The 101,784-nt window shown below is 44.9% G+C and overlaps 1 protein-coding gene and 1 long non-coding RNA gene across 2 annotated transcripts; one reads left to right on the forward strand and one right to left on the reverse strand.

The window, feature by feature from the left end:
- The first annotated feature begins 1,118 nt into the window (after positions 1-1,118).
- On the forward strand, positions 1,119-99,010 carry sh3bp2 (SH3-domain binding protein 2). Its single transcript, XM_052019890.1, has 13 exons — positions 1,119-1,647; positions 38,687-38,829; positions 39,722-39,824; positions 64,318-64,435; positions 72,107-72,177; positions 74,990-75,075; positions 80,512-80,589; positions 83,156-84,257; positions 88,925-89,051; positions 94,347-94,402; positions 94,984-95,062; positions 95,164-95,223; positions 98,392-99,010. Exons 2-13 carry the CDS (start codon positions 38,691-38,693, stop codon positions 98,527-98,529), a joined length of 2,157 nt encoding a protein of 718 aa, XP_051875850.1. The 5' UTR covers positions 1,119-1,647; positions 38,687-38,690; the 3' UTR covers positions 98,530-99,010.
- On the reverse strand, positions 92,844-101,359 carry LOC127572523 (uncharacterized). Its single transcript, XR_007956635.1, has 3 exons — positions 101,167-101,359; positions 93,505-93,602; positions 92,844-92,875 (listed from the first exon to the last, which is right to left on the reverse strand). It is a non-coding gene; the product is annotated as an uncharacterized LOC127572523 (long non-coding RNA).
- Positions 101,360-101,784: the final 425 nt, after the last annotated feature.

The raw sequence follows: 101,784 nt of genomic DNA on the forward strand, positions 1-101,784 counted from the left end.
GATACGGAATAAAATTCACTCTCACGGGATTTATGTGAAAAACAATAGAGTCATAGAGCACTACAGCACAGAAACAGGCCCTTCGGCCCATCTAGTCCATGCCACGCTGACCTTCTGCCTAGTCCCATCTACTCGTACCTGGACCATATCCCTCCAAACCCCTCCCATCCATGCACCTATCCAAACCTTCCTTAAATGTTACAATTGAACCTGCATCCACCACTTCCGCTGGCAGCTCGTTCCACACTGGCACCACCCTCTGAGTGAAGAAGTTTCCCCTCAGATTCCCCTTAAATATTTCACCTTTTACCCTAAACCTATGACCTCTAGTTCTAGTCTCACCCAACCTGAGGGGAAAAGGCCTGCATGCATTCACCCAATCTATACCCCTCATAATTTTGTCTGCCTCTAGATCTCCCCTCATTCTCCTGCACTCCAGGAAATCAAGTCCTAACCTATTCAACCTTTCCCTATAACTCAGGTCCTCAAGTCCCAGCAACATCCGTGTAAATTTTCTCTGCACTCTTTCTAGCTTATTGATATCAGAACTGCACACAATACTCTAAATTCAGCCTCACCAACATCTTATACAACTTCAACATAACATCCCAACTCCTGTACAAAATAAACACAATTTTCTTTAGGAATGTGCAGATGACAAGACTTTGCATTACGGAAAGTCACGGTAGGGGCTGTTTTCTAGGAATGACCCCCCCCCCCCCACCTCGTGATGCAGGAGTTGTCTGTCTATAGAAGTGAGGGAGAATGGTGAAAGGCAGACTAGTTGGTGATTGGTGGAACCAGGTGAGGTGGGGGGGGGTGATAGACAGGCGAAACCAGGTGGGGGAGGGAGGGGATGAGGCAAGACAAGTTTTTCACTGTACTTCGGTACAAGTGACAATAATAAACCAATGCCAATACCAGTGGCTAGTTGGTGGAACCAGGTGAGGAGGGGGGGTGTGATGGGCAGATGGACCGAAGGGGGGGGGGGGAAGAGAGGGGTGAAAGGGAGGCTGGTTGGTGATTGGTGGAACCAGGTTGGGGGGGGGGAGTGTTGAGACAGAACCTGATAGGTGATTGGTGGAACCAGATAAGGGGTGGATGAGGTCGGTGGCACCAAACGTGGACATTTCTGTCTTCACGGACGCTGCCTGACGTGAGGTCCTCCAGCAGTTCATAGTTTGCCCCAGATTCTGACATCTGCTCCCTAGAGCTGCCATGCAGGGATTGTGCATTCAGTGACTCCCTTGGATTCCCCCCACCTGTTTCCACTTCCAAGTCTGCCGCTGTTTTCTCTCGTCACGACCACCTCGCTTTGTTGAGGGAGCCCCGCCTGCAGACGGTCCGGACAAGTCTCCCAGCACACACGGGGTTAACGCTCTCTCCAGGATCCCACGGAAGGCAGCGTCGAACGTGAGGGAGACTCCGGGAATCCAGCTGTGGAGGTTACTGGCAAAGGAACCGCTTCTTTTTGCTTTCAAGCTGGGCGAGAGAATCTCTCGTGAGTCACTGCATCGCTTTGAGGAAGTGCACAGAGAGAGAGAGAGCACAGGCTTCAACTCCGCATACTGTATATCAAGGATTTTAACCCCTATGAGCGTCTACTGAAAGATCCTTCAGTTGGATTGTACTGGGAGCTTTGCTCAGGTATGGGGACACTAGCATTATTTAATTTATTTTTTAGAAATAGAGTTAAGTTGGATTGAGTTAAGTGTTGTTGGTTTATTCGGTGTTCTACACCCTGCAATGTGTGGGTTGAACCTTCTCTCAGTCTGAGTGCAAGGTTGTGACCCTCACAACAAGTGTTTATTTCCAGACACGTGTGTGGGATTGTGTGATTGGGAAAAGGGGCTTTGGGGAGGTGGGGGGGGGGGGGAAGTCAGCATTTCCCATTCACTTGTCAGGTTTTCGTGAAAATAACTGGGGTTGCTTTGGTTCTGGTTCCTTCGCCGCGTTAGTGGGACTTGCGCCCAGAACGTTAACGCATTTGGCGCCGGGGGTGGGTGGTGGGGGCGAGAAAGACCTGGATTCCCACTGCGGCCAGGGGACAGTTCACAAGGTCGGGTACCTTGAGATTTGAACTGGCGTTGAGAGTTTCCAGCGTTTGTAGATGTTGTTTCACATTCGCAGCGGGTGGCAACTGGTCAAACGCCTGAAATTCAGCCCTTAAAACTGCTCTTCCAATCCCCCTCCATTACCACTAAGTCCATCTCTGAGACCTGTGGTGGTCGCTGCAACGTCTTCCCCTACTCTGTGAAAGGAGCCAGACTGCTGTAATTTTGTTTTTATAGCTTGTGTTTTGCATATTGCCTGGGTCTTGATGTTTACCCCCCGGCCTGTTCCAGTCCACTCCAGGGCTAATCCTAAAGTCCTGTGCCAGATCAAAGTGGCAGTTACCCGTGAGGCTAATAGTCTTGGGCAATGAAAAGTACAAGCACAAGGAAAGATCTAAAGCGGCATAAAACAGTACAGCACAGGAACAGGCATTTGGCCTACGATGTCTGTGCTGAGCATGATGCCAAATGAAACTAAGTCCTTCTGCCTGCACATGACCCATCTCCCTCCATCCCCTGCACATTCATGTGTCTGTCTAACAGCCTCAATCGTATCTGCTTCCACCACCACCGCTGGCAGTGAGTTCCAGGCACCTACTACTGTGTGTGTGTTTAAAACAAAACTTGCCCCACACCCCTTTAAGCTTTCCACCTCTCACCTTAAATGCCCTCTAGGATTTGACATTTCCACCCTGGAAGAAAGGTTCTGACTGTCTATCCTTTGTGCTTCTCCTAAACTTGTAGACCTCTATCAGGTCACCCCTCAGCCTCTGACACTCCAGAGAAAACAACCCAGGGACCTGAGGGGCAAGTATTTCCCCACGCAGAGGGTGGTGGGTATATGGAACGAGCTGCCAGAGGAAGTGGCAGAGGTGGGTACAGTCGCAACGTTCAAAAGACATTTGGACAAGTTTGTGGATAGGAAAGGTTTGGAGGGATATGGGCCAAATGCAGGTAAATGGTACTAGCTCAGGTAGGCACCTTGGTTGGCATGGATGAGTTGGGCCGAAGGGCCTGTTCCTGTGCTGTGACTCTGAGTGCCATGCGGTGTGCCAACTGACATGTTAACACGCTGCAGCCTGACCTCCCTCATTGGGGTCAGAGAGATGCAGTACAGAAACACATCCTTCAAACCACTGTCTGCACCCATTTACACCAATCCTACATTGGTATTGGTTTATTACTGTCACCTGTACTGAGGTACAGTGGAAAAACTTGTCTTGCGTACCGATTGTACAGATCAAAAATGCAGTGCCATAAATATAGATAGATGTGCACAGTGCAGTTACATTGTGTTAGTACAGAGTGCATTGATGTAGTACGTGTAAAAACAATAACAGTACAGAGTAAAGTGTCACAGCTACAGGGAAAGTGCAGTGCAGGTAGACAATACGGTGCAAGGTCACAACAAGGTAGATAGTGAGGTCAGAGTCCATGTCCAGAGATCCCATTTTTAAAAAAAAATTCTTCCCACATTCCCACCAACTTGCCCCAAATTCTACCGCTCACCCATACTAGGGGCAATTTACAGTGGCCAATTAACCTACCAAACCCACACGTCTTTGGGATGTGGGTGGACCTCAAGCTGCTGAGGCCCTAACTCCAGGATTCCCCCCTCAAACCTTTCCCCATCACCTTTTTAAAACTTACTTTGTCAAGCACGGTGTGGCCTTGGTGGAACGCCTTGTTTGATAATGCAGCTGTAAAGTGCCTCGGAACATCTATCTATATTTATGGCATTTGTGCAAATGGAGTTTCTGCCCGGGTATTAATCATATCACTGTAACCTTTTCATAAGGGTCTTGGTGAGAGACAACATGTGCCTTCCGGCCCAATTTTACGCTATTCCCACTTTATTCTCTCTATGTTCCCTTTAGCTTGTCCCAGATACTACCACTTGCCTACACACAAGGGACAGTGGAATATCAACCTACCAACCCACATATTTTTGGGATGTGGGACCAAACATCATCACAGGGAGAACGTCCAAACTCCATACAGGCAGCACCTGAGGTCAGGGTTGAACCCGGGTCTCTGGCGCTGTGAGACATTGGTGCCACTGTGCCCTTCATCTGCTTAAACATGACCAATTCGTGTTTTTGTTTAGTCGGTTATGCCTGTGAATGAGTCATTATGTCCTTTGGTTGTAAATATTTGAGGTAATGTGCATCTACAGCATTTAATCTTTTTTTCTCTGTAAAATGACTGTTACATAATACAACTTCTACATCAGGAAGAGACAATCTCTCATTGCTTCATGCCAGTTGAAAGCACTTTACCACCAGAGCTGTACTTCGAACTATAGTCATGGCTGCATATAGGAAGCATGTATTGGTTTGTTATTGTCATTTGTACCGAGGTACAGTGAAAAACTTGTCTTACATACCGATCGTACAGGTCAATTCATTACACAGTGCAGTTACATTGAGTTAGTACAGAGTGCATTGAGGTAGTACAGGGAAAAACAGTAACGGTACAGAGTAAAGTGTCACAGCTACAGAGAAAGTGCAGTGCAATAAGGTGCAAGGTCACAACAAGGTATATTGTGAGGTCAGAGTCCATCTCATTGTATAAGGGAACCGTTCAATAATCTTATCAGAGTAGGATAGAAGCTGTCCTTAAGTCTGGTGCCCTTAGGCTCCTGTATCTTCTACCTGATGGAAGAGGAGAGAAGAGAGAATGTTCCGGGTGGTTGGGGTCTTTGATTATGCTGGCTGCTTCACCAAGACTACGAGAGGTAAAGACAGAGTCCAAGGAGGGGAGGCTGGTTTCCGTGATGTGCTGGGCTCTGGTGTGCCAAATAATGCAGCCCACAATACTGGCACCCCATCCACTGCCCTAACCATTCACTCACCCCACCCTGCCATGGTGTATACCACCTACCAGTTACACTGGAGCGTCTTGCCAAGGTGACCCTGACAGCACCTCTCAAACCTGTGACCTCCACTACCAAGAAGGACAAGGGCACTGGCCAGGAAATATACTGCCGTTTCTTCCTTATTGTTGGGTGTAAATCCCCCGAACTCCACTCTCATTGGAAATTGTGCAGTACTTTCCCCTGGGCCGGCACAATTAAAACAGCTCACCACCACCTCCTGGGGGCAAGTCAGGACAGCAGTAAACACTGAAATTCTCAGCAACAGCCACATTCTGTAAATGAACAAAAAGCCAGCATTTGGGAGGAAAGAGTCTCATATCTGTGGCACTCTTTCAGGACATCCGAAAGTGCCTTACACTGAAGTATTTTGAAGTGTTTGCTGTTATAATTAGGAGGCATGATGCCCAACTTTCACACGGCAAGCTCCACAAACAGATGATTAGCCCTTGTGCCTGTTGAGTGAGGAATACGTCTTGGTCAGGATACTGTGGGGATGACTTCTCTGCACTTTGTAACATAGAACAGCACAGGAACAGGCCCTTCGGCCCACGTTGTCTGTGCCGAACACGATGCCAAATTAAACTAATCCCTTCTGCCTGCTTGTGATCCGTATCCCTCCATTATCTGCATATTCATGTGTTTATCTTAAACACTACTATCATAATTGCTTCCACCACCATCCCTGACAGCCTGTTCCGGGCACCCATCACTGGTTTTGTATATTTTTCAATAAAATCTTGCCCTGCACATCTCGTTTAAACTTTCCCCCTCTCACCATCAATGCATGTCCTTTAGTATTTGATATTTCAAAGATTCTGACTGTCTATCTATGCCTTTTATAATCTTATAAACTTCTATTAGGACTCCCCTCAGCCTCTGGCGCTCCAGTGGAAACGTCCCAAGTTGGGTTTTTTTGCAGTCATTTTTTGGTCTCTCTCTTTGCTGCCTTGTAAAATTTATTTTCTGTGTGTTGTCTATACCTACATGGCTATGATGCTGCTGTAAACAAGTTTTTTTTATTGTACCTGTACCTCAATTGTGCACATGACAATAAACTCAACTGGCTTGGTCCAGTTTAACAGGCTGTCACACTCTGGCTACAAGCAACAACAACACAGACCCATTTACCACTGTAAATGCAGTGAAACTTCCAAAGGCCCTTCCCACTGGTGCTCTTGAACATGGCTTGACACCCAACAAGGTGATACTGGGAGAGGTGACCAAATGTGCAGAGATCAGTTTTAACAATTACTTTTTGTGGAGTTGTCCCTTCAGTTAGGTGTCTCATTGAGATAATGAGATCAGTCGGAGCAGACTTGATGGACTGAATGGCCTAATTGTGCTCCTGTATCTTATGGCTGCTGCATTTCTGTATTTAACCTGAATGATTCTGCTCACCTGTGGCTGAAAGCCACTAGACCTACATGCCAGAACTCCGAGCATGTCTGCCTACCTGCCCTCTCGTCTTCCACCCGCCATAAACTTGAGAGCATCCAAGATTACACTCCCTGCCCTAATTCCCATCGAGCCCAGCTCACCCATCGCCCTGTGTCATCTGAACAATGTAGGTTCCTCAACTGGCAATGTCCCATTTCTAAAATCCTCACCAACTGTCTCTATAATCTCTCCCAACCCTATCTCTTGGCTTCTTTAGTTCCAATAGGCAGCTGTGCCTCCAGATGCCAAGGTGCCAGTCTCTGGAATTTCCTTCCTAAGCTTCTGAGCCTCTCTGTATCTCTTCCTTCCTTTAAGGCATTCTTTGAAAGTGACCTCTTCAACCAAGCCACTGGTATCTGTTCTACTGTTTCTTTGTGGCTTGATCGTTCCTGAGACATTCTACTGTGCTTCCTGTGTTAAAGGCGCTGCATGTGTTGCCTTTGCAAGTGACATGAACAGTGGCGTTATTATGCAATGTTGTCAGACAGTTTGAACAAGTTCTTCCTCATTCCTTTGCTCGTGATATGTCTAAGTCATCTCCCTTGGTCATAGGGATTGGTGTTGATGCGGTCTGAGTCTGCTGGTGTTCTTGTGCCAAGTCTGATCCACTTAGTAATTAAGCTGAGAGATGAGCTTCATCATTCAGACTGCCAGACCCAGTAGGCCTGAGTTATGAATGGCCAGTGCATTTACTAACAACATAGAACACTACAGCACAGTACTGGCCCTTTGGCCCACAACATTGTGCCAACATTTTATCCTGCTCTAAGATCTATCTAAACCCTTCCCTCCCAAATAGCCCCCTATCATTCATTATCTAGATGCCATGAAAAGATCTATCAACAGATCTTGGGTTCCAAAATCTATTTCATTTAAAATCGTCTTCATCCCCACTCAAATTATTTTCCCAGCTAATTTCTTTATGGGCTAAAGTCATCGGTCTTATCCTGCCTTAATCTTTACCTTGTCCATTCATCCATACTGGGTGTTGTGGGGAAGATGCCATTGCCCAACCATAATGACCCCCTAGAAAGTATTAAGCTGGCGTCTTGAACGACTTGTGCGGTGAACATAGCCTCTGTGCTATTGGGACAGAACAGTGACGTATTTCCAAGTCAGGATGATGAGTGACTTGGAAGGGAGTTTGCAGTGGATGGGGTTCCCTAGCTGCCCTATTCCTTCGGGGTGATGGAGATCATGCCTTACAGAGTGACAACATGCTGGCTGTGAGATTCACTCTCTCCTCCCCATCTCCACAAGGGCACTGCTGATTTAAAAATAATGGGCCATTTTCTTGGACAATCTCAGTCCTCCCCTTCTCTCATTGGCAGTGAGGTAGAACCCTTGTAATTCAAACCAAGAATTAGAATTATGTTTATTATCACAAACATATGATGTGAAATTTGCACTGTGCTGCTGCCACAAAATGACAAGGACCTAAAATTACAAAAAGAAATGGTGCAAAAAAAAGGAATAATTAGTGTTCATGGACCATTCAGGAATCTGAGGGAGGGGAAGAAGCTGTTTCTGAATCATTGAGTGTGGGTCTTCAGGCTCCTGTACCTCCTCCCTGATGGTAGTAATGAGAAGATCTCTTTATTTGTACATGTACATTGAAACACACAATGAAATGCATCTTTTACGTAGTGTTCTGGGGGCAGCCCACAAGTGTCGCCACGCTTCCAGTGCCAACATAGCGTGCTCACAACTTCCTAACCCGTACATCTTTGGAATGTGGGAGGAAACCGGAGCACCCGGAGGAAACCCACGCAAACACAGGGAGAATGTACAAACTCCTTACAGACCGTGGCCAGAATTGAACCCGGGTCACTGGTGCTGTAATAGTGTTACGCTATCGACTGCACTACCGTGCCTGGATGATAATGGTCCTTAATGACGGATGCCGCCTTGAGGCACTGCCTCTTGAAGATGTCCTTGATGGTAAGGAGGGTTGTGCTTGTGATGGAGCTGGCTGAGTCTACAACCCTCTGCAGCCTCCTCTGTCTGGATATTTAAGAACAGTGGTAGAAGGATTACAATTCAGTGAATGTAGTTAATATCTATGAGACATGATATTGTCATTGAACTGCTCTTGAAGTAACTTGGCCAAGGAAAACAACTTGTCCAACAATTGTTGATTGCAATGCTAACTCCCCCTGGTTACACCCAAAAGCTGGTAAACCCCAATCCTCCAAAGGTCTGTCCAATTGTCCCACTGATGGTTCCTTGTCTGATTTAATCAGGTTCATCAAGTGTGAATTACCGTGTCTGAAACAAACATGTACCAGCTCTGTCTCAATTGAACGTTCTTGAAGTCTTCTGTCACTTAGTTTTAGATTCTAGAAACCTCTTGACTCCATTTAGGATTAGTGTAAATGTGTGGCCGATGGTCGGCACAGACTCAGTGGGCTGAAGGGCCTCTGTCCCTGCTGTATGACTCTGACTCCATCTGTCAGTCTAATTGTTCTATAATTCCCTCAATTCCTCATCTTCCTCAAATAATGGAGGGACATTCCCAATTTTCGAATCTGAAGGTGTGGTTCCTGTAATGAGGGAAATGGGGAAGATTCTAGAATTACAGAATCGTTATTGTACAGGAGGAGGCCAAGTGGGTCAATATTGGCTCTACGCCGGAGAAATCTCGCCAGCACCACTTCCCCCCACAGAGTGTGGATTCTTTCCTTCCAGTTACTGATCCGGCTCCCCTTTGATCTGCTGAATTTGCCTCCACTGTTGCCCTGGTGTGTTGAAGCCACTGACCACTGTGAAACCAGGCACATCTACAATATTCCCTGGTTCTGGGGATTTGTCACTCTTCGATGCCATTGTTTTCTTCATTAAGGTTGGTTAGGTTAATCTCGGTGACTTCCTGTCTGTGATTCAACATCGGTTCCCCTCGTATCTTCCTCCATTGTGACAATTGGTGCAATATAGAGAGAATGGAAACAGGCCCTTCAGCCCACTGAGTCCGTGCTGACCACGAAGCACCCATCCACAGTGCTCTTGCACTAATCTCATTCATTTTCCCTGCATTGCCAGCAACTGTCCGCAGATTCTGTCACTTGCCTTCCATACTAGGGGCAATTTAAAGTGGCCATGTAATCGTCCCTCAGTAACAGGGACGGGGGTGGAAAGGTGAACAAAGGGGCAGAGTATATAGGTGGCCCAGTGGCAGTGGGAAAAGAACACTGGGTGTGGGTTACCTGAATTTGGAAAATTCAACGTTGATGCCATTGAATGTAGGCTTTCCAAGGGGAATATGAAGTGTTGTTCTTCTAGTTGGCTGCCCTTCTCTGGTTCCACATTACCTTCTAGCCTCAGAGAGAGACTTTCCCCGCCTCCTCCCCCCACACCTGGCTCTATTTGCCCATCATCCCCCAACTCACCTGGTTCCACCTATCACCTCCCAGCTCCTGTCTCACCCTTCCCTCTCGCCTCTTTACACTGGCTGCCTTCCCTCTCGCCTCTTTACACTGGCTGCCTTCCCTCTCGCCTCTTTACACTGGCTGCCTTCCCTCTCGCCTCTTTACACTGGCTGCCTTCCCTCTCGCCTCTTTACACTGGCTGCCTTCCCTCTCGCCTCTTTACACTGGCTGCCTTCCCTCTACACTCGGTCCTGATGCGGGATCTCAACCTGAAATGTCAACCATCCCTCGGCTTCCACGGATGCTGCTTGACCTGCTGAGTTCCTTCAGCAGATCATTTGTTTCTCCAATATCTGCAGTCTCTTGTGTCTCTAGGTTTGTAATGTGCTGATGTTTGATATGGTTTATGGTAATTCTCCTTAGTGTAGCTCAAGCTTTTACTGGCCTTTGAACCTCTCAGAATCTCTTCCATTATACTTTATATTTCCAAGTGCCTATTTATTGTCTGTGGATTTTTCTTTTGAGTAGAGCTCTTGTCCCTTAGTGTATGGAGTGCTTCTGTACCTCAGCACCTTCTGTTCACCTCTTGCTCATCTGCCATTTTATTCACTGGCAAGTTAGTTATGGATAATGCCTTGGTGCAACTTTACCCCAAATCAGATTCTTAGCAGCTGTTTTGTGTTTCTTCCTTTCAAATAAGACCATAGGACATGGGAGCAGAATTAGGCCATTCGGCCCTTCGAGTCTGCTCTGCCATTCAATCATGGCTGATTTTATTTTTCCCTCAACCCCATTCTCCTGTCTTCTCCCCGTAACCTTTGATGCTCTTACTAATCAAGAACCTATCAACCTCCACTTGAATATACCCAATGACTTGGCCTCCACAGCTGTCTGTGGCAATGAATTCCACAGATTCACCACCCACTGGGTAAAGAAATTCATCCTCATCTCTGTTCTAAAGGGACATCCTTCTATTCTGAGGCTGTGCCCTCTGGTCCTAGACTCCCACTAGTAGAAACATTCTCTCCACGTCCACTCTATGCAGGCCTTTCAATATTTGGTGTGTTTCAATGAGATCTGCCTCCCCACCTTCCCACCCCCATCCTTCTAAACTCCAGTAAGCATAGGCTCGGAACCATCAAATGCTCCTCGCATGTTAACCCTTTCATTCCTGGGATCATTCTTGTAAATCTCCTCTGGACCCTCTCCAATGCCAGCACATCCTTGGGTATGGGGTCCAAATGCTGCACTGAATGTGGTTATTTACTGACAATTAAACTCTGATCCTGACACATCTGGTAAAGTGTTAAACCGAGACCCAACAAACAAGATGCTGGAGGAACTCAGCAGGTCAGGCAGCATCTGTGGAGGGAGTTCCTCCAGCATCTTGTGTGTTGCTCCAGATTCCAGCGTCTGCAGTCTCTTGTGCCTCCAAACTGAGAACCAGTCTGCCCACTCAGGTGATCCTGAGAGATCCCTTGGCCAATATTCGATGAAGGATGAGGGGTTTTCCACCCTTGTTTTGAATTCCTGCAGCAGATAAATTTGACTTTTATTCAATATCTTAATTATTTTGGATTTTCACACCTCACCCGTCTAATTAAATAAATTAAATTAAATAATTAAATGAAACCAAATCACGTCAATGCAATCTTGTTGCATCACTTAACTCCAGATCGTGTTGGTGAAGCAGCTGAAGCTGTGGTTGGAGAAGTAGGAAAGTAAATTGCCCTGGGATAGGTGAAATAAGATGGGCTGAATGATCTCCCTCTCCTCGCAGAGGGTGGTGAATCTCTGGAATTCCTTTCCCCGGAGAGTTGTGGACATTGGATCACCGGAGATATTTCTTGAAGAGGATGTAGATAAATTTAGTAAGATCAGGGAATTGATTGGGAACTGTCAAAGAGGAGGAAATGAAACCTGGGGCAGAGCCGCCATGATTATATTAAATGGTGGGGCAGGCTCAGGGCGTACTCCTCTTATTTTCTTATGTTTCCCTCGCCCGTAGCCACCTGTGATGGCAGGAGATCTTTCTTCTGTTTCGTCAATGTCTTTCAGTGGCAAAGGGCCACAACCACCTCAATTTTGGGTGGGCAGTAACAGGGATTGCCAGCCAGATTCCAATGTGTATGCCCCATGGATTTAAACACCCCCCCCCCCCCCCCCCCGCCCCATGGATTTAAACACCCCCCCCCCCACCCCATGGAATAAACTTTCATACCTCCAATAGCCTGTCCTGGGCCAACCATGTAGTTGCCATGACCAAGAAAATGCACCAGTGCCTCTACTTCCTCAGGAGGATAAAGAATTTTCGCACGCCTCCTTTGATATCCTCACCAAATTTTATTGATGTACCATAGGAAGCATCCAACGGGATGCAACGTGGCTTGGTATGGCAACTGCTCTGCCCAAGACCACAAGAAACTGCAGAGAGTTGTGGACACATCTCAGCACATCACAGAAACCAGCCTCCCCTCCGTGGACTCTGTCTACACTTCTCACTGCCTCAGTAAAGCAGCCGACATAATCAAAGACCCCACCCACCCCGAACATTCTCTCCTCTTTCTTTTCACACACCACCCACCCCCCCCCCCCCCCAACCAAAATCAGGCAGAAAAGCCTGAAAGCACATACCACCAGGCTCAGAGACAGCTTCTATCCCGCTGTTATGAGACTATTGAACGGTCCCCTAGTATGATAAAATGGACTCTTGACCTCTCAATCTACCTCAATATGGCCTTGCACTTTGTCTACCTGCACTGCACTTTCTCTGTAATTGTAACGCTGTATTCTGCATTCTGTCATTGTTTTACCCTGTACTACCTCAGTGCACTGTGTAATGAATTGATCTGTATGAACAGTATGCAAGACAAGTTTTTCACTGTACCTTTGTAAATGTGACAATAATAAAAGAAACAGCTATGGAGGAAATCCAATCCCAGCTTCTGACTTCATTGCTGGAGTCTTTCTTTCTTTCCTTAAAATCACGGTTGAGGTCCTAATGAAAATCAAAAAAAAAACCGCAGATGTAGCAAATCTGAAATTTAAAAAAAACAGCACAGTAAAAGCCAATGAGAAACGGTTGACATTTCAGCTCGAAGACCCTCCATTGGAACTAGGAAAAAGTCGGTGAGTTGCTTAAAATCTCAGATCAGTAATTTGTTTATTATTGTCACATGTACAAAGATGCAGTGAAAAGCTTTGTTTTGTGTGTCATCCATACAGATCATGCCATACGTAAGTACGTTGAGGTAGTACAAAAGAGAAAAAAAACAGTAGCAGAATGCAAAATGTAACGCAGGTAGACAGATAAGGTGCAAGAGCCACGACGAGGTAGATTGTGAGATCAAGAATCAATTTTTATCATACAAGAGGTCTGTTCAGGAGTCTGAGAACAGCAGGATGGAAGCTGTTCTTGAGCCTGGCAGTACATAGAACCATAAAACACTACAGCACAGAAAACAGGCCATTCGGCCCCACCAGTCTGTGCCAAAACTTTATTCTGCAAGTCCCATTGACCTGCATCCAGTCCATAACCCTCCAGACCTCTCCCGTCCATGTATCTATCAATTTATTCTTAAAACTTAAGAGTGAGCCCGCATTTACCACGTCAGATGGCAGCTTGTTCCACACTCCCACCACTCTGAGTAAAGAAGCTCCCCCTAAACCTTTCCCCTTTCACCCTGAAGCCATGTCCTCTCGTACTTATCTCTCCTAACCTAGGTGGAAAGAGCCTACTCGCATTTACTCTGTCTATACCCCTCATAATTTTGTAAACCTCTATCAAGTCTCCCCTCATTCTTCTGCGTTCCAAAGAATAGTCCTAAGAGCCTAATGGAATGGGGGAGAAGAGAGAGTGACCGGGGTGGGAGGGGTCCTTTATTATGTTGGCTGCTTTCCAGAGGCAGCAGGAAGTGTAGACAGAGTCGATGAAGAGGTTTAACAACTTCAGGTAACCTCTTTCTTTCCTGTTCACAGCTGTGGGTGTATCTTTCTGTTTCTATTGTTAAGTTTCAAGTTCTTTTCAGCATTGTCTTGTTCCGACTACTGTTTTTTGGCAACCTTGGTTTTCGCCCCATCTCCCTGCAACTTAAACCAGGCTCACTTTCAGAATCAGATCTATTATCACTGACTTGTATCACTTGAAATTTGTTGTTTTGCAGTACAGTGCAAAGACAAAAATTATAAAATACAAAAATAAATAGTGCAAAATAAAGAAGAATAATGAGGTAGTGTTTGTGGACTGTTCAGAAATCTGATGGCAGAGGGGAAAGAGCTGTTCCTGAATCGTTGAGATCGGGTCTTCAGGCTCCTGTACCTCCTCCCTGATGGTAGTAACAAGAAGAGGGCACGTCCCGGATCATGAGTGTCCTTAGTGATGGATGCCGCCTTCTTGAGGCGCCGCCTCTTGAAGATGTCCTCGATGGTGGGGAGGGTTGTGCCTGTGATGGAGCTGGCTGAGTCTACAACCCTCTGCAGCCTCTCGTGACTTCTGGTTTTAATGAAGATTGCTGAATCTGTAACGTCAACCCTATCTCTCCCCACTGATGTTGCCTGACCTGCTGAGTGCTTCTAGCATTCTCCCTTTTTGTGGGGGGGGGGGGAATACTATGTGGGTTTTCTTCGAAATGGACTTAATGGAAAATAGGATTGGCAGAGAGATGTGCAACTAGGAAAGGAGATGTTCTTGCTTTCGCTTCACTTGCCTTTCCCCAGAATAACAACCAACTGGAAGTGTCTTCCCTCTTGTCAGTACAGTTTTCCCCTGCAAACATCTGCACAAAGTTCTGAGCTTTTATTTTAGTCCCTTTTCAAATTACAGCAGAGGGGATGATTCAGTCCATTGTGGCAATGCTACCACTTTGAAAGAGTGGTGGTGTCCAGCTGCACACCCCAGCTCTTTGTAATTCTGCAAGTTCCTCATCCTCCACATGCCCTCTATTATTCACGCAATCTGCTTCCATCACGGATTTGGGCTGGGTGTTCCGGTCCCGGCAACCCAGAGCAAAAGGTTGCCCTTCATAGCTAAATGCATTGAATTTAAGAGCAGGGAGGTTACGCTGCAACTGTACAGGGTACTGGTGAGGCTGCACCTGGAGTACTGGGTGCAGTTCTGGTCTCCTTACTTGAGGAAAGATGCACTGGCTTTGGAGGCAGTGCAGAGGAGGTTCACCAGGTTGATTCAGGAGATGAAGGGGTTAGTCTATGAGGCGAGATTGATTTGCCTGGGACTACACTCACTGGAATTCAGAAGAATGAGAAGGGATCTTATAGAAACATGAAATTATGAAAGAGACAAGATAGAGGCATGAAGGTTGTTTCCACTGGTCGGTGAGACTAGAACTAGGGGACATAGCCTCAGGATTTGGGAGAGTAGATTTAGGATGGAGATGAGGAGGAACTGCTTTTCCCAGAGAGTAATGAATCTGTGGAATTCTCTGCCCAGGGAAGCAGTAGCGGCTACCTCATTAACTATATTTATGACACACTTAGATTTTTGCTTAGTAGGGGAATCAGCCATGATCTTATTGAATGGTGGAGCAGGCTCAACAGGCCGGATGGCCTCCTCCTGCTCCTATTTCTTGTGTTCTTGTATTCACTGGCTATGAAGCAGTAATTGAGAGTCATTCTCACTTGAGTCAGCCAGGGCTAACCAACACAGAAGGCCCATTGAATTCAGGAAGAATAAATCAACAGGAAACATAAGCTGCTCTTTATTTAGGAGTGCATCTGTTATCTTTCTCACAAGGAGAGTGATATCTCTGACTGCCACCTTCTGCTAACGTTGGCATCACTCATCGTGGGCTTCTGTGGAATAAAGGTTTCATGTTAAATTTGATTAAAAAGAGGGCTGCTTTAGTGCAGCTGCTTTCAAAATCTCAGAATATTGCAAGTGTTATTTTTAATTAATGAAGCACTTCTCCAGTGTAGGCACAGTTGTAAGGTAGGAAATGCCATATCAAATCTGTGGGTGGCAAACTCCTGCACACAGCAATGTAAAAATCAAAGTAAAGTCAAAGTCGAGTTTATTGTCAGATGCACAAGTCCATGTGTGCACAGCTGCAGTGAAAAACTTACTTGCAGCAGCATCACAGGCACAGAGCACCACATAAGCAGCACTCGCAAGAAGTAAATTAAACGTAAATTGTGTGTAATTTACAAGAAAGAACACAATTAGAACAAAACCACACAAAGTCCATTGTAGTGCAAAGTGGTTATAGTGTTGCTACATCGAGGTAGCGATTAGGGTTTTGCCAGTTGGTGTGGTACCTCCTGCCTAATGGTAGCTGTGAGAAGATGGTATGGCCTGGGTGGTGGGGATCTCTGATAGATGATGATAAGCAAAGACAGATGATGGTACTCTTTTGGGGGGGGGGGGGGGGGGGGGGGCTAAAAACAGGGAAAATCCTGCCATGGTATCTTAAAAAAAATGCTTAATGTGAGAAGGCATTAAGGGGTTGGGTTCCACATCTTATTTGAGAGGCAGCTCCTCTGAAAATGTAGCACGGTCTCAGTGCTGCGCTGGAATGTTGTAGAGTTGCACAGCATGAAAACAGGCCCTTCAGCCCAACACGTCCATGCTGACCAAGATCCGTCGTTGGAAGTTTGCCGTCATGTTGTTAAAACCAGCACCACCACTGCTTGTGACATTCAGTCTTTCTTGGTCCCCACCCTAGCAAAGACATTCCCTCTGTCTTAGAGTTATAGAGAGAGATACAGCACAGAAACAGGCCCTCAGCCCACCGAGTCATGGAGTCATCCATATGGAAACAGTCCCTTTGGCCCAACTGGTCCTTGCCAACCAGGATGCCCATGTAAGCGAGTCCTATCCCTCTAAACCTTTCCTATCCATGTACCTGTCCAAGTGACTTTTCAATGTTATTGTACCTGCCTCAACCACTTCCTCTGGTACTTGTTCCATATATGGACCACCCTTTGGGTGAGGAAGTTGCCCCTCAGGTCTCTTTTGTCTTTCCCCTCTCGCCTTAAACCTATACCTTCCAGTTTTTGATTCCCTTTCCTTGGTTAAAAATATGTTGGTGTGGATTTTGTCGCTGGAAGGCAGGAATAGCACCAATATACCAGTAGCCACCAGGGATTGTATAACAACACTGGAGTAATGCTCCCTGCATCAGTGAGCATCCTGGAGAACCATGCAAAGTGAAAGCACTTCCATTCATTCAGAGCCTTTCACATCCTGTCCTGTGGTATCTCACAGCCAGTACCTTACTCACGAAATGCAGTTGGTGGTGTTTTGAATGACAGGCAGTTTGCACGGGGAATCCCACCAGCAGTGACCAAGGTGATCAGTTAGGTGTCGATCAGGACACCCTGCTGCTCTTTGAATCTGCCATGTTACTAATGGATTTAAAGCTTAACAATAAGACAGTGCACCTCAACACTGAAGCCCATTGAAGGCAGAGGGACTACGAGTCTTTGGAACCCTTTTCCTCGATGAGCAGTGGCAGAAAACTCTACGAATATGTTTAGGCAGGGGACAATAGGTTCTTGATAAGGGGGCGGAAGGTTACCATGGATAGAGGACAATATGCTAGAGGTACATCACATCAGCTGTGATCTTATTGCAGGTTCGACTGACTGAGTGGCCTGCTCCTTCCAACATGGTCCTTTCTTATAGAAATGCCTTCCCCCATTAAACCAGTCACGATCTTTGTGCTCCTCCAAGGAGAACAACAAGCTCTGTAGTTTAACCTGAAGTAAAACAGTCTTTTCCCCAGGGTAGGGGAGCCCAAAACTAAAGATTGGCATTTGGACACGGCGGGCAGGGTGTTGGGACCCCGCGGGGACACAGCAGGCAGGGTACTGCACAGCTCAAGTGATCCGGTTTGATCCTGACCTTGGGCACCGTCTCTGTGGAGTTTGCATGTTCTCCATGACTGTGTGGGTTTCCCCTGGGTGCACTGGTTTTCCTCCACTTGATTCTGGTGGGCAGGTTAATTGACAGAGAAACGATGGCAGATGGAGAGGGCTTTGAGAGTGACTCAGTTGTTCTTGCAGAGCGCCAGTGCAGAATTAATGGGCTGAATGCCCTCCTCTACACAGAAACAACTTCATGACTCTTTCCAATGTCACTCAGGTTGGACCTGGTTATGTGGCCCTCTGTCTCTGGAAGTTCCTGCTCTTTACAAGATGAAACTCTTCATGATTTTGGAATGAAATCCTCTGCTGTAACCTTCTTTGCTGAATGAAAAACAACCCCAGCTTCATTCATCCAAGCTCACTGATACCGTTCTAGTAATTCTCCCTCACTGGGGGATCCACTCAGTACAAAATTAAACCCAGTCCATCCGAAGTACTCAGAATTTTTCCAGTTCCAACCTAACTCAACCGTTGCCATCAGAGCAACAATGTTAGTCATGATGGCTGAAGTATTACGCAAATGATACTGACCAAGATAAAGTATGGAACAGGGAAGGACCAAATTAATCCCGGCTGCCTCACACCCAACCAAACCCCAACACTAATGGTCAGGTCCAGTTAGGCTAGGGTTGGGTAATGAGCATCCTTCCTAAAGTCTGGTATTCAGAATTGAACACAATGCTCTTTCTGGAAGTTGAACCCTTGTTTTACAAAGGTTTAGCAACTCTTCCTGGTTTATTTTCTCCTTCCTCTTAGATGGTTCCTCGGCCTCTGGTTTTGCGAGTTCTGGATGCGGCCAACGTGGAACCCACTGACCGTTCCACAGATGGGGCAGGAGGTAGCTGACAGGGAGTTTGTGAGGCGGTGCACTCCTTCTGCCACTTACGCCAGGCTTCTGTGTGCTCCTGATGCACAGCCTTGACCTTCTCAATACCATGCCGAATTCTCCTTCCCCACAAGGAGGCTGTAAACACATCCTTGAATTTTTTCCTCTGTCCACCTGGTAATCTTCTCCTGTCATTGAGCCCAGAATAGAATCCTTCAGGAAGGGGGTGTCCATTATTGAGGACCCCCACCATCCAGGCCACGCTATCTTCCCATTGCTGCCATGAGGCAGGAGGTGTAGGACCCTGAAGACCCACACCTCAAGGTTCAACAACAGCTTCTTCCCCACTGCCGTCAGGTTCTTGAAACGGACTGAAAAACCCTAATTCTACCTCGAACTATGTTTCCGCAACTTGCACTGATGTCGTTATGATTAGTTTTGTTTACTTTGTGCGTGTATAATTTAAGTTTAAATAATTTGTTTGTCAGGGTTGTACTGTACAGTGCTGCAAAAAGTGAATTTTCATGGCATTTATACTCTGGGTATGAATCGCCATGACAATAAACTTGAACTTGGTGTCAGGCATGCAAATGACTTGCCCAATTCAGCCGAGTGCAGTTAGAACCTCAACACACCGGATGTTGGTCTGGGACAGGACATGTTGGTTCATGCATCCTTCAGGTGAATTGGGAGGTACTTTTCCAGTGCCCTTAGATGCCCACTGTAGGAATTCCAGGTCTCAGAATCACGCAGGAGGTGAGGGACCTCTGCTGCCTAGCTTTTGTACACTGATATTAAATCAGAGGATCCCATCTGCATTTCAATCATCCTACTCAACTTATGTAAATATTTAAGCAGCAAGTAGGATATACAAATAAACACAGCACTTTAAACCTGAAAGAATAAATTAAAAAAAAAGGTTCAAAGGTTCTACATGGTGGAACTTTAGACACAGAGATAAATCTTTAACATGACACAAAATGGAGCTTTCAAAAACTCAGTGATGCAAAGTATTCTTTGTTCTCCATCACAAAAACCAGCCTCCCCTCCGTGGACTCTGCCTACACCTCTTGCTGCCTCAGTAAAGCAGCCAACATAAGAGACCCTACCCACCCTGGACGTTTTCCCTTCTCCCCCTTTCCATCGGGCAGAAGTTACAAAAGTTTGAAAATACACACTGCCAGGCTCAAAGACAGCTTCTATCCCGCCATTATAAGACTCTCGAACAATCCTCTTGAATGATAAAGATGGACTCTTGACCTCACAATCTACCTGGTCATGGCCCTTGCACCTTGTTTGTCTGCCCACAATTTCTCTGTAACTGTAACACTATATTCTGTATTCTGTTATTGTTTTTCCCTTGTACCTCAATGTACTTATGTTTTGAAATGATCTGCATGATGGCACGCAAAACTTAGTTTTTCCACAATATCTTGGTACATGGGGACAGTAGTAAAACAGTTCCACTTCATTCCCAATTTTCACTAAATGGCATGGTTCCAAACAAATGCAGGAGCCCATCATGAATGTGTGTACATGAAAGCAGAAGGGTATCCTTCTGAATACCCTAAAGAGCAGAAGGGTGATTAGTCAATTATTTTGGGATCCAAGGTTCATAAACAGACACAGGATAAAAGCAAGAAGGTTACCCAAAACGAAAGTTTAAAAAAAACTGCAAATGCTGCAAAACTGAAATAAAATTAGAAAATGCTGGAAAAACTCAGCAGGTCAGGCAGCATCTGTGGAGAGAGAGAAACAGTGAAACTTTTGAGATTATGCTGAATCTGTATAAACCACTGGTTGGATCACAGCTGATAGTGTCCAGTTCTGGTGACTACACTCAAGGAAGGAGGTGAAGTTCCTTGGGTGGACACAGAAAAGGTTAACTGGAACCATTCTGGGGAAGTTGGATCTCAATCATAGTCAGCACAATACTGCATGGATACAGGCCCTTCGGCCCAGCCAGTCCGTGCCGACCATGTCCTGATCCAGGGTCTCGACCCGAAACGTCGACCATCTCTCCGCCTCCACAGATGCTGCTCGACCCGCTGAGTTCCTCCAGCGGTTGGTGTTTTGCTCTCTACACTCACTCCTGGTCCTTTTGCTGTTGGTGTTAATTGTGTGTCCTCTGAATTAAAACAGAACATGCTGGAAATGTTCAGCAGACAGGCAGCATCTGGAAAGGAAAACTGATTTCCCCTCCACAGCTGCAGCCTTGGTTGATTTTCACGTCCTCTGAATTTCCTGGAATCTGTCGCAAACTCGTTCATCTGTGTTGTTGCTTATGTCCTACCCGCATAAACTCCCAGGCTAATTACTTCTCCCCACTCTATCGATAGTCATACAACATGGAGACGGGTCCTTTGGCCCAACTGGTCCATGCTGACCAAGATGTCCATCTAAGCCAGTCCCATTTGCCCACGTTTGGCCCATATCCCTCAAACCCTTTCCTATCCGTGTATCTGTCCAAATATCTCTTAATTGTTGTTAATGTGCCTGCCTCAACCACTTCCTCTGGCAGCTCTTTCCATACACTGACCAGCCTCTGGGTGAAAAAGTTGCCCCTCAGGTCCCTATTAAATCTTTCCACTCTCACTTTAAACCTATACTATCTGTATTCTTCTCTCTTGAATTCATTGGAACATTTGATACACATACATCAGTGCTGTCCACAGTAAGCCCTCTGTGTGGGAGTAGGGCTCCTGTTCCTGTACACAGGCAATCAGGGTCAGACTTAGCACTGCTGTAGAACCAGTTAGTTTCAGCCACTTGAACCAAGTGCAAATGAGTAGATTAATTAAAAGCATCTTTGATCAACCCTGGGCTCACAGTTGGCAGACTGTGGTCTAGAATTCTCTTATGTCAGCAAAGTTTACAGCATGTTCCTGTTTTTCAAATGAACAATGTTTAATTCTGTTTCTAACACCACACTAAAAACTAATAACTCATTAGACACAGGGAGTGTTTGATGTACCAGGAGACGTGTTTTATAAAGCTTTTTTTTCTGTATATGGTTTTGTGTTTCCTTAAACACCCACATCAGAACTGGTTTAAATTTCATGCCTCATTACTGCTAGGTGTTTCTGCTTTGCTTTTATTCATGGTCAGTCACCAAGGCAGAGGTCAGGCTTTGAAAAATCCTACAGGTGTGCTAGAAACACTCAGCAGGTCAGGCAGCTCCTGCAGGGAGAGAAACGGGGTTAACATTATAGAAAAGTACCGAGTAGGAACAGGTCCTTCAGCCCTCAATGTTTGTGCCTAGCGTGATGCCAAATTAAACTAATCCCTTCTGCCTGCACGTGATCCATATCCCTCCGTCCTCTGTTCATGTGTCTATCTAACAGCTTCTTCAACACCACTGTCATATCTGCTTCCCCCACCACCTCTGGCAGTGCTTTCCAGGCATCTACCACTCTGATTTTTAAAGAAACACTTGGCCCATACATTCCCTTTAAACTTTCCCCCTCTCACCTTTGACGTTTTTGACAGTTCTACCCTGGGGAAAAGATTCTGTCTACGCCAACTATGCCTCTCATTTCATAGACTTCTATCAGGTCTCCCCTCCGTCTCTGACACAAGGGAAGACGATCCAAATTTGTCTAACCTCTCCTTATTAGCTTGTACCCTCTAATCCAGGCAGCATCCTGCTAAAGCTCTTCTGAACCCTTCCACGTCATCCCTGTAATAGGGCGACCAGATTGCAAACCATCCTCCAAGTGCTGCTTCAAAGTTTTATACGAGTACATCATAACTTCCTAACTCTTGTCCTCTATGCCCCTGTCGATGAAGGCAATCGCAAGGGGCATAGAGTCAATGACCTCCAATCAGAACACAGTTTTATTTTTCAGCTGAGGGTTATTGGACCAAGAGAGGCTTCACCACAAGTGGCAATCCATTTCCTTTCTTGCAACAGTGAGCCCGTTCAACAGTATCTTGGGCTGTAAAGCACTTTAGGACATCGTGAAGTTGTGGAAAGTGTGAATGTAAATGTACTTTTTTATTCTTCATCTTGAGGAACATTTACTGGAACTTCCTTGACTTTTTTTGACTGTCTGAAAATGAAACAGCCTGAACTAGCAACTTTTGTATTTATGCATTAGGAGCATGGTATGGGACTGAATGGAGTTGGTAGGGGTTGTGGCTGCCATCATAAAAGTTTCTTTCTGAGTTTTGGATGCCAGTGGGGAGATCTGTGGAGAGATAAGGGAGGTGAATCTGGTGGGAAGGGGAGAAGGGCAGGAGGGAGCCAGAGCAGAGTTTTTGAGAAGGAAACTGGAAGTAGGAGGAACTCTGATTCCGCCAGTAGCTACAAGCAATTAACACAGTAGAATTGTGTCTGATGGTGGTGTGTTCACGTGAGTACAGTGTGAAGTTGAAGTAAAGCAGACACACCTTTTGGCAATGAGAAGGGCGATATAAGGATTGGTACTAAATACCCACATCCCATGAATAACCAAAATTACTGTCAGGTGCAGCTGGGAGCTAATACTTCATATCCTCTCATTTAACTGGAGATGCCCTTCATGTTACCTGAGATTAACGAACCAAGCAAAGGTGAGGATCGTATCCAGGAAATCTGTGCCAAGTCACCAATCTACAAAGAGTTCATTTTTCCCCACAGTGAAATACAAACATACGAATTAGAAGCAGATTGTTCAGGCCATCCAGTCTGCTCTGCATTCAATAACATCACACCTGATCGAATTGTAACCTTAGCTCTGCATTCCTGCCTGCTTTCAGTAACCTTTCACCCCTTTCAAAGTTAAAGTGGAGTTTATTGTCACATGCACAAGTACATGTGTGCACAGGTCCAATGAAAAACTTACTTGCAGCAGCATCACAGGCACATAGCATCAGATAAGCAGCATTCACAAGAAAAACATAAATTAAACATAAATTATACAGTTTTTTTTTACAAGAAAGAACATAATTAGAACAAAACAAAGCAAAGTCCATTTTAGTGCAAAGTGATCAAAGTGGCCCAAGTGTTGCTAAACTGTAGTGATTAGGGTTGTGCCGGTTGGTTCAAGAATTGAATGGTTGAAGGGAAGTAGCTGTTCCTGAACCTGGTGGTGTGGGACTTCAGGCTTTGGTACCTCCTACCCGATGGGAGCTGCGAGAAGATGGCATGGCCCGGATGGTGGGGATCTTTGATGATGGATGTTGCCTTCTTGAGGCAGCGCCTCTTGTCGATACTCCCAATGGTGGGGAGGGATGTGCCCCTGATGTACTGAGCTGAGTCCATAACTCTCTGCAGCTTCTGAAGTTCCTGCACATTTAAATTGCCTCTTGTACTTGTGTCTTGAAATGATCTGTCCAGATGGTATGCAAAACAAAATTTTTTTTTTAACTGTATCTCGGTACATCTGATAATAATAAACGACCAAGTATTTAGTTCACTCTCAGTACTATACTGAAATGTGATCAGACCAGGGATTGGCATGTATTGGAAGCTTGGGTTACACACTGCATTAGGGTGACTTTATAATGAAAGCATCTTTGTCAACAGGGTAATTAACTCATATGGATTGTGCTTAAAATTCACATGTAAGATTTTGTACTCCTGCCAGTAATATTATGTTTAGAGATCCATTGAATTGTAATGGAATTGTTGGATTATTTACCTAACAAGAGTCTTGCAGTATAAAGTAAAAGTGTGACAGAAACCTGCCCTGGCTGTGCAGAACAGTACCAAGGGAGAGCTGCACTGGACTGCCATTCTTCAGGAGAAACTTCACATAAATAACTCTGTTATTATTGTCTTCAGTAATGCATTTGTTTCACTAAATTATAAACTAACCTAGTTAATTTGTTTCTCTTTCTAAATTATCCTCTTCCATCCAAACAACATAGCACAGGAACAGGCCCTTTGGCCACAATCTGCTGAACTAACTTAAACTAGTGATTAAATACCTAACTAAACTAACTCCTCCTGCCTGCACGATGTCCATATCCCTCATTCTCTGCATATTCATGTGCCAATGGAAGAGCCTTTTAAATGCCTCTAAAACTTGCCCCACACATCTCCTTTTGTCCTTAGGCCCTCTCATATTGGACATTTTGATGCTGGGAAAAAGATACCAGCTGTCTACCCTATCTATGCCTCTCATAATCTTATGAACTTCTACCTAAACAACTGGAAACTCTTTTACTTTGAAAGGGTGATTTCATCAGCAGGCTTCCTGTAACCCTAAACTGGTAATATTTAAATAATCTTACATAATAATTTGAAAGGAAATGTGGCATTAGAAAGTTTGTAGGTGACAGGAAATTTAGCAAAGAAGTAATGAAGTAAGATGACATGGTAAAGGCAGGATTAATAGAATGGAAAAAGAAAATATTGAAAACACTCGAGCAGAATCTGTGTAAAGAGAAATGGAGTTGATATTCAAGCCTTTGACCTGAAACATTAACTGTTTCTCTCCCCTCAGATGCTGCCTGACCTGCTGAGTGTTTTCAGCATTTTCTGTTTTTATTTCAGATTTGCAGTATCTGCAGTTTTTGTTTGATCTTCAGAAATATTGGAGGTTGAGTTCAATAGGGAAAAATGCAATGTGATAAGAACACAAGAACATAAGAAATAGAAGCAGGAGTCGGCCATCTGGCCTGTCGATCCTGCTCTGCCATTCAATAAGATGATGACTGATCTGGCCGTGGACTCAGATCCACCTACCTGTCTTTTTCCCCATAACCCTTAATTCCCCAACTATGCAAAAATCTATCTAACAGTGCCTTAAATATATTTAATGAGGTAGCCTCTACTGCTTCCCTGGGCAGAGAATTCCACAGATTCACTACTCTCTGGGAAAAGTAGTTTCTCCTCCTCTCTGTTCTAAATCTATTTTCCTGAATCTTGAGGCTATGTCCCCTAGTTCTAGTCTCACCTACCAGTGGAAACAACCTTCCTGCCTCTACCTTATCTATCCCTTTCATAATTTTATATGTTTCTATAAGATCCCTTCTCATTCTTCTGAATTCCAGTGAGTATAGTCCCAGGCGACTCAATCTCTCCTCATAGGCTAACCCACTCATCTCCAGAATCAACCTGGTGAACCTTTGCACCACCTTCAAAGCCAGTATATCTTTCCTCAAGTAAGGAGACCAGAACTGCATGCAGTACTCCAGGTGTGGCCTCACCCGTACCCTGTACAGTTGCAGCATAACCTCCCTGCTCTTAAATTCAATCCCTCTAGCAATGAAGGCCAACATTCAATTTACCACCTTGATAACCTGTTGCACCTGCAAACCAACCTTTTGTGATTCATGCACAAGCACTCCCAAGTCCCTCTGCACAACAGCATGGTACAATCTTTCACCATTTAAATAATCTGATCTTCTATTTTTCCTTCCAAAGTGCATGACCTCACATTTACCAACATTGTACTCCATCTGCCAGACCCTTGCCCACTCACTTAACCTATCTATATCTCTCTGCAGACTCTCCGCATCCTCTGCACAATTTGCTTTTCCATTCGATTTAGTGTCACCACCAAACTTAGATACACTACACTTGGTCCCCTCTTCCATATTGTTAATGTATATCGTGAACAGTTGCAGGCCCAGCACCAACCTCTGCAGCACCCCGCTCACTACTGATTGCCAAGCAGAAACACACCCATTTATCCCAACTCTCTGCCTTCTATTGGTTAACCAATCCTCTATCCATGCTAATACATTCCCCCCAACTCCATGGATCCTCATCTTATGGATAAGTATTTTATGTGGCACCTTATCGAACACCTTTTGGAAATCAAAGTAGAAAACATCCACCTGTTCCCCTCTATCCACTCTGCTCCTGATATCTTCAGAGGACTCCAATAAGTTTGCCAAACAGGACCTGCCTTTCCTGAATCCATGCTGTGTCTGCCTGATGGAACCACTTCTATCCAGATGTCTCGCTATTTCTTCCTTAATGATAACTTCAAGCATTTTCCCAACTACAGTCGTTAAGCTAACTGGACTATAGTTACCTGCCTTTTGCCTACATCCTTTTTTAAACAGTGGCATGATATTCACTGTCTTCCAATCCGCCGGGACCTGCCCAGAGTCCAGAGAATTTTGGTAAATTATCACAGATGCCTCTTCTGTAACTTCTTTCATTTCTTTCAGTACCCTGGGATGCATCCCATCAGGACCAGGGGGCTTGTCTACCTTTAGGCCCACCAGTTTGCTCATCACTACCTCTTTAGTGACAGCAATTGTATCGAGGTCCTCGCAGCCCACCCCCCCCCCCCCAACCTCCCAATCGCATTCATAACATCTCTCTTTGGCATGTTAGCCGTGTCCTCCACCGTGAAGACTGACACAAATTAGTCATTCAAGGCTTCAGCCATTTCCACATTACCCAATATTAATTCCCCCTTCTCAATTTCCAAGGGACCTATGTTTTTAGCCACCCTTTTCTGCTTTATATAATTATAAAAATTTTTACTATCTGTTCTTATATTTTGTGCTAGTTTACTTTTAGAATCTACCTTCCCTTTCTCTAATGCTTGCTGAGTGGTTCTTTGTTGCTTTTTAAAGTTTTCCCAATCTTCCAGTTTCCCACTGCACTTGGCCACTTTGTATGCATGAGCTTTTAGCTTGATGCCGCTTTTTATTTCCCTTTTTTTTTTAATTCCTGTGTAACGATGCCTTTGTAACCTGTGCCTCTTGCTGGTAATGCTGCCTCATGCTCCAGGACTTTGCACCTCTTGCAGAGACATGAAGCCATCCAACCTGGCACCACCTATATCACTCCTCAGCTTGGGGCTTTACTTAACCCAGGATATCTTAGCAAAGAAAACACAGTTTGTATCCCCCATTAACATTAAGATATTTCAGATGTAATATAAACATGAAGAAATTGACTTAATCCGGACAAGGCAGCTTGCATGATCAACGCATCATTCTCATCTAGATATTCACTTCCTCTGCTAGTGCGTACACTTGTTGTGGTCAGCACCATCTACAAAATCTATTGCAGAAATTCATTTCCCCGACAGTACTTCTGGAAGCCATGCCCAACGCTAACTAGAAGAACAAAGGCAGTAGGTGAACGGGGATGCCACCACCTTCAGATTCCCCTCCAACTCGCACACCATCTTAACTTGGAAATCCATCCACGCCTGGAGTTCTGTGCATCGTTTTGGTCCCCTTACCTAAGAAAGGACACAGTAACATGGGAGGCAATCCAAATGAAATTGGTCGGTCTAATTCCTGGGATAAGAGGGTTGTCTTATCAAGAGAGGCTAGACAGGTTGGGTCTTCATTCTTTGAAGTTTAGAAGGATGAGGGGTGATCTTGATAAGATCCTGAGGGGACACGACAGGGTAGATGTGGAGATTTTTTCACTGGTAGGAACGTCTCGAATGAGGGGACGTAGTTACAAGGAATGGGGCTGGTCATTTCAAACTGAGGTCTGTAGAAATTTCTTCTTGCAGAGGGTGGTGAATCTCTGGAATTCTCCTCCCCAGAGGGTTGTGTAGGTTGGATCATTAGAATTATTTAAGGTGGAGGTGGACAAACTTGGAAGATCAGAGGGTGAGGGCTCTGGGGAACTGGCACACAAGAGGAGACCAGCATAGATCAGCCGTGATTGTATTGAATAGTGGGGCAGGCTTGAGGGGCCGAGTGGTCTACTCCTGTACCTGTTTTCTTGTGTTCTGGTGTTGCATTCCTTCATCGTCACTGAGATTAAATGCTAGCACTCCCTCCCCAATGGCACTGGGAGCCCCTTTACCAGAAAGACTGGCAACTCACAATCCTTCTAAAGGGCAACTGAGGAGCTGTAATAAATGGCCATGGTCCTTGAATAATAATCATAACTTTGAGGTACAAGTGGAAACTGATACTTTCGATAGTTGTGTTCTTAAGAAACCTTGCTTTATGGAAAATCCTGATGCTTAAAACAAAATTGTCAATGGGGGAAAAGGGGCTTAGGGGCTAGAGAGTTTAACCAAGTTAACAATAACAAATTATTTTTCCCACAGGATTTTCAGAAATCAAGATGTTTTTAATAGTTAGAAGTTTACTATTGAGGGGAAAGATTTAAAAGGGACCTGAGGGGGAAACTTTTTCACCCAGAGGGTGCTGGGTGTACGGAACGAGCTGTCAGAGGAAGTGCTTGAGGCAGGTATAATTACAGCATTTAAAAGACATTTGGACAGGTACATGGATAGAAAAGGTTTAGAGGGATATGGGCCAGACACAGGCAAATGGGATTAGCTGGGATAGACACCTTGGTTGACATGAGTGGGTTGGGCTCAAGGGCCTGTTTCTGTGCTGTATAACTATGCAAGCTAAAAACACTCGAGGCTGCATGTTACCTTATTTAATAGAGTATCATTGCGCAAATGTCAATAGAAGCGATTGCTTGTCAATTTCCAGTGGCCTCTTGGGGTGAAACTGGCAGTCTGTGTTCTAGAGATGATGGTGTCTGATAGGCTGAGTGAGCTAGGGCTTTTACCTTTTGGAGAAAAGGAGGATGAGAGGTGACTTGATAGAGGTGTACAAGATGATAAGAGGCATAGATCGAGTGGACAGTCACAGACTTTTTCCCAGGGTGAAAACGGTTAACATTGTGACATAATTTTAAGGTGATTGGTGGAAGGTATAAGGGGGATGTCAGAGGTAAGTTTTTTACACAGAGAGTGGTGGGTATGTGGAACGCACTGCCAGCAGAGGTGGTGGGGGCAGATACTTCAGGGACATTTAAGAGAGTTAGACACATGAATGATAGAGAAATGGAGGGCTATGTGGGAGGGAAGGGTTAGATAGATCTTAGAGCAGGATAAAATGTCAGCACGACGCTGTGGGCTGAAGGGCCTGTACTGTGCTGTAGTGTTCTATGTACTGCAGGGAGGTTGCATGGAAACGGCTTTCTTTCTGCTTGTCAATTTCCAGAGTAACTCTTAAGCGGGTCTCTAGTTCCTGATGGAAATTGTGCTGTAATGAATTCAGCCTGCGTAATACAAATGGTGTTCCCTAATTCATCAATCATGTTGTATCCTATTCACATTATGGAAACGCGTGTTATAGCAGCACTACCTGTACTATGTGTGATTCTCAAAGATGAGAATTGAAGCCAAGGTGTTTGAAAACATTGGGAACGTATAACTCACCGACTTCAAAGAATCAATATTTTCAAACAGTGAAATACAAACGTACAAATTAGGAGTAGAAGTCATTCATGGCCCCTGAAGCCTCAAATAAGATTGTTTGATCTGACTGTAGCCTGTCTTCATTCTCGCCAACCCACAGTAACGCCCACTCCCTTTCTATCTCTTTCTGCCTTGTAAACATTCAAGGACTCTGCTTCCACTGCCCTTTGACGAGGAGAGTTCCAAAGACTCTCGATCCTTTGACAGAAAATGTTTTGCCTTCTCTCTGGGCGACCCCTTATCATATCCAAACAATTCAACCATCTGACTTTGGAGGGAACTCACTAGCCCAATGGCTAGTGTAGTAACCCACTGGCATACAGGTCATAAGGTCAAATCCCATGTCAAACTGCTGCGAAAGTAAATTGTTGACTTACTTTTGAGTTGTAGTAACCATCCACCTACGGTTAGTTTGGCTGTGATAGATCAACTCGTGATGGTCAGGGCTACAACTGAATACATAAAGGAACAATTTCCAGTTGCACAAATGCAAGGTTGCACAAGTCACACATGTCATCAGTGTATATCTTTACCGACTATATTTTTTCTTTGCTTGCACTCGTGTTGTATTAATTTTGTCATGTAAGTTTTTTGTTAACTTGTGTCTGTAATGTACTGTGCTGCTGTTGCAGAAAGCCATGGCATTTATACCCTGTGTTTGTATGCCCGAGACATTGAACTTGAACTATATTTCCCCTTTAGCATCTGAGCAAATAGTTACACAGTTGTCGTCTCCTCCTATCACAGCAGCTGTGATGCAGGAAGTGTTGTTTCTAATTCTGGTTTGAAAGTGGCTGAACATAAAAGCGTAGGTGGATTGAGTGGGCTATAAATATCTATCATAATCAACAGTCCTGGACTGACACATTCTGACAGAGACAGGAACATGGGAACCCAGGGAGGCCATTCAGCCCATTGAGTCTGTTCCTCCATTCATCAAACTCTTTACCTGCTCTGGTTGTGTAGTCTTTAGCAAAGTGTTCCGTTCATGAGTGTATCTGGGTGAGCTTTTTTTGGATCAATGCGCTGTGATACCAACCAGGGAGCAGGCTATCTTAGATCAGTAAAGTGAGCTGCACCTCACACCCTGTTTGGGATTTGCTGGGACTGCATCAGTTAAAGGGGCCACAGCAGGGTACACACAGGTTCTGGAGAAACCCTTCTCTGGGTGCCTCATGCCTGTTCCAGAAACGTGGGAATCGGAAAAATCTGATCACGTTGTAGAGGCAGATGGTTAGTTGGTCATGGAGTCATACAGCACGGAAACAGGCCCTTCGGCCCAACTGGTCCATGCTGACCAGGATGCTCCATTTAAGCTAGTCCCATTTGCCAGTCTTTGGCCCATAACCTTCTAAACCCTTCCATGCACCTGTTCAACTGTCTTTTAAATGTTGTCACTGTACCTGCCTCAACCACTTCCTCTGGCAGCTCGTTCCATATGCCCACCACCCTTTGTTTATATAAAAAAAAGTTACCCCTCGAGTTCCTTTTAAATCTTTCCCCTCTCACCTTAAACCTATGCCCTCTAGTTCTTGATTTCCCCAACTGTAGGAAAATATTGAGTGCGTTCGCACAGATCTTGTTCCTCTGTTTTTTTTGCCCTTTGAGCTGATGTGACATCTTCCTTGGAAACCGCCTGCTGTACATGAGTCATCTATACTTGTCTCTGTTAGAGGGCAGGAGCATGAGTCTGAATAGGGAGGTGGTGCGATCCTGGAGACCCACCCCAAGAGCCCTCCTCTTAACACCTTTTCTCACCAGACCCCGCGGAGAATGTCTGGCATCTACAGCACTCTCCTAAATCAAGCTTTCCACTCCCTCTCCTTTTTTCCCTTCACTATCCTTCCTGAGCACTGGGAATACTTGGAGCCCACTGCTGCCCTCCGTAGCCACGTTTCTGTTACTGGGAGACACGAGACTGCAGATGCTGGAATCTGGAGCAACAAATAATCTGCTGGAGGAACTCAGCGGTTTGAGCGACATCTGTGGGGGGTGACATATTTTTTCTTGGACGATTCCTTCCCCTCCACAGATGCTGTTGGCCTGCCGGGTTCCTTGGTACAGAAACTGCTCTGTCCAAGACCGCAAGAAACTGCAGAGAGTTGTGGACACCACTCAGCACATCACGGAAACCAGTCTCCCCTCCATGGACTCTGTCTATACTTGCTGTCTCGGTAAAGCAGCCAACATAATCAAAGACCCCACCCACCCCGAACATTCTCTCTTCTCCCCTCTCCCATTGGGCAGAAGATACAAAAGCCTGAAAGCACGTACCACCAGGCTCAAGAACAGCTTCTATCCCGCTGTTATAAGACTATTGAATGGTTCCCTAGTACAATAAGATGGACTCTTGACCTCACAATCTATCTTGTCATGACCCTTGCACCTTACTGTCTACCTGCACTGCATTTTCTCTGTAACTGTAACATTATATTCTGCATTCTGTTATTGCTTTTCCCTTTGTACTACCTCGATGTACTGATGTGATGAAACGATCTGTATGGATGGCATGCAAAACAAAGTTTATCTCACCCCTTGCGACAATAATAAACCAACTTCCCACAGTGTTTGTTGCTTCAATTACTGGCACAACATTGTAAACCTGCATGGTTAACTGGAGCAGCCTTGTTTAATGTGCTGCTTCAGTTCACAGTGCATCTTGGACCTTCATGTACTCTCACCTGGTCTGATTCGGTCTTATTTTTAATTTATTATTCTGGTATTGTTTACCTTGACCTGCTGAGTTTTCCCAGCACTCTATTTCTCACCAGGCTTCTGTTTCCTGTGCATCTTCTAGACTCGGATTATTGTGTGATTCTGGAAACTGTTCAGTTACACAAACATTCCTTGGAACGTAGAAGAATGAGGGGCGACCTTATAGAAGTGTTTAAATTTGTGAGGCATAGATAAGGTGGACGGTAACAGTCTTTTCCCCAGGGTAGGGGAGTCCAAAACTAGGGGGCATAGGTTTAGGATGGGCTATCGAGACTGGATAGTATCACAGTCAGGTTGCTGGCATTATCTTCATACACTTGCCCACATGCATATGTTTGTTTCACACATGTGCTGCTCTAACACGTATGAAACCATGTTGCTGTTAGCTGTCTGCAAAGTGTCGCCTCTCTCTGGAGCCATCTCAGGCATAAACCATTGGGGGATCAGTGGTGGAGAGGGTCAGCAAGCTTTAAATTCCTGGGTGTTAATGTATTGGATGACCTGTCCTGGGCCCAGCACATAGATGTAATCACAAGGAAGGTGCGCTGGTGTCCTTACTTCCTTAGATGGTTAAGGAGGTTCGGCTTGTCACCGAACACTCTAACAAACTCCTACAGACGTCCTGTTGAAAGTATCCTGACTGGTTGCATCACTGTCTGGTACGGCAATTCAAATGCACAGGAACGTAAGAAGCTGCAGAGAGTAGTGGACTCTGCCCAACACATCACGGGCACATCCCTCCCCACTATCGGTGGTATCTACAGGAGGCGCTGCCTCAAGAAGGCAACATCCATCATCAAAGATTCACACCATCCGGGCCATGCCATCTTCTCTCAGCTACCATCAGGCAGGAGGTGCAGAAGCCTGAAGTCCCACACCACCAGGTTCAAGAACAACTACTTCCCTGCAACCATTTGGTTCTTGAACTAACTGGCAAAACCCTAATCATTAGTTAAGCAACACTGTGGCCATTTTGCACTAAAATGCACTTTTTTTTGTTCTAATTGTGTCCTGTCTTGTAAAAATTGTGTATAATTTGTTTAGTTCATATGTATCTTGCCGCTTATCTGATGCGATGTGCCTGTGATCCTGCTGCTGCAAGTTTTTCATTGCACCTGTGCACACATGGACCTGTCCATATGACAATAAACTCAACTTTGACTAACAAGGTCACCTTGCGTCCTTTGCAAATGGGTTTTGTCACTGAATGCGGTGGCTGCATTAATTGACATGTGATCCAGAAGTTGCATTCACAACTCTTGTCCCAGTGCAATTTTTAAAAGATTTGAACTGAGTTTAAAAACACACATCTGGAATGAGAACTAAAGATAAAACAAAGCAAGAACTGCAGATGATGGAAATCTGAAATAAAACAGAAAATGCTGGAAACACACAGCAGGTCAGGCAGCGTCTGTGGACAGAGAAGCAGGGTTAATGTTTCAGCTTAATGACCCTTTGTCAGAGCAACTTGGAGCTGAAACATAATCCAGTGGTCTACTCCCGTTCCAACGAATGGTCCACACCAAGAGTTTTATCAAAATTTTTACTGGTACAGCCCCATTACACATTGTGTTGTGGTGGTTTCCTGTTTAGTAATGCCTCAGTTGTAAAATTTGCACCCCGATTTCAAATTTCTCCATGATCTTCTGCTTCTATAATGAGTTCAATGTGAGGTCATGCACTTTGGTAAAAGGAATCTAAGAGGAGAGATTGCAAATGAAGTTCAGTGAGGGATCTAGGAATTCTAGTGCATGAACCACAAAGTTAGAAGGCAGCTCAAACAAGTAGGTAAGAAGGCAAATAGCATGTTGGCTGTATTGTGAAAGGATTGGAATTTTAAAAATAGGGAGGTTTGTACAAGGTATTGGTGAGGCCTCAGCTGGAACTCTGCACAGTTTTGATCCCCTTATCTTTTTTTTTAAAAAAGAAAGGATTGGCGTTGGAGGCAGTCCCAAAGGAGCTTCACCGGGCTAATTTTGGGATGGGAGGGTTGTCCTGTCCAGAGAGGCTACACAGTTCAGGTCTGTATTCCTCGGAGTTTAGACAAATGAGGGGTAATCTTATTCACACGCAAGATCCTAAAGAGATGTGACAGGATAGATGTTGGGATTTTTTACAAGTGGGAGAGGCACAGGTAATGGAACATAGCAAGGGGGTGGTCATTTAAAACTGAGGTGTGTTGAAATTTCTCCTCTCAGAGGATGGTGAGTCCCTGGAATTCTCTCTGTCCCTGAGGGTAGTGAAGGCCAGGTCATTAGATGTATTTAAGGTGGAGATGTTTGTAAGATTGAGGGTTATGGGGAACTGGCACAGAAGAGTTGAGACTAGCATAGATCAGCCATGATCTTGGTGAATGGTGGGGCAGGCTTGAGGGGCTGAGTGGCCTACTCCTGCTCCTATCTTCTTGTGTAAATCTGGCCCTAACTCTAGACTCTTGTACCTTGGGCTGCCAACTCCCTCATCTCTAGGATTCACTCCTGCTCCAGCCTTTTAATCTTCCCAGGTTCTCCAGTTGTGTGTAGTCCCTTTCACGGTGCACAAAGCACGTGGTAATCCACACAGTGGGTTACTGCTGTAATATGGAGAAAACAGCAACCAATTTACAAATAAGGCCTGCAGTAGGAATGGGGCAATGTCCAGATAATCAGTGTCAGTGACGTTGGATGAGGGAGATTTATCGGACGGGATAATGGGAACTGCATTGAATGATGGATCAGTCTTCAGAGACCAAATAACCCACTTCTGATCCTTTTCCTTGTTTAATTGAATACTGACAATTGCATGAGGTTTGAGTAAATATTGAGAAACTACTAACCAGAGGGGTGATGACCATAGATGTAAGGTAACTAATTGGCAAAAAAAAAGTCAGGTTAGTGGAGGTTGAGGAGAAGTAGCTTGCTTTCCAGAGTAGAAATAGCTTAGATCGGAGAGCATTAGACTGAAAATCTACAGGTCCCTGGTTCAATCCTGGGTTTTGGCAGTGTTGGTTGTCAAGTTGAATCTGGCTATCTTATTGCACAATTTATGCAGTAGATTTTTTTTGAAGAAGTGACTCTGTTGCCTAATAGATAAAGCATCTGATTTTGGTTTTATATATTTGGGCAGCTCAGTGGCTGTGCCTCAGCTGCAGAGACCTGGGTTCAATCCTAACCTCTGGTGCTGTCTGTAAGGAGTTTGTACGTTCTCCCCACGTCTGCGTGGGTTTCCTCCCACGTCCCATGGACGTGCAGGTTGGTGGGTTAATTGGCCGCTGTAAATTGTGTAGGTAAATGGTAGAATCTGGGTGGAGTTGATAGGAATGTGGGGCAAATAAAATGGGTATAGTGCAGCATTAGTGTAAATGAGTGCTTGATGGTCAGCATAGACACAGTGGGCTAAAGGGCTTGTTTCCATGCTGTGTTTCTCTATGACTCTGTGTTGTCATAAGGAAAGTAGATCCATAAATGGTACAAGGCAGTGGTTGTTTTCACAAGAGAATTGGATCTAGACATAAAACTGAATAAATTCCAGGGACTAGGCTAAAGAACGGGAGTGAGAGTAGCTGTTGGAGTCACAGTGGTCTGAGTGGCCTCCTTCTGTGTTCCGTCCACCTTATCTATGCCTCTCAATTTTAAATACTTCTATAAGATGACCCCTCGTTCTTCTACGTTCCAAGGAATATTTGTGTAACTGGACAGTTTCCAGAATCACAATAAATCAGAGTGTAGAAGATGCACAGAAAACAGAGGCCTGGTGAGAAATAGTGCTGGGAAAACTCAGCAGGTCAAGGTAAGCAGTACCAGTATAATAAATTAAAAATAAGACTGAATCAGACCAAGTGAGAGTACGTGAAGGTCCTCCTTTAATTCTAAGGAAAAGGCCTCCGCTCAATGTGGTCTTTGCTTGTCACCAAAATCCACCTTGTCCCTCTTGCCTTTCTGTGACAAATCTTCCTTACTAAATGAGATGATGCTGTTGTGAGTGTTGACTTGGAGAGGAAAGGTTATTAACACACAACATAGAGCAGTATAGCACAGGATCAGGCCCTTCGGTCCACCATATCTGTGCTGACCATGATGCCAGTTTAAGCTACACATCTGCCTGCACGTGTTCTATATCCCTCCGTTCCCTGCCTGTTCATGTATTGGTTTATTATTGTCACTTGTACCGAGGTGCAGTGAAAAGCTTGTCTTACAAACTGATTGTGCAGGTCAATTCATTACACAGTACAGTTACATTGAGTTAGTACAGAGTGCATTGATGTAGTACAGGTAAAAACAATTACGGTACAGAGTAAAGTGTCACAGCTACAGAGAAAGTGCAGTGCAATAAGGTGCAAGGTCACAACAAGGTAGATCGTGAGGTCAGAGTCCATCTCATCGTATAAGGGAACCGTTCAATAGTCTTATCACTGGGGTAGAAGCTGTCCTTAGGTCTGGTGGTACGTGCCCTCGGGCTCCTGTATCTTCTACCCGATGGAAGAGGAGAGGAGAGAGAATGTCCCGGGTGGGTGGGGTCTTTGATTATGCTGGCTGCTTCACCAAGACAACGAGAGGTAAAGACAGAGTCCAAGGAGGGGAGGGTGGTGTCCGTGATGCGCTGGGCTGTGTCCACAACTCTCTGCAGCTTGCGGTCCTGGGCAGAGCAGTTGGCGTACCAAGCCATCATACATCCAGATAGGATGCTTTCTATGGTGCATTGCTAAAAGTTGGTGAGAGTCAAAGGGGACAAACCGAATTTCTTTAGCCTCCTGAGGAAGTAGAGGCGCTGGTGAGCTTTCTTGGCTGTGGCATCTACGTGATTTGACCAGGACAGGTTGTTGGTGATGTTCACACCCAGGAACTTGAAGCTCTCAACCCTCTTGAGCTCAGCACCATTGATGTAGACAGGTGCATGTACACCGCCCCCTTTCCTGAAGTCAATGATCAGCTCTTTTGTTGACATTGAGGGAAAGGTTGTTGTCATGACACCATTCCACTAAGCTCTATCTCCTTCCTGTACTCCGACTCATCGCTGTTTGAGATACGGCCTACAACGGTGGTATCATCTGCAAACTTGTAGATGGAGTTAGAGCAGAATCTGGCCACACAGTCGTGAGTGTATAGGGAGTAGAGTAGAGGGCTGAGGACGCAGCCTTGTGGGGTACCAGTGTTGAGAATAATTGTGCCAGAGGTATTGCTGCCTATCCTCACTGATTGTGATCTGTTTGTTAGAAAGTCAAGGATCCAGTTACAGAGGGAGGTGTTGAGTCCTAGGTCTCGGAGTTTGGTGACAAGCTTGCTTGGGATTATTGTATTGAAGGCAGAACTGTAGTCAATAAACAATAGTCTAATGTATGTGTCTTTACTGTCCAGATGCTCCAGAGCTGAGTGTAGGGCCAGGGAAATGGCATCTGCTGTAGACCTGTTTTGCCGATAGGCGAATTGCAATGGGTCCAGGTTGTCTGGAAGGCTGGAGCTGATGCATGCCATGACCGACCTCTCAAAGCACTTCATGATGGTGGATGTCAGAGCCACTGGTCGGTAGTCATTGAGGCACGTTACCTTGCTTTTCTTTGGTACCGGGATGATAGTGGTCTTCTTAAAGCAGGAGGGAACCTGAGATTGGAGCAGGGAGAGGTTGAACATGTGTCTATCTAAATGTCGCTTAAACTTTGCTATAAAGTCTAATTCCAGCATCTCCCCAGCAGCATGTTCCAGGCACCCATCGCCTTAAACTTGTCTCCTTTAAACTTTCCCCTTCTTACCTTAAAGCTATGCCCTCTGGTATTTGACACTTCTCCCCTGGGGCAAAAAGACTGTCTACCCTGTCTATGCCTCTCGTCATTTTTTAAACTTCTATCAGGTCTCCCCTCAGCCTCTGACACTCCAGAGAAAACAACCCAAGTTTGTCCAACCTCTTTATAGCCAATGCTCTCTAATCCAGGCAGCATCCTGGTGAACCTCTTCTGCACCCTGTCCAAAGTGACCAGAACTGCACACAATTATGTTCAAGGAAGGTTGTATTTAGTTAACATATTGTGGTATATCTCTGCATGACTCAGAAACAGGTCTTTGATCCACCGTCCACACCAACCATCAACCACCCATTGGGATCCTCTGGAGAGGCAGATGAGGCCCCAGTTTAGCATCTCATCCAAAAAGTTATAACTGGAGAGGGAGTAGTGTCCTTGTTCTGACTGATTTAGACTACATAGGTCGTAGTTCATGAGCTTGCAGTATTACATTTTCCTGCAAAGTTTTAACCCGGTTGTTGGATTTCACAATGGTGCTAAAGGTGTAAGCAGAACCTTGAAGCCCAGCAGTAACTGGGGGGCCTTTTGGGTGGTGGGTGCAGTAGTAATCTGACCTTGCTTGGGGCTGTTTCTGATCTAATGGATAATCAGCAATTTTCTTTGTGTCTTGTTCCAGTGCCATGGCCATGAAAGTAGAAGAACAGTGGCCGATGCCAATGCGGGCAATTGGCGCTCAGAACCTCCTCACCATGCCAGGAGGAGTTACGCTGTCTGGCTACCTTCATAAGAAAGGGGGTTCCCAGTGGAAGATCATGAAGTGTAAGTTGGTCATTCTCAGCACTTTGTTCCCCTGGGTGTCGGCTATGCAGCCTTGTGCTTTCCCACTTTGGTCTCCTTTTAAAAATCCTGCCCTACCCTTCCATTGACTCCATCTACACCTCCCGCGGATTTGGGGAAGCAGCCAACGTAATCAGGGACCCTTCCCACCCCAGTCATTCTCTCTTCTCCCTCCTCCCATCAGACAGGAGATATAAAAGCATGAGAGCACGTACCTTCTGCTCTCCATTGCAAGTGCGGCCTCGCCAACGTCTTGTACAAGTGCAACCTAACATCCCAACTTATACTCAATGCCCTGACCGATGAAGGCCAGTGTGCCCAGAGCCGCCTTCACCACCATGTCTACGTACGATTCCACTTTGAGGAAACTACTTGTACCAGTTCCCTCTGTTCCACAACACTCCCCTAGGTCCTAACAGGGTAAAAATTCATCTGCCCCATTAATGTCCTTTCTGGTCTGGTCTCTCTGTGACTCCAGAACATAGCAGTGTGAGGACACAAGAGACTGCAGATGCTGGAACCTGGAGCAACAGACAAACTGCTGGAGGAACTCAGCGGGTCAGGCAGCATCTGTGGAGGGAAACGGACCGTCGACATTTCAGTTCAAACCCCTTCATCTGGACTGGCTGTGCGGCAGCAGTGTGGCTGAGTCCGAACTGCTCACCAACGTCACCTGCCAAGCCACTCTGTTCAATGGTTAGTTAGGGAGTGTCAAGAAATACTGGCCAGTGATATCCAGGAGCAAAAGCAAAATAGAATGTTACTTATAATTCATTCCCACACCGAATTTTACATTGTGTTTCTCTTTTCCACCCACTGTTTCACCCAACTCGCTCACTTCTGCTCTAACACCGATCCTGTTTTACAATTCCAGGGCCTCTGCGATACGTGATCATTCACAAGGGCTGTATATACTACTTCAAATCCAGCACTGCTGCCAACCCACAGGGAGCCTTCTCCTTGAATGGTTACAACAGGTCAGTACCCAGCAACTGCATCCCCTTCAAAGAGTGTGCGGGGAAACCTGTATGACTGTTCTGCTGATTGAGAGTGCGGAGACTTGGTGGGCTGCACTCTTGCCTCTGAAGACCCAATGATCTAGACTGGCACTCCAATCCATTCTTTCAGCCGTGCTGTTGTTGAGGCAGCACGGTGACACAGCTGTTGTGTTCAGTTTTGGTCACCCTGCTAGGGCCCTGGGGAGGGTTGTAGAATACAGGAACCTAGGAGTACAAGTACATGGTTCCCTGAAAGTGGTGTCACGGGCAGACAGGGTGGTGAAGAAGGCTTCTGGCACGCTGACCTTCATCGGTCAGGGTATAGAAGTTGTTGTTATGCTGCATTTATACAAGGCATTGATGAGGCCGCATTTGGAGTATTGTGCTCGGTTTTGGTCACCCTGCTATAGGAAAGATGCCATTAAGCTGGAGAAAGTGCGGAGGAGATTTACAAGGATGTTGCCGGGACACGAGGGACTGAGTTATAGAGAGATGTTGAGCAGGTTAGGACTTCATTCATCAAAGTGGAGGAGGTGCATAAAATCATGAAGTGCAGATTGGTGAATACACAGTCTTTTTCCCAGGGTTGGGGAATCGAGAACTAAAGGGTTTAAGGTGAGAGAGGAGAGCTTTAATAGGACCCTGAGGGACAACTTTTTCACCCAGAGATAGGTCCGTATATGGAACGAGCTGCCAGAGGAAGTGGTTGAGGCAGGTACATTAACGACACTTAAAAGGCACTTGTACAAGTACATGGATAGAAAAGGTTTGGAGAAGTATGGGCCAAATGCGGGCAAATGGGACTAATTTGGTACTGGTATTGGTTTATTATTGTCGTACCGAGGTGCAGTGAAAAACTTGTCTTACAAACCGATCGTACAGGTCAATTCATTACACAGTGCAGTTACATTGAGTTAGTACAGAGTGCATTGATGTAGTACAGGTAAAAACAGTACAGAGTAAAGTGTCACAGCTACAGAGAAAGTGCAGTGCAATAAGGTGCAAGGTCACAACAAGGTAGATCGTGAGGTCAGAGTCCATCTCATTGTATAAGGGAACCGTTCAATAATCTTATCACAGTGGGGTAGAAGCTGTCTTTAAGTCTGGTGGTACGTGCCCTCAGGCTCTTGTATCTTCTACCTGATGGAAGGGGAAGAGAAGAGAGAATGTTCTGGGTGGGTGGGGTCTTTGATTATGCTGGCTGCTACACCAAGACAGCGAGAGGTAAAGACAGAGTCCAAGGAGGGGAAGCTGGTGTTCGTGATGTGCTGGGCTGTGTCCACAACTCTCTGCAGCTTCTTGAGGTCCTGGGCAGAGCAGTTGCCGTACCAAGCCGTGATACATCCAGATAGGATGCTTTCTATGGTGCATGGATAAAAGTTGGTGAGAGTCAAAGGGGACAAACCGAATTTCTTTAGCCTCCTGAGGAAGTAGAGGCGCTGGTGAGCTTTCTTGGCTGTGGCATTTTATTTAGATGGGCATAGTGGTCAGCATGAACCGGTTGGGCTGAAGGGCCTTTTTCTATGCTCTACGACTCTACAAGTTGGTAGAACCGCTGCCTCACAATGGTAGAAACCTGGGTTCGATTCTGACCTTGGGTGCTGTCTGGGTGGAGTTTGCATGTTTTTCCTGTGACCGTGTGGGTTGCCTCCGGATACTCCAGATATTTTTCTACATCCCAAAGATATGCAGTTGGTAGGATAGTTGGCTGCTGTAAATTGCCCCCAGAGTGTGTTTGAATGGTAGAATCTGGGGGCAGTTGGTGGGAATATGAGGAGAATAAAAAAAACAAAGTGGTTAATGTAGGATTGGTGCAACTAGATGATTGGTGTGGGCTCTGTGGACTACACTCTCTCCGTCATTAAACTGGATGCACTGGGGGGTGGGAGCCTCATCCACTCAGGTGGAGGTTAAACATTAAATGGTGCTATTCCATACCTCAGGGAATTATCTCAGGTGTTCTGGCTAATATTGATCCCTGACTCAACAACACTGGAATTAGATTATATGGTCATGGTCTCATTGCCATGTATGGGATCATGCTGTGCACAGACTGGATGACATGCCTCCTCAACATAACAGTGATTGCACTTTAAAAAATGTCACTGTGAAGCACTTCGGGATGTTCTGAAAGGTGCTGTGTAAATGTGACTCATTCTTCTGAGTGTTCTCTTTAAACTGATGAGACCATAAGATATAGGAGCAGAATTAGGCCATTCGGCCCATCAAGTCTGCTCTGCCATTCAGTCATGGCTGATTCGTTTTCAGCCCCATTCTCCCACCTTCTCCCAGTAAACCTTAACCCCCTGACCAATCAAGAACCTATCAATCGCTGCCTTAAAAACACCCAATGACTTGGCCTCCACAGCCCTCTGTGGCAATGAATTCCACAGATTCATCACCCTCTGGCTGAAGAAATTCCTCTTCATCTCAGCTTTAAAGAGACGTCCCTTTATTCTGAGGCTGTGCCCTCAGCCCCTAGACTATCCCACTAATGGAAACATCTTCTCCATGGCCACTCTATCCAGGCCTTTCAGTCTCTGGTAGGTTTCAATGAGATTCCCTCTCGTCCTTCTGAACTCCATCGAGTACAGGCCCAGAGACATTAAATGCTCTTCATGTGTTAAGCCCTTCATTCCTGGGATCTTTCTTGTGAACCTCCTCTGGACCCTCTCCAGGGCCAGCACATCTTTCCTTGGATGCAGGGCACAAAATTGCCCCAATATTCCAAATGTGGTCTGACCAACGCCTTATAAAGCCTCAGCAGTACATGCTTGCTTTAATGTTCTAGTCCTCTCAAAATGAATGCCAACACTGCATTAGCCTTCTTTCTGATACTGGCGATGTTGTGGGTTATGTGTGGTCCACGGAGAAATTCAACCCGAAAACCAGAACTGTCTGCTGACCTTCTAGAATTGTACCAGCAATTAGTCATCTCTAGGAGTACAGCGGTGTAGTGGAGTAGTCAAGTTATCGGACTGGTGTTAAGGACCATGAGTTTGGACTTTCATTAATCTGGAGTTAAAGCTGTTATTGATAATAGTGACCTGGTCATGGCCCTCGCACCTTATTGTCTGCCTGCACTGTACTTTCTCTGTAGCTGTAACACTTTATTCCGTATTCTGTTACTGTTTTCCCTTGTACTGCCTCAATGCACTGTTGTAATGAAATGATCTGTATGGATGGCATGCAAAACAAAATTTTTCACGGTACCTCGGTACATGTGACAATAATAAACAAATTTACCAATTTAGTGACTATGAAAATACCAGGAAAAGAAGCCATCAGTCTCATTCAGTCTGGCCTCTGAGACTTGAAATACAATAACACGGTTGAACTTTTACTCCCTTCTAAATTTGAATTCATTGACAATGACAAGAAAGGTCATTGAGTTCAGGGGGGAATTGGAGATGACCAATAATTGGGCTTCCCAGTGACAACCACATCCCACGAACCAATAAGAAAGGTAACTGCATGGCAATACTGTTTTTTAAAATGCCATTTTAGTTTTTTGTACCCTTTCATTTATCACTCATAAAGATGTTGCAGGTGGGGTCAAATGGCTGCATGACTAAAGATCCAGAATCAACCAACCGGGTAACTGAGAACTTGTTTGCTTTCCAAGTGGCTGTGAGAAGTCACCACACCACGGGGATAGATGCATCTGGCCATGGAGGTGGGGAGGTTGTCTGTAACCTCTAGGAAGGCTTTCGCCAAAGCTGAGCCCCACATGGTTATGGCTAGATAGTAAAAAATCTTTACCCCCATTGTCGGGGTGTCTGAGTCAAAAGGGCATAGGTTTGTGAGAGGGAGGAGGTTTAGAGGGGATCTGAGTGGGAATTTTTCACACAGAGGGTGGTTGGAATTTCGGAAGCATTGAGGAGGTGACGGAGGCAGATACTCTCACGACATTTAAGAAGCATCGAGACGAGTATTCGAGTACTAATTTATATTTGAAAGGCTTTGCTATTTGATAAGGCTATGGACCAAATGTGGGTAAATAGGATTAGTGTAGATAGGTACAGTGGGTGGCATGGACTTGATGGGCCAAAGGGCCTGTTTCTGTGCTGTATGTATCTGACTTTATTTAGAAGGATTTAATCAAGTGATAAATGGGTGTTTCTACCACCCTGTCAATAGATCTGGTTAAAATTAAAAATGGCCAAATCCTATTCGCTCCCGGCTGGCTGATTCTCATTCCCTTGTAATTTGAATAGTTTGGATTACTATAGAGTAATGGAGCACAGAAACAGGCCCTTCAGCCCAACTCGTCCATGCCGACCAAGGTGTCTTTCTGAGCTAGTCCAAGTTGTCCACATTTGACCCATATCCCTCTAAACCTTTCCATTCCATGTACCTGTCCAAATATCTTTTAAATGTTGTAATTGTACCTGCCTCAACCACTTGCTCTGGCAGCTCGTTCCACATACCCACCACCCTCTGCATGGAAAGTGTTGTCCCTCAGGTCCCCTTTAAAATGTTTTCCTCTCACTTTAAACCTATGCCCTCTAATTTTAGACTCCCCTACCCTGGGGAAAAAGACTGTGGCCACCTACCCTATCTATGCCCCTCTTGATTTTATAAACCTCTATGAAGTCACGCCTTGTCCTCCTTTGGTCCAGGGAGAACAGTATCAGCCTATCCAGCCTCTCCTTATAACTCAAGCCCTCCAGTCCCAGTAACGTCCTCGTGACTCTGACACCAGTTTTATTTTATTGAGGGGAAAATACCCTTCCTGGCACTCCCAAAATATTAAAAGATGTCTTGAGTGGATGTATGTGTACACACACTTTGGTGTTGTTTAGCAGAATGTGACCTTCTCAGACAGCGTGACAAAGATTTCATCATATGCAGTCTGACTGATTCTTAGCAAAGTATTTGAGAAAAACCCCACATGGCAGATTGATCTGAAAAATAAAAGCCTGTGAAATCCCATGGGAAAGTGGCAAGTTGGATGAAAAAGATTGTCTCAGTGGGAGAGAGTAACTGGAGCATTGTGTACAGTGGGGTTATATGGGACCCATCACAAAGTTATTCATATGTTAATGATTTGGACTGAAAGTTGGGCCCATTTCTTGGCTGCAGAAATAGCATCAATGGAGAAGTTAGACAGGCATTCAGCCTCCCCTAATAAAGCAGCCAACATAATCAACAACCCCACCTACCCCAGACATTCTCTCTTCTCCCCTACCCATCAGGCCGAAGATACAAAAGCCTGAAAGCACATACCACCAGGCTCAAGGACAGCTTCTTATCCTACTGTTATAAGACTATTGAACTGTCCCCTAGTACAATAAGATGGACCCTTAACCTCTCAATCTACATCATTATGACCTTGTACCTTATTGTCTGCCTGCACTGCACTTTCTCTGTAACTAACACTTTTTATTCTTCATTTTCCTTTGTATTAGCTCAATGCACTGTTATAATGAAATGATCTGTAGGGACGGTAAGCAAGACAAGTTTTTCACTGTACCTTGGTACATGTGACAATAATAAACCAATTTACCAATTTACAAAAGTGGCAAACAGAATTCAGCCTGAGGAAGTGAGAGGTAATGTGTTTAGGCAGGGTACTTGTGAGTGGAAAGAACTTGAAAATTCACAGCCACAGATCCCTGAAGATAGCAAGGAGTTAAGGGGTGACGAAGAAGGAATCTGAGAACCTTGCCTTCATCAGCCAAGAACTTGAATAAACTGGTTGTGCAGAAATAAAACCAGAAAATGCTGGAGATTACTTATCAGGTTGGGCAGCATCTGTGGAGACAGAACCAGAGTTAATGTTTCAGGCTGGTTATGCATCATCAGTTAAGTCACAGTTAGAGTACTGTGTACAGTTCTAATCACTGCACATCAGGAGGAGGTTATAACACGAGAGTGAGTTTAGAGGGGAGAAATGAGACCACTATAAAGGAAGACACTCCAGACTGCTGAAGATTTAATTGTGTATACAATTACATGAGGCATAGACAGGGTGAGCGGAAGGTTGATAACTAGAGGACATTAAACTAAAGTTGCTGGGGAGAGAGAAAGTAGGGAAAAATCTTCACAACAGAGAGAACCAGAACCTGAGGAGATGGTGGATGCAGAAATACTCGCTGCATTTATATATAAAAAAATCATGTGAAGGGCCACAAACTCCAAGGCTACAGACTGGGAGGTGGGAGTAGCCTCAGTAACTCCCCTGGCTGATATGGACACAATGGGCCGAATGGCCTTCTGTAGCTTGAGTTGCCATGATGCTATGATATGTTCCCAGGGGGATGGATGGCCTTAGACCTGTGGTCTCAGTGTGGTCCAAGGAAAAGACATGGCTGGGATACAATGAGAACCTTGGCCAATGAGACGTGACTACTTCTCAGAGACTGCTGCTTGAGGCTGCCATGACGCGATTCCTGTTGTGGTGGGGAAAGAAATGCTTGTTCTAAAGTTAGTTTGCTTTTATTAGAAGCAAGATTGTGGCTTCCCCTTTGTCCCTGGATCACACTCAGTACAGAGCACAAGAGTCCACAGCTCGCACACGCTGCACGACCCAGAACTGAGGGCAAACGCATTCACTTTAAACGCATTACATGTAATTTTAGCTACCTTAACTACACCTCCACCCACCTGCTTTGGGTAAGGATTCCATTCCAATTCCATCTCTATTTGACCTTTCCTGCTGATGAGACTTACCGTGCTTCTGAAATATATCCCGGGTTCCTTGATTATGGCTTCCCCTCTCCCAACCTCATCATCTGCTCTATTTCCTGCTCTTCTGCTCTCCTCCCAGACAGGGCAACTTAAAACGCACTTGTTTCTCTCTCTTTCCCGGTTCTGATGAAGGGTCTTCGACCAGAAATGTTAGCTCTGTTTCTCTCTCCACGGATGCTGCCTGACCTGCGGTGTGTTGTCAGCATTTTCTGCTTTTTTTCCCCCATGTATTTTAGTTATCAGTTAATAGATACTTGTGACACAGAATATAAGAAAAAGAAGCAGGAGAAGGTAATTCAGCACTTCAGGCTAGCTCTATCATTACGTAAGATCCTGTTTCTTCAGCTCCACTTTCCTGCACCAACCCCGTATCTCTCGATTCCCTTCTTATCTTAAGGTCTCTATCAGTGACTGAGGCTCCTTAGTCCTCTGGGGTAAAGGGTTACAAAATTTCACTGCTCTCTATCCACCATGTCACACCACATAAGAATTTTGCACATTTCATTAGGTAGAACATAGAACAGTACAGCACAGGAACAGGCCCTTCAGCCCACAATGTCTGTGCTGAACACGATGCCAAGTTAAACTAAATCTCTTCTGCCTGCACAAGATCCATCTCCCTCCATTCCCTGCACATTCACGTCTATCTATCTTACACGCCTCTACCGTATCTGCTTCCACCACTGCCCTAGGCAGCCTGTTCCAGGCACCCACCACTCTTTGGGTAAAATAAAAAAAACCTGCCCCGTATACCTCCTTTAAACTTTCCCCTCTCACCTTAAATGCTTGTCTTCTCGTATTTGACATTTCTACCCTGGGAAAACTCTTCTTATTGTCTACTCTTTCTGTGCCTCTCATAATTTTATAAACTTCTATCCGGTCTTCCCTTGGCCTCCGCTCCAGAGAAAACTAAAGGTTTTAAGTGTTAAGGGTGGTTATACAGAGCCAGATCAATCAAGATCTCACTAAGTGGTGGAAGAAGCTCAAAGGATTAAAATTACCACCTCCTGCTCCTATGTTCGTACTTTCCCCAGCTCTGCATATACACGTGGTGGTCAACAGGGAAATGTTGCGTGGGGAACTGTTTCGAATACCTCACTGGAACCTTAGGAGGAACGTGTTAAGTTTCTCTGATACAACCTGCTTGTTAACACATCTCATAAAGAGTTACTTAGCCTGTGCAGTACAGAACAGTTGTTCTGGCTAACTAATTCATGCTGGGATTTGTGCTTCACCAGAATGTCTTCCCATTTGTCCTCTCAATCAATCAGTAGATGTCTCTGACTATTCATTCATGCTTCAGATTAAACACATCTCTATTATTTACCTCAACTACTTCCTGTGGTAGGGTGCTCTCCAGACTCTGGACACAGAAGGTGCTTGCCCCTGCTTCCGCTGCAACCATCTTGTACTGACTGCATGCCTTCTTTGTGATTGCGTCAATGTGTTGAGCCCAATATAGATCCTCCGAGATATTGATGCCCAGGAACTTGAAGCTGCTCACCCTCTCCACTGCTGACCCCTCAATGAGGACTGGTGTGTGTTCTCCTGACTTCCCCTTCCTGAAGTTCACAGTCAGTTCCTTGGTCTTGCTGATGTTGAGTGTGAGGTTGTTGTTGCAACACCACTCAACCAGCCAATCTATCTCACTCCTGTTCCCAACTCGCTGCAATTTCTTGCGGCCTTGGGCAGAGCAGTTGCCATACCAAGCTGTGATGTTCCAGATAGGATGCTTTTATAAAGCTGGGGGGAGGAAGCTGGGATCAGTAATGGTGTGAGACCACACTGCATTGTTGTGAAAACCCACCTCACTCACTGATACCTTTCAGGGAAGGAGATCTGCCACCCTTTTCAAGTCTGGTCAACATGTGACTCCAGACCCACATCACTGCAACTGACCGTTAAGTGCATCGCAAGTACTTGGGAAAAGTGCTATACAAATGCAAACATTCCTTTGTTACTTCATTAATCTGGCAACTCACCTTCATTCATATATTTGGTGTCCTTCAGGTGCAATTCATTAAGATCTTGCAGACTGTACTTTATCTGTGAATGCTGCACATTAATAAAGCCTGGATGTGTCATAGATTGATAGAGCAGAGAAACAGGCTCTCAGCCCACTGTTATTGTCTGCTGTTCTGGCTGCCATGTTATAGGAAGGTTGTGGAGTAAATAAATAAAAGATGTTGAAGATTTCTACAAATCCACTGTAGTCTCTTTAGATTGGTATTGATTTATTATTGTCACTTGTATCGAGGTACAGTGAAAAACTTGCCTTGCATACTGATCATACAGGTCAATTCATTACACAGTGCAGTTACATTGAGTTAGTACGGAGTGCATTGATGTAGTACAGGTAAAAATAATAACAGTACAGAGTAAAGTGTCACAGCTACAGAGAAAGTGCAGTGCAGTAAGGTGCAAGCTCACGACAAGCTAGATCGTGAGGTCAGAGTCCATCTCATCGTATAAGGGAACCGTTCAATAGTCTTATCACAGTGGGATAGAAGATGTCCTTAAGTCTGGTAGTACGTGCCCTCAGATCAACAGTCTTGAACCCCCTCCAACCCCCCGATTAAACTTCCCAGTTTGAGCACCACAATCACTGCGAACAACTCCCCACCCACCAGTCCCACGTCATCTCCCCACCCGTTCTCAAGCTACTCATGACTACCTTGTGTTTATGCCCTCTGCTTCTGGTGTCTCCTGCAGACGGAACCACATTCTCCGTCTGTACCCAGTCAAACCCACTCGTGAATTTCTGTCTTCTGGAGAAAAGAGCCCTGGTTTGATTGCCATGATGGGTACAACCTCACTTTACAGAGTCACAGTATAGAAATAGGCCATTCAGCCCACCACATCCATGCTGACCATCATCTTTACTAACCCAATTTTCTGGTATTGGCCTGTACTGTTCTGCACCTTTGCAATTCAACTGCTTGTCTAGGTGGTTCTTATACGTTGTGAGAGTCTCTGACTCCAGTACCTGCTCAGACAGTGAGCTCCAGATTCCAACTTCCCTCTGGGTTTAAAAAAACAACTTCTTTTGATCCCCTCAAAACCTCTTGCCCTTAACTTATTCTGCATTCTGTTGTTGCTTTTCTCTTTACACCACCTCAATGTACTTGTTTTGAAACAATCTGTCTGGACGGCTGCAAAACAAAGGTTTTCTCTGTATCTTGGTACAGACGACAATAATAACCAATTTGGATACCTCTGCCATGAGGTATCTCATACTGTGTGTTTCGATGTACATGTGACTAATAAAGATGTCTTGTCTTGTCTTAAGTTTCCTACTATCTGCCCTGTCTATGCCCTTCATAGTTTTATACACCTCTATCAGGTGCCGCCTTGGCTTCCTCCTCTCTAGGGAAAATAAACCCAGCCCCTCCATTCTCTTCTCATAACTGAGGCGCTCAGTCCCAGGCAATGTCCTGGTGAATCTCCTCTGCACCCCCTCCAGTGCAGTCAATCCTCTCCTGTGTGATGACCAGAACTGTACACAGTACTCCAGCTGTGGCCTAACCAATACGTTAGGAAGTCGTGCCTTAACTTCCCTACTCTTGTATCCTGACCAATGAAAGCAAGCATCCCGTACGCCGCCTTCACCACCTTGTCCACCTGTGCTGCCACCTTCAGGATCCTTGAACTTGGTGTACAAGGTCCCTTTGTTCCTCAGTACTCCCTGAGGCCCCATTTACTGTGTAGGTACCCTTATTAGACCTCCCAAAATACACCACCTCACACCTAGCAGGGTTAAATCCCAGCTGCCATTGCTCTGCTCATCCTCCTGGTTATTTTGTCTAGTTACTTCTCCAACGCTTTCAAAATTGCAGATGAAAATTTAGTGTGTGGTGTAATCGAGGTTCTGTAAATGTTTTGTGTGACTTGTCTAATTTTCCGTTGTATTTGGGGTGACACAGCGGCACAGCTCCAGTGACCCAGGTTCAATCCTGACCTCTGGTGCTATCTGTGGGGAGTTTCCCTGGGACTCTGTGGGTTTCCCCGGAGGGATTTTCTGCCACATCCCAAAGACATGGGTTGCTAGGTTAATTGGCCACTTTAAATTTCCCTTCGTGTTTACAGTAAAACTCCGATTATCCGGCAGGCTTGGGACTTTGGTGCCAGACAAGCAGATTTTCTGGACTGTTGGATCTTTGTTCTATTAAAATCCTAAGACAATTTTTAATTGACTGTTTTTTTAAAAAAAGTCATAGTCTAATACAGCACAGAAACAGGCCCGTCGGCCCAACTGGTCCATGCCAACTAAGGTGCCCGTCTAATCTGGTTGCATTTGGCCCATATCCCTCTAAATCTTTCCTATCCACCTAGTTGTCCAAGTGTGTTTTAAGTGTGATAATTGTACCTGCCTCAACCACATCCACTGGCAACTCATTCCATATACGCACCACGCTCTGTGGAAAGAAGTTGCCCCTCGGGTCCTTTGCTGTAGTTTTTGATTCCCTTTCCTTGGAACCCTATCTATGACCCTCATGATTTTATAAACCTCTATAAGGACACCCCTCAGTCTCCTACACTCCAAGAAATAAAGTCCTAGCCTGCCCAACCTCTCCCTATAACTCAGGCCCTTGAGTCCTGGCAACGTTCTCATAAATCTTCTTTGCGCTCTTTCCAGCTTAATGACGTCTTTCCTATAACCAGGTAACCAAAACTGCACACACTGTTCCAAGGCCGGCCTTGGATTGGCCGAGATTTCCGAATTGTCGGCTGGCGTATTATCGGAGTTTCCTTGCGGATGTGTGGCGGGAGGGAGGGAATGAGAGAATAAAACAGATGAGTGTAATCGGGTGTTTGAAGGCTGGTGACTACTTGTACGGCGAAAGGCCTGTTTCCGTGCTGTATGACTATGACTGGCTCTTTATGGTTTTATTAAACTGCATTGCTATTTTTAGTGGTTTCTGTAGTATTAAAAACAGAAAATGCTAGAAATACTCAGCGGGTCCAGCAGCGCCCATAGAGAGCTGGTGGTTCAGACCAATCACCTTTCACCATGGACATTTGTGGCAGAGGGTAGGACCACACAGCACGTTGTGTCCACACTTTCCAAAATAAGAGAATAATCCCATTTTCCAGCTTTTAGTCTGTAGCCTTGTAGATGACAGCACGTAGAACAGTACAGTACAGGAACAGGCCCTTCAGCCCATGATGTTGTGCTGACCATGATGTCAATTTAATCTGCACGTCTGCCTGCACAGGGTCTGTATCCCTCCATTCCCTGCCTGTTCATGTGCCTGTCTAAATCCCTCTTAAATGTAGCTGTCATATCTGCTTTCCTCACTTCCCCTGGCATTGCATTCCAGGCACCCACCATTCTCGGTGTTTTTGGAAAAAAAACAACTTGCCTCGCAGGTCTCCCCCTCTCACCTTAAACCTGTGTCTTCTGGTATTTGGAGCAACACACACAATGCTGGAGGAACTCAGCAGGTCAAAGATATTTGCTCCCTCTAGTATTTGACATTTCCATCCCAGGAGAAAGATTCTTTCTGCCCTATCTTTGCCTCTCCTAATTTTATAAACTTTCATCAGGTCTCCAACTCAGACTTCGACGCTCCAGAGAAAATAACCCACGTTTGTCCAGCCTCTCCTCTTAGCTCATGCCCTCTAATCCAGGCAACATCCTGGTAAACTTCTTCTGCAACCTCTCCAACACCTCCACATCCTCCTATCATGTGGCAGGCAGAACAGCACACAATATTGGTGGGCCAAAGGGCCTGTCTCTCTGTTGTATGACACATCTACAGCTTATCTGTGAATGCTCCACATTAAGATCTTGCAGACTGTATTTTATGAATGGGTTGCACCCTGAAGGGTGCCAAATATAAGAATGAAGATGAGTTACTGCATTCATCAAATAACAAATAATGGCATGAACATTGAACCCTCCCACTTTAAGTAATCCCCACAACCATCCCTTTCCTAGCCTATATCTCTTTTTTCTACCCCCCCCCCTTTTTCCTCCTTTGACCCATCCCCCAGTGGATCTGCTCTCCCCTCCTCCCCCGCACCTGCCCATCACTATCTCTTACCTGCATCTACCTATCACCACCCTGTGCCCACCCCACCTCCCCTCTTTTGTCCACCTATCACTGCTCTGCTTTTCCCTCCTATACATCGGGCTTCCCCTTTTCCTATCTTCAGTCCTGAAGAAGGGTCCTGACCTGAAACGTTGACCGCCTGCTTTTCTCCACGTATGCTGCCCGGCCTGCTGAGTTCCTCCAGCATCATCGTGTTTCTCGTCTCGATTCCAGCATCTGCAGACCTTTGTTTCTCTTCTGGAATAATGGGGGCAGTGGCATTTGTATAGCACTTTTCCCAAAACCTCCCAAAGTCATCACCTCGCATTTAGCAGGATTAAATTTTATCTGCCATTGCTCTGCCCATCACTCTGATTATTTTTTGTTATTTCTCCAACACTTCCAAAATTGTAGGTGAACAGTTTGTATGTGGTGTAATCAAGACTCTGTAAATGTTTTATGTGACTTTTCTAATTTTCTGTTGTATTTGGGGTGACACAGCAGCACAGGTCCAGTGACCCAGGTTCAATCCTGACCTCTGGTGCTGTCTGTGGGGAGTTTCCCTGTGGACTCTGTGGGTTTCCTGCCACATCCCAAAGACGTGTAGGTGGATAGATTAATTGGCCAATGCAAATTTCCCCTCATGTTCACGGTAGAACTCCGATTATCCGGCAGGCTTGGGATTTTGGTGCCAGACAAACAGATCTTCTGGACTATTGGATCTTAGTTCTAGACCATACGTACACTTAATAGGAGCAGGGGTGGATCACTCAGCTCCTCGAGCCTGTTTCTGCCTTCAATTAGATCACGACTGACTTTATTGTAACCTCAGCTCTGCATTGCTCAACAGTGGTAACTTCATCCCCTTGCTTATCCAAAATGCATCTCTATAGAACTCTGGTTAGGCCACATTTAGAGTATTGCGTGCAATTCTGGTCACCTCACTATAGGAAGGATGTCGAGGCTTTAGAGAGGGTGCAGAGGTGGTTTACTAGGATGCTGCCTGGATTAGAGGGCATGTGCTATCAGGAGAGGCTGGACAAACTTGGGCTCTTTTCTCTGGAGCGGCGGAGGCTGAGGGGTGATCTGTTGGAAGTGGATAAAATTATGAGGGGCATAGATAGGGTGAACAAGCAATATCTTTTTCCCATTATTGAGCGATCCAATACCAGAGGGCATGCATTTAAGGTGAGAGGGGGTAGGTTCAGAACAGACGTGAGGGGTACGTTTTTTTACTGAGAGAGTGGTGGATGCCTGGAATGCGTTGTCTGATAGGGTGGTGGAGGCAAATTCATTGGAAGATTTTAAGAGGGGCTTGGATCGGCACATGAATGAGAGGAAAATAGATGGATATGGGCATTCTGTAGATAGGAGGGAATAGCTATGTTGGCACAACATTGTGGGCTGAAGGGCCTGTTCTGTACTGTTCTATGTAAAGTCCATCTACCCCTGAAAATATTCAAAGTCTCTGCTTCCACTGTTCCTTGGGGGGAAAAGAGTTCCAAAGATCCATGATCGCCCAAGAGAACAAAATTCACCTCCTGTCTACTTGAGTGGGTGACCCTCGTTTTAGCTTCTCCCCAAGAGGAACCCCTTCTCCACATCCACCCTGACAAGACCTGTTGTGATCTTGTACATTTCAGTCATGTCTCCTTTCACTCTCAAACACCACCATATATAATCTATCCTGCCCATCCGCCAAGACAAGCCACTCATTCCAGTCGTCTGGTTTACCTTTTCTGCACTGCCTCCAATACATTGACACCCTTCCTATTACTTAAATCCATGGCCCCATTTATTTACCTCTCTGCTCTGGGGAAAATACTCCCCTTATAAATCTCTCCCCTACTTCCTCAGTTCCAAAGGAAACCACCTCAGCCCCAGCAAGTCCTTCCATCGTCCCTGGAAACCTCATTTATTAACTCAGGCCCTTTGATTGCCCTCACGCCCTTTGATTGCCGTCACGCCCTTCCAGTACCATGGTGACCAGAACTGTATGTGCTCCTCTAACTCTGGCCCAGCCAGGGTTGTGTTTTATAGAACAACCTCATTTTCTGTCCTTCAGCCGATAACAGTGGGTGCTTCCTTAACCACCTAATCTATAGCTTCATTCTTCTAAGTCCGCTGAGGTCTCTGTGTAACCCCAGTATCCCACCATTTGGCTCATTTGCTCCTCCAACTGCAATACCTCACCCGTCTCCAGGTTGAACACCATCTGCCCCTTTTCTGCCCACTGAGGGATTGATGTTTCTGATACATTCAGCAGTCCTTCCAGGTTAGTTTGCTCTCCTGTCCCATCTTGAACCATGATGTGACCCAATTTTTCTCTCCAAATTTTCAAATTTTATGCCCAATCTTGAGACACCAGTCAGTAAGATCTAATAGCAAGCACTAGGACCCTGCGGAATCCACACCTCACTGTGTCCGCTGTAATGTAATCTCTGAGTTATTTCAAGCCCTTCCTTGAAGTACTGCCACTTTATTTGTAACATCCTCTTCCCCCAGCTCACTGTAAAACTCACACTGCCCCGTTATTTATCTTTTCCTTAGGTCTTTACTTTACCCTAGGATCCCCTTTTCCTCCTTGGTCAAGGGGGACCTTGCACTGAACATAGAACAGTACAGGAACAGGCCCTTCGGCCCACAATGTCTGAACTGAACACACTGCCAAATTAAATCTCTTCTGCCTGAACGTGATCACCGTCCCTCCCTTCCCTGAATATTCGCGTATCTATCAAAAAAACCTCTTAAACGCCACTTTTGTATCTGCCTCCACCACCACCCCTGGCAGCCCATTCCAGGCACCCACCACACTCTGTGTTTAAAAACAGAACTTGCCCCACACATCTCCTTTAAGCTTTCCCCCTCCCATCTTAAATGCATGCCCTCTAGTATTTGACATTTCTACCCTGGGAAAAAGATTGACTGACCACCCTATCCACGCCTCTCATAATTTTATAAACTTCTATCAGGTCTCCCCTCAGCCTCTGCCGCTCCAGAGAAAACAACCCAAGTTTGTCCAACTTCTCCTTGTAGCTCATGCCCTCTAATCCAGGCGGCATCCTGGTGAACCTCTTCTGCACCCTCTCCAAAACCTCCACATCCTTCCTGTTATGGGGTGAGCAGAATTGCACACAATACTCCAAGTGTGGCCTAACCAAAGTTTTATATAGCTGCAATGTATGTTCAGGTAAACATTTATAACCTTCCCCACTGCCCCTATGACCTTATAATCCAGAGTTTTAAAAATAGAGTATTTCAAGTGGGGTTGGACTAAGGACTGTGCTTATACTCCACACACCTTCTTCCTGCCTTCGTTTCTCCCTGGTGCACATGGGCTGCAGAAAGCTGAAAATGCTGGTAGGTGAAATGAGCTGAGATTGCTGACTGCAGCATTAGCTGTTTTAGCATTGCAAGAGGGTTGTGAATTGGACACTGGCATCCTGCATGAAGCTGAAGCCACAGGTCGCCTCTTTTCAGAGAATGTGCGTGTGTGTGGTTACGAGCTGGAGGCTACTCGAGGTTACACAGCGTCCACTTATGCAGAAACAGGATGTGTTTGTGCACAGGATCCTTGCAGAGTTTCGACACTGGATCAGCAGCATCTGGGCCATAGTATGACGGGTTTAACACAGCACCATAATGACCCTGGGCCTGCCAGTCTCCGACACGTCACAACAAATTGTTCACCTGAGGAAGAGACCAGGCTCCGAAGCAAATGCTCAGCGTTCCAAATCAGCACAGTTTGAACTTGGCTCAAATCCACGCAGAACGTCTTGGGAACTCTTGGCAACATCTGAGGGAAGACAAACAAAGTTAATGTTTCTGCTCAATAACCTTTTATCAGAAGTGTTCTGGTGAACCAGTTCTGATGAAAGGTCATTGAGTTGTCGCATAACTTTTGCTTCTCTCTCCACAGATGCTGCTGACTTCCTGTGTATTTCCAGCATTTTCTTTATTTTTACTATCTGTATTTCCTTTTGGTTTGGGTTTAGCACAAGTGTTTGCAGCAGTTTGGTTTATCTTCGTGCTAGACTCTGATTAAGGTGATTTCTTTTTTCCCGAACTATAGCAAGGTCATTATTTGCTGCTAATTCCAGGTGCACTAAAGGAAGTACTATATCCTTCATCAGCCTTTCCTCTTCTCTGGTACACTATCTGTTGTTTCCTAGTAGTTTGTTTCTTTACTTGCTACAATACAGAACAAGGCCATTCAGCCCATTATGAACATACTGGTTCCCTGTAGATAATTATTCAGCCTCTGTTCCTGCAGCCCTGAAAGCTGTTTTCCCCACAAGTGTCCAATTCCCTTTTGAACTTTGCCGGCTACTGGAATGAGTTATAAGGAGAGGCTGCGGCTGTTTTTCCTGGAGCATTGGAGGCTGAGGGGTGACCTTACAGAGGTTATGAAATCATGAGGGGCATCGATGAGGTGGATGGTCAGTCATTTTCCAAGGGTAGGGGAGTCTAAAACTAGGGGACATGGGTTTAAGGTGAAAGATTTAAAGTGGCAGGTTTTCACCCAGAGGGTGGTGGGGATATGGAATGAGCTGCCAGAGGAGAGGATAGAGGCAGGTACAATTACGACATTTAAAAGACATTTGGACATGTACGTGGATAAGAATCGTTTAGAGGCATATAGGCCAAACGCAGGCATATAGGGCTAGATTAGGTGGGCACCTCGGTTGGAATGGTTTCCATGCTGTATAACTCTATAACTTGATTGATTGTGCTTCCAGTGCCCTTAGAGACAACGAGTTCTGGACTTTAATTAATCCCTGCATGGCTTTTCCGCTCATTTCCCTGCAGTTTTTTCATCACCTTAAATCTATGCCCCTCGATCCCTGAATCATCTGCTAATGGAGCAACCTCCCTCTGTCTGCTCACCAGAACCTTGCCCTCCTCCATCAAATCTCCTGTCAGCTCTTTTGCATGAAGAACAACCCCATCTTCTCTTTTCCACCTTTGCAGGAGAAATCTCTCGTCCCCAGAACTGTTCCAGTAAAGTTTTTCTGTACCTTCTCTTGGACCTCCACATCCTGCAGAATGTGATCACAATTGGATGCAATCTCCAATTATGGCCTAACCAGCATTTTGTGAAGGTTCGTCATAGCCTCCCTGCTTTTGCCCTATTATTGAATTCCAGAAACCCATGTGTTTTACTAGTCCTGGTAGAATAATCTTTTAAGACTCCAGAATAATAATGTCATAGACACAGCACAGAAACGGGACCTTTAGCCCATGATGTTCACTGACCATCCATCGGTTTAAGGTGTGAGGGGAGAAATTTAAAGGAGATCTGAGGGGCAAGTTTTTCCAGACAGGTATATGGAACGAGCTGTTTAGAGGTAGTAGAGACAGATGCAATTACAAGGTTGAAAAGGTATTTGGACAGGTACTTTGATAGGAAAGGGATACAGGCCTAATGAGGACAAATGTGATTAGCATAGACAGGATCGTGGTTGGTATGGATGAGCTGGGCTGAAGGGCTTGTTTATCTCTGTGACTCTATCAAGCGCCCATCTTTACACCAGTACAACCTAACCCATCCTACTCTCAACATTTCCCTCAACTCTCCCCAAAATCCACCACTCGCCTACACACTGGGGGCAATTTACAGCGGCCAATTAACCTACCAACCTGTACGTCAGTGGGATGAAACTGGAGAACCCAGAGGAAACATGGTCACAGGGAGAACGTGCAAACTCCACACAGACAGCACCTGAAGCCATTGCTTCAAAAGGGCGGCAATCATTTGCTCCAAGAAGAGCAGGGTTAGTGGCCTCAATGATTATTGCCCAGTAGCACTCACATCTACGGTGATGAAGTGCTTCGAGAGGTTGGTCATGGCTAGAATTAGCTCCTGCCTGAGCAAGGACCTGGACCCGCTGCAATTCACCTACCGCCACAACAGAAGACGCAATCTCACCGGCTCTCCACTCTGCTTTGGAGCAAGGCATACATCAGAATACTGTTTATCGATTACAGCTCGGTGTTCAACACCATCATTCCCTCAGTACTAATGGCCAACTTTCAAAACCTGGGCCTCTGTACCTTCCTCTGCAACTGAATCCTCGACTTCCTTATCGGGAGACCACAGTCAGTGCGGATCGGTAATAACATCTCCTCGCTGACAATCAACAGGCTCACCTCAAGGATGTGTGCTTAGCCCACTGCTCTACACTCATCATTTTGTGGCTAAGCACAACTCAAACACCATCTATAAATTGGCTGATGACACCACTATAGAATCTCAGATGGCGGTAAGGAGGCGTACAGGAGTGAGATAGATCACAACAACAACCTCACACTCAATGTCAGCAAGACCAAGGAATTGATCATGGAGTCAGGAAGGGGAAGTGCGGAGAACACACACCAGTCCTCATTGAGGGGTCACAGGTGGAAACGGTGAGCAGTTTCAGGTTCCTCAGAGTCAACACCTATCCTGGGCCCAACACATTGATGCAATCATGAGGAAGGCACGCCAGTGGCTCTACTTTGTCGGGAGTTTGAGGAGATTTGGTATGTCACCAAAGATTCTTCCAAATTTCTATAGATGTACGATGGAGGGCATTCTGACTGGGCGCATCACAGCCTGTTATGGAGCTTCCAATGCGCAGGATCGCAAGAGGCTGCAGAGGGTTGTGGACTCAGCCAGCTCCATCACGGGCACAACCCTCCCCGCCATTGAGGACATCTTCAAGAAGCGGCGCCTCAAGAAGGCGGCATCCATCATTAAAGACCTTCGCCATCCAGGACATGCCCTCTTCTCATTACTACCGTCGGGAGGAGGTACAGGAGCCTGAAGACCCACACTGAGTGATGTGGGAACAGCTTCTTCCCCTCCACCATCAGATTTCTGAACGGTCCATGAACCCATGAATACTACCTCGTTATTCCTTTTTGCACTATTTATTTATTTTGTAACTTAGATTTTTATGTCTTTGCACGGTACTGCTGCCGCAAAACAACGAATTCCACATTATATGTCAGTGATTCTGATTCTGGGTCACTGGAGTTGTGAGTCGGTGGATCTACCAGCTGGTGCCAGTGCCCCCAGTTTAAGAAGAAATTTAATATGGGTATTGGTAACCCTGGATTAGCAGGAAACATTCATCCCCTCCATGGACTCTGTCTACACTTCTCGCTGCCTTGGTAAAGCCGCCAATATAATCAAAGACCCCTCCCACCCCGGACATTCTCTCTTCACCCCCCCCTCCCATCGGGCAGAAGGTACAAAAGCCTGAAAGCACGTTCCACCGGGCTCAAGAACAGCTTCTATACTGTTATAAGACTATTGAACAGTCCCCTAGTATAAGAAGATGGACTCTTGACCTGTCGATCTACGTCGTTATGACTTGCACTTATTGTCAGCCTGCAGAACATTTCTCTGTAACTGTAACACTTTATTCTGCATTATGTTATTATTTTCCCTTGTACTACCTCAATATACTGATGTGAGAAATGATCTGTATTAGTGGCATGCAAAGTGAAGTTTTTCACCGTACCTCAGTACATGTGACAATAATAAACCAATTTAACAATTTAATTTACCAATTTAATCTTCTACAGTGAAGAGCCAGAAACCAAACAATATTGGAAGTCTGAGTTTCTTGAGCTTTAATCTTGAGGTCAGGACATCACTGGGAAGTCCAATGTTTCCTGTTCACTCCAACTTCCCCTAAAACTGGCTTCATCAGCAACTTCGGGGAGTGATTATGAGTCAGGCGTGTATGGCGGGAAACAGAAGTTACTTAAGTAACATGGACTAAATTTAAAAGGTACTAAGCTTGTAAAATAAGATATCATGATGGAAGTTTTTAGTGTAGTATAGGTTAGGTGACCAGTGCACTTTCATAACTGAACCAGAAAATGAAAATCCATAACTGCAGATGCTGGAAATCTGAAGCAAAATCAGAGAATGCTGGAAACACTCAGTGGGTCAGGCACCATCTGTGGAGAGAGAAACAGTTAATGTTTCAGCTCTGGGACCCTTCAATCTCTGTTTCTTTCTCCACAGATGCTGCCTGATCTGTTGAGTGTTTCCAGCATTTTCTGTTTTTATTAAATGAACCAGTTGTGTTTTTATAACATTACTTAACATCTAATATGTTCATTTACCAGAAGTCCACTCTCGGCCCTGAAGTATCAACTGCCCGCTTCCCTCCACAGATGCTACCTGATCCACTGAGTTCTTCCAGCATTTTGTGTGTTGCTCTGGATTTCCAGCATCTGCGGTCTCTTGTGTGTTCATTACTAACTTAGCTTTGTATTTGAAATTCAAATTCTCACACTGCCACTATGTAAATCGCTACTGCAGAAAGAGTAGCGTATCTTGGGATCTCTGGATCTGAGTGGGAGAGGGCTGTGGGCAGAGAGATGGGAGGAGACACAAGAGACTGCAGGTCCTGGAATCTGGAGCAACAAACAATCTGCTGGGGGAGCTCTGGGTCAGGCAGCACCCGTGGGGGAGAAGGAATTGTCGATATTTCGGATCGAGACTCTGCATTAAGAGCGGAGAGGGGAGAAGGCTAGAGTAAAGAGGGGAGGGGAAGTGGTAAAATGGGCCAGAGGTGATTGGTGGACTGAGGAGAGGTGAAAGATGATGGGCAGATCGAACCAGGTAGGGGAGGGGGAGCAGGGGTGGGGTTGGGAGACAGAGGCAGGTGGGGGGGAGGGGAGGGTGAAGGTTGGAGAGGGACATGAGCAGGAACACAAGTAAGAAAGATGATGATGGGAATGATGAGGGGAGAGCTGAGGGGCAGACAGGACAGAACTGGAACCGGAACCAGAACCAGACTGGGGGAGGGAGAGCGGGTGGGGGTGCGTGAGAGAGATGGGAGGTACCAACCACAGAATGCTGCTTCCGATAGAATCACATTAGCAGAGCAAGGGGTTACAGACAGGGCATTTCCTTCTGTGCAAACGTAACCACAAGGACCATTGAGTGGGATAGAATGGAAGCAAAATCCCAGGACCCATTCAGCAGAAGGACTTGTTTTATTCATCCTTGGGGTGTGGGCCAGTCCATCGATCCTCAGTGACAGTCCATTGACCTTCCTGAGAGGATGGTGCTGGTGAACTGGTGTATTCCACACTGTAGTGGTCTCGATACAACTGAGAGGCTGGCCGGCCCTTCTTGGGGCTTAGTTAAAAGTTGGCCACACTGCTGTGTGTCTAAAGATGGCAGATTTAATTTTCCATAATTATACTTTATTCGTGAACTGGAGGGTTTTACAATATGGGATGTTGGTAATTGGTTTATTATTGTCACATGCTGAGATACAGTGAACAGCTTTTGTTTACCTGCCATCCAGACAGATTATTTCATACATGACTATATTGAGGTACTACAAAAGGGAACAAAAACAATGCAGAATAAAGTGTTACAGTTACAGAGAAAGTGCAGTGCAGGCAGGCAATAAGGTGCAAAGGCCAGGACAAGGTAGACTGAGAGATCAAGTGTTCATCTTTATTGTACAAGAGGTCCATTCAAGGGTCTGATAACAGTGAATGTTCACTTTACCGAGCATGTTTTGACATTCTGTATTTACATTATTTCAACATGGCATCCCACTTTAATTCCTAAGCATTCCATAAACTTGAGAAGTTACTGTACAGCATTCAGTGGGGGAATTAGCGGTGCTGGGCTCTGTGTAATAACCTCCCGAGCTCATGGAAGGCCGTACTGTGGTCTATTCCCTTCCCTTCCCTCCCCATCACATTCACCAGTTACATCAGCAGTTGTTTCACCTTCAGACCATAGGGCAGCTCAGTGACACAGCGAGTAGAACCGCTGCCTCAGCTCCAGAGACCTGGGTTCAATCTTGACCTCGGGCGCTGTCTGTGTGGAGTTTGCATGTTCTCCCTGTGACCGTGTGGGTTTCCTCTGGGTGCTCCGGTTTCCTCTCACATCCCAAGGCATGCGGGTGTGTAGGTGAGTGATGGAATCTGGGGGGTGATGAGAATTTGGGAGAAAATGGGATTAGTATAAGTGGGTGGTTGATGGTTGGCATGGACTCGATGGGCTGAAGGGCCTGTTTCTGTGCTGTATCTCTCTGTGACACTGTGACTTTTGTTTTTCTGACCACTGGAAACTTAGCCACATACCACAAGCGACTAATTGGGAATACAGATTTAAACACCTGCATTATCGATTAGTAAATAATCGATGAGTTAGCTACACATTTACCATACTGGTGTACTGCCGATACAAACCAACAAATGCTGGACACACTCAGCAGGTCAGGCAGCATCAAAGGAAAGAGAAATGGTCTGAGATCCTTCATCTGAACTGAAAGAGAGAGAAAACGAGTTAGTTTGGGCAGGAGAGAGAGTGGGTAGGGAAATGGGTGGAGCAAAGGGAATGTCTCTGGTTGTGTGACATAATGTGGCTGTTCAGGAGCTGTGAAGCTCCTTTATCTGTGTAACGTGTTGCTAACATGTGTCTCCAGGAGCCTGAAGACCCACACCTCAAGGGTCAATAACTGCTTCCATCCCACTGCCATCAGGTTCTTGAACTGACCTGAAAACCCTAACACTGCCTTGGACTATATTTCTTTATCTCTCTCCCAAATTGCACTAATGTCGTGTGTTATGTATAGTTTATGTTTGCAATGTACTGTGCTGCTGCTGCAAAAAGCTAATTTTAGAACATAGAACGTTACAGCACAGTACAGGCCCTTCAGCCCACAATGTTGCGCCGACATTTTATCCTGCTCTAAGATCTATCTAACCCTTCCCTCCCACATAGCCCCCTATTTTTCTATCACTCATGTGCCTACCCAAGAGTCTCTTAAATGTCCCTAATGTATCTGCCTCCACAACCTCTGCCGGCAGTGCATTCCACACACCCACCACCCTCTGTATAAAGAAAAAACTTACCCCTGACGTCCCCCTTGTGTCTTCCTCCAATCGCCTTAAAATTATGCCCCCTCATGTTAGCCATTGTCGCCCTGGGAAAAAGTCTCTGACTGTCCACTCGATCTATTGCTTCTTATCATCTTGTACACCTCTATCAAGTCACCTCTCACCCCCCTTCTCTCCAAAGAGAAAAGCCTGAGCTCGCTCAACCTATCCTCATAAGACATTTATACCCTGGGTATGTATGCTCATGACAACGTCTGGTATGAAGACAAAAGAGACTGCAGACGCTGGATCCTAGAACAAAAAAAAAACAGACGAAGGGTCTCGACCCGAAACGTTGACTGTCCATTTCCCTCCACAGATGCTGCCTGACCCGCTGAGTTCTTCTAGTGTGATGTTCTGTTTTTGAAGTCTGCTGACATTGTATATTGGGACCTAACGAAAGAAAAAGAAGAGAATGATGTACCATACCTGGCTAATTGGGAAGATGGATTTAAATACTGGCATAGTATTCCTGGGCAGGCACAGTAGTGGAGCGGTTAGTGTAACACTATTACAGCACCAGTGACCCTGGTTCAATTCTGGCCGCTGTCTGTAAGGAGTTTGTACATTCTCCCCGTGTCTGCGTGGGTTTCCTCTGGATGCTCCGGTTTCCTCTGGATGCTCCAGTTTCCTCCCACATTCCAAAGACATACGGGTTAGGAAGCTGTGGGCATGCTATGTTGGCGCCGGAAGCGTGGCGACACTTGTGGGCTGCCCCCAGAACACTCTACACAAAAGATGCATTTCACTGTGTGTTTTGATGTACGTGTGACTAATAAATCTTATCTTATCTTAAGTACCACAACAACTTGACTTTATACTCTCTTATCTTTCAGGGTTATGAGGTCCACAGAGGAAACAACATCAAGCAACGTGTTCCCCTTCAAAATCATCCATGTTAACAAGAAACACAGAACCTGGTACTTCTCAGCGGCGTGCGAAGAGGAGAGGAAGGTGAAACCAGTGTTGTGTTTGTTTAGCTGTTACAGGGTCAGTCACTGTTCATCCAGCAGGAGGGTGTGGAACCACTCTGTCCTGATTTCCTTTAACAAGCATTTAATATTGAAATCCTGCTGCTTATGTTGAACATGCTCCAAGTATGCAAAGAATACTTTCTTTTAAAAGAACCATAATTTCTTATTATTTAATTCTGGCCCAAATTTCTGTTGTGGGCAGAATAGATGGAAAACACAATTAGCTGCCTGTATGTCAGTATTACCCAGTAACTTAGTACTTACCACGTGTGTCTAATTGGCTACACAGTAAAACTCCGATAATCTGGCACCCTTCGGAGTTCGGTGGTGCCAGATGAGCAGAATTTCTGCACAATTGGTTGTTACTTGTGTTACTCCGACAAACTTCCATTTCATTTGTTTTACACGTTCGACAATATATGATAAATTTCACAATGAACCGAGTGAGTTTAAAGGGAGTAGGAAACCAAGTGCCAGTGAGTTTAAAAGGAGCGGGAATCTGAGCTCCGGTGAGTTTAAAAGGAGCGGGAATCTGAGTTCTGGTGAGTTTAAAGGGAGTGGGAATCCCTAACACTAACCCCATGTGAGAGTTTCTGCATCTATCACCATCCAGAATGATAGTGCTAGTTACATCAACAAAACACATTTTATTGAGTTAAGTTCATTAAACAGAGAGATTAAATATCATTAATCGATATATTGGATTAAAAGTATAAGCTACGCAGGATATAGCAAGATCTAGATCACGTTCAGGCACAGGCTGATAATGGCAAGTAACAATCATGCCACAGAGGTGCCAGGCAATGACCACCTCCAACAGTAGGGAACCTAATCACCAATCCTTGATGTTCAATGGCTCACCTCCACCTTCTCTGGGGCAAATGGGGATGGGGAATAAATGCTGGCCTTCCCACTGATGCCGAGATCTTAAAAAAATGAAAACTCTGTGAAGTAATCATTATCTCTGGACTGGTAAATTGGCCAAGAGAATAGAGTTTTGTATTTGGGCGAAACCGTGTTCATCGCAGAAGGAGCAGAGGACCTGGTGATGTGGGTTGGGCAGCAAAATGGTGCACAGCTTTTGAACTTTTTTTTTGGTAAGAATTGCGCTTGTAGTGTGCTGGACTGAAGATAGACCAGTGTAATTGAAAGGGTTTATTCCGGCATGTTTGATGATGTCAGATAGCAGGGCTTTGCATAACCACATAGTTTAAAAACAGTAACTTCTTTGACACATTTACTATAATCATCAGTAATAATTTCAGGTCAGGTCAGTTAGATAAAGCAAAATATAGAACATAGAACAGTACATCAGAGGAACAGGACCTTCAGCCCACCATGTTGTGCCAAACTAATTTTAAACGCCTAACTAAACTAATCCCTTCTGCCTACACAATGTCCACATCCCTCCATTCTCTGCATATTCATGTGCCTCTCTAAGAGCCTTTTAAACCTCTCTATCACATTTGCCTCCCACTACCACCCCTGGTACCACATTCCAAACACCCACCACTCTGTGTAAAACAAAACTTGCCCCACACATCTCCTTTGAACTTACCCCCCTCTCACCTTAAATGCATACCCTCTAGTATGAGACATTTCAGCCTTGGGATAAAGATACCGGCTGTCTACTCTGTCTATGCATTTCATAATCTTCTATCAGGTCTCCCCTCAGCCCCTGCCTCCCCTCAGATATGCAGGCAAGTTGGTGGTTTATTGGTATCTGTGAAACTCTTGACCTTACCTGTGCTATGGCTGAGATCATATAGCAGGGACTTCCCCAGAAACAGAACACAAAGGAAAATGTGATCCAGTCTCTGAGAAAGTTGGTTGAATGCACACTTGGTACCTCTCCTGCGATTGTCAGTCACAAATGAGAAGCCTGCACATTGCATGAACAGACCTCTTGTACAATAAAGATGAACTCTTGACCTCACAATCTACCTCTTCGTGGCCCTCACAACTTATTGTCTGCCTGCACACCACTTTCTCTATAACTGTAACACTATATTCTGCATTCTGTTACTGCTTTTCCCTTGTATTACCTTGATGTACTGATGTTGTGAAATGTTCTGTATGGATGGCTTGCAAAACAAACCTCGGTACACGTGAGAATAATAAACCAATTACCAGTACCTGCTTCTGCAAGTCCTAACGGGGAAATCCAGCTCCTTGACTGAGGTTGCAGATCTTGCTTATCAGGCATAGGAGGCTAATTCAGCCCATTAGATTCATGATGGTCCAAGCCGAGCAAACCCATCAGTCCCATTTCCCCCTCCCTTTATTCTCCTGTAGTTCTGCAACTTATTCTCATGTACACATGTCCAGCAACTCACCTATGATTCTGTCGCTACCCACCTACACTAAGTGATAAAATGCAGTACCCAATTAACCTACCCACATGTCTTTGGGATATGGGAGGAAACCGGAGCACCTGGGGGAAATTGCAAACTCCACACTGACTGCGCCGGAGGTCAGGATTGAACCTGGGTCCCTGGAGCTGTATGGCAGCAGTGTTACCTGCTGTATCCCCTTGCCATCCAACCAACTGGGAGAGAGATCCTCTTTATTTAGCCCCACATCTTCCCCAGTGCGATGACCCCAACAACCAGTTCTGACACATGTGACCCTCGGATCCCATTCTATTCAATTCTGGACACATCTTTATAGGAAAGATGTAGGGGTTTTGGAGAGGGTGCAGGAGAGGTTCACAAGGATGTTGCATGGATAAGAGGGCATGTGCTGTAAGAGAGGTTGGACAAACTTGGGTTGTTTTCTCTGGAGTGTTGGAGGCTGAGGGGAGACCTGATAGAGGTTTATAAGATTATGAGGGGCATAGGTAGAGTAGACAGCTGGTATCTCCCACCGCCCTCCAAGGTCGAAATGTCTGATACTAGAGGACATGCATTTAAGGTGAGAGGGGAAAGTTCAAAGGGGATGTGTGGTGCAAGTTTTTTTACACAGAGTGGTGGGTGCCTGGAATGCGATGCCAGGGGTGGTGGTGTAGGCAGATACGATAGAGGGGTTTAAGAGGCTCTTAGATATGCACATGAATGTGCAGAAAACGGAGGGATGTGGACATTGTGTAGGCAGAAGGGATTAGTTTAGTTGGGCACTTAATTACTAACTTAATTAGTTCGGCACAACATTGAGGGCTGAAGGGCCTGTTCCTCTGCTGTACTCTTCTGTGTTCTATTCCATAGGTCAGGTGTCCTTCCACGCACCAATCTCCTGGCCTGATCCTACAGACTGCACCCCATCATACAACAACCCTTCTTCCCCTCCAACCAATAGTTACCACCTCTAACTCCTCCAGCCCCAATCCCGACTGACCACCATGGTTCCTTGGTTCTCTGACCTCCAAACTCATCCTATAACCTGAAGGAAAGGCCTTACACCGTGGAAGGATTTTGCCTCATGCACTGCCGAATTTCTTCGAGGCGTGCTTGCAAACAAAACGAGACGCTCAAAAAGCTCTATAAAACTCTGGTTAGACTACACTTGGAGTACTGTGTCCAGTTCTGGTCGCCTCATTATAGGAAGGATTTGGAAGCGTTGGAAAGGGTCCAGAGGAGATTTACCAGGATGCTGCCTGGTTTGGAGAGTGTGGATTATGAGGAGAGACTCCCTTATAGGGCTTTACTCTTTGGAGAGAAGGAATATGAGGGGAGACATGATAGAGGTGTACAAAATATTAATAGATAGAGCGGACAGCCAGCACCTCTTTCCCAGGGCACCAGTGCTCAATACAAGAGGGCATGGCTTTAAAGTAATGGGTGGGAAGTTCAAGGGAGATATCACAGGAAGGTTTTTTACCCAGAGAGTGGTTGGGGCATGGAATGTGCTGCCTGGGGTGGTGGTGGAGGCAGGTACGTTGGTCAAATTCAAGAGATTCCTGGATAAGCATATGGAGGAATTTAAAATAGAGGGATATGTGGGAGGAATAGTCTTAGGTGAGGTTTAAAGGTCAGCACAACATTGTGGGCCAAAGGACCAGTATTGTGGTGTACTGTTCTGTGTTCTATGAGACCAAGCTGTGAGAGTACCTCCACCACTGGTTCAAGAAGGCAGTCTGGGGAGGCACAGCTGGTAGACCCACTGCCCCACAGCTCCAAAGACCGAGGTTCAATCCCGACCTCCAGGGCTGTCTGTGTGGCGTTGGCACATTCTCCCTGTGACCGTGTGGGTTTCCCCAGGTGCTCCTGACTCAGTGGGCTGAAGGACCTGTTTCTGTACTGTATGACTCTGATTCTAATTTTGTATGTTTCATTGTGATCACCTCCACTCTTCCAAGTTCTAGACAACGTAGGACCATACCCATCTATTGGAAATTTCCTCATGAAACAAACCTCCCAATCACAAGAATCCGTCTGGTGAACTTCTGTCACACCCCAATACAAATCCTTCCTTTTAATTTTATTTCCTTTTTCATCCATGTTCTTTCTCAGTAAACAGAAGGCTTCAGGTCTTGCGCAGCGAGCAGGAAGGAGGTTAAGGAAAGATATTGTGTCTTCTACTCCTGCATGGAAAGGTGTTGTCGGATGAGAAGGACCAACTGCGGTAGGGGGAGAGGGTGTTTGAGGAGTAGTCCATGGCTTTCCCAAAGCAGTCTCTTCAGAAGACTGAAGGGAAGACAAGACAATGATTTTGTTGGTGGCATCATTGCTGGAGTTGGCAGAAGTGGCAGTGGGTAATCCGTTGAAAACTTGTCAGTTGGAAGTTCAGTATTTAGGGAGCAACATCCTGGTTCTGGGAGGGAAGGAAGGGATTGAGAGCAGAAGTGCAGGAAACGGAATGGACCAGATGGACCAGGTGTCAGCCACAGTGGAGGGGACATCTCTTGCTGAAATGGGAAACACTGATATTCTACCTCTATTCAACTTATCATCTGTATTCCATGAAAGGCCACATTAAGCTGGAAAGAGCGCAAAGAAGATTTATGAGAACATTGTCAGGATTCAAGGGCCTGAGTTATAGGGAGAGGTTGGGCAGGCTAGGACTTTATTCCTTGGAATGTAGGAGACTGAGGGATGATCTTATTGAGGTGTATAAATTCATGAGGGGAATAGATAGGATGAATGTACAATCTTTTTCCCACGTAAAGAGAATCAAAAACTAGAGGGCATAGGTTTAAGGTGAGACGGGAAAGATTTAAAATGGACTTGAGGGGCGGCAACTTCAAGAGGGTGGTGTGTATATGGAATGAGCTGCCAGAGAAAGTGGTTGAGGCAGGGACAATTACAACATTTGGATAGGTACATGGAAAGGAAAGGTTTCGAAGAATGTGGGCCAAATGCACGCAAATGGGACTAGCTTGAGTGGCACCTTGATCAGCATGGACGAGCTATGCCAAAGGGCCTGCTTCTATGCTGTATTACTCTGACTCAATGTTGCTCGTCATCTATATTAACAACTTTGATGAGTAAGTTTGTGGATGACACCTAAATTGGTGGTATAGTGGTCAGTGATAAGATCTTTATTAGACGCATGTACATCGAAACACACAGTGAAATGCATCTTTTTGCATAGTGTTCTGGGGGCAGCCCGCAAGTGTCACCACGCTTCCGGCGCCAACGTAGCATGCCCACAACTTCCTAACCCGTACGTCTTTGGAATGTGGGAGGAAACCGGAGCACCCGGAGGAAATCCACGCAGACACAGGGAGAACGTACAAACTCCTTACAGACAGTGGCCGGATTTGAACCCGGGTTGCTGGCGCTGAAAAGCATTACGTTAACCGCTGCACTACTCTGCCTGCAGTGAAGAAGGTCGCCTAAGATTACAATGTGATCTAGATCAATTGGGAAAGTGGGCCAAGGAATAGCAAATGGAATTTAACTCAGACAAAATGATGCATTTTGGGAAGTTAAACCAGGGCAGTACTTGCACAGTAAGTGACGGCCCTGGGGAGTGTTGTAGGATGGACAGACCCAGGAGTATAAGTAGGTAGTTCCCTGAAAGTGGTGACACAGGTAGACAGAGTGGTGAAGAAGCTGTTTGGCACATTTGCCTTCATCGATCAGGACACTGAGTACAAGCGTTGGAACGTTATGTTACAACTGTTCAAGACATTGAGACGTACTTGGAGTATTGTGAGCAGTTCTGGTCGCCCAGCTATAGGAAGGATGTCCTTAAGCTGGAGAGGGTGCAAAGAGTCACAGGATGATACTGGAACTGGAAGGAGACTGGATAGGCTGGGGCTTTTTTCCCTGGACTATTGGAGGCTGAGGGGTGACCTTATAGAGGTATGTAAAATTATGAGGGCATAGATAAGGTGGATGATCCCAGTGTGAGGAATCTAAAACTAGAGGGTATAGGTTTAAGGTGAGAGGGGGAAGATTCAAAGGGGATCTGAGGGGCAACTTTTGCACAGAGGGTGTGGGGATGTGGAGAAAGTGGTAGAGGCGGGTACAATTACAACATTTAAAAGACATTTGGACATACACATGGATAGGAAACATTTAGAGGGATATGGGCCAAATGCAAGCAAATGGGACTGGTTCAGGTAGGCAACTTGGTCGGCATGTATAACACTATTAATCTAAGAATGCATGTGGAAGGGGGGGATCATCAGGACAGGTAGTGCATGGTTTACTCCTGCCCCCACTTGGTCAGAGGAACTGAGGATGGAATGGTATCCTTATAGAACAGAATCACGATATTGCTGAGATTCGGTGGATTGTAGTGGATTTTGGTTTCATTCCATTCCCCAAGCAGACAGAGGAAGGGGGAGTTGACAATGTGAAGGCAGGGGGAATTTGGGAATTGGAAGAGAATTTGCTGGTGTATGTTATTGTAAGGTTAGAGAGAAGTTACGGTGCTGTTAATGGGAACTTATTCCCTCCTTGTTGACGGTGTAGCCCCTCTGTTTATACCGGATGTGCAGGAAGTTGGAAGAACTGGACAGGAAAGTTACAACTTCGAGCTGTAGTCCTAGAGCAACAATGTGACCTGCCTGTAGCAGGGTTTTAAGAAGTGAAGCACATCATCCACAGAGTGGTGGGGGCCTGGAATGCACTGCCAGGGGCAGGTGGTAGAGGCAGGTAGCATAGGAGACTCTTAGATGGGCACATGAATACGCTGAGAAGGGAGGGATATGGTCAATGTGCGGAGAAGGGGGATTAGATTAATTGGTCATTGGTTTAATTAGTTCAGCACAACATCATGGGCTGAAGGACCTGTCCTGTGCCATACTGTTCTGTGTTCTATGAAACAATGCCCATGATGTGTAGTGTGATAAATGGATGTTCAGATTAGTGAGTCATGTCAAGTTTATTGTCATGTGCACAATACAGTGAGATACGGGTACAATGAAAAACTTGCTTGCAGCAGCATTACAGGCACGTAGGTTTAGACAACACACAAAACATACAATATACAAGACAGTGAATAAAATGACTGTGCAAAACAAGACATTAGTGCAAAAAATGCCATAGAGGCAAGTCCGTGGTAGTGCAAGAGGTGGTCCATAGTGTTCTGTTGCTGAGGTAGCGTTAGGGTTGTGCAGGTCCTGATGGCTGTGGGAAAGTAGCTGTTCCTGAACCTGGTGGTGTGGGACTGATGGTAGCAGCAGGTTCCTGGGATCTCCAATGGTGCTGGCCAGGTGGAAAGAGAACTGGAACTGATCATCATTTATTGCTCTTCCTTTCAGAAGTGGATGATGTGTTTGCGAAAAGAAATTGATCGTTACCATGAGAAAGGGGACTCGCAAGGAAATCTGAGGTACCGTCACTATGAATTTTTTCCTTTATGTTATAGAGAAAGTTTTATTGAGACCCATAACATTTTTACTGCATTATATCCTGCTCGGGCTTAAACCTCTGTTTTGGTTTGAATGATCTCTTGTCTGTGGAGAGCTGGGGAAAGGTTGATGAAACCTCTTGATCTGAAGGTGCTTCTGCTGCAGGAGTAAAATTTTCATTGTGTATTAGGTTCTAGATTAGTTTATTATCATATTCACCAGGGTGCAATGAAACTCCTCGCTTACGTGAAGCTCGCAGAGTAAACAGTGTACATGGTGAATAATAAATACAGCGACAAGTGCAAAACAACAGAACAATGCAAAGATTGTGGTGCATTCTGAAGTAGAGCAAAAATAAATGCTAGAGTGACAATAACGGAATAACCGAGAGAGGTAGAGGTAAGAGCCCGAGAATGGGCAGCACCACCGGGAAGGGGATGTGAAGGAGGTGATTGGTTCAGGAGTCTGATAGCAGTGGGGAAGAAGCTGATCTCGTCTGGACATCTGGACAATCAAGATCCTGTATCTTCTCTCAGAAGGTAGAGGAGAGGAGAGGGATTAGCCAGGGTGGCAGGCATCCTCTGATCCTTGACCGGGACACCAGTGTTAGGATGCCTTAAATTGTCCTCATTGTGAGCAAATCAGCCTCTTCTCTGCTTCCCCTTGATAAGTGAACAGACTGGATGTTCACAGTGAAGAGCGGTGCCTTGTGAGCATCATGGGAACTGTCGTCTGTTGAGTAATATTCGCCAAGTCAAGACTGAAAGAAGAGGCGGGAACCTTTGATGGACAAGGGTTAAAGGGAAGGAGGAAATTACCACAATTCGTTATTGAGTTCGAAGTCAATACTACAGTGGATTGTTGCAGCAAAAAGACCGACTAGCTTACAGGCAGCGTCATTTATAATTTCAGGACGTCCTCAACGGACTTTATAGTCATAGTCATACAGCACAGGAACAGGCCCTTCAGCCCACCAACTCTGTGCCAACCAGCAGAGACATTAATTCCATTTTTTTCTCCCCACATTCCCATCAACTTGCCCCAGATTCTACCACTCACTTATATGAGAGACAATTTACAGCAGCCAATTAACCTACAAACCCACATCATTGGAATGCGGGAGGAAACTGGAGATCTTCAAATGTTCCTTGGTTTGTATCTAATTCAGGGCTTCTCACTTTGAACAGGTTGTAAAGGACTTTTGCCACAGCATTGCTTGAGGACAAATTATATAAATTGGTTTATTACTGTCACTTGTACCGAGGTACAGTGGAAAAAGTTGTCTTGCATACTGTTCGTACAGATCAATTCATTACAACAGTGCAATGAGGTAGTACAGGGTAAAGCAATAACAGAATGCAGAATAAAGTGTTACAGTTACAGAGAAAGTGCAGTGCAGGCAGACAATAAGGTGCAAGGCCATAACAAGGTAGATTGTGAGGTCAAGAGCCCATCTTATTGTACTAGGGAACTGTTCAATAGTCTTATAACAGCAGGATAGAAGCTGTCCTTGAACCTGGTGGTACGTACTTCCAGGCTTCTGTATCTTCTGCTTGATGGAAGGGGGGAGAAGAGAGAATGTCTGGGGTGGGTGGGGTCTTTGATTGTGTTGACTGTTTTACCAAGGCAGCGAGAAGTGTAGACAGATAACAATAACTTTCAAAAGGTAATTGTATAGAGATGGAGAGAAGAAATCTGATGGAAAGGGTAGGAAAAGTGACCAAATGTACAATCTTTTCAGAGAGAGCACAGACCTGTTGGGTCAAATGGCCAAGTGCTGGGCTGTGTGATTCCATTGGAATTAACACGTTTAATTTCATTGTCAGCAATACAGTATATGTAGAATACAATCTTTGTTCTTATGGGGCATAGTTTAGGGATAGAGGGTGTCCATTTCAAACAGATGGGGAGGAGTTTCATTTCTCAGCGGGTTGTGAATATTTGGAACTCTCTACCTCAGAGAGCTGTGAAGGCCGTGATGTTGAATCTATTTAAGATAGAGACATTTAAACTACAAATGGGTCAAGGGGACTGGGAAAGTGTGGAGAAAATGGTGTTGAGGCCGTGATTGGATGAGCCGTGATCTTATTGAATGGTCGAGCAAGCTCGAGGAACTGATTGGCTTCCTCCTTCTCCTGTTCCTTGTGTTTGTACGATGTTCTGATTCTGGTTGTTAGTTATCCAAAGGGTGAATGACTTTTTCTGACTGACAGCTTGTTCTGGCAGCAATTGAAATTCGGTGTCATGTTCAGCTCTTTCAACTAATGGCAGGGTGAACCTTTCACTGTAAGGATGATATTCCCAGTGGTGCTTTAGCTGATGTAGGTGTGAGGCTGCTGATGGAGATTTCAGGGTGTCCTTTTATAGAACAATTGGTAACTGGTTTCTTATTGTCGCATGTACCAAGATACAGTGAAAAGCTTTTGTTTGCATCCAATCCAGGTGGATCGTTCTATACATCACTACATTGGAGGAATTACAAGGGAAAACAAAATAGAATGTGGAATATAGTGTTACAGTTACAAAGAAAGTGCAGTGCAGGTAGACAGATAAAGTGCTAGTGCACAAGAGGTCCGTTCAAGAGTCTTATAACAGTGGGATAGAAGCTGTCCTTGAGCCTGGTGGTACGCGTTCTCAGGCTGTTGTATCTTCTGCCCGACGGGAGAAGAGAGAATGACTGGGGTGAGTCGTGGAAAGTGAAAGATGCTGAAATATTCGGCAGGTTAGTCTGCATGTGTGGGCAGAGAAAGTTTCATCAGAACCTTTAATCCAATCCATTTGTTTTCCTCTCAGTGACAGCTCTGACGCAGAGAATTTTTATGGTTCAGTTGAACGCCCGGTGGAGATAAAGTATCCTTTAATGGAATCAGAAATTGGAGGCAAGTAGTTTGCATTTTCTTTTCTATTATATTTCTGGGAATTGTGCTTAACCAATGATAAGGGATTCACTTCACTGGGTTTTATTTCCAAGTAGTATTGCTAATCATGTAAATCTACAAGTGTGTCACCTTCTTATTCCTGTTACATACAATATGTTGGCCCAAAATCTACTGCATCCCTACAATATTCTTCCCGAAAATCTCTTGCATCCAATATTCTTACACTGCCCTTGCCCTTGAGAAAAATTAAGTATCAATCCCTTCCTAGGCAGAGGGTTGGGTTAGTGGTAGCTGAGGTCATGGATCTCAAGGTGGGGGTTGGTTGGGGGGAAACACGAGGGCAGAAACCTAATGGGGAAGGAGTCACAAGTCAGAAATGTCTCTTTATTCATTCATTCAGTTTCCCATCATGCAGTCACTTAAGGTCTTCCTCCCACTGTCTCCCTTCATTCACTACTTCCAAAAGTCCAGTTGGTATTGGTATTAGTTTATTATTATCACGTGTACCAAGATACAGTGAGAACCTTTTGCTTTGCGTGTCATCCAAACAGATCATGCCGTACGTAAGTACATCGAGATAGTAAGAAGTAAACAGAATGCAGAATATAGCGTTGCATTTACAGAGAGAGTGCAATGTGAGTACACAAATAAAGTGCAAGGGCCATGACGAGATAGACTGGGAGATCATCTTTTAGTGTATGAGAGGTCTGTTTAAGAATCCATTAAGAGCGGGATAGAAACTGTCCTTGAGTCTGGTGGTTCGTGCTCTCAGGCTTTTGAATCTTCTGCCTGATGGGAGAGGGGAGAAAAGGGAATGTCGAGGGTGGGAGGGGTCCTTGATTATGTTGGCTGCTTTCCCGAGGCAGTGAGAAGTGTAGAAGGTGTCAGTGGAGGGAGGTTGGTTTGCGTGATGGTCTGGGCTGTGTTCACAACCCTCTGCAATTTCTTCTGATCTTAGGCAGAGCAGTTGCCATACCAAGCTGTGATGCATCCAGATAGGATGAGTTGGTGTTGGTATAGGCTTTAATATGTCTACTGAATAGTTTCATTACCAACGCAACGATAAATTGAACACAGAAAGGGAATATAAACAGGATAGGTGAATGGGTGTGCACGTGGCAGATGGTGTACAATGTGGGAAAATGTGAGGTCGTCCACTTAGATAGAAAAATAGAAAGGTGATTTATTGTTTAAATGGTGAAGGATAGAAGGTGTTGCTGTTCAGAAAGACCTGCATGACCTTATGGATAGATCACAGAAAGTTAAAGTGCAGGTAGAGGAACTAATTAGGTAGGAAAACTGTATCTTGGTCTTCACAGCAAGAACACTCGAGGGCTGCAGTAGAAAGGACTTTCTCCAAAATACACAGGGTCCTGGTGAGAATGTTGTGTACGCGTGTGGATCTCCAATGCAAGGAAGGAACTAATCGCAACAGAGGGAGAGAAGCAAAGTTGACTAATTTAATTTCTGGGATGGTGGGGGGGGGTGCGGTGGGAGGATTTGTTGATGAGGAGGGATTAAGCAGATTAGGCCTATACTGTCTTGAATTTAGAAGAATGAGAAGTGATCACATTGAAACATAACAAACTATAGGTCTTGATGGAGTAGATGCAGGAATAACGTTTGCTCTGGCTGGGGTGCCTAGTAACAGGGATCACAGACTCAAAAATAAGGGGTTGGCCATTCAGGACTAATTTAAAAGGAAAGTTCTTCACCCAGAAGGGAGCGAATCTTTGGATTCCTTGAAAGTGGAAGTAATCAGGGTGGTGAAAAAAAAACATTTGGCATGCTTGCCTTCATCAGTTAGAGCATTGAGTACAGGAGTTGGAATGTCGTATTACAACTGTATAACACATTGGTGAGACCACACTTGGACTATTGTGAGCAGTTCTGATCACCCAGCTATAGGAAGGATGTCATTAAGCTGGAGACGGTGCAGAAGAGATTCACATGGGTGTTACCAGGACTGGAGGGCTTGAGTTATAAGGACACACTGGATAGGCTGGGGCTTTTTTCCCTGGAGTATAGAGGAGGCTGAGGGGTGACCTTATGGAGGTTATACGAGGGGCATAGATAAGGAGAATGGTCACAGTCTTTTTCTGAGATTTAAAAGGGACCCAAGAGGCAAGTTTTTGGCACAGAGGGTGGTGGGTGTGTGGAACGAGCTGCCAGAAGAAGTGGTAGAGGTGGGTACAATTACTACATTTAAAAGGGATATGGGCCAAATGCAGATAAATGGGACTAGCTCAGGTAGGCAACTTGGTTGGCATGAATGAGTTGGGCCAAAGGGCCTGTCTCCATGCTGTATGACTCTATGAGAAGGGATAATGAAGCTCAGTCGCTGAGTGTATTTAAGACTGGGGTCGATGGACTTTTGAGTATTCAGGGTTAGTGCAGTAAAGTGACACTGTGGTGAGGATCAGCCACGATCTCACTGAATGGCCTACAGCCACTTTGATGTTTTCATGTACATAAGGATAGAAATTAGCAGCAGGAGTAAGCCACCCGGCCCATCCAGTCTGTCCCATCATTCAACAAGATGATGGGCTCAGCTTTACTTTCCTGTCTGTTCCTTGCAACCTTTGACTCCCCCTGCAAACGAGATATCTCTCTACCTCAAGTATGTTCAATGATTCAGCTTCCACAGCTCTCTGGGGCAGGAGAATTCCAGGAATTCATAATCCTCTGGGAGAAGAAAATTCTTCCTCCTCTCTGAATTTATTGTGTGGCTGCTATATTATACAGAACAGTACAGCACAGGAACAGGCCCTTCGGCCCACCATGTCTGTGCTGAGCAGGATACCAAATTAAACTAAATTTCTTTTGCCTGCACGTGATCCACATCCCTCCATCCTTGCATATTCATGTGTCTATAGAAAAGCTTCTTAAATGCCACGGTAGTGGGCAGGCATGGTAGTGTAGTGGTTAGCATAACACTATTACAGCGCCAGTGACTTGGTTTCAATTCTGGCTGCTGTCTGTAAGGAGTTTGTACGTTCTCCCCGTGTCTGCGTGGGTTTCCTCCGGGTGCTCCGGTTTCCTCCCACATTCCAAAGACATGCGGGTTAGGAAGTTGTGGGCATGCTATGTTGGCACCAGAAGCGTGGCAATACCTGCGGGCTGCCCCCAGAACACTCTACAGAAACGTGCATTTCACTGTGTGTTTCGATGTACATGTGACTAATAAAGATACCTTATCCTATCTGCTTCCACCACTACTCCCGGCAGCCTGATCCAGACACCTACCACTCTCTGTGTTTTATATAAAAAAAACCCTTGCCCTGCACATATTCTTGTTGTGAAACTCTGCGTCCAATTTCCAAATTTTCCCACTTACCACAACCAGCCACCTTGGAATCTTATGTGTGAGTGAGGTCAACTCTCATTCTTGTAAACTCCCGTGAGTTTTGACAAACCATTCAACTTCAGAAAGCCCTCATGCTAAGGATCAACATAGTAAACCGTCTCCATAGAACCATACAGCACAAAACAGGCCCTTCGGCCCACCATGTCGTGCCGTCCATCAGACCACCCTCACACTACCTAACCCCTTCCTCCCGCATATCCCTCTATCTCACATTCCTCCATATGCCTATCCAACAAGCTCTTGAACCTGTTCAATGTATCTGCCTCCACCACCACCCCAGGCAGTGCATTCCATGCACCAACCACTCTCTGGGTGAAAAACCTCCCTCTGACATCTCCCCTGAACCTCCCACCCATAACCTTAAAGCCATGACCTCTCGTCTTGAGCACTGGTGCCCTGGGAAGGAGGCGCTGACTGTCTACTCTATCTATTCCTCTCAATATTTTATATACCTCTATCATGTCTCCTCTCATCCTCCTCCTTTCCAGTGAATAAAGCCCTAGCACCTTAAGCCTCTCCTCATATTCAATACCCTCCAATCCAGGCAGCATCCTGGTAAATCTCCTCTGCACCTTCTCCAATGCCTCCACATCCTTCCTATAATGAGGTGACCAGAACTGAACACAGTACTCTAAATGTGGCCTAACTAGAGTTTTGTAAAGCTGCATCATAACCTCGCGGCTCTTAAACTCAATCCCGCGACTTATGAAAGCCAACATCCCATTGGCCTTCTTAACTGCTCTTTCCACCTGTGAGGCAACTTTCAACGAACTGTGAATATGAACCCCCAGATCCCTCTGCTTCTCCACACTGCCAAGTACCTTGCCATTCACCCAGTACTCTGCCCTGGAGTTTGTCCTTCCAAAGTGTACCACCTCACACTTCTCCGGATTGAACTCCATTTGCCACTTGTCAGCCCAGCTCTGCATCCTATCAATATCCCTCTGTAAGCTCCGACAGCCCTCCACACTATCCACAACACCGCCTATCTTAGTGTCGTCCGCAAACTTACTAACCCAGCCCTCCACCCCCTCATCTAAGTCATCTATAAATATCACAAAAAGTAGAGGTCCCAGAACCGATCCCTGCGGGACACCACTAGCCACTGCCTTCCAATCCGAGAGCACTCCTTCCACCACAACCCTCTGCTTTCTGCATGCAAGCCAATTCCTAATCCACACAGCCAAGCTTCCTTGGATCCCTTGGCCTCTGACCTTCTGAAGAAGCCTACCATGAGGAACCTTATCAAATGCCTTACTAAAATCCATGTAAACCACATCCACCGCACTGCCCTCATCAGTCTTCCTGGTCACCTCCTCAAAGAACTCTATCAGGCTTGTGAGGCAAGATCTTCCCTTCACAAAGCCATGCTGGCTGTCCCTAATCAGTCCATGATTCTCAAGGTGTTCATAAATCCTATCCCTTAGAATCCTTTCTAACAGCTTACCCACGACAGACGTGAGACTCACTGGTCTATAATTCCCTGGCCTATCCCTATTACCTTTTTTGAACAAGGGGCCAACATTCACCACCCTCCAATCCTCCAGCACCACCCCCGTAGACAACGAGGACTCTTTCCTTTTTATCTTCTCCTGATCCCACTGGCCCCCATCACCCCTTCTTTTGCTCCCCCACCCTCTCATCTGCCCATCGCCCACCCACTCCTCCCACTGGGTCCCCTCCCCACCTTCTTCCCTCTATTCCGTGCTCCACCTTCCTATCCTATGATTCCACCATCTTCAGCCACCTATCACCCCCCAGCCTCTGATGTCATTCCCACTCTCCCCCCTCCCTCACCTGCCTATCACCACCCCTCCCCACCCCCCACCCAGATCCACCTATCACCAGCCCGCTCTTGCCCTACCCCTTCCCTCCCCCTCTTTGCACTGGCTATCTCCCCCTTTCCTTCAGTCCTGATGAAGGGTCTTGACCCGAAACGTCGACTGTTCATTTCCCTCCATGGGTGCTGCCTGACCCGCTGAGTTCCTCCAGCTCTTTGTGTGTTGCTGCTGAAGAATCTTCACTCTGGGTACTCCTGTGTATCTTACGGACTTTATTGTCTTTATCAGATTATGCAGAAGATGATGACGATGATGAAGATGATTACCTGAGACCAGATGGGCTGCAAGGAAGCCCAGGGCCAGAGGGTAATGAACTATTCCAGCCATTTTATTTGAGTGCCGTCTCACGGGAGGTTAATGAAGCAAATAACAGTAACATTCTGGGGACAGTTCCGCCAGTAACTCTACACAGCGCAATGATACTGATAGGCACTGCAATGTTGACTAACCTGGAGTGGAGTGCCTCTGTGAGAGTTGTCACATTGCTAGATTACCTGGTTTTTCAATTAAGTAATCAACAGTAGCAATTCCAGTTTGGACAACACTGGAGATACAAAAGTCAGGCCATCTTTGGTAATTGCTTTATTGTTGTCACATGTACCGAGGTACAGTGAAAATCTTTGCTTTGCATGCCATCCATACAGATCATTTCACCACATTAGTACCCTGTGGTACATCCTTTCACCCATCTGTAGTAGAACAGAAGCACTGTTCATCATGATTTTGTTGCAGGAGATTTGCTGTATGCTAATTAGATACATTTCCAATGTTAAAATTAATTTAGAAAATTATATCCTGTGTAAATTCTATTCAATGTGAGGACACTTACTTGAATAAGTCATCAAGTAGGAAATTACATCCAAAAGTCCTTGCGAGAAAAAGATGTTGATTGCTATCTCAAAGACCATAAGATATATGAGCAGAATTAGGCCATTCAGCCCATCGAAGCTGCTACACCATTCGATCATGGCTGATTTTTTTCCAACCTTATTCTCCCGCAACCCTTAACCCCCTTACCACTCAATGTGCCATTGTCGGGAATAGCAGAAGTGGCATTTATAAAACAAAAAAAGATTGAGAGAAGGATGGAATGAAATCTCACTGTTGGATATTCGTCAAATTAATGGGAGAAATCTTTCTTTTTCTTTGACATAAGACACACAAGAACACAAGGAGTAGGCCACTCGGCCCCTCAAGCCTGCCCCTGCTATTCAATAAGATCATGGTTGATCTGTCCCAGGTCTCATCTCCTCTCTCTTATGCCAGGTCACCATAATCCTCAGTTCCTTGATCTTCCAAATATTTGTTTCTCCACCTTCAATATATCTAAAGATCCAGCCTCCACCACCCCCAAGGACAGAGAATTCCAGGGATTCACTACCCTCTGAGAGAAGAAATTTCGATGCACCTCAGTTTTAAATGGCCGGTCCCTTATTTTGCAGCTCTGTCCCTCTGTTTGTGACTCTCCCGCTAGTGAGAACATCCTAACATCTACCCCATGAAGCTCCCTTAGGATCTTGTGTGTTTGAATAAGGTCATCTGTCACTCTTCTGAACTCCATGGAATACAGGCCCAAACTGTTTGACCTCCCATGACAGAACAACTCTCTCATCCCAGGAATTAGCCTGGTGACTCTCCTTTGGACTGCCTCCAAAGCTACTAATCCTATTTTAGATAAGGGGACCAAAAACTGTGCACCGTATTCTTGGTGTGGCATCACCAATACCCTGTACAACAGTAGCAAAACCCTATTCTGAAACATCAGCCCCTTTTGTAATAAAGGAAAACATTCCCTTTACCTTCTTAACTACTTGTTGGACCTGCCAGCTAACATTGTGTGGTTCATGCACTGGAGCATCTATATCCCTCTGAACTTCACTCATTTGCAGTCCCACTCCATTGAGATAATAATCTGCCTTTTGATTCCTCTTACCAAAGTGCATGACCTCACACTTCCCCACATTAAACTCTATTTGCCAGGTTTTCACCTTAATCTATCTGTAACCCGTTGCAGAACCACAATATCCTCATCACAATAAGCCCTTCCACCTATTTCTGTATCTTTGGCATACTTGGAAACCTTGCATTTGGTTCCTTCTCCAGGTCACTAATGTAAATAGTAAACAATTGAGGGCCAAGAACTGATCTCTGGGGGACTTTCCACTGGTCACATCAGCCCTTAAAACATGGTTACACTTTTAATTAAAAAAAAGCCTCATTAGTTTCACAGAGTTTCAGATGTCCTGAAAATGGTGAAATGTGACAAATAAACAGAAGTCTTCCTTTCCTTATCGTATTTTTCAAACATACCCCGAATACTCCACATCCAATAAATTGCTATTTAAAGTGATAAGTGGCTCTCGTTGGGACCCAGAAAGTGCGCTTTACTTAGTGTTCACATAATATTACAGATTCTTCATGGTGACACTGGGTGAAGGATCTCGCAACAAATCAAAGTCCTGTGTGATGTTGTGAATCAGTTAATTTTCAGGAATCTGTGAAGACAGTTATAACCCTGTTTGCAACACACAACCTGCAGGAGGAGCTCAGCTGGTCGAGCAGCATATGTGGGGGGAGAGGAATTGTCGATGTTTTGGATTGAAACATCAACGGTTCCTTTGTCCCGATGCAGGGTTTTGTAAACGCTTCAGGTCAAAATCCTGCATCAGGACAAGACGTTCACAGTTCCTTTCCCCCCAGCAGATGCTGCTCAATCCACTGAGCTCCTTAGCAGATTGTGTGTTGCTCCAGATTCCAGCACCTGCAGTCTCTTGTGTCCATATAACCCTGTTTAATTACACATTGTAGTAATTCAGCAGTATTTAACTTGCTGCTTCACAGTAGTGTATTGTTCTCTCTTTCCCCTGTCTAGACGTCCATCCTGTGCTGAACCTTTCTCCAGTCCAACCAGAAAGAAGCAGCATGAAGCCACCACTTCCTCTGCCACCTCCCCATCAGAAACTTCCATCACCTGGGTTAACTGCTGGGAAAGAGGACTCACGGGATTGTTTGTCCCTGCCTTTACATGAAAATAATGCATTCTGCAGACATGTGCCTTCCACTGTCTCAGCAGGCTGCCCGGCTCCTCCACCTGCTCATTCGAAGCCCACTTTTGGCGAGGTGGAGCCACGCAAGAAACCTCTAGAAACCCCAACTGCTGGCGTCAAAAGTAAAAGCAACTTTTCATTGGACTTAAATAAACACCTTCAACAGGCAATTGTAAACAGGGAACTGTTCAATGTTTCAACTCCTCAATCGCCTTCACACAAAGGACCTACTGCTGGACTCCCTCCGGTACCTTTACACAACAGATCTAGTGGTGGACCTCCTCCAGTGCCTTCCCTCAAAGGATCTGGACCCCCTCCACTGCCTCCCAACAAAGGATCTGGACCCCCTCTAGTGCCTCCCAACAAAGGATTGATTGCAGGACCCCCTCCAGTGCTGTCTCACAAAGGATCTGGACCCCCTCCAGTGCCTTCCTGCAAAGGATCTAGTGGTGGACCCCCTCCAGTGCCATCTCACAAAGGATCTAGTGGTGGATCCCCTCCAGTGCCATCTCACAAAGGATATGGACCCCCTCCAGTGCCTTCCTGCAAAGGATCTAGTGGTGGACCCCCTCCAGTGCCATCTCACAAAGGATCTAGTGGTGGACCCCCTCCAGTGCCACCTCACAAGGGATCTAGCGGTGGACCCCCTCCACTGCCATCTCACAAAGGATCTAGTGGTGGACCCCTTCCACTGCCATCTCACATAGGATCTAGTGGTGGACCCTCTCCTCTGCCATCTCACAAAGGATCCAGTCCTTCGGTGCCTATCAACAAACCAACACTGTCACAAATTCCAACTCAAACTGAAGAGATCAAACCCAAACTATATAAACCAGAACCATTACCAAAAGCAGCTTCTAAATTTCCTAAACCACCACCTGTTTCTGCTAAGCCTAAAGTTGAAAAGCACAACACACTTCCCTTACAGTAAGTACAGTGACCGTCATTGAGGTGTACTTCGTGCACAGTGTTTTTCATAAGTGAGCTGGTTATTCAACTCAACAGCCTGCACTGGTAACTATCTTCCATGTAAACAAACACTTCTTCTATTTACTCTTCCTGTTTCTACAATCTTTCAAAATATCCATTTACCAAAACCTTGAAACTGAACTTCATACCTTTTATAATTTATACAAGGAAATTCTCTTGCACCCTGTAATAAATCTCATAATTAATCTTACATCTAGGGACATTTCTATCACTAATCCTGCATTTTGCCACTTCATTACCAAACCCCTCCCTGATGAATTTGCAATATAAACTTGTTAAGTTTCATTGTTTTACCTGGTGCAGAATCTAATACTCCACAGATTCCCGGTACTTGATAGCCTTCTAAGGTCCAAATCTCTTAAGAGAGGACAGGGAAATTCCACTGGTTTACTTTGAATAACCATGTGCTATGTGTGTGTTCGCTACCTTCTTTCTCTACTTTGACAAAGCACTGAGTTGAACAAAAATATAGAGTCATAGAGTTGTACAGCTTGGAAAAAGGACCTCAGCCCATACGTGTCCACGCCAACCAAGATGTATATTCAAGCTAATCCCATTTCCCAGCACTTGGCCCATACCTCTCTAAACTCTTGTCATCCATATACATGTCCACGTACTTCTTAAATGTATCTGCCTCAACCCCTTCCTCTGGCAGCTGGTTCCATATATCTACCACCTGCTGTGTAAAATAAAAAGTTGCCCCTCAGGATCTTAATTAAACCTTTCACCTCTAACCTTAAAACTAAGTCCTCTAGTTTTCGATTCCCCAACCCTGGAAAAAAAGGACCACTCACCCTATCTATGCCCCTCATGATTTTATGCACCACAATGAGATCACCCCTCAGTTTCCTACGCTTCAAGGAGTAAAGGCCCAGCCAGTCCAACCTCTCCTTATAACTCAGATCCTCGAGTCCTGGCAATATCCTTATGGATCTTTTTTGCACTCTTTCCATTGTAATCACATCCTTCACTTTATATATAAAGTCAAATTACAAAAAAAAGGAAAAAATTAACCTCAAACCAGAAGTTTTTAACATTATTTGAATCCAATTATAGATATATTAACAGGGAATGGAAGGAATTTGCCTGTAAAGTGGTAACAGGGACACTTTCTGGGAATTATCAGGTTGGACTGTGCTGGAAGTTAGGAAGCTGAATCAGTCTTCTCTGTTGGGGATTGTCAAAACAGGTACAGAAGGTGAAATAAGAAGGGGAAGGGAAGGTAAGTTTGAAAAGAAAATGTTTTAATCAAAAATAAATTAAATCTGAAAGAAGGAAATTTCACACATGTAGATTTTTGCCACATGTACATTGTTTGGCAATAGTTTACAATTTTATTTACACTGAAAAACCAGTTGTTAATTTTCTCTGACAAGTTTAATGAGTCCCCATCATGTATCTATAGCAACTTAAGAACATAAAACCACATCACACTATAGGAAGGATGTGATTAAGCTAGAGAGAATGCAGAAAAGATTCACAAAGATGTTGCCAGGACTGGAGGGCCTGATTGATAATGAGAGATTGGATAGGCTCAGTCTGTCTTCCCTTGAGCGAAGGAGGCTGGAAGGTGACATGATAGAGGTATCTTATCTGGCTTTACCTTTATATAAAATTATGAGAGGCATAGATAGGGTCTGAATTTATTTCCCATGGTAGGAGTGTCTAAAACTAGAGTGCATAGGTTTAAGGTGAGAGGTTTCCCATGGTAGGGGTATCTAGAACTAGAGTGCATAGGTTTAAGGTGAGAGGGAGGAGATTTAAAGATCTGAGGGGTAAATTTTTCACACACAGTAGTTGGTATCTGAAATGAGCTGCCAGAGGAGGTGGTGGATGCAGGAACAGTAACAGTATTTAAGAAGCATCTTGACAAGTACTTGAATGAACAAGGCATAAAGGAATATGGAATTAATGCAGGCAAGTCTCATAGAGTCATAGAGCACTACAGCACAGAAACAGGCCCTTTGGCCCATCTAGTCTATTGCCAACCTGATCTTCTGCCTAGTCCCATCTACCTGCACCTGGACCATATCCCTCCAAACCCCTCCGATCCACATACCTATCCAAACTTCTCTTAAGTGTTACCATTGAACCCACATCGACCACTTTCGCTGGCAGCTCGTTCCACACTTGCACACCCTGAGTGAAGAAGTTTCCCCTCAGATTCCCCTTAAATATTTCACCTTTCACCCTGAACCTATGACCTAGTCTCATCCAACCTTAGGGGAAAAAGCCTGCATTCATTCACCCTGTCTATACCCATCATAACTTTGTATACCTCCATAAGATCTCCCCTCATTCTCCTGCGCTCCAAGGAAAAAAGTCCTAACCTATTCAACCTTTCCCTATAACTCAGGTCGTCAAGTCCCAGCAACATCCTTGTAAATCTTCTCTGCACTCTTTCAAGCTTATTGATATCTTTCCTGTAAGTTGGTGACCAGAACTGCACACAATACTCTAAATTTGGCCTCACCAACATCTTATACAACTTCAACATAACATCCTAACTCCTGTACTCAATGCCCTGATTTATGAAGACCAATGTGCCAAAAGCTCTCTTTACAACCCTATCTACCTGTGACGCCACTTTCAGTGAACTGTGGACCTGTATTCCCAGATCCCTTTGTTCTTCCGCACACCTCAGTGCCCTACCATTCAGTGTGTAAGTTTTACCCTGGTTTGTCCTCCCAAAGTGCATCACCTCTCACTTGTCTGCATTAAATTCCATTTGCCATTTTTCAGCCCATTTTCCTAGCTGGTCAAGATCACACTGCAAGCTTTGATAACCTTCCTCGCTGTCCACTACGCCCCCAATCTTGGTGTCATCTGCAAATTTGCTGATCCCGTTTACCACATTATCATCTAAATCACTAATATAGATGATAAACACCAACAGACCCAGCACCGATCCCTGCGGCACACCACTAGTCACAGGCTTCCAGTCAGAGAGACAACCATCTACTGCCACTGTCTGGCTTCTCCCGCTAAGCCCATGTTGAATCCAAGTGGGATTAGTATAGATAGGCATGATGGTCAGCATAGACGTGGTGGGCCAAAGGACCTGTCTCTATTGCTGTGCAACGCTGAGTCTGTGACTATTATATAAGGAGGAGAGATCATCTGGCCCTTTGAATCCGCTGTTATACGACTGACCCTCATAGCCCTCTGACTCCAAAGATTCATCACCTTCTGGGTGAAGAAATTTCTTCTCGCCTCAGTTCCAAAAGTCCCACCTCTTATTCTGAGTCTGTACCTGCTCCTGCACTCTTTTTGGCGGGGGGGGGGGGGACATTTTCCCTGTGTCCCTGCATAAATTTCAATGAGACTTCCTGTCATCCTCCTAAACTCAGCAGTCCCAATCTACTTGATCTCTGCTCATAATACAAACTCACTGTCTCTGTAACAAGTCTGGCAAATTTATCCTCGAGGTTAGGAGACCCAAACTGTACTCAGCAGCCTAGCTGCAGTCTCGCCAAGGTAGACTTCACACCAAATCACGTAATTCAATGTTGTGTCTGTTGGTGACAGAGTTTTGGGAACTGAAAGCAACTTTGTATAAAACTTTAGTTAGGCCACATTTGGATAATTGTGTACAGTTCTGGTCCCTGCATTACAGGAAGGATGTGGAGGCATTGGAGAGGGTGCAGAAGAGGTTCACCAGGATGTTGCCTGGATTAGAGAGTACTAGCTATAAAGAGAGGTTAGACAAACTTGGGTTGTTTTCTGTGGAGCATCGGAGGCTGAGGGGAGACGTATCAGTTTATAAAATTATGAGAGGCATAGATAGGGTAGATAGTCGGAATTCTTTTCCCCAGAGTGGAAATGTCAAGTACTAGAAGGCATAGCTATAAGGTGAGAGGGGGAAAGTTTAAAGGAGATTTACGAGGCAGATTTTTTTATACGGAGAACAGTGCCTGGAATGCGATGCCAGGGGAGGTGGTGGAAGCAGATACAACAGCAACGTTAGAGAGAAGTTTAGACAGGCACGTGAGGGATATAGACCATGTGCAGGCAGATGGGATTAGTTTGGATTGGCATCATGGTCGACATAGACATCCTGGGCTAAAGGGCCTGTTCCTGTGCTGTACTGTTCGATGTTTGACTACAAATCCCTGATATCACATTTAACTGGAGCAGCAAACAATCTGCTGGAGGAACTCAGTGGGTTGAGCAGCGTCTGTGTGTGTGTGGGGGGGGGGGGGGGGGGGGGGAGGAATTGTTGACGTTTTGGGTCAAGACCCTGCAGCTATTCCTTTCCTCCCACAGATGCTGCCTGACCTGCTGAGTTCCTCCAGCAGATTGTTTGTTATCCCAGTTAAATGTGATATCAGGGGTTTTCTCCAGATTCCAGCATCTGCAGCCTCTTGTGTCTCGCATTTAACTGGGTGTGTGATGAATGGATGCTGTCACTCAATTTCACACTATTAATGGTGAGTGCTGTACACTTCACTCGATGAGTTCTTCACTTGCGTACTCACTGACTTAGATTTCATCCTGATGCACACAAACACAGCTAATTTGTGTAATGTTGATATAAGATTGTGCATTAAAATGTAAGTTTAGTGCCTAATGAATAAAAATCCATAAACTATTATTTTGTGTAGCCGTTCATCTCCCGACGGACAAAGTTTTCGCAATGTTGCATCGGAAAAGTCTCGACCTCGGTCTCAGTCCCAACCAGGGGAGCTCGTTCACCAGTCTGATGATGATGATGATGATGAGTATGAGAATGTAAGAAATGTTTTCTTTTGACAATGCACCCTGTACTGTAATTGGTGTTACCAATGGTCAGAGGGTACACAGTGGAATATGATTACATTCACAGCTTAACTCAACCATTGTTTGAAAAGACTGTGAATCTTTATTTAATGTGTAAATGCTTTTAATGATTTATGTTGTAGTTTGAGCAGAAAGTGAAACATTTCACTTTTCTCTTTAATCTCTGTGAATCAGACTATTGTTTTTGAAAATGCAGATGGTGTTTTTAATTTGTATGTTGCTAGGAAGTATGGCCTTGTATTTAAAAGTGTCATAATGTCAAAATCACAGATTTTCACAATGAATTACGTTGCCCTCACTTTGAAACAGTGCTGAGATGAAGAGCAGATTAGGTGACAGTGCAGAGAGAGAAATGAGGCAAAAACACCTGGGAAAGAAGTGAAACAGCCACCGGAAGAGTGAGGTGTGACCTCTGTTTAATTTTCAACCGAGCTGATATTATCATTGACGCTACCTTCTCCTCATCTTCTCATAAGACCATATGAGACAGGAGCAGAATTAGGCCATCCGGCCCATTGAGTCTGCTCCACTAATCAATCACGGCTGATGTTTTTTTTAACCCGATTCTCCTGCCTTCTCCCTGTAACCCTTAACCCCCTTACCAATCAAGAACCTATCAATCTCTGCTTTAAATACACCCAATGACTTGGCTTCCACAGCCCCCTGTGGCAACGAATTCCACAGATTCACCACCGTCTGGCTGAAGAAATTCCTCCTCATCTCAGTTCTAAAGGGATGTCCCTTTATTTCTGAGGTTGTGCCCTTGGATCCTAGACTCTCCCAATAATGAAAACATCCTCTCCATGTCCGCTCTATCTAGGCCTTTCAGTATCCGGTAGGTTTCAATGAGAACTCCCCCTCATCCTTCTGAGTAAAGGCCCAGAGGCATCAAATGCTCCTGTGTTGATATCAAAGTTCCCAGAACACTCATTCTTTCCCAGAACTTATTACAGTCCATAGTCCTATAATCCATTACCCTCACATTGTTCCAAATTTTTAAATTCAAAGATACACTTTATTCATAGAAGTATACTTAGGAAACACAATACAATTGGTACCTGTTTCCTTATATTATTTGTGCAATCAAATCAATACATGCTGTTGCAAAGCACCAATGCCACTTTTATTTTCTTTTTAAATAGTACGGCCATGAAGTGTCACAATGTTCAGATCTTTAAAAAGCTAAGCCAGTATCATGTTCTCGTCACGTGTATCACCATGATACTTGGTGACGTCCTCTGCAACTTGAAGTTGAACAAGTAGCAAAATTAGAAATCTTGTTGGTATATAAAAGTACCAGGAGCTGTAAACATCTGTTTTAGCATATGTAGGCAGTGGAAGATTGGGTGAGTTCTGCTCTGGAGAGAAATGATGGTGTCTGACAAATACTGGCCTCTGGTGGAACTATAGAGCAATAACAAGGAGGAGGAACCTAGAGTCGGCAAACTTAGGCACAGAGGCAAGAGAGATCAGTTGATATTGAGTAATGATATGAGAAATAACATTTGCAATTAAATGTGTTTACAGGAAACCAACAGCTATGTTTATTACAAAATAAACATAACCATAAAGCTATGATAAGATCTGAAATATCAAAATTTCATTACAAATGAAAACTTTAAAAAAAACATGCAGGAAATCTGTAATAAAAGCAAAAATTGCTAGAAACGCTCAGTAGGTCAGGCAGCATCTGTGGAGAGAGAAACAGAGTTAACATTTCAGGTTGAAAACCCTCTGTTAATGTTGACTGTATTTCTCTCTCCACAGATGGGTGTTTCCAGCATTTTCCTGTTTTTATTCTATGATTTCATCTAATCTAGCAGCACAAGAGCAGACCATTTGGCCCATGATGTCTGTACCAGCTGTTTGAAAGAACTATCCAATTAATCTTAGTTACTGCCCTTTCCTATATTTTTGTCCCTTCAGGTCCCTATTGAAGAGTAATCTACGTTCACCATCATTTCCAGACGTATATAATAGAAATTATATGTAATTATAAAAAATCATTGCATAAAATAACATTTCCCTTGGGTTGCCCTTAATTATCTTGCCTCTCACCTTTTGCCTCTAATTCCAATACTCAGTAAGTTGGGTAGCATCTGTGGAGAGAAGAAGAGAGAGAATGTTTCAGGTTCATGAATTTTCTTCAGAAATTGTATTTTAGATTTCCAGTGTCTAGGGTTAGGTTAAACATGCTTCTTTGGCCTTCTCAATATCCTGCTACTCTCAGAGATTTGCAGCAAAGTCTTTCCATTCCTGCACCCAATTGAAAATTGTACCATTTAGATTCTGATGCCCATCCTGATTCTTGCTGGCAAAGTGTATTACCACAACTTCCTGTATTAAACAATAGCTGCCACAGGTCTGACCACTTTACCATCTATTACTGGTGTCTTGTTATCAGCCTTGTAAGTTACTATGTTCTCTACTTCCCTGTGACTTGTAAACTTTGAAATTGTGCAATGGGTGACCAGGTTCACGTCATTAATGCATAATATACAGTCATCCAAATACTATTTCCTAAAGAATATTTCTTCAAGACTACAAAATAACACTTTAACTGCCTCCATACCACTTTTGTGTATATGTTGTCACTGTTCCTTTAATCCTATGGGATTTAATTTTGTTTACAAGTATACCGTGCGCTACTTTAACAGATGCTTTGTGAAATTCCATACCTGCATCAACCATGCAAGCGTTATCTCTGTTACTTCATCACAGATTTCAATCCAGTCAAACAGGATTTGCCGTCAACATGTCCATCGTGACTTTCATTTGTCAGACAATAATTTTAAAACAGCTAATTAAATTTTACTGAATTATTGTCTCTAAGAGATGCCAAGCACCAAAGCTAGACAGATTTATCCTATACTTGCCAGGATTATTTTGCTCCTTTTTTTTGAACAACATTGGTAACATTTGCAATTCTGGAAACAACCCACATTTAAAGGCTCTGGACCACAAGTATAATTTCAAACCATACTTCCCCAAGTAACCTGTGATGCAACCCATCCCAACCATGGTTCAGGAGATTTGAAACATTGTGTCCTAATACTTTGTGTATTCATTGGTTGTAAAGCAGTTTAAGCATCCTGAGGTTTTGAACATCATTATATAAATTGAACCCTTTCTTGGTGCTGGGAATTCTGATGATGCTGTCATGAATAGTTTACAATTACCATCTGTTTTTTTGAGTTGACCAAATTTGGGAAATGTTCACTTGATTATCAACGCCAATCACCACCAGTTCAAAGGTTGGACAGCCCTTTTCTCTCTTCCTGAGCACTGGGAGATGTTCCTGCTGGATGAGAGGGGTGTAGATGTGTTAATCACTGATCTCATGAAATCTCATTTATTCCTCATATCTATTTCTCACATTTCTTATGACATAGAAGCCATTTGGCCCACGGAGTCTGTGCGGGCTAGCAGACCAATCCCATAATCCCTTGTCCCCACTGACTTCCCTGTAATCTTTTCACAAGAAGAGGAATTGTCCCAGTGGCCCCTCAAGCCTGCCCTTCCAATGTGGCTGGTCTGTCTCAATCTAAAGGAATTAGAATTCTCTATCACATGCCCATCAACTTGCCCCAGGTCTCCTGCCACCTACTTACACTAGGGGTAATCTACCAATGCATCTTCAGGATGTGGAAGGAAAACCACATGGGAAAGGAGCACCCAGGGAAAAACCCAATGATCTCACCTGAGGTCAGAATTGAACTTGAGTCACCACTATGTTGTCACCTTTCACAATGTCGGGACGTGCCAAAGCAGGGCTTCTGAAAGGTGATCATTATTGTCATTTTGCAAATGTAGAAACACCGAATATTCAGATGATGATGAGAAGATGATCGTTTTTACTGATATTAGAAGGATAAACATTAACTAGTACGCTCAGGAGAACTCATAACCTGCTCCCCCTCTGTCCCCTTCTCTCTCCTGATTTTCCCAAGTCCTCTCACACACATCACCCTCTTTCCAAAAAAAAACACTGCCCCCCAGCCCCCAATCACCCCATTTCTTTCCGCTCCCCACCTACTTCATCTGCATCACCCACACACTGGGTCCGCTATCCTCTCCCCTCCCCTCACTGTTCCCATCTGCCCCACCATCCCTCCCTTATGTGGTTCCACTCATCACCTTTCCCATCAGATTCCACCATCTGCAGCCCTTTGTTGCCTCCACCTATCCCCTCCCTCCCAGCCTCTGTCGCTGCCTCCACCCTTCCCTCCCCCACCTGACCATCTGCCAATCACCCCTCCACACCTAGATCCACCTGTCACTTGCCAGCTTGTGCCCCACCCCTCCCCCTTGCCTCTTTGTACTATCTCCCTTCTCTTTCAGTTCAGATGAAGGATCTCGACCCGAAATGTTGACTGTCCATTTCCCTCCACAGATGCTGCCTGACCTGCTGAGTTCCTCCAGCAGCTGATTTTTTTGTTCCAGATTCCAGCATCTGCAGTCTCTTGTGTCTCTCAGGAGATCTTGCCTGTTCTTCAAAATAGTCTGCGTGAGAGAGTAGACAAGGCCTGAGTCTAATAATGTTCAAAAGATGGTTCTCCTGAGAGTGTGGCTGAATTAACAATATTACATAGAACCTAGAACAGTACAGCACAGGACAGGCCCTTCGGCCCACAATGTCATGCTGACATAGCTATTCCCTCCTACCTACAGAACGTCCAGATCCCTCTTATTTTCCTCTCATTCATGTGCCCATCCAAGCCCCTCTTAAAAGCCCCACCACCCTATCAGGCAACGCATTCCAGGCATCCACCACACTCTCAGTAAAAAAAAACTTAACCCTCGTGTCTGTTCTGAACCTACCCCCTCTCACCTTAAATGCATGCGCTCTGGTATGGAAAAAGATATTGCTCGTCCACCCTATCTATGCCAGATAGGCATAGTTTGACATCCTGAAAAAAAGAGTCCCGATGATAAATCACAAAATGCTTGGCAGGTCAGGCAGCACCTGTGATCATCAAGCTGAAATGTCAACTCTGTTTCGGATGTTGCCTGACCTGCTGAGTATTTCCAGCGATCTGTTTTTATTTCAGGCTTTCAACATCTGCAATATTCTACTTTTGCAGCATCTCAATTTTAACAAGTTACTGATTTGAATGGACAGGCCTGCTACTGTGTGATTGTTATTACTTCAATCATGAAGAAGTCTCCATGGAAACATCTCTTAAGTGGAACTATTGTCTATTAGATTAATGACATTCTTTTTATTGTGTTGTGGTTTCATTGTAGGTACAGCTACCGACTTCTGTGTTTATGAATACGACAGAATCCAATGATGTTGAGAGGTACTTGTTCCTTACATTAGTAGATATTTCATATTTCCTCATTGTGAAGGAGGCCATTCAGCCCATCAGGTCCATGCTGCTTCTCAGAGCTGACGGTGATAGAAGATAGGAGCAGGAGCGGGCCACTGCTCTGCCATTCAATACGATCATGACTGATTCAGTCCCCTGTTCCTGCTTTCTCCACCTACCCCTTCATCTCTTTAGCCATTAGAACACTATCTAACTCCTTCTTGAATATATTTAATGAGTTGGTCTCAGCTGGCTTCTGTTATAGGCACAGATTTAAGGGGAGAGGGGTGAAATTCAAAGGAGATCTGTGGGGTTCTGTATAAGGGCCTCTATAAGGTTACCCCTCAACTTCCTACACTTCAGAGAAAAAAGTCCCAGACTCTCTTTACAACTCAAGCCCTCCAGTCCCAGTAATGTCCTCACAAAGAGTTGGAACTTTATTAGAGGTCTAAGTATCTAATTTCTCCAGAATTCAGTAATGTATAGAACAGAATGAGGTTGAATTAATTTTTACCAAGGCACACAGATTGATAAAGTAATAATATAAAAACCCTTCTTGTCTACTCATGAAGGTTGTTCATATCTACAAGTCCTGGCAACAAACCAGAGAATGGATTGTACAGCATTAGGAATTCGTCAAAGTCCGGACAGGTATTAGCACAATAACTTGTGCAAACTTTTACAATTTACTGCTGTATTGATAGTTCATCACATAGAGATGCAAATCTAATTTTTCCCCTCCTTTGTGAAAGGTTTTAGTCGTATGGGACGACTCAGAGAAGAAAGTGAGGAACTACAGAATATTTGAAAAGGTCAGTAAATATTTTTCAAAGTTTTGCAATTATACTCATAGTCATATAACATGGAAACAGGCCCTTCGGCCCACTGATTCAGTACTGACTATCAAGTACCCATTTTAGACTAATTCTATTTTATTCTTCCCACACTCTTATCACCTATCCCCAGTTCTACCTCTCACCAACACACTTGGGGCAATTTACAGTGGCCAATTAACCTGTCAACCTGCACGTTTTTTTAGGATGTGGGAGGAAACCAGGGCGCCTGGGAGAAACCCACACAGTCACAGGGAGAACATGCAAACTCCACACAGCACCCAAGGTCATTTTTGGACCTCTGTCCCTTGAGCTGAGAGGCAGCAGCTCTACTACCTCCTCTGGTTAATGAGCCATATTTACTGCTTTGATTGTCCATAGCCACTCGCCATAGTCAGGTAATTAGACAAAGATAAGTTTTAGATCAGAATCAGATTTATTATCACTGACTTAAATGACATGAAATGTGTTGTTTTGCGGCAGCAGTACAGTGCAAAGACACAATTACTATACATTATAAAAGTAAGTAAATAGTGCAAAAAAAGGAATTAAAAAAATGGCCCATATGTTTGCAGTAGTGTTAGACATATAGGAAAAGCATGAGTAAAACCATCAAATGAAAAGCACTATTTGTGTTTTTTCCCCTCCATTTGTTGTGCATACTTTAATTCCTTGGTTACTGATTATTGGTTATGTGCTTAAAATTATATGTGAAAAAGGCAGTCCACAAAAACAGCAGCAAGATCCACTTAAATAGGGGAGCTGTGATCATGGTCACCTGAGGCTATTGAGATTTGATGGAGTGGATGTGGATTTTAACAATAAAAACAGAAAATGTGAAACACTCAGCAGATCAGGAAGTATCGGTGTACTGAAACCTGATGACCGAATGTGGCAGTGAAGTAACAGCTAGGATCAGATTAACCACCTTTGTCAGTGCAATGTGTTGCCAGTGGCAAGGCCCAGCTGGTCAGACTATGCAAAACAGCAGAAACAAAATAAGGAGCCTAAGTAATGACAGATCCCATTTCTGCCACATTAGGTCATCAATTCTCACTCTATCAGAAACATTGCCTTTTTTCTAGCCACCCACATCATCCCAGTTTCCTTAAAATAACTGTTTTCTCTCATTCCCAGTTCTGTTGAAGGGTCCCTGACCTGAAACGTTGACATTTCTCCCTCCACAGATGCTGCCTGACTTGCTGAGTGTTTCCAGCATTTGTATTTTCATTTGTGTTTTTATTTCAGATTTCCAGCATCTTCAGTTTTTTGACTTTTTTCATGGAATTTAACAAGGTGCTTGACAAAATCCCGCACATTGTAGGTGGATTAAGAAAGTAAATGCCCATGGGATCCTGAGGAAATTGTCAAATCAGATTAAAAATTAGCTCAGTAACAGAAGGCAAAGAGACAAGATTGGGGGTGGTGGAAGCAGATACAATAGTGATATTTAAGGTGTATTTAGACAGGCACAGAAACATGAAGGGAGTGGAGGGATACAGACCATGTGGAGACAGAAGGGATTAGTTTAATTTGGCATCATGGTCAGCACAGACATCGTGGGCTGAAGGGCCTGTACCTGTGCTGTACTATTCCATGTTCTAGGAAGTTTAGTGAGTGAAGGAATCTGTCCAGTGGGCCTCTGCAGAGCTCAGTACTAGGCTCTTTGCTTTTTGTGGTTTACAAACACAACTTGGACTTAAATGTGGGGACCACAATTAAGAGGTTTGGCAATGATACCAAAATTGGTCATACGGTTGATTGTGAGGAGAGGTTTTAGGCTGCAGGAACTGGACTGGTTACTTGGGCACAAGAGCAGCAAATGGAATTTAATCCAGAGCACTGTGAGGTAATACATTTGGGCAGGTCAAAGGGGGCAAGAGAATACACAACACATGGTGGGATTCTAAGAAGGATCTTGAAGGGCATGTCCACAAATAGAAAAGACATATTATATTGGCCAAGGCATAGAGTGCAAGAAGGAGTTTATGCTAGAATTGTATAAACCATTCATTAGGCCAAATCAAAACATAACTACAGATGCTGGAAATCTTAAAATAAACAAGAAAACGCTGGAAACACCCAGCAGGTCAGGCAGCATCTGTGAAGAGAAACAGAGTCAACATTTCAAGTCGAAGACCCCTCATCACAACTGGAAAGCTAGAGTAAAGCTTTAAGCTGAAGGAAAGTGGGGCTAAAGCTGAAATGCTGTGTACAGTTCCGGTCACCAGTTTACAGGAATGATGTGATAACACCAGAGAGGATGTAGAAGGTATTTACAGGGACAATGGTCAGAGCTGGGAAATTATAGACAGACTGTAATTTCTTTTGAACGAAGAACACTGAAGGGAGATTTAATTGAAGTGCATAAAATCTATAAGGGGTAAACAGAGGAACTACGTCCCTTAGCAGAGAAATGAGTAGACAATGGACATAAATTTAAGCAGAGAAAAAAATATTTCACTCAATGAAATGGGGCTGCAGGCCTGGCTGCCTGAAAAGGTGGTGAAGGCAGAAATGCCAGCACAAGTACCTGGATGACGCCTGAAGAGCCGTGAACTGGAGAACCAGGGACCTGTAGCTGGACAGTGAGATTAATCTAAGGTCCCTTTAAATACAAATTTTCTCCAATAGCTTCCTTCCCTTTTTTTGGTCTCAGTTTGATAAGGGCCACAGTGCTGTGATTATAATGAAGAACATTGTGGAAAATCACAGGTACAGAGCTGCTCACGGTAGCTCTCTGATGCATTATTACTTATGATGGTTAAGTATTGTACAAAAGGATCAGGACAGAGATTGGAGCAGGGTAAAACATTTAGGAACTATGGTCTCCTGTAAAGTTAACCCAGGTTTGTCAAAATGCATGTTTATGCTCCTACTTGAAGAGTATTTAGAGGCTTAAGGCAATGACGTTGTGTAGCTGTGATATAACAGAAGAACATAGGAACAAGAATAGGCCCCTCTGCTCCTCAAGCCTGCCCTTCCCATTCAATATGATCATGGCTAATCTACCCCAGGCCTCAACTCCTCATTTCATTAGTCTTTCAAAAATATACTTAGAAGGTGGGTGCTCATTGTTCACTTCATTTTGCCCTGTTTGTGGTCCAGTACTGATGTTCTAAATGCCATTTTTAATTTTTCTTTCAGGAATCCAAGTTCTTTTTAGAAAGTGAGATAAAGTTTACGAGCCTCACAAGCATGGTTGAATTTTATTATACCCACACCCTCCCGATCCATGAGAATCTATATCTAAAGGTACCCTATGGCTCCAGGAACTCACCCTGACACCAGCACATTAGCTCACTGTCTCCAGAAAGGAGTCATTTTTTGACTGGAAACAAAGTGAAATGGCTGACAAAGACAATTTAAAAGCTGCACATTTCAAAGCTTGGAGACTCTTTGACATTTATAAGAAGGGAACAGCAGCACGTTGCATTCCTGAAGAGCTGTGTATCTCACTTCATTATCAAAAGGAAATAGTCGTCATATCTACACTGACCTATACACTCTAGTTGTTCCTTCCCTCTTGTGAAGGACATGGTTTCCACTCAGCTCCCTGACAACACCACACAACCGAGATATCTGCAAGAGGAATGCACCAAGCATCCACCTTGGATTATAAAGTAATATTAAGCTGTGTCTACATTAATTTAAGAGAACTATATCATGGAATGATGTGTAAATATACATGTAGATAATTATTTAGAAAATGTACATAGATCATTTTTAATGGAAATAAACTATTTTTGAGATGTGTTTGTTTGAGAAAACTTTGTTACATAGCTGTGAGTGGTTTGTTTCACATTTTCCCTGTAATGTGCAAGTATTCATTTCCAGAGCTGTGACACCATGCCCTAAATTGGTCATCATCTGGACAGGCACATTGTTCAAAGTGCATGGGATGCCAAAGCCTACTGATCTTATGGTAGAGGGTACTGTGAGGTCACACCTGGAGCACTCTGTACTGTTTTGGTCCCTTTATTTAAGGTAGGATATACTGGCATCATAGACAGTCCGAAAGAGGTTCACTAGGCTAATTTCTGAGATGAGTGCAAGAGTTGGGAAGAGATGTACAAGACGTTGGTGAGACTGCACTTGGAGTATTGGGTGCACTTCTGGTTGCTGAGCTATAAGAAGGGGTGGTAAGCTGAAAGGATGCAGAGAAGATTCACAGGGGTGTTATAGTGTGGTGAACAGAACTGCATGCAGTACTCCAGTTGAGGTCTGACCAAAGTTTTATCAAGCTGGAGCATACCCTCGCTGCTCTTGTATTCACTGCCCCAGCTAATGAAGGCCAACATCCCATATGCCTTCTTAACCACATTATCTACCCACACTGCCACCTTCAAGGATCTTTAAACTTGTATACCAAAGTCCCTCTGTTCATCAGTACTCCACAGAACCCTACCATTCACAGTGTGTGTCCTAACCTCACTAATACTCCCAAAGTGCATCATCTCACATTTATCAGGTTTAAACTCCATCAGATTTATCTCAGCCCATTTCACCAACACATCAATGAGACCTGCGGCAGATCAGCCATGATCACGTTTAATGGTGAGACAGGCTCGGTGGGTCGAGTGGCCTACTCATCGTCGGATAACGTTTCCCTCCTTGTGGTAGGAAAGCAATCAAAAGTGGAACCCTCAGGTAATGTTTCCCTCATGTATCCAAGACATTAGGGATAACATTTGCAGCCAAATAGAATTATATCTGGAATCCTGCTGATCTGAGTAGCTAAATGATTATTAGAAGAGGCTTTTGTTGTTAGTCATTGAGTAATACAGCATGGAAACAGGCCCTTCAGCCCAACGTCCATGCCGACCATGGTGCTTGTCCCATTTGCCTGCATTTGGCCCATATCCCTCTGAACCTTTTCTGTCCATGTACCTGCCCAAGTGTCTTTAAATGCTGTCATTGGACCTGCCTCAACCACTTTCTCTGGCAGCTTATTCCATATAGGTATCACACTCTGCATGAAGTTGTTATTCCCTTGGGTCCCCTTCAAATCTTTCCCCTCGCACCTTAAAACTATGTCCCCGCACCTGTTAAACTGCATGTTCTGGGTTAGTTAGAAGGATAGCCCTTCTTTTAGGCAATCCCCTGTGATTGACTTGCTTCCACTCCAGTTCTGAGATGGCTGATGAGACCAAAAGTGGATTCTCCATACTCTGTCACTGGTGTGTTCCACCCACCATCTTCATTTGACTTCCAAATGTGCTCCCGATGAAGAGAATTGAGGTTCTCACTGCCACCCTGGATGCCTCTTCTCCATTTTGTCTGGTCATGGGCCATGGATTCCTTTTGAAGAGACACTGAGAATTGTTGATGTGTTTTCTCTATCCACCTGTTAATTTCTTGTGATGGAGATCAGAGTAAAGTGCCTGTTTTGGGAATCTGATAATGGGTGCATGAATTGTGTGAGCCCCCATTATTTGTGAATTTTAATTGCAGCCTCGATTCAGGGGAGGTTGGTCTAAGAGAGGATTCTGCAATTGGTTCACTTACCTTTCTGGTGGTCTAAGATGATTTTGCAAAGTTAGCATCTTTCCTGTCTTTGGATGACCTGCTGACCGTAGTCCATGCCTGTGCTTGGCCTCCTCCACTGCCACAGAGAGGCCAGATGCAAACCGGAAGAGCAACACTTCATATTCCACTTAGGTAGCTTGTAATCCATAGCATGAATTTTCCAATTTCAGGTAACCCATGCCCCTGGTGTTCTCCACCCACACATACTCAACTCTCCATCTAGTTTTCTTCTCTCTGTGTTCATCTTTCCTATCCCCTCACCACGCTTGGTTCCATCATCCCCTCCCTATCTGGCTCCACCTATCACCTACCAGCCTCTGCCACAGCCCCTCTCCCCAACCTGGTTCCATCTGTCCATCATCCCCTCCCTATCAAGCTCCACCTATCACTTACCAGCCTCTGTCCCAACCCCCTGCCCTCCTTTGCACTCCTATATACAGGCAATCTTTCCTCTTCCCTCTCAGTCCTGATGCAGGGTCTTGACTTGAAACATCGATTTCCACCTTTTGCCTCCAGAGATGCTTGACCCGTTGAATCCTTCCAGCGTCTGTTTTTTGAGCTGCAGTATTGCTATTCCTGTGCTCATTTTCTCTGTGTTTTTAGAGGACAGTTATCAGACCCAGTCTTTAATGCATTCCTGTCTTCATTTCCTGTTTTCAACAAGCCAGGATTCCAACTGTGGTTTTGTGTGGACTTAGGGCTTTTTTTAAAAAAAAGGAAAAAAAAATTTGTCTCTCCCCACAATTCGTTGCTGAGCCAGACACCCGCCTGCAGATAGCAATATTTCTTTTGTTAGAACAACAGAATATTGCCAATGGAAAACTTTAATGAATGGGCTTCCTATTAGGACTGGAAAATACACTGAATGACCACAGGAAATGTTGAAAGTGCACAATAATTTAGCACATAATGGAAAAAGAGAAGAGCCAGCATTCAAGAAGGGTTAAAGCTGGGCTGGGACCTCCATTAAAGCAACCCCAGTGTTGAAATGATTGCTGCTGTTCACTGCTG

Source organism: Pristis pectinata, chromosome 7 (genome assembly GCF_009764475.1).
Source record: "Pristis pectinata isolate sPriPec2 chromosome 7, sPriPec2.1.pri, whole genome shotgun sequence".
Taxonomy (NCBI): Eukaryota; Metazoa; Chordata; class Chondrichthyes; order Rhinopristiformes; family Pristidae; genus Pristis; species Pristis pectinata.

Bases quoted from the DNA above. Each gene is read 5' to 3' on its own strand.
- sh3bp2 (XM_052019890.1), top strand. From the start codon at position 38,691: ATGGCCATGAAAGTAGAAGAACAGTGGCCGATGCCAATGCGGGCAATT. The intron at 75,076-80,511 runs GCAAGTAGTTTG...TGTCTTTATCAG, and splicing joins AATGGAATCAGAAATTGGAG to ATTATGCAGAAGATGATGAC. The intron at 89,052-94,346 runs GTAAGAAATGTT...GTTTCATTGTAG, and splicing joins ATGATGATGAGTATGAGAAT to GTACAGCTACCGACTTCTGT.